This window comes from Agelaius tricolor, unplaced genomic scaffold (genome assembly GCF_023055355.1).
Source record: "Agelaius tricolor isolate 1412-34295 unplaced genomic scaffold, bAgeTri1.0.p SCAF_1, whole genome shotgun sequence".
NCBI classification, from domain to species: Eukaryota; Metazoa; Chordata; class Aves; order Passeriformes; family Icteridae; genus Agelaius; species Agelaius tricolor.
The window spans coordinates 10,238,847-10,355,963 of NW_027269261.1; the positions used below are offsets into that span (position 1 = coordinate 10,238,847).

Sequence of the window (117,117 nt, forward strand, 5' to 3'; positions counted from 1 at the left end):
TGCAAGTGGAGGAGGCAGAGACTTCCCAGCAAAAACACTGACTGCTCCTTGCCTCCTCACACAGACCTGCCCCTTCTGCTGCTGCCTTCCCCTTCTCTAGGTCAAAATAGAGTTTTTGACTCTGTGACAGTGTTATATCCCCCTAACCAGGGCAAACAGCTTCCCAACAGGACAATCAGAAAATGGAACAGTGTCAGACTCCACCTGGTGCATCATTCCCACTCATCTTGGCCAATTGTGGGTGTGAGAACCTGGCCAATTCTCCAATTTAGGGATTGGAGCTTTTTTGCCCTGAGATATGCTGTCACTACTTTCAAAAGCTGACATACAAATAGAGGCAGCTGCATATTTCTCCAAACCCTTTTCTGAAACCATGTTTGTGGCTTTTTAGGCAAAATATGCCTGTACCCAAAAGCCTAGAGAAGTTCTTAGGAAGTCCACCTGATGTCTCTGGCCATGGCCACAATCTCTCAATGGACTGACATCCATTTCACCAGGTTAATTTTAGCCTGGATCATTCCCCTGTTTCACTCCTGGCCTCACAATCGAATGTTGTGAATAAAAAGTGAGGCAAGAAGGAGTTAAGATTGTGTTGCTGCAAAGGGAAACATTTGGCAAATCTTTCCCAAAAAGCTTCTTTTGTTTGAGCAGGGAGAGGGTGGGCATTCCTGAACAGCACCAGGAAAAAGGCTGGAAATTAAACCTTGATCCCAGCAGAGGTGAGCAGTGCATGAACACCCAGGGATGCTTCCCTTTGCTTCCTGATGGGAGCTGCCACCCTGCTTGGGGTGCCTGACAATGCTCCAGGCTGCTGCAAGGGTGGCATTAGCAGTCCCCACACCACAGGCTGCAATGGAGATGTGCCCTGAAGGTGCATGTTACACCTCCTGCAGTGCTGGCAGCAGTGTAGAGATGAAGAAATTAGGGTAATGATTTTCATTGTGCCTGGCTTGTCCCCTCATCCCTCTCCCTCCTTCCATCCCTGAGTGGGATGAAGACACCGTGACAGTTTGGAAACTATCAGACACTTTTTTGGTGCGATGGAACGAAGCAAGTCTGGGTTTTGTGAGGATGGTGAAGGATCCATCAGGAGGGAAGAGGGTTTTAAACTGGAGCAGATCCCTGATCCAATCCACCATATAGCCACTGATGGGGCAAGGCTGGGCAGAAAATCACATGGGTGAGAACCCTCATGCTGTGGATCCAAAGTAGTGCTGATTTATCCACACACGTGGAAGGCAGGGTGGTATCCAGGCAGGAACTGCCAAGCAAGGTCCCCACAAAGTTAAGGCTGCTGAGCCTCAAATCAGAGCCCCACCATCTTCCTCTGCTCCACATGGCAGCAGAAGGCTGCCTGCAGCACCGGGGGTGTTGCTGATCCCAGAGGGGCCATGGCTCTGCAGGAATGCTGGCAAGGGCTGCCTGCCCACCTCATCCTGCCCCTGGGCAGCTGGGCTACCACAGCCCCACGGTGAGGCTCAGAGAAAGCAGCTGTAAATCTGCAACCAGCGGGGCTGGCTGCCTCGGGAAAGCACCAGGAGATGGGAGATTAGACACGTCATTAGCAGGAGCCCTGCTCTTTGCAGCTGCCTGCAAACCCTGGTACTTGGAGCCTAAAGCAGCTCCTGCTTTGCAGGCAGGTGATAAGCTCAGTGCTCCATAAATCCCCAAAGGAGCATTGCTGAGACTGTGCCCCTTGGCATCATGACACAGCAGAAGGAAGCATTGCTGCTCCCTCTGCTTTGTTATACCTCAGTCCCACCAAGGACCCTTCCTGCACACCTCCTGTGAACGGGCTGCACAGAAAATGAATTCTTCAAATGTCTGTTGCCTTCTCCCTGTGCAAATACCAGGCTGCTGATTGCCCAGGGAAGGATACAAATATTTACAGACAAGGTGAGGGTGGGAGCTCTGCCATGCATTGTGCTTGTGGCTGCAGCTGGGCAGAGCTGCCAGGTACCTGTGGCCTGTGCCTGCTGCACAGCCAGACCTGGCACACCCCAAATTCAGCAACAAATATTCTTTTCTTGGGTTGATTTCAGAGCATTTGGTTTAAAGCTGATCTGAATACAGCTGAAGTGGGAAAACAATCCCACTAAGGTGCCCAACAATGGCAGGTCCCAGTGATACACGAGGTTCTCCAGCACAGGAACCTCACCACAGCACCCCACATCAGGCACTGGGGCCTCAAGGAGCCTGCTGCCCAGCAGGAAAGGCTGGCACCATTGCAAGAAAGATGAGCAGCCACAGGAATGCCACCACCACCTCCCAACAAATGCCCCAAAAGACCCAACTTTAGTTCAGTCTTTTTCTTGTCCAGGTAGTCCTGGAGTTTGAGTATTCCCCTGTCCTCACACAGATCAGCTGGGACAAACTGGATCCAGGTGAGGAGGAGGCAGATTCTGGATTGGCTGGCAGCTGGAACCATGACTGTTAGATGGTACCTGGTGTGATTTCAGCCCATGCCAAGAAGCTTCATTCTGCAGGTATCCAAGATTTGGGAGACAGCATGGATCAGACAACACTTCCAGCAGCAGCAGGAGATAATTTAATGGCACACAGACTTGGCCAGACCTGACCACAAAACACCTTTAACTTCTTCACAGCAGTGCACCCACCTGCACATTCCTTTCCCCATTAGGAGACCTAAGTACAAGCACCCTGGGGTGGGTGGAATCTCTCTCATTGCAGTTTTTGCAGGGACATTTATGGATTCCTCTTTGACCTGACCTTTGCAGCCATCCAAGGCCGTTTTCCTGGGGTTTCTCCTTTTCCTGGGGCTGGAAGCAAGTTGCACTTGCCAGGGAAGCACAGCCTGCCTTTGATGCTTAGCAGGGAGAATTTCCACTCAGCATTGCCTCAGTGGAAGAGCATATTGCTCCCAAATTTTCAGCAGGACCCTGCTGTAGCATGGAAACACACCCATTAAGAAACCTGCTGTGGTGTCCTTGTCACAGCTCATCACCCTCCACTTTCTGCTGCTCATTCCCCAGCCTAGTGCTACACTACAAGAAGCACCTGACTGAAACATGCCAGGTTATTTTTCCAGTCTCTGCCCTTACTGGCTCCAGGAAATCAGCTGTGATATTGCTTTCATGGATCAGATCTCTGGGCTCCATCCTTCACCGCAACAACACCCAAATGGCAGGAACACATCCAGGAGGCACAGGAGGCCCAATGGAGTGGCCAGGCAGGGATACAAGGAAAGGTGGAGCCCAAAGGGAGGTTCAGGGCAGAGCAAAGGTCTTCTTTACCCCCTCCTTCCACAGGCAAACAGCTTGTGCTCCATCTGGGAAGCGGCTGGCTGGCACAGGGACACTCCTCGTCAGCAAACACGGCAGGCACGGATGTGGAGGGATCCACCTCTCTGGGCATGCATGAGAACACTGAGGACACATTATTCCTGCAGCCAGGGCATCCTTGATTTATCCCAGCATTGTGGGTGACACTGTCTCTCCCCTCCATTTTCCCCTTTGGTCTGTATTTGTTCACTGCAGCATTACAACTCTTCCCTGTAAGCATTCCTACAATTCCAGGCCAAGGGGATGGAGCCTTGGGTTTTTCTTGGGTCCAGCTCTGCAGAGCAAAGAGCCCCAAAGGTTCAGAGGACTCGGGGAGCACCTGCTGCTGGGCTGATCACTGGGACTCCTGTACACAAACACTACCAAAGGTCCTGCCTCGAGCAGCTTTGCAGCTCTGCAGCATGCTGAGAAACAGCTTCCTGTAGAGCCAGCGTACCCATGATGTATCCATGCTGTGCAGGGCATCCTGACATTACAGGGACAGAAAATGCCTCTTCCATAGAGCCCAGCAGGATCTGACCTGCTCCCAAACCCACTGTGCAGCCCAGGGTGTTGACTGACTCACTGACCAATCTCCCATGGCATGCCCTGGGCAAAGCAGCTCCAACACATGTCCATCCAGCACAGCATCCTTCTCACCTCCCTGGGAGAGCAAGGGAAACCATCTCTGAGCACTGCAAAGTCTCAGGACTGTGATTCTGAGGGTGCTGGACCTCCCTTTGCACCCCCCTGGGGGACAGACACCTCCCCACCTCTGCCCTGCCTGCTTTGTCAGGCCTTTGCAGAGCTGCAGGACAGCCACCCAAACAAGGATTGTGTAACTTCAGCCCAGAGCTCAGCCACTCGCCCAGAAAACAAGTCTCCTTCTAGGGCTGCCTTATCTTGTGGCTTTGGTAGGCATAGGATATGCACACATTGGCAGAGAGGGGCAGGCAGAGGACAGGAGGTGCACTCAGAGCTCCCATTTCCTTCTCTCTGTTGTGCTTTAAAAAGAAATGCTCCCTTTTTACACCTCCAGCAGCGTCCCCAGAAGTGCTCTACCTGTCCAGCCCACAGAAGACCCCAGATCCATTGTTCCAGGAGCAAGGAATGGATCTGGGGCTGTCTGCTGAGCCTGCACCCCAGGCCACTCTTGCAGGCCCCTTCTTATCTGCTCCACCCACTCTGGAGCGGGTTACAGAGCAGCAAGCAGGGATATTCAACAGCACAGTGCCAGCAGGCGATAACACCATTCCTACATCCTTCCTGCTGGGGCTGGGGCTGGGGCAGGAAAGAGGGCAGGAAGCTGTCACCACCTCCATCTTCCCCCAGAGCAACCCATCTCTCACCATCCATCGGGCAGCAGTGTCCTCCTGGTGTCCTTGCTCCTTTTTTAGCTGCTCAGAAAGCAAACAGAGCCAGGTGGTTTATTTATTTACAGAGGTTTCTCCACTAGGACACAGGGATGCCTGTCTCCCACAAGAACTCCCTGTTTCCCTGCTTGTTGTGTGCACCAAGGAGGCTCTGGCACTTTAAGCCCTGTGTCCTCACACACCACACAGCTTTTATGATTAACCAGTTTCTATAGAGCAAATTATGCTGCCTGAGAAAAGCTTTTCAGCCAAGCATCATGTTTCTCCCTCCAGAGCACATCCTCCAGCTTGCCATTGCACTGAAGCACACAAATACCATGTGCACAGTCCCAAGGAGAGCAAATAAATCTTTCATTTTCCCCTCTTCTACTCGAGTGAAGGCTGAGCCATGCACAGCACCCAGGTGCCACATTACATTTTGCACTTGGCTTTTTGCAGCCCAAAGGATTTTCTAGGTCATCCTCTCCAGAGCCCCTTGAAATGTCTGACATAAAGAGATGGTGTGTGTGTGTGTGTAAAGGATGGACAGACACACAACCACCCAGCACTGGTTCCATTAGCATTGCCTCCTGCCTTTCTGCTGCAGAACACCAAGCTCTTCATGTCCTTTTTGCCACAAAGGAGGAAGATGCTGTCACAAGGTCTATTGCAAGAGATTTGTTTACCCCTGAGAAAGTTCTTTAGCCCCTTCCTTTAACAAAAGGATGTCCTGGTCCTCTAGAAAATTCATGCAACACACAATTTCCAGAATGGTTGTCATTGACAACCAAATTGAAGATGAGCAAGACCATCTCTGTTTTCATTTATTGCCTTTTATTTCTCCTTTGGCACACACCTAAGGGACAGGCAGGGGGTTTCTTTTTCACATGGTGTTGTTGACATCAGAGAGTAATTTCTGTGTCACCTGGCACATTTTACAGGCCAAAGGACTAGAAAGACTCTGAGAATCAGGTGGCCCTAAAGAAACCCAGCCAGGCCCTACACCAATGGGCCAAACAATGCCAGTTCAGCCCCAGAATTAAGAGTTAAACAGGCATTCAGCAACAGATGGATGTGAGGCTTAAAAAGCCCAGCCTCCCATCAGGGAAGGGGAACCCCATCCCAGCAAGGTGAAGACACCTAAAACACAGAGGATTCCCAGCTATTGGTGGGAAAATAAAGTAGCACAGAAGGTGGGACTTGACTTGTGCAAATATACCTAGGGAGGGCTGGTGGTGGAAAGGAGGAGGTGGCACTTTGTGGTCACTCATAAAAGGAAGCCATGGATCAGGTGGCCTTGTGGTGAGTCCAGACAGACGTCACAACCTGCCTTATTCAGGGCTGGGCAAACACAGCCAGGGAGCCCTGCTGGTGTCAGTCAGTCTTGCCTTGACTCGAGTCAACACAGCCATGCCAGCTGACGTCAAAAGACTCCCTGCCATCAGGAGAAGAAGCAGAGCAAGAGGGTCCTTTGAACATTCTGCACTGCATCAAAGCTGGGCTGTGGAAAGGCTGGGAACAGCTGCAAGGGAAATCCTGGAGCAGCTTCAGGAAGGATACAGGAGTTCTGGGGTTTTGACACCATTCCCATCACACTGGGTGCCAAAGGTACCTTAAATTCACCCACAGTGTCCCTGTGAGCAATTCCAAGAGGGGTCCCCAGAGACCTTGCTGCTGATTTAACACATCATGTTGAAAACTGGTGTACAAAGAGAAGCTGATGAGCACAGCTCCCTTTCCAGCCAGAACACCTCCCAGAACACCACAGTCTACTTGCAGGAATATTCTCTGGAGCCTTGAAACAAGTCCAGTTTCATGAGCATCAGCTCAAAAACTTGCCCCAGAAAACACTGTTGAGCAAAGGCTAAAGCTCACCAAGTCAGACATGGCTTTCTCTTTTTCTGTTCCAAACACAGCTTGGGGTTGCAATGGTGTGGACAGCAGTGGGACAGAACCAGACCTGAACTAAACAACTGCCAAACCTGTCTCCGGAAAAAGGGAAATTCCTGATCCAGTGGTGATCAGTATCTACAGGTGATCAATAATCACTGGTGTACATCAGTGGTAACCTGATTATCTGCCTTCTGAAGCAGCCCATAGGCAAGAATGACAACCCTGGTGATAGGTGAGCTATTCATGTGTTGGCAGCATCCAGGCAGCTCAGCCTTTCTACAAATTCATGATGTTAATTAACAGTGATGGCCTGACTAATTTAGTTAACCCACCACAGGCTTGTCTGGCTCAGCTCCTGAGGGAACTGGATCCTCACACAGAGCCTGCAGTGGAAAGGTGGCACCAACATGTCCTGAAAGATCTGCCTTGAGTCTCACCTCTTACCCATCTCATAAGGACAGGGCAGCTCTGAACATCTGGGTATTTGCAGGGACAGATGGCCAGCTGCTTGATCTGCACACGTGGCCCAAACTGGTGTTCCCACTCCCAGCAGCAGCCAGGATATGTGAGAGATTCCAGGGAGAGAACACAGAGCCAGCACAGCACAGAGGCCTGAGCTCCAAGAGGTCTGAGACAAGAAAAGGCAGAGAGGGAAGGCAGAGGGAAACAGGAGTGAGAGGAGCTGCAGAGTTAAATGGAGAGGCATACACTGAAAGTTTGCTAAGTATCTAACTTCCAAGTGAAAATCCCTCCTGCTTCTCACATTAATCAGAGCTCTTAAAACTAGTCCTAACCAGCTGCTCCTACTTCCTTTGTCCAGCTCTTCTTAAATGCACCAGCAGCCCACTAAGAAACAGAGCAAATATGTGCAAAGATTTGCAGACAAAACCAGAGACCTTTGGAAAACACTCCATAGAAGCAAGCACCCCTCTCCCAGCACAGAGGCAGCTGTGCTTTACAGTAGGACAGTTTCCAATGTTTTCTTTCTCTGTGCAGACGAGGGATTTCCTGTCCTCCATGGCAACCACTTTGCATTTACTGAAGGAGGCTGTGCCAATAATCTCCAGAGCAGAATGAAAATTTTTAAAGTGCCACTGCCTGTTAGCTCCTGGATTTAACTTGCTGATGTTTTCCACGCCCATGGTTCCCATCCATTCTTCTACCCTCCTTAAAAGTGTTGCCAGTGGGGGCAAATCTCCAGTGCTTCACTGCCCATGCAGAGGGAGTTTCTCAAGCACCGGTGACACAAGGCTTTCTGAAGAAGTCACCAACCACCAGCACCTTCCATCAAGAGCTGTCTGTGCACCTTCCAAAGGACAAGGTTTTTGCTTTTTCCAGCAAGGTACAGCTCCCAGTTTGAAGACAGTGCCTGCCATGAAGACAGCCCTGGACTTTGATGGCCCAGGTCTTCCTGTTACGGGTTTAGAAGTAATCTTGCCACTCTTTCCTGGAAGGGAAGCACTCGCTGGACCAGTGCTGGTCTAACAGTCCCAAAACAGAGCTGAGCCAAACTAAGCCTCCCCAGCAAGGTGTCCTTCTCCACCACCTCTGTGCTGCCCTTGCTTAGGTCTGTGTGCTTCTCAGCTCCAGGGACACAGATTCAGTGCAGTGACTTGGCAAAAAGCCTTTGTTTTGTTTTGGCCCATCTCACACCATTTTAGCGAGCTACATCAGCTTGGCCTGAGGCCACACGAACATCAGGACCAGCCCAAGGCATGCAATAAGAACAAAATAGGGAGGGAAGTGAGGCCATCCCCTTTCAGTGACTGTGAGCTCATGATGAAACTACATCCATCGCTGTCTCAAGCTTTACTGTACTAGAACATCTCTCATTAACCTCTTACACTTAGAGAGGTTTTGTTTAGCAAGGCCTTCAAGGAGGACCAGTTCAAGAAAGAGCTGGAAGCTCCTGATTAAATTGTACTAAACCTGAGGTACATTTTTGGGCTGAGTCACAGGTGCAATCTAAACTCCCTCTCCTGTTTCATAGTCATCTCTCTTCTTTCTGCTTTTTTCTTTTAAAATCCCTTGGCAAGGGAGCAGAACAAACTTGATCCTAACTAAACCAGACATAATAAAGCAGGACATTGTTTTCAAAGCAGGCAGTAGACTAGCATTAAACAGGAACCTTAAAGTTCTTTTTCACTCCTGTTTTATGTCAGTGAGTCAGACTTTCAGGGGCCTTTTCCTCAAACAAAACAGGAAAGTTTTTGGGTAACAGCAAAGCAACATTAAATACAAGGAACAAAAAGGGAATGAGAACCCCTGAACTGATAGGGAAGACTTCTACAGTCCTACCTAAGAGAGGTTAAGGTGCTGCAAGCAGTGAGTGCACACAGTTCACTGCTCTCTAGCTTTGAGTGCTGACAAGAAGCCAAAGCACCAGCACAGGAGCTCTCACAACACCTCTCTACACCTGCCCTGGACCCCAGCAGCCTCTCTTGCAGAAAGTGACCTTGCAATTCTACTGCCAAGTAAAACAGACCCACAGAAGAGAGCACTAAAAGTCACTCAAACTGACTGAAATGCTTCACTGCATTGGAGTGGAGGCAGAACAGTGACATTGGCAGCTGCCACCTCTGCACAGAAGAGCAGCAAACCACAGCCAAGGGACAGCCAAACTCAAAACCACCAGCACTCATTTGACTGCTTCCAAGAGCAGCTGATCAAGACAGCAGGAGCCCAGGAGTGGAATTTCAGATTCAGGTTAATTTCCTGGATCTGACAAAAACTCCCCATGGAACCACAGGCAAGTCCCCTTGTCCTGTAAAACAGGCACCATTCCTGCTGCTCTGTTTAAGTCATGAAGCACTCCTAGCAGGGATTATTTTTAGCATGCAAGCATGACAACCCAGCTGAGCTGGACTCTGATCTCAGCTGGGCCTTCTCATTGGCTTTGTAATATTAAAAGTAAACAAAAAGCAAAGCTGAGCCCACACCAGAGCTCAGCCACAGGGCAGCATTTTGATAGCAGATGAAACACAGCTTTTGGCAAACAGTGAGCTGCAGATAGCCAACAGTCTGAGGGATTGCGTGGATCACCAGTGGCTGCACTCATTCACTGGTGAGCAGTGATCTGCCCATGGACCAGCTTCAAACCCATTTCAGATATTCCACTCTCAGCAAGCAGTGATGCAGGTGTTTGGGAGGACAAACTGAAATCACTCTTGACTGTGCTCTCAACCATAGCAGCAAGTGCTGGGAGAGAGGGAAGAACTGAAAACCCCATCCAAGAGCAGGAACTCTGCAGAGCTCTCTGCTTCACAGCACAAACAAACAGCTTCTCCCAATCTGTTGAAAGAGATGGCAAATCTCTTTCAAACTTTGCTGAGAAAACCTTCCCAAGTCCATGTTTTGAGAAATTCACATTTGCTATCAGAAGTGTAGCACGAGGGCCTCAGATCAGATCTCCTCTACAGAGTGTGCAATCCAGAAGAAAGAGGATGGAATGGAAAAAATCAGAATAAATTGGGATAAAGAGCACAAAGAGAACATGCCCACGGCTCTTCCAGGCTTTATGTATCCCAAATGCACACAAAATGTTCTCTGTTTTTTTTACCAGCCTCAGCATCAGTGATGTGTCTTCCTAGAATCATGACTACTTGTACACGTCAGGGCAAACCAGTTCCTTCCTGAAGTACATTTGATCCTTAATCATTCCCTTTCTTTGGCTACAAACCCATTTTTTTGCAGCACCTGGAATCACAGCCTGGTGCAAGAGGACATGTTTTTGAGCCTCTCTTATGGGACCAGCTTGGCTCCCATCTGCAGTTTTTCTACAGCTGAATGTTTAACACACCCTAGTAAATTTGACCAAGCAGTAGATTTTCCTCTGCCCTCATTCTAACAGGGGGAGAAGAACTGACATCTGCAGCATGTGGCTTTCCACAGCAGTTACCATCACAGTGATAAGGCCTGTGCCTGTTCTCAAAAGCCAATTTTTAACTCATAAACTAGAGGAACAAGCTTGCAAAGTTAAAGTTAACCTGCTTTACAGATGGGATCAGTAAATATACATTAGTCAATCCTTGTTTGGCACATCTATGAGACTCTGCTCTCCTCCACCCCAACCAGCCTTTTAAATTAAGTCTCAGCAATATTTCTAAAAAACTTATTTTCATATTGATGATAACCTGCCTTATCATACTGATTTGTCCAAGCTGACCTTCATTCTGCTAAGGCTTTATTCAAGGCTCTGCTATAAGAAAAGGCAGGTCCAGTGATATTGCATGCCTCAAAGGAATATTTCTGTGTTTCCTTATGAGCAGGCTGCCTACATACACAGCTAATTTCTCTTATGTATCAACATCTGCCCAGCTACCAGATAAGAAACTGGGGGATGCAGGAGCCTTTGCAGGACTTCATCTCAACTCAGCCTGAGGGGAAACCTGGGAGCAGGTGAGCAGAGGCTGTTGCAGCCTGCCACCCACTGGCCTCCAGAGGTGTGAGCTGTGCTGGGGCTTGTTTTCCAAGTCACGGCGCTGAAGCTGACTGCAATGCACTCTGCTGGCAGCAGCTGACACGCAGCAGCTGCATCCAGAGCAGCAGTGGCATTGGCAGAGACTGCTGTACAGCTTTCTTGCAGTTATTGCAAATTAACTGCAACTACAATAACTGCAACATCACTATAAAGCCATAATTACAGCCATTTGAAGTGTTTAACATATTTTTAATCTGTTCACATTCATATCTTGACTTGGATTAAGGTATGTCAAGAATTTAGAGTGCCAACACAAGAACAAACATCTCATGGAAAAGCTCCAAAAGAGTATTTGATACAGAAAAAGGGTCTCTCACTTACCTTCCAACACTGCATGAAACCCACCATAGCCTGGGCCACTTCTGGGGTTGGGACATAAAGTGTTGCTTACCATAGCAAAAACAACTGCACCCTTTCTCTGGAGAAAATGAGAAGAGCCTTTGAGCCAGGTAGAACTAGTTTAGGATAAACAGTAGGCTTTTTTAGGAAAAACCAAAGCTTTGGCAGCACAAACCATCCAGTTTGGGACCACTGATGGCCCCAGGGCAAGTGCTAGGAGCTTATCTGACATAGGAAGCATCACTGTCACCTGTCAGCTACATAGAGGCCACATATGCACAAACAATGTGCTTATGGCAAACAACCCCAGGTTGAAACTATTCCTGCCAAACAAAGGAAAAAGGAATTCACACATTCTTCAGCTACTCTGCTGCAGGATGGTGTGGCTGGCACAAGCTGCTCAGTTTTCATGGAGTATCAAGAAGAAAAAGCAGTAGGTCCCAGGAAAATAAACCCTTAGAAACTGCCACAGAGCTGCCCATTCTTCTCTGGTTGAAGCTGCTTCAGGCAGTCTGCCCAGAGCACAGCCACAGAGCCCACTTTGAGCATGATTAGGAGTTTAGTCACATGAAATTCAGCAAGGCTGAGACACTCATCTCACCCAAAAGCTGCCTTCAAGGAAGGTCTGACTCACTGACCTATATCCATGGATGCCAACTGATAGCAAACTGTCCAGTGATGGCCCTGGGGCTCATGGGCTGAGCCACCTCAGCTGTGGCACTGTGAGCCCAGCTGTTTCAAGAGCTTTATACCTTACAGAAGCACTGAAGATTTAAACAGCCTCTTGCTGCTAGTAGGAAGTATAAAATTACTTTACAATGCTGTATGTGCAGCACAGGGGAAGTAAAAGTTGCAGCCAGCCACTCAAACAGCAATGTCACTTGAAGTCCACACACATTTCATTTCAACACCCATTCCAAGAACAATCCTCTTGAGTCAAATGTTTCTCTCCAGTGCTCTGAAGAGCTCCAGGTGATGAGTAATTTGTGATAGTTCTGTGTCTGAAGCCTCTTTGTCACTTTGCATCCCACACAAATTCTTGCCATACAACAGCTTGTTGTGTCAGACATCTTTATTTGCTGTGTTGCCCAAGTGTACAAATAGTGAATGCAGTTATAGAAATTCAAAATATATTGTAGTAGAAATCTGTCTGGGAAGTGGAATGCTAAGATATTCACTTTATAAAATTATTACCCTTAAGTCACTCTCACTTGGCAAGTTTTAAATACATCAGGGCCATGAAGAGACAGATTAGGATCCTGCAAAAAAGGAGTTCTCAGTAAACTTTTTCTGCTAGATGAAGTCAGTCAACAGCAAATTAATTTCTTACATTTGACTCATTTTGAGTTATCAGCCAACAGGATGTTAGCTACATCCAGACAATTCATACACAATTCAGCTCCCATTTATACCAATAAAGTCAATGTATCACTATCAACATACCTAAGTATTAGTGAAACAATCTCAGTGACATTATTATTTTAAGCTAATGAAGTCAAGCCAATAAGTTGCCCCTGGCTATTGAGTGCAATTGATGCTTTTGTCACATTTTCAGAGTAAGACTCCTCAGTTCTTGAACAAGTCAATACAGCTCTGCAGGAGAGACACATTGTTCTGCAAAGAAAGAAAATTAGTTTCAGATGGGGGTGACTGATAATTCCAATCCTGCCTTTCACAAGGAAGTAGCTTCCCAAATAGTGTGTCTGTCACAGGATTTTGTAGCCTGTGACAATGCTAAAGATCTCCTACTGCAAAGACAAGCACTCAAGCAGTAAAGAACCAAAGCCAGATCACACATTCTGCAATCTGCCTCTTCCTGTAGGCCTGCAACCATTAATCAGTTTGTGCTAAGGAGAGGGGCAAAAGCCAACAGGAAGCCTTTAAAGTAGGCCAAACTGAGCAGTGTCATCAAGGCTTTGTGTCACATTCCAGTTCAGCACTGAAGTGGCTGCCTGTGCTAAAGTCCAGTACTCTCAGGGAGTGGGGACATTAGGCTTTCCTTCTTCAAAGGAAGCTGAGGATGCACAGTTACTGCTTTGCTCTCTACACTAAGTTAGCAGACCCTTCAAGCCTGCCTAGCAAAGCTTGGCAGAGGCTGCTGTAAAGCCAACATGCCCTCCACTGACAAGGATTGACAGCCTGATCACAAGCTGCAGGATGAGCTCCTGTGCCAGCACTCAGAGCACTGGAAGCAGCAGCTGCCTCTAGACACAGCAGGGGTCAAAACCCTCAGATGAGGCTGCCTGATGGGAAATCAGGTGACCCAGCAAATCCTCCCAGTTACACACCACTCATTTCTCTCAAGCCATGCCTGTTAAATTCCAACGAGAACACACCTTTGCGTGCTTTATTTCCAGTTCTGCCATTTCAATTAAGTTTTTACGGAATGCTGCTATTCTCTTCTGCTTGAAGCTCATCAGTTCTGTAGAGAAGGAAGTAAACAAAGGTAAGAGATAGACAAAGTGTGACAAGCAATGCCCCCCATGTTTCAGGAGTTCTGTTGTGCAGCTCAGATTACAGTATTTGATCAAAAAAAGGTTCAAGAGTTAGTCATGCTGTTTTTAGACAGAGATGCAGTCATCACATGATACACAGACAGCTTAAGACAGAAAAGCTTTGTAGGAAGACAGCTGGAACAAAGCAGAAATAAGTCACACAAGCTCTGTGAGAACCTGGATCATTTAAAAGCCAGATACACGAAAGGAGCAGCATGTATACCATGAAAGCATATTATAAATATATATATATACACACATACACTCTTCTACTGAGAACCACTGTTTGAAACTCTGTATAAGGCACTCAGCTGTATTGGGAGGGAGCAAAAGCCTGTTTGCACAGTTTTGACTGAGATAATTAGTTACCCTCTAGTAGTTAGATTCACATGGAGGCTGAGTTGAGTCCAAAAACAAATACTAGGGGCTTATTTATAAGGTTGGTGTAGTACTGACACTGCTCTGCTACAGAAAATTGCTTTTAAAAATGTTTAGCTGCATTAGTTCTATCTCTATTGTCCTTGGGATGTTCAGACTGTTTGTTCAGGAGCCTTCAGTAGCTGAAGGTCAGATGGAGACCTTGACTGCATTAAGCTCTCCTTTAAGCACAAGTACAGCAAAGCCTGTTTTACCTTGTTTAGCAGATTCTGAAATCTTTTCAAACTTCTGACAGCAATCCTGTTGATGTGCCTCAGCCAGCCTGACGTCCTTGCTCTTTAGTCTGGCTTTGTCTAGAGCTTTGTTCGAGTTCTCATAGTCAACAAGAGCCCGGGTTCGCCTGTACAGAAGATCCTGAAGAGACAGAAAAAGCACACCAGAGCCTTAGCAGGACTACTTCCCAAACTGAGGTTACAGCCACCTTAGCAGCAGGAGGTTTCACTTCTTTCAGCACCAGATTCTGCTTTTTCAAACAAGCTATTAGACCTGCTCTTGGCAGCCTTTCACAGTGCAGCACTACATTTTCAGGACAGCCAGTTATGCCTTCGTGAAGGAAGTCTAAGGGCTACTATGGGCATCATTTCTTCCCTTAAAGTAGTTTCTCATGCTGTAAGGTGGATGTCTCCACTAAGAGCAAAAAGCACTTTCTGAATTCCCTCAGTCTACTTCCAGCAGCCATTTAATTTGTTGGAGATCTGACAGCTTGACTGAAGCACTGCACTAACTTAGACAGAATAATTATAGAGGTCTCTGAGCCAATCCCTTCCTAATGCAGCAGGAGTACAGTTGTGATGTCTAAATAACAGCACACCCCACTGAGGGAGGCTGTAGTGGATGTTCTGGGGTACCTGACATTACAGGTAAGACACAAGATGAAGAGGCCCAGTAGGTTGTACCTAGATACCTTTTTGCAGCATAGTCATCCCCTGTCAAGTTTTTATTAGAAAAAGGGTTGCCAGCAAGGCTTTTGCAGTCACATCAATCTACCAAAGCCCTCTTGGAAGCTCAGACTCCAAGAGCCTTCACAAGTTACCACTTATTTGTGCTAGGGTACTCTAAAAATCCTGAAATCAATCCCAACTACTAATTAGTCATCATTGATTTTATTGGCAGGTCCGTGACTACTCAGGCAGGGAACAGGAAAGAAACTGCTGCAGACTTAAATTCAGTTTGCTCTAACTTACAGAAATTTAAAGAGTTCTTCCACTTTACATGCCAAAGAAAAATTGGTCCAAGTCTTCTGTAAGTGGCTGGGCTCCAGCTAGCTAATATATAGCTTCTATATTCTGCTGTGGTTTAAGAGTCTCAGGTTTCTTAGGCAAAACAAGGGTCCACTTTCCTGTCTTCTTAAAGCACAAAGAATACCATCAGTGAGTTGTGTTGCCCATAACAAAACTAAGCTTCAAAAAGAAAACTCTTCTCACCTTAGCAGCTTCTATATTGAGCATGTAGTATCTCAACAGTTCAGAGAGTTTTAAGTCCTCATCAGATGAAACTCTACTCTCTACCTTCTGCAGAAGGGGGAAAAAAAACCAACAGTTAGTTGGTGTGTAACAGAACAGCCACATGCAGAGTCAGAGATTCTTCTCCCCCACAACTGCCCCCAGCAAAGCTTCTTACCCTGAGTTTCTCAAAGAGCTCTGCAACTTTCAACAAGTACCTAGTGAGGGAAAAAAAAAGCATAAATAAATTTGGATACTTCTTAGTCTGATAAATACCAGGATCAATTGGCAGGAAACCAGAAAGCTGAAGGCTGGAGTTTACTCCTGTATACAGATCCAAACAAGGGCTTGAAAAAAACTCATTTAGGCAAAGACCTGGAGAAAAGGTTCAATGTGTTGGATTCCAGCCTGCCAGAATAGTACAGCTGAGCAGCTCAACACCATTTAATGTAACAATGCTGATCTCAGGAGCATAAAGGTGTTGTGGAGAATTTCCCTGCTGCTATCCAAGAGGGATTAGCTGACTTGTTTATTCAGCTTTACACTCTGTTTTAACAAGGTCTTGGTAAATTGATAGCAAAGTCAAAAGGTGGAAGAAGTGACCTCAAAAAAGGCAACTGAGTTCCCCCAGCTTAAAAATCCCCTACTATTCTGGAAGTGCAAAAGTCCAGAAGATAGTACAGACCTAGTGCAAGCTGACCTAGTGCATTTATACTTAACAGCACATTAGAACACACACACAAACCCTTTCTTCAGGGGTCTCCAGCAGTTTGTGACCTGAAGAGAATCAAGGTGATTTCTGTTTAGAAGGATTTTGATGACCAGCACAAGTAACCTCTAGGTCACAACTGGCAAGTGATCAACTAGTTCAGAGTTAGGAGCAATTGATGACATTAGGTCTGCCACAGCAGGGGTGCCAGAAGAAAGAAAATTTTAATGCCACTTGCATGCAATTCAAGAACCTCAAACCACCTAAGACCCAGTCCTCTGGATTTTACAGAAGAAATTTGGTTTCCCCGGACTCAGGATATGTTTATGAACAAATGGAATTGCTTACTTTTTGATAACTGTAGGCTCTTCTGATGCCAGGCTGTTCAAACAAGCTGAAGTATAAATATAGTCATCTGCAACATCTGCAAGAACAAGACAAGGTTTTCAGGCTGAAATCATCAAAACTGCATGATCCCTTGAAAGGGCTTTGAAAAGATTCACTTTTATGAGATCTTGTCATCTTATCTGCTTTTGCACATGCATCCTTGATTCTGTTGTAGTAGTTCACAAGAAAAGTCTTCTCTTGCTCAAAAAAATCTTCTACTTCCTGAAAAAGAATATGACCTGTTAAGTCAGTAACTGCAGAATACAAGCTCTTCCCTATTTTAGGAAGGGCCAAGGAAGCAACCATAGCCTGGGCCTGAGCTTGAGGCCCATCAATCCCTATGGAAAAACTGTTCAAGACAAGATGTGAGCCAAGGCTTTGACATCCCAAACCACCTGGCAAACTTCTTCCTCACTATGCAGTGAAGATGAAGTTGGCACTCAAATACTGATGCAGGTTGTCTGAAGCAGCCAGTAAGTTATGGGACAGCCCTCAGGACTCCCAACTGCTGGAATTTTATTTTATTTCCTAGGTGTGCTGCAACACTGTAGGACTAAGGACTAAGCAGTTTACAATCTTGTTTCTCATCCACACCAAACATGATACATATTGTAATGTTTCATGACACTGCACATAGGACAAGAAGCTTTTTGGGAAGTGCTGTCATGGCAACACAACATAAAAGCTGGAGCAAGACCAGTTACAGGAGTCTTTGGTATTTGATCTTGTCTAGTATAAGCAGAAACCCATAAATTATATCTGTTCAGAGCTCCAAAGTAGACAAAAGCCACAAGGATATTTCCTGAAGGTATAATTCCTTCCTCTCCAGTATCAGGTATTAAGGCAGGTTTTCTGCATCCAGAAACTTGAATTATACACTGAAATTGAACAGCCTAAAGCTACAATGTCTGACTTCTATAGAAATCAGAATTAATACAGGCTACTCCCCTCAACTAGGAGAGCAGTAACAAGGGAGGTATGTCAGTGGCTGAGCCTCATGCTCAGCAAGCCTGAAGCAGACAGGAGTAACTTCCCTGGAGCAGGAAGCAAGAAACAATCAAGATTAGGGTAAGAGACAAACAAACAACCTTACCTTGACTCCAGAGAAGAGGACCTCATCAGCACTCTTTACTACACTTTTTAAAAAGCCACCAAACATCTCTTTAGTGTTTTTCCTCCGCACACTCAGCTGTAACAGAGAGGCCAAAGCAGCTTTAAAGTTATACCCAGGGAGGGAAAAAAAGTGACTGTTTTGATACTTGCAATGTTAGTAACATCCTTTACAGTAGCATATGTCAGAACAGGCTGATTTCCAAGCCCTCCAGAATACCTATATAAAAATGTAACATGTAACACGTGGCTTGGCTACAAGTAGTTCAATGGATTTTTCCAATTCCCATAAACAGCTCTGTTTCTCCCTGCATATCTTGGCTCAGCATCTATCACTCCTAATTAGGTGTGATGAAACGTATGCAGGAGTGACTTTAATACACCTCCATTCCTCCACAGCACAGGTACACCTGAGCCATACATGTTCCCAAGGTAAAGACATGCAAAGGTGGCTTCCTAACCAACTTGACAAGGATTTAGAAACACAGTGGGATTTATAACAGAGAAAGGTGTAAAGGTCAGGCTTTCACCCTTCAGCCATCTCACAGAAATACTGGCAATATCTACTTGCTGATGCTGCACATAAATCCACAGAACATTCTGACTCTGCCCAGCAAAAACAACAGCACTCCCAACAGTTTGCCTCGCTTGGAAAGGGAAACAAGGAAAAAACGTCTCACGTCCTGGTCATACTCCAGGAAAACATGGAAATTGCGATCCTTGCTGAGCACAGGATGAGAAGCAATCCGCTGCAGGAAGATCTCATGTGATGAGACAGTCTTCTTGAAGACAGCGAGGTATTCACTGCAAGGAAACAACAGACTGAGATCCTCTTTGTACTACCCTCTTCAGTACACAAAGAATTGCTTTAACTTCAGCCCATGAAAATATTCAACTGCAGATTTCTGAAATAGCCAGCTTGTGACAGCGAAGCTACTTTCAATCTCTTTACCTAGGAAGTTTTCCAGCTTGAAAGCTGGAAAAGCTGGGCCACTCCCCAGCTCCAGGATTTTCAAGACTCCCTTCAAAACAGAGACACTCAAGATCAGTTATCATCAAATGAATTACTCTCCCAGGAGGCTTCTCTAAATGCAGCTTTTGGCAGTACACTCATTTTACTTACGCTTCCAGCTCTTGCTTCATTTTAGCAAACTCTTCTTTTGTCATGGACACCTCTCCTTCCCCCAGCTTCTGCATCTTCTCTCTGGGACCATCAAAGTCAGGCTTTGAAGGTGCTGGAGGTATCTAGGCAGGGAATTGGTTAATCATGGATTTTAGCAAATAAAGTTGTCCAAGATTACTTCTAGCCTTCTCTAGAAGGAGGCTCTTTTGCCTGGTCATAGGAAAATGGTAAAGAGTGCATGATCCAGGAATTCTAGGTCCTTGGTTTGTGTTATCCCTCCCCAGGAGGGAAACCAACTCAAAGCAACAGCTTCTGTAATCCACCCCATTGCCAGCCATCTCCTAAAGAATCATGATAGGAAGGAAAGCCCACATTTAATAGATTATTTCAGTGTGCCACCTTCAGGCAGATATTAATACCACCACAAGTCGAGGACTCTCACAGCATCTTTTGCTGCTCCAAGCTATGTGCAAAGTTAACACAAATGCCATACCACTGAAGTTGTTTAGGAATTAAGGCAACAGGAAGCATGGAGAACACCCAAATCACAGAACACCAGTAACACTGGTAAAACATACTTCATGCTCTTATTAGTAGGAACTTTAGATTGCTACAGTTTTTCACTTAGGATCACATTCTTTAAGAAGTACTTACAATGAGTCCTGCATACTCCTCAGTTTCAGTGAGTGTATCATGTAACCACACAAAGTCTTCGTGCTGCCTTGTAACTGAAAACTCAGGGCTTTGAAAAGCTGGCAGTGTAGTCTGGAAGAGAATATATAGAAGCCCTACTGTTTTGTAAATCAGTGCTTTTAGAAACAGTTCTGTCCATTTCCAAAGGAAGCTATTCTGCTTACTAAGAGCCTTGCCCACTCCCTTTTAGCTGAGCTGGCACTTATTCAACAGCACCACTAAGGAGACTGTTAGAAAAAAAAAGTACTGTTGTAGAACAGCATTAATGCAGTTTGCTTTGTGACATTTCACAGTAGCTCCCTTCCTACCCCCCATCCTTCTGGTGTCTAGCTAGGATTCCTTAGCAAAGCCATCAGCTACTTGCCTCTGTTTAGAGAGTTCAGATCCTAGGAAATCTGAAGTTTCTCCATATATATATATACACATCCTCAGGCCACCTTTAAGTGGAAAATCTCCATCTAATTAGATTTTCTTCACTGCCAAGCCCATCGTTGCAAGTATGTGTACTGCAAATACATCTGTTACTTGCACAACCTCTTTTTGCCCGTGACCTTACCTTAGTGTGCACAGTGAACTTCACTCTGTCCTTTTCACTTAGGGCATCAGGGATGTCAATTTGGAGAGAAGGATCGACATTCAGGTCTACAGATACAGACCTCAGCTGCAAGAGAATTCACAGAATAATCCTTGATCAAGCATCAGGCAGGTTTAGTGAAGCTGACTGACCATCAGCCATGAACAAGAACCACACTGCACTACACACCTGCCTTCAGGTACACACTTATGACCAGAATTCCTTTCCCAGTGCTTCAAAGAGCCATAAACTGAGCCAGCATTCCTTTAGGGGCTTATTTCCTCATTCATTCCATCAGCCTAGACCCAGAACATAATTTCAAGACCACTGAAACTTTTAAAGATCAGTGGAATAGCTTTCTCAGTAGAAGATCCTCCAGCTTACATGTGAAGACTGTCTTCTAAGAGGCCCTCCCTTGCTGCAGCCTGACAAATCATTGCTGTTTTCTGCATAAGGGAGAAACCACCAGAGATCAAGGTCACAGCACAGGAAGTTTGCTGAGGAGCAACTATCAGAGCCAGGAGGAATGCTGCAGTTACCCTCTGGAGATAATTCTGAAGGCCTCCTCAGAAAAGCAGGCTGGAGAACTGCACCAGGACTGCTATCTCAGCAGCCTGCAGCACAGACCACACCAGCCAGGAGCCTGCTCCTACCTCTGCACTGTACACGAAGCTTCAGCACCCAAATGGTGCCAGGATCTGAGCAATCCTATCATATCACAGATGGCTAAATCCTGCCTCAAGCCTCTGCAAAGCTGCCTAAGAACCACTGATAGGCTGCCTGTTATAAGGTGAAGCTTTGCTTCCCAAAGGCTCTGGAAGATGCCCCCCCTAGGCTGGCCATCTGCAGCCCAGATCTGGTATGTGACAAGTGTCTCTGGCTGCCTGCAGAGGACACAGCTGCCAGGACAGGGAGCATTTGCCCCTGCCACTGCTCTCCCCTATGATCAGACTGCTGTGAATAAGTGAGGGATACCCCAGCCACTGCACCCTCCAGCCATGCTAAAAACACTTCTGTCTGCTGCACCCTCACTGCTAGCTAGAAATAAAAGGAGACAAGTAATAGATAAAACTTTTTAAGCCTTACAGCTATGGGATGGCCTTGCATGCAAGCACATTAAGCACATTCCCAGAAGATGGACAGACAACTTTTAGCCCATCCTGGGCATTGCCTTGGCAGTGAGCACACTTACAGAGCACAGTTCCCAGCAGTCCCAGGCCCTGTTCACATCCCACAGGACATGGTGGGACTCCAACAGCAATCACTTCCCTGCAGTCACCACTTAGGACAGACTATCATGTTCCCATACAGGCAGGCAATTCTGGTCCTTGCTAGGAAGGCACAGGCCAGACAGAGGTGCATGGTCCAGAGGTCACTGACACAGACTTGGGCAGAAGCTGCTCTCCCCAACAGGCACTGCAGGAAGGGCAGGTAGAAGAGCACCAGTCAGGCACCAGTTTCACTGGGAGCACAGCTCACTGTTGCCCAATGAAAGGCAAGTTGGTTGGTGGTTTCCATTTCCCAGCCAGATAACACCACCAGCCAAAGCAGCAAGATGCAGACCCCAGGGTTTTACATCCTGCTTACTTGTATTTGCTGTCCAAACAGGATCAGCAGTGCTAACAATATGAACTGCTGAGTCTGGAAAGTATGATAAGCCAAAGGAAACCATTTCCTCTCAGCTAAACTAAGGAAAGGATTACACAAATCAGACAGTCCTGAATTTGTGAGCTTGCTTTCTTTCTTTCATGTGGAGAAAGTAACCTGTGATTAGATGCTGTCTAGGCCCCTCCATGCCTAGTAGTCACCTACACAGGAGACAAACAAGCACAAACATTAGGTGGTCCTGCTTGGTCAGATTAAAGCAGTTAACATGTCACAAGCATGTCCTGGCACCCTGCACAAACTGCAGATGGGATCTGGAGCTATATAAAACCAAGGATTGTAAGACCCCAGGCTGCTCTACTCCTGTGAAGGTCACTGTGGGCTCCTAACTCCAGGTCAGAGACCTTTAGGATTACAGAATCATGGCTCAGACTACAAGGGGAACATTCACACTGTCTGACTTCAGGAGCAGAGCTTTGTTTCCTGACAAGAAGTGCTGGAGCAGCATTTGTCCCCTGAATGGGGGAAGCAGGAAGCCCCACTCCTGTCAGCACAGCTCTGTCAAACACTAACTCAGGGAGCACCCACAGCAAACGTCTCACACCAGCCCCTGACCCACACAGGCACCGCTCTGCACGCAGGACCTTTCGTGCCACCATCTCTCCTGCACCCATCCCACAAGCAGGAATGGGGATCAACCTCCTCACAGGCACATGAAGGCTGTGCAGAGCAAAGGAATTAAATACCCACCTCCAGGCCCCAGGCTTGTCCTTTTACCACAGCAAGGCATCCAGCCCAAGGCTTTCCCAGGTCATCCCTCCATCTTCACTCTCTGGCAGCTCCTTCATACCCAGAGGCATTTCTCTGCTAGGACATCACTGCTTCCTCCCCAGACTCCAAGCAGTGGGGCAAGAGAACTGAAGGTTCCCCATTCAGTTCCCAGAAACCAGTCTGTCACTCCACACCCTCAAGGGATACAATCCAAGCTCAGCAGCTGGGAAGGGATTATTCCTCACTGGTAGCAGATGCCCAAATAGGTACAGAGGACACACAGAATGGAAACAGCTGGGTTGGGCTGCAAACTGAAACATTCACCCAGAGCCAGCACAGTACTCTCACTTTCAACTCTCATTTTCTCTTCCCCAGAAGCAGCTTCTGGTTTGCAGTGACTCCAGAAACTGTTACAGCTTCTCTGACACCTCCCACGTCTAAACTCAGCACTCATCAGAGACCTGTTTCAGGATTCCTAGGGTTTCTTGAGGATTCAAGCAAAACTGCTCCCTGTTCAGTACAGTTTACCTGTCCAGCTGGTAAATCAGAACAAAGCAGAGCCCTTGACAATAACATAGACATCATGCTGGTTAGCATTTCTAGGTTTCAGAACCAAAAGACTATAAATAGATATTATGGTACTAATTAGGACACCATGATAAACACCTGATCTAGAAGCCCAGGAAACAGCAGAGATCATTACTATGCCCAATCCAGGCAGAATTTCAGAACATTTGCTTTTTTTTTTCCATTTGTTAGAGATGCTAAGGAAAAAAAAAAAAAAAAAAAAACAGTTGGATCACTTAAATACAAGGCAGTGTTGACCATCAGCTACCAGACTTCTGCCTGACAGACATTACATTTCTGATGTGCAAACACATCTTGATGCTTGCAGACACCCAGAGGGAGGAAATGCCCTCAGCCACCGAGGTCTCTTAGTTCTGGTGAGAGGCCTGAGCTGCTGCTTTTACAGTTCCACCCTTTGCAGTTTTAGCATCAGCCCCGGATGACTCGGTGTCACTTCTGCATTCTAACAAAAGAATCTGCCAGTGCAAGCAACTGTGCACAACTTCTGACTGCCAGTGAAATATGTATTTGTTCTCAAACACAGATAAATGAAGGGCTTTTCCACACAGCCAGGCTCTTGGAAGGAGCAAGGAGCCCTTCCACAAGGGCTCACATGTCAGAGTTTTTTGCTTATTGTCAGCTGCCTTTTAAAAACCTTCTCCCCTTACTGTCATTCAAGCAACAGCCCACAAACAAGGCTTCAGAAGTAGTTACATCTGCCACTACCCAAGACCCATTACTTTTTACAGAGCAGGCTTTCTAATTAAAGCTGTTTAGGTGCTCTCCAGAGAGCACTAAAAGATCATGGTGTTTATACAGAGCCCTCAGTTCCAGAGGGCCTTGTTTTGACACCCAGGAATTAGCCACCAGAGGATCTGGCCAGCAGCTATCAGCAGCATTAGCTGCTGGAACTACTTTTTAGTCATTTTCAGCACAAGCAGCTTAAGTTTGCTTTTAATCAGGATTCTAAAAGGACATCTTAAAGTGCACTGCAAGCATGCAGCACTGCAGAGCACGTGTGAAGCTTGGATTTTGCAGCCTTTGTGGCAGTTTGCTGTCACCACTCTGACACTGAGCTGAGCAGCCCTGAAGTGGTCTGGTTACATACAACCACGAAAACTGAAGCACTGCTTACTTATGCTATGGAAAATGCTTCCCCAAATTTGGGACTTCAAACTGAAGAACTCCAGTGATGCAAAGGTTTAATTATTTTGCTTAAAACACCGATAAAGAGGGAACAGCAGCTCAATGTAGGCACACTGAAATGGCATTCCTCAGCAGGTGCAGTGCTTGCCAAGGAAGCAGAAGGCCCAGAGCACTTGTTGCCTCAGGCTGTGCAATAAAGTGTCCCTCTCCTGCCAGAGGGATCTCTGCATCACTCTCTGCAGGAACTTGCAGGTCACACACCTCCTGACAGAGGGAAGGGCTCCATAAACATCCAAGGATGCCACAATCCAAGCAAAAGCCTTGCTGGCTCACCCTGTTCCACCAGCAGCACACAGGACACCTCCACCCAAGCCACGGCTTCCTCAGCTGGAGGGGTCAAGCACAGCTTTGGCCATGCAGGGCAAGCACTTTGGCCTGGGGCTGAGCACTCCTGGCCCAGCTCAAATGGGAATCGTGCAGCAGCAGCAAACCCCAAGGCACAGTCAGCATTCCCCAGGAATGCTCTGCTGACCTCCTACAGTGAGGCCAGAGCTGGTGGCAGGGATGTCAGGAGCAGGGCAGCCTCACTGAGCTGGCTTCACCTTCTGCTAGCCCAAACTGCTTTGTGGAGGCTGCATGTCCTTGAGAGGGCATCATCCCTGTCCAGGAGCTGGCACCTTGTAGCAGCTCACCTCCCTGCTGATTCCAGGCCCAGCAGCACGCAGAAGCAGGGTTTATTGCTAAGCACAACATCCAGTATGGTCTCATCCCTTCAAGAATGTGCAGCACAATTTGTCCAGCAGAGCCACCACTTGTGAGTGATAACAGCGAGTCCCAGGCCATGACACAACATTTTGTCTTCCACTGATTGCTTTGGGAAAGAGGTGCTACAATACATGCTCTTAGCATTTTGATCCAGAACATTTCAGCTGCAGACTGAAGCCTCTAAACACCATGGAGCCACTGACATTAGGAAATACCAAGGTATTTACTCAAGCTTAGCTTGGAAGGCCCACCACTCACTTCAGATTCTGAAGTGCCTTTTCCTCCCCCATGACAGATCACACCTTATTTTCCACTGCACTTCCAATCACCTTTATCCTACCCTCCCTTCCTTTTCCTACATATCCTGATCCTCTCCTGCTTTGCCACCTCAGGGTCAGTCTTTAGTTTATACTTAACAGTGGCTCCTATTTAAGTTAATTCCTAATGAAGCTTCCTTTACAGGCATGAGTTTTATCTACTGGTCACATGTTGTTGTTTCTCTGCCTAAACAGGAGCAGACAAGATAGGAGCATTTCTACCCTCCCCCGTGCTGCTGGACTCCCGAGGCAGCCCTACAACCTAAAACAAGCTAATCTTTGTCCATTGAGCATCAGAGTTTAAAGCTACTCCAGCCCACACCACGAGAACATTTTCCCCTCCCCCGAATATTCCTGTCTGAGTTAGAAAGGCACCTAAACACTCAAAAGTTACCAAATGTTGCAAGAGAGTTGATATTTGACCTTCCCCTCCAGTATTCTCCAAGGGCAGGCACTTAAATACAAAGAGTTTCACATGCAGCAGAAAAGAAAGCACTGGCCAGCTCACAGCTCAAAGCAAGCTACTAGAAAATGTTTCTTCTACAAATTCTTGCCTGTCTTACTGACTCAGGATTGTTTCAAAACAAGATTCATAGGGGAAAGAAGCAGAGAAAAGGAAATTATGCAGAAGTCAATAAAGGCTGGTGTATTTCTAGCCCCCCAAGTTAGTTAATATACATGCTCCAAAGAGCTGGAGAAAAGACAGACTGGAGAGACTTTCAGCACACCCAACAGCTTAAAGCAAAGTCATCTTCCTGCCAGTGAAGCTTAGTCACAATGCAAAACCACATGCAGATGTGACAATATGAAAGGCAAATAGGCAACTTGCTGACTCTTACAGGGCTGCCTTGTCTTCTTCTCAAGGTGTGCTGAGAGTACTAATTAAACCAGGGAGTTTAGGTAAGTTAACCCAAGCAGCTCGTCCAGTAGAAGAGAGAATTCCAATCACTGTCTACACTACATAAACATTAATTCACAAAGTTCCTGCTTCAACCTTTCACTTGCATTTCCTCTGAGAAGCTGAGAGTCTTAACACTAGGAAATCCCCTGTGCTGCTTTAAAGGGAAGACATGAAGCTCCTTGGCACTTACAGCTTCAACACCTCTCCGGAGAAAGGAAAACCAAGCGAGCTGCTGATGTGACAACCAAGGCAAAGGGGCAGCGCAGGTGAAGTGACAGCTGGCAGCCCAATTAAGGCGGAGCACAGCCAGGAAGGCCGGTCACAGACCCAGTAGGGCAGCTGGCCACCGGGGAACGGCAAGTTTAACCCCCTGCACCACTCGTGCCCGGGGCCAGGTCCTGCTCCTGCATCCATCACCTGCCAGGCCCGGCTCCCGCAGCTCCAGGGCCGCGGGTATCACCTGCTCCGCCTCGGCACAGAGCGCAGCACGCACCGCCTGCACAGCCCTGCCCTTCCCTCCTCTTCCTCCTTCCCGCTCCGGCTTTAATCCTCCCGCCCGCTCACCTTTCCCCGGGCACCGCTCCCCTCCGGGCTGCTCCCCACGCTCACCGCGGTCGCTCCGACCCCCTGCCTCCAGGGGACCTCGGCGCGCCAAAGGCACGAGGGCTAAGAGGAAGTATCTTCTTTTAAAAAGTCCTAAACGGAGCAAAAGCCAAACCCCTGTCACTGTCCCAGCGCTGCCGGGGGCAGAGGGAGCAGGGAGCTCCCTAGCGCCGCGGAGCCAGCTCGGTTGCGCCCTCCCCGCCCGCCCCAGCCGGACTCGGTCCACCATCCTCACCTTGTCCTGCGAGTCCCCACGGAGCAGAGCCATATCTCCGGGCGCAGACAACCACCCCGCACCTTTCCCTCTCCGCTCCTCCCCGCCACCTCCTCCTCATATAACCCGGGCGGAGCCGCCGCCGCCACACCCCCTGAGGGGCACTCGCCATCTTTAGTAAGGGCAGGGCGCTGCTTGCCTTCATCCAAGACGGCACAGCAACGCTTTATTTTTCGGCTTGCATTTAAAGATTTGGGTTGTTTTCTTTTACAGCCTTTCAAAAAATACTAAAAGAGAGCGAGATGGAGCGGCCGCGCACCTTTCGGGGCGCTCCAGAGAGGAGGAAAGGGCTGGGGGCTGGCAGTGCGGGGGAACTACAAGTCCCATGAGGCAGCGGGCGGTGCATGCACGGTGAGCGCGGTAGAGGCGGCGGGCGGGGCGCGCCTGCGTGGTGGTGCCCGCGGCGGTGGCGGGAAGCGCGGCTGAGGTAACGCGGAGCTGCGGGTCGTGAGGGCCGGGCGGGCCTGAGGGCGAGGGAAGGACAAAGGACGGGAAAGAGACGGGAAAGAGGAAAGGAGCTGGTGTTCCTCTGAACCAGACTGCCCTTGGGTCCGGCAGCGAGCGGGCTGCATGGCGGGGCTGCCGTGGCTGGGCATGCCCAAGGGGCTCCTTGGCCAGAGCGGGTTTTCCCCCTCGGCACAAGGGCGGGCTGTCCGGCCCTGGGATTTTCAGGCACATGCAGCAAGTTTATTTGGCCGAGGGCACTTGGTGGTCACTGGTGTTGGCCCAGGTCTTTCACAGATCGCAAAAAGCGTTGATTTCGTGTTGCAGCCCTATTCCCCACTAATTCCCTTCCCACTGCTGATCTGGGAATGGAGCTTGAGCTGGGAACTGGTGCCTGTTACAGCTTCCCTGAACTAAAGCTCACAGCTGTGGGCTTGTGCGGTAAACGGTGTTGTGAGTTGTCTCTCTTTGTGCTCTAAACATCCCAAAAGAGGGAGGTGTATTTTTAACCTGGATAGTTCAATAATATATTTTGAAAACTGCAGGGAACTCAGTTATACCTTCCTCATTGGATTTGTTCTGCTCAAATTAGGGACAAGGGGCAATAGGTCTGTAGGTGTGTTTAGGAGTACTCTTTTTTGTTATCTCTGAAATAAGCCAGTGGTTTTTTTGTTGTTTTTTTTTTTTTTGTTTGTTTTTTTTTTTTTTTTTAAGCTGGATAGGTTTCTGTGGAGAAAAAGCCATGCTAGTTATTATGCAAAACCACAGCTGGAGGTAGGTTTTTATAGATGTGAACTTTTCCTTAAGTACTCCTTTCTATTTCCTTCAGTTAAGCCACTCATTCCTATACTGGAAAAAAATGTCCTAAATTGTGTTAGCTCAGTTATTGTTGGAGCTGCAAAGTCAGCTTGCTTGGGACAGTAAAGTCCTCTTGGGGTATTTTTTTTTAGCTCCAAGTTATTTTAATTTTTTTTCAGTTCTCCATTGTGGCTCATCATGCAACACTTGAAGCAATTCTGCCAGTCTTCAACCACAAATGCTTCCAGAGAGAAGGGAGACACTTCCCCAGGGGGAAATCTCAATTAAATTCTGTTCTTTGTCTACAAGAGTAGATCCCAACCACTCAATTTCCTTCTTGTAAGCTATCTGCACAGAAAATGCCACTTTGGTGATTTGTTGAAAAACACATGATTCTTCATTCAGCAGGGCACAAGGGTTCCTTATTTCTTAGCAATCCTAGAACCTCTTTCCTTTTGTAAAATAGGACAGCAGCTGGCAAACTCTTCCTTTCCTGCTGGTTGTGTTCATACTGCACAAACATTTCCACAAGTACTGGAAATTCCAGAGGTATATTCCCCAGCACAACAAAGGCTGTTAAATCAGAATTCCTGCTAGTCACTGAAGCACTGTGTTGCACTAAATTTAACTCTGGAGCTCGTAATATTCCACATCTCAATAGCCCCATGATTCCAAGCACTGATCTGGTAAAAAGTTATTCCTTGGGAGGTGTTGAGGGAGCAGCTTAGTACAAGTGAATTTATGCTGAATCAGGCATACTCTCGCTTCCTCCAGTGGCACAAAGCCAGAATAAACTTTTCCTTTTGTGCTGTGGCTTTATGTGACAAAGCCACAGCCACTGGCCCAGCATTTGCTCTATTCTGATCAGTGCATGTCCACAGTGACCATTAATGAGCCTGTTCACAATAATCATCAAACAGCAGCCTGGCAATCCACAAGCATGGATATGTCACACAGGAATAAGAATGTATTTTTCCTATTTCATTTTCAATCTCAGCTCTGGCACCTCTAATTACAAGTAAGCTCCAAGAGGGAAGGAATCCATTTTTCTGCACTGATGAAGGAATTGCTACTATGGAAGTGTTACATTTTACCCAAAAATGTGTGCAAAAAAAACTTCCTAGGGCTCCCAGTGCAGCTCTGGAAGGGGTGCTGAGCGTGGTATTGCTTGGATGCTGTTCTTGCTTTTAAATTTCCTAAGTGGCTTTGAGCACAACTATGCTTGAAACTTGGTGTGGGAAAACGTGTTTATATTTTATTCTGAACTTTAAAAAATTTTCTTTGAATCTGAAAATATTTGCAGTGCATCTGGTTTCCCTTTTCTAGCTTCAAGTCTCACAATTGTATGTACTGCTGCTGTCTGTTTTCTCCTAGTGATACAGAAGAGAATCGTGGGTTTATACCCTGTAAGGTACCCCACAACCCCTTAAGTTGGTCATTCTCTATAAACTTAAGAGTTTTAATACCTCACAGCAGTGGATTGGCTTCAATGTGCTTTAATTTCCCCCTCCCTCTTTTGGGGTTGTTCTTGGCAGATCTGGTTTTTGTGCCTACTTCCATGGCAGTTCTGATACTGTTGCTGTAGGGATGTCCTGTGGTACAGCTTTAGCTACTTGCAACAAATCTTCAAGTGATTCAGATTTCAGATTTGGCAGGCTGTTCTTTTCAGGAGCATTTCCTCTCTTCCTTGCTCATTGTTTTTTTATCTTATTGATCTGAAGAATAAAGGTGGTACAAGGTAAATGAAGACACTTTGGTCATAGCAGTTCTTTGTTTGGCAAAGGGCAAGAATGGGATGGTTGGCAGAGTTTTATGACTCTGTAAATCACAAATTTCTTTTTCCACAGGAGGAAAAAAATATGGTAACCCACAGCCTGTTGCTGACAGAAGGAAGAAAACTCTAACTGCTCACAAACACTTCTTGTCAGGATGCAATTCCTACACATCCTGTCCAGGAAACCAGGGAGCCTGGAAGTGCTTTTTCAAATACCATTTTGCCAAAAGCAATTCCCATACACCTGTCTGTCTACCTCTGCATGTGTTTACAGCAAAAAGAAAAAAGGAAACAGTTATGACCAAGTTGACCAAGAAAAATACAAGAACTTGGTCCACTCTGTTATATCTTACAAAACCAGTGCCCAAACTCCAGAGACAATACTTGAGGAAGACAATTTGTTATATGGGCCACCAGCTAAACACACACCTCCAATTAAAGCTGGGACAAGAACTCCCAAGAATTGGGTTCCTTTAATAAACCCCAGCAAGAGAATTCTTCCTGTCAGCAGTGACTCAAACGTGCCCCTGAAAATCAGGCTGCAAAGAATGAAGATGCCCAGCGTTACCCGCATCCTTCAACAAACCCTCTCTCCTCAGCAAGTCTTCTATCTGGAAAGATGGAAGCAGAAAATGATAGAGGAGCTTGGAAAAGAGGGATTTGAAGAGTATACCAAAAGTAAGTCTAGCCACAGTGGGATTGTGGAGTAGAAGCAGTAGTTTGGATTATTGCTGGCAGGTACAATGGGACAAGTGGTTTGGGAATGCATGAAGCTGTTTCCATTTCATGAGAGCATGTTGTGAGTGTACCTGTTACCAGCAAGCCTAAGCTCTGTCTTTGTTCTGGGACCACTAAAATGGGTTTGGAAATTTGTAGAAAGTGAGAGTCAGACTGTAGGCTTACTTTGCTCAATCCTGTCTGACTTTCCTTTAGTTCTTGATTTGCCAGTATCTAATTAGAAATAGGTATTTTCCAGGTGATGTTACTGAGCCTCTTTGCAGTTACAAAGCTACTTTGTAACAAGATGGAAATAGGCATTTTGAACTCATCTAGTCCTGAGCCTTTACAAATCAATGTGTCCTGCTGTTTATGGTGAGGTTTTTCAGTAACTGTTTGGTTTATCCAATGTATCAGTAATCAATGAGACTAAAAAAGTAAAGGAAGCATTAATATAAGGGATACCAATTTCGCTATTGACAATTTATTTCTGGTTCTTTCCCTTCTCCCTACACCCTCAGACTTTCAGTATGAAAATTGGGACTGGTTTAAGAGCTATATTGTGGAATATGTAGGATACAAATCCAAAGTAGTGTCTAAAATATGAGGGGGCGTGGCATTCACATTCCTGAAAAAAACCCTTTGCCCAGGATTTTTCTAGGAAGCTGAGAAGCCTCAGAGAAAAGGAAAACAATTCTTATCTCAATTGCTTCTCCTGTGTTTTGCTCACGTGGAATGTGTTTGGAGATTGTTTACCCACAGGTGATTGTTCCATTGGATTCTGGTGTGAGTTGTTTTCACTCATTGGCCAATTGGGGCCAAGCTGTGTCAGGGCTCTGGAAAGAGTCATGAGTTTTCATTATTATCTTTTTAGCATTGAGTAAGTATCCTTTCTGTATTCTTGAGTATAGTTTAGTATAGTATTTTTTAATATAATATAGTATTATAAAGTAATAAATTATCTTTCTGAGAACATGGAGTCAGATGCATCATTCCTGCCTTCATCGGGGCATTCCCTGCAAATACAATAAGGGGCTTTTCCCATTTTTCTTAGATCTTTTTCTCCAAGGAGAGCTCTTCCATTCAGCTTTGGAATCGATATTCCTGTCTGAAGAGACAGCAGCCAGGGACCAGGGTGAAGCTGATGTCGTGGCTGGCTACTTATCCAGTGTGGAAGGTGTCTTGGAGGACATCAGCGAGGTGAAGGCTCTGGAGAGTGGAGTTCACCACCCGACCCTGCAGTACCTGGGCCTGGTCGACTGCGTGGCCAAGTATCGGTGAGCGCCCTTCCTAAAATCCCTGTCATGTGATGCTGTGGGGGCCAGGGTGTGATGGAGTGGAGACATCTCCAGGACTGGCAGGCAGGAGGAACTCCCCTGGATGATCCTCAGGCCAGAAGTGCTGGTTTTCCTGGTGGGGAGCTCCCTACTGGAGAAGGGACAGGTTTAAGCAATTGTCAGCATTTTCCAGGAGCTGCAGCAGGTTTTGGTAAGTTAGTTCTAGTTTGGTTTTTAGGATCTAAACTGCTAGTGTGAAAGAGACTTGTTTAGTCATAATAATGACAGCAGGGGGAAACAGGCTGAGAGTGAAAAGTCTGTATGTGCTGTCTCTCTTACTTGAGACTAAACTTAAGTTTAAACCATTGTCCTGTCTTGTTCTCCTGTGCAGGGGCCAGCTGTGTGTGATCGACTGGAAAACTTCAGAGAAGCCAAAGCCATCTCTGCAGAATACTTATGACAACCCATTACAGGTTGCAGCATATATTGGAGCCATAAATCATGATGCCAATTATGACTTCCAGGTCAGTAGGCCTGCTGCATGCCAAGACAAGCAGCAATGCCTGTGTGATCCTCATTTCTTCCTGCCTTTAGAACCTTCTGCCCATTGTGGAAGTGTTGGTAGGATTTGTAACAAAGGAGCCCAGTCTGAGATCAACTGAGGTTAAGGTGTCATACTGTGAAATAATTCCACTGCTTCTGCTGATCCTGCTGCCCTTGGCTGCCAGTAGTGAATTTTCAGTGGTTTTAAGGAATTGCTCAGTGGGACCAGGGGATGCTCAGATGAACTCCCAGGTACTTGGCATGTGGGCAACCCCCTGGGCTCTGTCCTGTGTGGTTTTTGCTTGTGTCAAGAGTAGGAAGGGGCAGGAGAGGAAATAAAGCAAAAGAACCTGCAAACAAGAAAATGGTGTGGGAGGGTCTTGCCTGCATCCTGTCTTGCTGTGTCCCAGTAGCAAATGAGGGACTGAGTGATGCACTTGGTGTCTGGGAGCTGTACTGTGTTTCCTCAGGGAAAAGCAGTGTGTTGGGAATCTCTTCATCAGAAAACTGTGGAATAATGCTTTTAAAGGCCCCAAAAGCAATTCTAGCCTGCCTGCTTGGCCTGAAGGATTTTTACCTCAGTACAGATATTAAAGGGTGAAAATACGAAGCAGAAGAGAGCAAGGTAGTTTGTATGTTGTGCAAAGGACTTTCTAGAATACTGTAGAGGTCAGTGAGCACAAGCACTCCACAGACATGATCCTGACAGAGTGAAATATGGGCTGGAATTCTGCTAGTAGCTTCCTGCCCCCCACTGCCAGTGGCTGCTTGGGATTTGGGATTTGCCAGGTATGAAAGATGTCAGAACATACCTAAGTAACCATTTCTACCCAGACTGAAGCTGGAGGGTGGCATCAGCCCGGTTGTATGGCCTCAGGCAAAAACTCCTCAGTCTCTGGCAATTTTCCTGGCATCTGCAGGGTTTAAATATCACTCATCCTCAGAGTTCATCCCCTGGTTTACAAAAACTCCTCAGTCTCTGGCAATTTTCCTGGCATCTGCAGGGTTTAAATATCACTCCTCCTCAGAGTTCATCCCCTGGTTTTCACTGGAGTTACCCAGAGCTTTGGGCTCGGGGTTTTTTGGAGCATTGGAATGTTAAGTCTCTCTGTGAAGGTGAGCTCTGGCCCCTTTTTATTCCCCATTCCTTATGTGAGATGTGCATGTTGGGAAGCTGTTTGGCAGTGAGGTTTAGCTCCTGGGCTTGCACAGAGCCATGGGGTTTGTGACAGCCCCTGTTTGTGCTGCAGGTTCGCTGTGGGCTCGTGGTGGTTGCCTACAAGGACGGCTCCCCGGCACATCCACATTTCATGGATCCTGACCTGTGCTCTCAGTACTGGGACAAGTGGCTCTTGCGCCTGGAGGAGTACATGGACAAAAACTGACCCAGAATGAGCACAAGCAAGAGACAAAGGAAGAACCTTTTCTTTAAATGTACCACTTTTGTGTTCTTTTTTGAGTAACTTTGGCTAATTTCTTACTAGCTAGGTTTCCCTCTCTCCCCTCCCAAAAAGTAACTTTCAAATGGGGAATGTTTATTTCCTTATATTGTAGGTGACCTCAGTGGTCCAGGCAGAAAAAAGCCAACTTATTTGGCCTCTCTTTTTTATCCCACACAGTTTATACAGCCTGGGGTTGATAGAAAAGTTTCTACTATCAAGTAAAACTGCTTGATCAAATAATTTTCTTTTCTTTTCCTCAAAAATCACAAATGAAAGTTGCAGAACTGAGAGTCTTTAAAAATTAAGTTGGTGAACTAAAGCAAAACAATATCTGTGATGTATGAGCTGAGTGAGAGAAATGCAAATGATTAAGAAAGTGATATAGTGGACTGGGTTTCAGTCAGTTCTTGCTCATACCATCATCAGGCTTGTTATTATTTGTGGTTTTTCTTACAGCTACAACTGGAAAACCTGAACTGAGAGTTACAAGGAAAGTCTTCATTAGTTCTTATTTAGAATAGTACAGCAAAGTGGCCACTTAGCAGAAGTGGCTCAGCAAGAAAGGAGCAGAATTGGAGCCAACACTCCCAAAAATTTCCAGCGAGTGTTCTGAGAGGTGGGAATGTTGGCTGCTGCTGGTGGCTCCTCCTGCAGGTGTTTTACAGCCAGCCCACAGAAAAGCACTGTGAGATGGGCTGTGTGCCTTGGCTTGGGAGCTCCGTGCTGCCACTGCCTCGAGCTCTCCTGACTCTGCTGTGGGCCAGAGGAGCCCACCCTGTGGAACCATCCCCAGTGCCACATGAGTGAATTTCTGGATCAAAGCAGGCCTGTGGCTGTGAAGCAGAGCCTTCTGAGGGGTGAGGAGCTGCTGGTTGGGTTTTGGGGGCTGTTTTTTATGGGTTTCTCTTTGTTTTTTGGTTTGGGTTTTTTTTTTTTTTTCCAAGTAAGTTTGTGAATAAATGTTTTGAAACAGAATTTTTACTTTTGAAGCACATAAAATCAAGTCTATAAAGCAGAGAATAAGCCTTGATCATGTCAGGCAGTATTGTTCTGGAAAATTTCTTTCCTCATTCTCTTTGTCTTCTATGAATTGTATGTGTGAGTTTTCACAATAACACTGCAGCTTACAAATAGAATTATGACCAACCCCTGAGCTTCAAGAAAATCAGCCAGAACCCCTTGCCTGAGGAAGGCTGCCAGCAAAGGCAGTTTGCAAACTCAGTCCCAGCTGAGTCTGTACCTCATGGAGCCAGGAGGAGGCAGACAGCCTTCAAAAGACAGCAATGCTGGGAGTCACTGTGTCTGGCCCTTCTGACAGCCTGGCTGCTGCCTTGGGCACCCCTGGCTGAGCTGTGGAGCAGTGCTGGGGCAGCACAAGCTGGCTTGTCCTGTAACAGGACTGGCAGGTGCCTGTCACCAGTGTCACACACAGCCAGAGACACTTTGTGAGCAGTTTCAATGAAGCTGCCAGACTGTTGAAGTGATGCACCCAGGGCACTGCTACAGGCACTGTCTGTCCTCTTGCAGAAAAACTTGCTGGGCAGCCAGGGCAGCTACTCCAGCTCTGACAGCCAGAGCTTCACTCTCCATATAGGATGGCTTTTTCCCTGTGGCAGCCTGCTGCCTGCTCCCTTTCTCTTTTGTTGTGAATCCTTTCTGTGCCTGTGGTTCTGTCAGCAGGGATGTGCTGTGGCACTGACACTGGAGGGAGAGCCAAAGCAACACGTGGTGCAGGAGGGATAAAAAAACAACCCATGCACACAGGTATACACCCAAAACATGGCTCTGGCTGGAGAGGAAGGGTTCAGCCCCAGCTCTGCTGTGCCAGGGAAGGGCTGAGGTTTCAGCAGAGCTGAGCACACAAATCCCATGCAGTCAGGTGAACATGAATCCCACTGCAGAGTGAGCAACCTTCCCTTTACACTGCTCAGTTACAAGACCTAGGGGTCAGTGTAAGAGCTTTAGCTTTCTGCAGTCAGGATCTTCTAATTTACCTCAGATGTTTTTGGGGTTTTTTCCCAGCAACTTCCCATTTATTAAAGTATTCTACAAACTTCCCTACTACATTGGATAAGTGTGTTCTTAAGACAGTAGCATCACTTTATTATCCTCATTTTCAAAGTCTCAAGCACCAACAGTTGTGCTGAACTAACCATTAACATCCTTAGGAATGCTTTAAGACCCCCTAGAATCTTTTCCCCACAAAAACCCAAGGGGGTGCCTGTACAAAACCTGAAGCAAGTTGAAAAGATTTTTTTCACAATTCTTGCAAAGTTGCTCAAAATGTCTTGTTTTAGCAGCAATGACTGTGAAAGGCCTGGCTAAGCCTGACTTAGGTGGGAGGAGCCTTCTACAGTCAGAGTGGTCACAGAGGAGCAGCCAGATTGGTGCCTGCAGTTTTGCACAGATCTCCCAAAGCAGACACAGGCTCAGTCCCCCTTCCCAGTGCATTATTGTATTAATGAACAGGCACTTGAATATAAAAAACAAAACAAAAAAACAAGCACACACACCATAAAATATGCACAAAATTGCATTTCATCATGACAGAAAATACTTAATTTCAAGTCATTACAGTGCTTTCTTTGGGTTTCTGGGTTGCTGTTGGTGTATGTTAAAGAGATGTGGTAATAATCCTCCAAGTGAGCACAGCAAGTCCAGGAACACCAGAGCTAAGATTTCACTTGTATATCAACATGATAAAAGTAAGTTCATGGCTTCAAGTACTTAAGACACAACCAAAAGTCTGCCCTAGAATAATAGTGGAGAAATTTTGAGAAGAAAACATTCTGCATCCTTTGGGAAGAGTTTCAACTCACCTTGGATCACACTTCCATCAATTGTTAGCAGGCTGCACAGGGCACAGAGCTGAGGGTATTTGCACTTTGTAACTCACTGGATGATACAACACACTCCTGTTCTTAAGGCACTTCAATTAATTCAATTGCATAGAACCCCGTACCAGCAGCACTCTTACCCAACACTTTTCACCCAAACCTCTCATAAGTAATTTGCATGGGAGGTAGCAGTTATTCACTTTACAAAATACAAATACACCTGGGGAAAGGTGAACTCATTTGTCAGGGGTGTTCAGACCTGACAAAAAACAGGTTGCCCAAATGTCAGTTCAGTAAATACTCCATCTGAGAGGCGACAGCCTTTGCAAGCATTCCGTTTTTATTGGCCAGATTTAAAAAAAAAAAAAAAAAAGTCTGAATGGGAATATTTCTGTCAAACTGAGGTTTTACCAACATCAAGAGTCCCGTTAACAAAAGCATCCCTTTAATTTCAGGCGTTCCTTTCAAAATAGTTCTTAAAAAAATAAGATCCGTAGTCCTGCATGTAAACTTCAAACTTCATTCCTGCCGAGCATGGGCGAGCGTCACTCGTCCTTGCCCTCCTCTTTGGAGTTCCTCTGCAGCACGGGGCTGAGTTTGGTTTGCAGAACAGCTGCCAGTTTTTTGGAGGTTTTCTTCAGGAAGGCGCTGCCGGGGTGGACGCCGCTGACGTGCAGGTACAGCTCCTCCTGCGTGGGGCCCGTGTAGCCGCAGTCCTCGCACACGTAGAGCTTGTCCCTCCTCTGCTTGTAGGCGTAGTGCTGCTGCACGCCGTGGATCTTCCTCAGGTGAGACTCCAGCGAGCAGCGCTGCGTGAAGGCCTTGTTGCAAACCTCACACTTGTAGGGACGGATGCCTGCAGCAGGGAAAGACAGAGGTTACTGTGGCATTCCCAAAAAACCCCTTCGCTCGGGATTTTCCTCCTAGGAAGCTGAGAAGCCTCAGAGAAAAAGGAGAACAATGATTGTCTCATTTGCTTTTCTTGCGTTGTGCTCACATGGAGATTGTTTACACACAGGTGATTGTTTCATTGGATTCTGGTGTGAGTTGTTTTCACTCATTGGCCAATCAGGGCCAAGATATGTCAGGATTTTGGAAAGAGTCACGAATTTTCATTATTATCTTTAACATTCAGTAAGTATCCTTTCTGTATAATGTAATGTAATGTAATATAGTATAATATAGTATGATATAATATAGTATGATGTGGTATGATATTAATATAATGTCATAAACTATAATATACAATAATATGATGTAATATTATATACTATGATATTATATACGATACTATAATATACTATTATATTATATACTTTTATATTATGTTATATACTATTCTATACTACACTATTCTATACTATTATATTATATACTATTCTATTAATTATATACTATACTATACTATTATATTATATATTTAGCCTTCTGAGAACATGGAGTCAGACGCATCATTCCTCCCTGCCAACAAGGGTCCTTGCAAATGCAATAGGTTGTGTCACCTGTTGTATCACCTGTGTCTTGTTTCCTACAGCCAGCCAAGAGCAAGGCCCTGGCACATCAGCTGTTGAGATATCCAGCAGCCCAAGGAGCTGCCCCTCTAAACAAAACATCATCCTTTCAGGCTATGGGTTTATATATTTAGGCATAGAAAACCTAGGAATGTTATCCCCAGCAGATGCTGAGGATAACAGATGCCCATCAGTGGTTTGGTCCTAAGGCAGCAACCATCAACTCCTGCAAAACTTCTTTTATTTTATATATATATATATATATATATATATATATATATATATATTTAAAACTTTTAAATTTTATCCTGTTTGAAATCCTGTGATTAGGTAAAACTATCTGTTTCAGCTTTTATAATGAATGAAAACTTCTGTCTTGGTAAGATTTTAATTTTTCTCTTTTGGATTAACGAGGCTTCAGTGAACAGCAGCAATCCCAAGTACTTTCATACCATACAGTTTTGATGACTGAGATTACAAATTCTAGAGAAGTGCAGCAAGATGAAAGAAATAATAACTCTGTGTGTTTCCAGAGGAGGGAGAAGAAACTGGCTTGTGATTTGAAAGACAACCAACACCACAAAAATCAATTTTACCACCAACCAACACTGATTTAACAACAACTCCCCCAGTGCTTAAAGAGCTGAGGATTTAGCAACACTTGAAAGAACCTAAACCAGCAGGAATTCTGCTTACTAGACTAGATCAGTAAGTTTGCAAGCAAAGACCACCCTTAAAACTGATAAAAGGAGTCACCTAAACCCCTCTTTTCCCCAGGGAAGGTGGAATGCCAGGGTCTGGAAGATCCTATGGTGAGCCAGGCAGAAATGGGTAAACCAGATTGCTCAGACAGTTGTAACTTTGTGATTGCATTAAGTTACCAGTCAGGACCTGATCTATCCACCAGAAATCCTAGCTAATTAGAAGTTCCAATAAGCAGCATGTCAACTGCATTTTTGTTTAGCTAAAAGAGGTTATCCCAGTGCACCAGATTAAACTATCAAGACAGAAGTTTCCTAATGCCTGCTGATGTGAAATTGCTTCATTTCATTAAACTGCAGTTGGAGAGAAAGCCCAAACCTTCATTAGAATTCACACACAAAAAGCAGTGTTGTGCTCATTTTAAGGCAATTTAAACCTCCACCATCCTTGGTGCCTGCTCCAGCACTCCACAGGCACAGAAAGGGCAGTGCCAGGCTGGCACAGCCCATTAGGGCTGTGAGAACCTCTTCATCACTTAGGAACCATTTAAAATCATTTAGCAATCATTTTAAATTATTCTGACCAGAGACCCTCTTGGGTTTATTTTTTGACTCTCTGATGAGGGAACAGCTTGAAAAATCACTTCTTTTGGAAGCACTGACTCCACACTCCAGCCAGACCCCAGTGGCAGCTTTCCTTCCCACATGAAAGCTTTGCAAACAAACCCAAACAGCCCAAAACATTGGCTCCAGGCAATGCCTTCCCATCCAACACAGGTGCCATTGGTCTTGGGGGCTCTACTACTAAGAAACAGCTCCTGCCTACCAACATCCTTGTGTCACTTCTAGCAGTTCACCTGGTTAATGGGGCTCTGCAGAGCAAGCCCAAATAATCTCCAGCTCCCACTGGGTGACCACACAGCTGGGAAGATGGGATGTGCCTGTGAGATGTGGTGCATGCACCTCCTGGGTGCCCAACAGTGCAAAGTCAACGCCCAGCCTGGCCAACCAGGAAGCATTGCCCTTGGAGAAGATGGGGTTGATGTTTATTTAAGCCATTGCTTCCACCAAGGAAAAAAAGGAAAAAAGCCAATCAAACTGGCAGCCTTCTCCCTGCTCCAGGCTGGGGTAAGAAGTTCTGGGAAAACTGAACTGCATTTGGGGCAACAGAAACACAACCACTGAGATTTGGGATGAACTCAGGAACTGACCCCACAGCAGTGTGGCCACAGACAGCACATCCTGCAGCCTGGGGGAGGCACAGCATGAACCACACTCTGGCTCCTCCAGACATTTCCAAAATCAAGCCAGAATCCCATCCTGATGGGATGAAAGCATTCAAGAATGAAAGCATTCAAGAATGAAAGCATTCAAGATTTTCCTGGTGGGTGAAACCTTCACAATCTCTTTGCGATCAAGTGGAGGACTTCATGTGCACACTTTGGGGCTGAGGCATCTCTGGCCAGCTTGGATTCAGGGGTTAAAACAAATTCTGTGTAGTGGTTTCCTTCCAGGGGTAGCAACCCTTATCTGGCTGCATCTGTGAACACGAGGGCTCAGGCTTTGAGCACCTTTCTTGCTCCTGCACTCAGCTGACACCCTGGATGGAGAAGGGAAGTCCTCTCTGGTGCCAGAGAGCTGTTTTATGTGCTGCCTTCACTAGTCACAGCTCCAGCTGCTCCAGATCCCTCAAAAACCATCCTGCACAGCAATCAGCTGGGAAGGCTCCCAACAGCAAAATCCCCAGGAAAGTGCTGCTCGCTGCCTCTAGAGGGCAAAGCGTTTTCATCGAGCTCCTGCACGGATAACTGCAGTGATTTGCTGTCCCGGGGTGGTTATCCCAGGCAGGTTATTGGGAAGGTTATCCAGGGGGGTTATCCCAGGCACGTTATCCTGGGTGGTTATCCAGGGGAGGTTATCCCAGACAGGTTATTGGAGGGGTTATCCCAGTCAGGTTATCCTGGGGGGGGGGGGTTATCCTGGGGGGGGTTATCCCAGGCAGGTTATCCTGGGGGGGTTATGCCAGGCAGGCTATCCAGGGGGGGTTATCCCAGGCAGGCTATTGGGGGTTATCCCAGGCAGGTTATCCTGGGGGGTTATCCCAGGCAAGTTACTGGGGGGGTTATCCCAGGCAGGTTATCCAAGGAGGTTATCCCAAGCAGGTTATTGGGGGTGTTATTCCAGGCAGGCTATCCTGGGGGGCTTATCCCAGCCTTGCTGCCCCAGGCATGGCAGCACGGGGCTGTGTCTACACCAGGTGTGGACAGAGGGTCCTGCACCCTCACTGCTTCACAGGGATTGCAATAATTCTCCTCAGATTTCATCATTCCCAGGACTTTTCTCTTTCCACACCACACACACTCTGTCTTCCCCTTTTCTCCACTGCAACCCCACTATTTCTGGCAAATGTTGTTAACCAGGTCTTCGTGTTATGATCTCACCAGGTTACCCTCACCCTCTCCCTGCCCTTGTCCCATCCCACCCCTTCTCCCATGGCCTCCCGCCGGTCCCAGGGGTCTCATTCTCACCAGTATGGGTCCGGACATGCCTCTTCAGATCAAAGGTGTCGTTGAAGCCTTTTCCACAGAAGGTGCACAAGTGTCTCTTCACCTGGCTGTGGCACTTGATGTGCCGGTTGAGCATCCTCTGCAGGCGGAAGCCTTTGCCACACAGCTCGCAGCTATGCAGGGCAGCATCGGTGCAGGTGCCCGTGGTGAACTGGGGAGTGGGAGAGGACTGTGTGAGCATTGGGAGGAGCCAGCAGGAGGAATAAGGCAAAACAAGCAGGGCTTATTGTGGCATTAAAAATTTAAAAAAAAAAAGGGGGGGGATATAATAAAAATTAAAAGTGAAAGCATTCAGGATTTTCCCGCTGGGTGAAACCTTCACAATCTCTTTGCGATCAAGTGGAGGACTTCATGTGCACAGTTTGGGACTGAGGCAACTCTGGCCAGCTTGGATTCAGGGGTTAAAACAAATTCTGTGTAGTGATTTCCTTCCAGGGGTAGCAACCCTTATCTGGCTGCATCTGTGAACACAAGGGCTCAGGCTTTGAGCACCTTTCTTGCTCCTGCACTCAGCTGATACCCAGGATGGAGAAGGGAAGTCCTCTCTGGTGCCAGAGAGCTGTTTTATGTGCTGCCTTCACTAGTCACACCTCCAACTGCTCCAGATCCCTCAAAAACCAGCCAGCAGTGATAAAAAGGGTGGTTTTGGAGAGATAAACCCAAGGCACGTTGTGCTGACTCAGCAGAGACTGAAACAATTGCCCTAATCTCGCCCCCGTTGGTGTCTCAGCCTCGTTAATTAACAGCAAAGTGACATTAGGGGGTAATCTCATTCCCACTCCTGGCACCAAAAGCATTGTGCCAACACCATGACATAACTTGACTAAAGAAGACACTGATGATTCAGCTCCTGGGAAGATCTGGAATGCCTGGAAAATGTAGATACTGTGCTGCTGGTTAAATTAATCCTGGTGGAACACACGGACATGCCCCCTGTTAGATGCCAGGAATGAGGGAAAGCCAGCAGAGCAGACAGGACCACATCCATCGGCTGAAAAGTCCAGCTGTGCTGAAAGGTTTTGCTGTGACAGTCACAAACAGCCCAGGTTAAATTATACAAAGTGGGTTAAAGTCAAACAGCAGCAGGGCGGGCATTTCACAGGGACAGGAATACGTCTGGGGTTTATTTTTCCTGAAGAGCCAGTTATTTTTCCCGGTCCTCCTCCTCTGCTTACTACTGAAGCAACGCTACTCGAAATTGTAAAGAAAGTTTAAAACAAACCCGGCAGCTGTGAAACCACGAGGTGTGAAACTGGAGGGGGAGCCATCTGGGAAGAATCTGTTGGGCAACAGGGCTATGACTCCACCTCAAGCAGCTGCGTATAATCGGGGTGAAACCTAATCATGGGACTTCAGCACACGGCGACTGAAAAGCTGTCAGCCCGGCACAGACAATGGCAATCTCTACAGCTCCATCCCGCACAGCAGCAGCCAGGGTTTAACGAGGTGTTAACTAGCAGTGGTAAACACATCTGCTCCTGCCTAGCGCTGGGGTGGCCTGGCTCTGCCTCTGCTGGGGGGACCCTGGATGCTCACGGAAGGATCGGGAGCTCGCTCGCTGTTGAATTCTCAGGTACCACGAGGACCTGGGGCACCACTTGCCTTCTCCCAGCCTTGGGAGGGAGGGAAATCACTGCACTGCTCTGCTGGCTCTGCCCAGGGAGCAGCCAGAGCTCCTGCCCCTCAGCAAAATCAGTGGACAGATGATTGCTCCATTTCACCCAAGCCCGCAAGGTGGCAATGGGCCTTCACAGCCATGGAGGAGAACCTTTAGCTGCTTTCTGGATAGGTGATGGTGGGAGGGGGACAGCGTGAAGGGTCACCCCAGCGCTCCTTGCTGAAGGCTTGAGCACAGCCTAGCAGGCAGCTTTTAAGGAGGCCCCACGCTAAGGAACACGATCCACCCACGCACCGTGGGGCACGACTCCTTGCTGCTCCTTCCTGCCTGGGTTCAGAGCTCCCGTGGGACCCGAGCCAAGCAGGTCAGGGGCAGCACATCCCAGGCAAGGATAAGAGAAGGCAAAGGGCACTGGAAAATTGTGGCACATCGCTTACGAGGCTTTCCCTGCCGCCCTACAGCGGGCTGGCCTCCACCTCGGTGTGCGGGACAGGTGCTGTCACCAGCAGCACAGAGAGCCCGGGGGACTGCTGCTGTCACCTGGTGTCCCCGGGCAGCAGCCAGGCCTTGACCTTGAACAGGGGTCACCCCATTCATTGCCAGAGGAGAGATGGCTGGGGTGTGGGTATTACCTTGATTTTTGACCTGACCACGGGCCGCTTGCCGGCCAGGTCCAGCAGCACGGCCCCGCCCGTGCCCAGCTCGCCGGGGGCAGCCTGGGGCGTCGGGGGGTCGCTGGGCTCGGCGTCCCGGGTCCCGCTGCTGCTGCCGCTGCTCTCCAGGCTGCAGCTGTCCTCATAGCCCAGCAGCACGCAGCCGATGCCGCCTGCAGAGGGGTGGGGATGCGATAAAGCGGGGGGACCGCGGGCAGGGCAGGGCAGGAGCCGGCGGGCCCCGGTGTTTAACCTGCGGGCGGGCCGCTGGCGGCGGGGGAGGATCCCCGGCTCACGCTGCAATCGGAAACTCAAACACGAACGGTCCCAAAGTTCAAACAAGCCAGCTCCGCCGCCTTCCCGTTATACCCCGGGCAAGGGCAGGAGGAGCGGGAGGAGGAGGAGGAGGAGAGGGGGAGGCCAGGAGTACATCACCCCCACCCCGCCGCCCTGGGTCCTTCCTCCTCCTCCCCCAGCCACCTTTCTCATGCAAACGAGGTTTCCCACCTTCCTGGACACACACACACACACACACACACACACACACACACACACATTCCCCCCCAGATCCGCTCCCCGCCCCGCCATCCCCGGGGTGGGACACGCTGCCCGGCGGGGCTGGCACTGCTGCCCGGCGGGGCTGGCACCGCTGCCCGGGCACTTTTCCCCGGAGCGCTGTCCCTGTCCCCTCCGCCGCGTTTCGCACAGCTCTCCCTAAAGCCGCTGCCCGCCCCCTCGGGGCTCCCCCGGCCCGGCAAATCCCCCTCCCCGCGTCGCCCCCTCCGCGGAGCGCCGGGACCCCGCTGGCTCCGTCCCTGCCTGCCGGGGCGGCGGCCGCCGGGCCGTACCTGGGATGTAGGTGTCGGCTCTCTCCTCGTCGGGCAGCCCATCCCAGCTGCGCACGGCCGGCTGCGGGCTCCGGCGCTTCACCAGGAAGGCTCTGGGCATGGCGAGGGCAGGGGGCACGGCTGGGCACGGAGCGGAGCGGCCGCTTCAGCCCCGCCGCCCGCCCGGCCGCCCCGACGGGGCTGCGCTGCCGTCCGGGGGAGCGGGACCGCACGCACCGGGCAGAGCCGCTGAGGCGCGGGGAGGGGAAGGGGAGGGGAGGAGAGGGGAGAGGAGAGGGTGGGGGGGGTGGGGGGGGAGGAAAGTTTCATAAGGTGGAATAGAAAAATGCACCAGGAAACTTGGGAAGGAGCATGCGTGCTGCAAACATAACGGTGTCAACAAGTCTGCTTACCTGTCCGACCGGTTGGAGCAGCTGAGCTTTGTTCCAGCCCTTCCTAAGGCATGAATGTTTGCAAAAGAATTTAACGTCTGAAAATTAAAAAAAAAAAAAAGAAAAAAAATAGAAAAAAAAGAACGACAAAAACCTAAACCAAACCAAAAACCCAAGCTAGGGGAGGGAGGGAGCCCCGCCGCTGCCGCCTGCCCGCCGGAGGAGCCCCCGCCGGGCCGGACCCACTGCCCCTCTCTGCCTCTCTCGGCCGCCGCACCGGGATGCCCTGCCGGGAATGGGGGCCGGGGCTGCTCCCCGTTCGCCCCCCGGGATTCCTGTCGAGGGGAAGATTTGCCGAGGCGCCGGGAAAGAGGCCGAGCTGTCCTGGGGGCAGCAGCAGGAAGAGAAAGTTCTTATTACTTTTCTTAATGACTAGCCTTTCTTCTGTTCAGAAAGAAAAAAAGAAAAGAAAAAATAAATTTATTCTTTTTCAGTCATTGATTTAAAATTCAAAACGTGTCACAGCCTTTTCTCTCCCCCCCCCCCCTTTTTTTTTTTCTTTTTTCTTTTATTTGCCTCTTGTCGTCTTTCCCCTCTTCCCAAAGTGGAAATGAAACAAAGACACAAGAGGTTAGGGTATTGGGGAAGGAAGCAAAAGAAACAGAAGAAAACCCACAAGAAGTCTGCGAGCAGAGCAGAGCCCGGGCCTGGCGTGGCCTTGGGTGTTTAACAGCACTCAGGGATCCCTTCTCCCGTCTCCTGCTCAATCTGCTTTTCTACGGAAAGCCGTGGAACCGCACTCGGTGCCTCGGTGCCCAGGCTCATCCCTGCGGCAGAGGCGGCAGCGGGCTGGGGCAGCGGCGGGAATGAGCACCGGGAGCTGCGTCCCGGTGTCCCCACGCCAAGGAGGAAGAGGCCTTGCAATCACTCCTTCTTTCCTCCCACAGGGCAGAGCACAGACCACGGGAATTGATGGGAGCTTCATTGCCCGTTTCACTGAGACCAAGATTTAACTTCAGGGGCTGGACATGGAGCCTCTGGAAGGAGCAGCTTTCAAAGACCAGGGCCAGATGAAAGAGCTCTGCTGGATGCCCATGTCCCCGTTAGTGTTCTGGAGCCCCAGGGGCGACGGTCCAGCCCCACATCAGGTGATGCACTGTCAGAGAGCTCCTCCAGCAGTCTGTACCTCCACCAGGGCATCCCAGCACCTACTTGCTCCCCCTGCTCCTGTGGGGAGTTTACATTTTCCCCAGGTACCAGGTGGGAAGCCACCTCAGCATGGCTTCGGGCAATACCTCAGCCAGACCGCACATAAAATCTTCCCTTTCTCTTTTTCTCTTTCAGGCTATGTAATTTTTCTGTTATGTCTGAGATTTTGCTCCAGGACAAAATACAGCTATGTGGGGCTTAATTGATTTTTTTTTTTTTTTTTTGCAGTGCTTTCAACTTGAGGTTTCTTTTATTCTAAGGACTCCTTGTTTTTTAAGCCAAAAGAGGTAGCAAATGACATTAATCAGAGCGCTCCCAAGCCAAGAGCTTGCTGAGACGACTTCACTGTCATCTGGGCTTTCTCAAATCCTGCTTTGAGGTTCTTACTTAATGAGGTCCTGGAGCACACACTTCACTTCCACTGGGTGCTCTAAGTCAGACGTGCAGTTACAAGCATGGCTGAATCAGGAATAATAACAGTAACAACAACAACAACAACAATAATAATAATAATATCATCATCAGCTCTGGAGCCTTGACACGAGTGGTCAGGGCTGAGGTGTGCCCAGCACCACAGGAGACACAGAGTGGAGAGAAAGTCCTGCAGCCTCTGGCAAGGCAAGAGGAGCTGGGTGCAGAGGCACCAGCTCCATGAAGGAGAGCATTCCAGAGATAGTGGGCTGCCTATGTGCTGAGCCACCAGCTGGAAATGCAGACTGTGGATGGTTGGTGCTGCTTGGCCAGAGCCCATGGGAAATCCATCCTGCCTTTCCTACAAATGCCATCCCTTGGTATTTGCTAACCTGTAGGAGCCTGAGGGGAGTGCTCACAGCATGACCCCACCAACAGCACTGCAGGGAGGCACATGCAGCACCATGAAATGGGATTTTTGGGGACCTTTGGGGATCCTGGTCGTGAGCAAGGCAGCCCACAGACATATCCCTGTATGGCCACGTCCTTCTCCATGCTCCCACTGGAGCAATGCTGCATCTACAGCTTCAGCACTGTAATTAAACTCGATAAATAATGATGCTAACGAGGTAATGGCACAAACATTTCTGTAGGATCTTGTGTAATTTTCAGCATTACTTGGGTGTGGGAGAAAATCTAGCACGTTAAATTAATATTTCGGGTGTAAATCAAATTAAATGTACAAAATGCCCCGTAGGGTCAAAGCACAGTGGGACCCACCCTTATGGATTTGACTACTAAATGCTCAAATGTGTTTCATTTCACTCAGATCACTTGGGAGTGAGGAGGGAGAGATGGAATCAAAGAAAGAACCAGCCCTGCTGCTGTCTCAGTCACTTCCCAAACGAACCCTGTGTGGGGTTGGATTGGTGGCCACGTGCGAGGGGCAGGGGGACTGGAGGCCCCCATGTCACTGCCAGCATCACCCTGCTGATGTGGCACCCAGGAGGGAGTGGGGACAGCGTGCCTGGGGGCAAGGAGCTGGCTGTAGGGAGCCAGGGAAGGAGCTGGGCATGAGAGGAGGAGCCCAGGAGAGGAAGGCCCTGCTCAGGGGACAACAGCTCAGTTTGGTCTGTGAACAGGGAATGTTTCAGCTGTGATCCCAGGGAGCCCTGCCTGTTTTCTTCTTGCCTGGGCCACTTTTCACCATGATCAGCACATGAGGCTGCAAAGGGACATGGCCTGGGCAGGGATGAGGGTTTGATTGCCCAGCCCATCAGAGCTCAGTGTTGCTGAAAGGCACAGTCCCTCAGCAGTGCCAGGGCAATGCCTTCAGCATGGGATCCAGCAAAGGGACCTTCCTGCTCAGCCCCCAGTGGCATCCTGTCCCCAGCCATCACTCCTCTGGCATGGGAATGGAGGGAGCCCAGCAGGTCCACCTGGGGGTGCTCTGCCCTGCAGGACCCACTTTTCTGGCCATTCCTCATTATTCTGAGCCCAACCAGGCCAGACAGAGGTGAGAACCTGGCTGGTGCAGCAGCTTGGCCAGGCAACCTTTGGTTTCTGGCTCCCAGCAGAGTTCGGGTGAGGAGGTTTATACAAGTTTACTGACCATGCAGGAGAGGCCACAGCTTCATACCCTTGGGAAAACAAACCTTCATCTTCAGGGTCTGTAGTGTTCTTGACACACCTGGACTGCTGCAAGTCACCCAAAAACCCAGCTGACACCCCCTTGGCTGGTGAGCCCTCACGCTGCTCTCAAGATGCATTTTGGGCGAGATGGGGAAGAGTCTGAGTGTCAAAGCACTGCCCAGACCTCTGTGGGACACACCCTGGTGTGACATCAGTTCCCTGAAACGCCCCGAGGGGGGACAGGGAGCAGCACCCAGGGGTGGGCACTGCCGGGCCACCAGGAGCCCTGGGCTCACAGAACATCCAGCCCAGGCAAGACCACAGCAAGGGAGAGTATCTCCTGTGCAGCCTTTTCCAGCCTCCTGCCTCTTGGATTAGCCAGTGGAGGTCAAGCATCCCATGAGGTCTTTGAGGCAGGATTGTGAGGATCTCTGAGGACTGTGTCTTGAAAGCCCCCAGAGAAGCACAAAACCCTCTCCTCGGACACAGGCTGCTTCCAGCTCCGGCTTTCCTTCCACCTGGCTGTCTCTGTGTCTGTTGGAACCTTGGACATTTCTCTGGCTGCCCTGGAGGGCTCAAGACCCTGGCAAAAGGCTCAGAGACCTTGGCACAGAGTCAAAGACATCCGTGCCTTCGATTTTAACCCTTGGAAAAAAATTACCAGCTTTGTGTGAGGATTTACAAACCACAAAAGTTTGAGTAGAATGATAGCGAATTTATCACAAAGTGAAAAAGTAGAATTTTGGGGATTTAGAATGGGGGTTCAAGAGGCAAGATGAAGGAATCTGGGTGTGTCCTGTCTTTCTTCTTCTTCTTCTTCTTCTTCTTCTTCTTCTTCTTCTTCTTCTTCTTTTTCTCCTCGTCTTTCATCTTCTGCTGTGATGGTGACACTTCTAGATTGGTTTAAGGTAGAGACAGACTGTCTAACATAAATGATAGGTATTAGAAAATTATTGTAAATAAAGTACACGTGGTTTCTAGTATAAAACACTAACACTGCTCCAAGGGCAGTCAGTGTGCCTCAATCCCACCTGCTGGACAGATCTCAGTGGGTCAGAGAGAGAATGTATTAGATAAAAGAAAATGAACAACCTTAAAAACCGGGCTGGGTAAAAAAAAAGACTCTTTAATGCCTCGAGAGCCATTTCAGCAGCCCCAAACCCGAGCTCTGTGTCTGTGAAGAGCCGAGGCGCTGCCGGGGATGCTGCGGTGCTGCCCGCGGCAGCGGGGCTGACTCAGCCGGGTTTCGGCAGCGCCCGCCCCACGCACCGCGCCTCGCCTCGCCCAGGGCACCTTCCCAGCCACAGCACGGCCTTTGGGGGAGCACCGGCCCGCGGGGAGCAGGGGGATGCCGGCACTGCTGGGCAGAGCAAGGCTGCTGCCCCGGTCACCCCGTGTGCTGGCAGCGCTGGGGCCTGGCCGCTGGAAAGCGCGGCTTCCGAGCCAGGTTTTGGCAGCTCTCCTGCTTGGATGAGGAAACGCTTCATTCACCGCAGCGGCAGGAGCCAGGGTGGCTCCGTGCCAGCATTATCTTGGAAGGAGGGAGCAGCGGCTCTGCAGGCTGCCCCAGTTTGGAGGGCGATCTGCTTTCCTTGACTGAGCAGGGAGGGATGGAGAAGGTGCCAGCTGGGGGGAGATGCCTCCCCGGGCTGCGGCAGAACCTGCCCTGCCTGTGCTTCGCTGCCGCGTTTCAAAGCACCCCAGCAGGCTGACTCACCGCGCTCCTGTCTCCCTGCCTCCCACGGCCCCTGCCACTCCCGGCGTCTCCCTGTCTTCCTCCACCTATGGCTCCGCTTCCTTCCCACTCTCCCCAGCGGCTCAGCCCCGTCCCTCTGGCCGCCCGTTCGCTGTGGCTCCGCTCCCTCGGGGCACTCAGCATCACCACAGGTTCCCACTGAGCCTACAGGTTCCCCTGCCTGTGGAAACAGCCCCCCTGTGAGGTCTGTGGTGGGTGCTGGACTGCAGCGTCCCCTGAGCATCCTCCCCACTGGTATCCGTGGCCCTGTGCTTGGGGAAGGGGCTGCTGCAGGACCCTGTGTGCCTCACATGCCCTGCACGTGGTCCAGCACCAGTATGGGAGCAACCTGGGAGCATCTCTGCCTCTTGGAGAGATGCCCACTCTCACAAGGTGGCCAGCAGAGCCCTGAGCTCTCAGACTGGCATGGAAAGGTGATTGTGTGAGCATCTGTCTCTGGAGGTCTCTGAAGCCCCTTGCCAGCTTTGCCTGCATTGTCTAGCTTGGGGGCTTTTTGTTGCTCGGTTTCCTGCAATCCTACTGCCCAGTGTTTCCTCCCTGGGAACTTCAGTGTGTTCCTACCAGCCTGATCCAGCAGCAGAGGTTCCAAAGGCAGTGAAATCCCAGGAGTATCCTGCAGGAGTAGCTAAGCAGTGGACAGGAAACTACTGCCTCTGAATGTTTCTGCTGTGCTTCAAAATACATCACCTTTTTTAGAAACCAGCAAATCCAGACGGGCTCTAACTTCCAAAAATTTCCACATAAGTCAGAGCTCCTCCAGCCTCTTCCAGTAACCAGTCAGTGCTGGTGGTGGCCCCCAATGCCCTGTGTTTCCCTGGTGCTTTCACAAGAGACCAAACCAACAGCTGTGTGAACAGGGAAGAGATGAGGCAGCAGCCTCTCACCCTTCTTGCCCAGCTGTCTGGATTTTGGATTCTCTCTGGCAGGTCACAGGGAGCCTCAGCCAGGTGGGTTTGGCCTCTTGAGCAGCTTCCCAATTCAGTCTCTGGAGGGGGCTGCTGGAATGCAGTGGAAAGGATACCACAGGTGGTCTGCTGACACCCCACTCCCTGGCTTTATCCTTGTGAGAGGCATTTTCCCTCCTTGCATTATGATCATCATCACCACATCTCCCTGTTCCCATTTTGCTGCCCAGCCTGAGCCTGCTTCCCATGGGAGATGGGAAGATGGGAGGTATTGCAGATGGGAGGTATTGCCGTGGAAAAGACACATTTTCCCTGGCACTGGGATGCATGGGGATGCACTGCCACCAGGATGCACTGCTGTTGGGATGCACTCATGGAGGCTGAGAGCTCCAGGAAGGAATGTGAAGCCCATTAACTGACTGGGATGACAAGCATTTGTCGGGGTTTGGGGAAGACAAGGGGAAAGCTCTCCGTGAAAAGCTGGTGGAAAAAAGCTGGATGAGCCACAACTGGGGGCTGACTCAGTCAGTCTCCTTCCAGGTTCCTGAAAATAATGAGCGTGCCTTTGAACCCCGTGCTTCCCGCAGCTGGCACGGCGTGATAAGCTGTGCTTCCCCCCTCCCACGAGCCCTGCCATCTCTGCCATCCCCCGCCGAGCTCAAACCTCGGGGGTAGAAAATCCCCTGTCCCCTCCCCAAGGACAAATGGCACCTCTGGGGCCCCCCAAGGCTTCCTCATTCCTGCCGGATGACGGCTGCCATAAATCCCATTGTATGCGTAGGGAGTTCAAGCATTTCTTTACCATTTCAAAAATCTCCAGGAGGGGCTAGGCGCTGGCCCTGCCATCGCTCTCCTTTTGCAGGATTGTTGGAGTGAGAAAGAAGCGATAAGGGCAGAGAGGAAGGAGTAAGTGTCCCCAGCTGGGTGCTCTGGGACAGTCCCATTGCTGCCACCGCTGGCTGAGCACCCTGGCAGAGCAGCTCCCTGGGGTTTTGGCAGCAGGAGAAGGAGAAGATGGTTCTGCTGCACTCCTCCTAGCTCCTCCCCGATGAGGAAGACCACCAGGACAGCCTTGGCCACAGGCTGTGGTGATGCCAGCCCGGGCACAAACCGGCCCCAGGCAGGCCCAGGGGACAGGACAGGATGTCTGTGTCAGGCACTGAGATTCTGTCATCTCCCCCTAATTTATCTTTACTCCCTGTGTCAGGCACTGCCTTGTTAGAGATGCACTTTTCCTGCTCCTTGTCCCGGCGCAGGGGCAGGGCCGCTTCCAATGGGGATCCCGCGCTGCTGCTGGAGAGTCCCTGCCTGTCCCGCCTGTGCTACGGCAGAGCATGTGCTCCAACACGCCCAGGAGGAGCACACACACACAGACATAGACACACAGACACACAGACACACAGACACACTGCTGGGAATGGCCATGGGAGCACGGTGGAGCCGCCCCCAGCTGGGTCCCTTTCCTTACAGCTCTGGTTTGACCACCGAGGGGGCTCAGAGCTGGCTGCAGCACCCGTGGGTGCCTCTGGCCCCTCCACACCACACACACCCAGATGAGCCCTCCTCTCCCTGCTGCCTTCATGGCTGCAGCCCCAGAACCCCTCCTGCCCATGGGAGAGCCCTGGCAGGGTGTGGGCTGGGGGTGCAGCTCACCCTGCTTTGGGGGCCAGGACCCCCCACACCTCATGTCTTGCTGCAGCGTTATCCTGCCACCACTTTGGGGTTCTGTGCACAACGGGTTTGATCTGCCAGAGCCTTTGACAATGATTTCCAGGAGAGAACAAGCCCAGCCCTAAGCCAGCAACACCCCTGCCCGCAGTTCCCAGCAGCGCTGCCGCTGTTCCCACCTCCCGTGGGCAAGGGTCTGTGCAATTAGCACCAATATAATGATTACTGCTGGGGTTACATCCTCTCCCTGCTCCTGAGCAGGCAGACTTTGGCCTCTGCCCGCTTTTCATCCCCCTCTCAGGGGAAGCACAAGCAGGAGGGAGCCAGGCTGCACTCCCTGGGTCGGGTACCCTCTGCAGCACCCCAAAACGAGGGGCAGGGACCCACTGTGCCATGGGGAAACCAGGGAGGGATATGGTGGGGAGGCACATCCAGACCCCCCTCCTCATTCCCTCATGCTGGTGATGCCAGGGAAGGAGTTTGGGGTGTCTGGGGGCTCCTTTTCCCCCTCTGGCCAGGGCAATATGAGGTGTTGGTGTCCGGTGGCAGCCCCACAGCTCAGTTGGTGTAGCTGGAGGTGACCCGGGGCTGGCTGCCCCACCGCAATCACACCAGCCCGGCTGTAAAAGCAGCACGGCTCCGGCTGCCCGGAGCTCCTGCCCTCTCGGCTGGAAGGAGGAAGTGCAGGGGGAATTTAAAATCCCAAGTAACTGTTTCACAGGCTGTCCTGCAAATGGAAGGAAAGTTTCAGCGCTCCTTGCTCGTAAAGGATTCTGTCATCTCCCCCCCTAATTTATCTTTACTCCATCATTCAAATCTCAGGACAATCAGATTTGCTTCCCTCCAGCTCCCTGGGAAGAACTATCAGAGGGCCCTGGGGCTTGTCTGAATGGGAGGAGCAACAAAATTCATCCAAATTGCTGGGGAGAACAGGTTCACATAGCTTCTTTCTGTACAAGTGCTGAGGGCATGAGTTCCAAGGGCTCTCACTTCATTTTTGCCCATCAAAAAATAAAACTCACCCAAGCCAGGCACACCTCCACCTGCCTGGAAAGGAGGCTGACCCGGTCAAAATAAAGCATTTTTAATACATACATTTCATGAATTTAAACTACTTTTGCGGTTTCTGTGCACAGAGAAGCCTCTGAATTACAGAGGAGGGACACAAAAAGTTACACATTACAATTTTTTCCTCTGCATAATGCACTTTTGATTACAAACAACACGACCCTGGCCAGCAAATCCTACAGAAACATTTCCTGCAGGGCCAGGGTGGCTGCACCAGGGCCATCAGTGCCTGCACCACCACAGGCAGGTCCATCCCTGCTGCGGAGGAACGGGAATAATTCTGTTTCTGGGAGGGGAAAAGGTATCACGGTGAGATAAAAGTGCCTACAGCACGGCAATTAGCTCTTTTTGCTGCTATAATTAGCACTGCCATAAGGAGAAAATCGATGTTAACAGCAGCAGGCACAGCCTGCCCCCTTCCCCAGCCCTGCCTCTACCCCAGACCTTGGCAGAGCCGTGCAGGCACCCACACCCACACTCAGCCACGCTCAGCTTCACAGGGCAAACGGAACTCGCTGAATTCAGGTTTTGGCTTTCTTTTGTCTTCTTTGCCACTGAGGCAGGCGAGCCCCTGTGTCCCCGTGGAGAGCTCTGGGTGTGTGCAAAGTCCCCCGTGTGAGCACACACACAGACAGACACACAGACACACACTGGGAGGAGGGAGGGAGAGTTGCCTCTGCAGAGAGGGAAGGACAGCCAGCACCTCACCAGAACGCTGGGGGAAAACCCAGAAAGGTTTGTGAAAATGTTCCTTGAGGATGGTTTCTGAAATTTTTATTATTATTTTTTGTTGGCTTGCAGTTTGATTAGAGAGGTTGGCTCCTCACATTACACAGGGCAAAGGGAGCAGGAAGGGGCTGTGGTTCAGGACCAAACCTGGAAATATGGGCTGTGCTCAAACTTTTCTCCCTCCCCTTCCACATCTCGCAGGGGTTTCCTTAGGCTTCAGTCCTTTTTCTTTTGCCACAAGTGAGCAGCCCGTTTTCTGGATTCTCTTGTGGTGGCTCATACAGGCTTGAGCTGACACTGCCACCCCTTCTCCTCTCAGAGTGACCACCCCTGCCCCAAAGCCTGGCCAGAACTCCTCCTGATCCACCAGAACGGCTGGAACAGGGAAATAAACATGGGAGTCTTGCTGAGACAGGGCCTGCAATGCAGCCCTATCAAAGAGGGTGCCAAATGCCTGTGAAAGAGCGTGGAGGGTGGATGAGGCACACACGGGTTGCACAAGCTGAATTTTCTTTGAAATCTGGGATAGAAATGCCCCCTAAGGATGGACTGCAGATGTTATCCGAGATCATTATCCAGATCTGAGCTGTTTGCCCAGGGGGAAAATGGCCTTGAGCTTTCCAGTCTCCTTCAGGTGTGACCCAACCCTTTTCCGCCTGGCGCTTGGCCCCACCTCCATCAGCGCCGCTATTCCCGGGCCAGATAAGGAGGAACCAGGCACGGGAAAGAGGGCACCAAAGCTCTGGGCATAGCACAGGTTTCACCAGCAGAGAAACCCTCCTGATCCAGCTCTGCCTCAGCCTGAGCCCATCCTCTGCCTCTCCGTTTGGGAGTCTCACGGACACAGCCACCAGGCTTGTGTTTGTCGGGCTGAATTCTTCTCTCGTGTCCTCCTGCCCACCAACAGCTGGGAAGGTTTTCCCCAGCAGGAAAACATCCCCCAGTGGTGCACATCCATCCCCTCTGGGCACTCCTGCCCTCCCAACTCCATCACATCACTTCCCCTGCCCCTGCAGCCGGGCTGAGAAAGGAAAATGGGATTTAAACCAGACCAGCTGCTAATCCGGGCCTGGGAAAGGTCTCCTCTCACCTCAGAGCATGGAAGGGGGCAAAGCAGAAGAGCAGGACCAGGGCAGAGGAGCTGAGCCCTTGGGAGAACAGGAGGAGCAGGAGCACCTGCACCACCAGGGCAGAAACAGATTGTGAAAGCACAGCCTGAATGCTCCCTGGGGATTTTAGCCCCTCCAGGGATTAATGACAGGGTTGGGTAGAGCTGGGGGAGCTACACCCTTCCCCAGTGCCAGGGGTTCTGTGCTGGCTCCTATCCACCAGGCTCCACCCTGTTCTTGGCATTCCAGTGGCCTTGGACCCCTCACATGCACTCATGCACAAACCCTAATGAGAGGAAACACAGCCATGAGACTCGATTGGATATTATCATCCCCACTAATGTCACCTTTCACTTTAATCACGTTCATTCAGCAGAGAGATGGAAAATATTATAATGAGGAGGGATCAGTCTTGTTATAGATGGATAATGAGATGATTGGCTCTCACAATTAAAAGATAACTATTGTGTGAATATTAAGAAAAGCTTTAGTGATGTGTAGTTATGTTATTGTAGTTTAGATGTCCTCTGTTCTCCCATAGTTCCCTTTTCCCCCCTGTATTGTTGGCATCAGACAGCCTGGGCTGTCTAGGACAGGTACAAAGAAGGCTGCACACGTGTCCCTGGCATGGGGCAGGTGGGAATGGAAAAGCTTGGTGCTTAGGGGCTGGGCATGGCAACACCTGAGCTCCACTCCAGTGAGAAGAAAGCAGTCTCCACCGATAAATGGCAAAGAAGAGCTGACTGACAGACTTTGGGAAGGGCCAGGACTGGCTGATGTAACCCCCAGGGGTATAAAAGACTGAGCATCCATCTTGAAGACAAACTGACCACGTGGAATGCACGAGGGGCAGTTCCCAGCGCTGCAGCTTTCTCCTTATGTAGTGCTTTCTTGCATTTTTGTTAAGGTTTAATAAACCTCTTAAAATTTTCAAAGTGAGCAGTTGTCTCTCACAGCCCAACGTGTGTTTGATTTCCCTCTTCCACTGCAGACAGGGCTGAGGATGGAATAATTCTGTGTTCAGAGCACGAAAACCTGGCAAACACGAGGCCTTAAGGCCACACACTGAACAATGAGAAGAAACCAAACAATTGAAGAGCAGCTTTCTCCAGCTGCTTCTCCCATGCAATTCGGCATTTCTGGGAGAGGAGAGCGCAGGACTGGTGGTCTTCACTTGACAAAACCAGAAATGTTTCTTGCACGCACAAGAAAATTCCATTTTTTCGTGTTGGCCGCCAGGAAGCTCCAGGGAGCAGCCCCAGGAGACGCGGGCACAGCTGGGCACCCAATCCCCAGCGGCGCTGAGGGAACAAAGGCCCATTTTTTGGGGTTCCCGGCCAGCAGGGTGCGAGTTTAGCACCCATGGCAGGGTTTCCGGCCGGCAGGGAGCGAGTTTAGCGCCCATAGCAGGGTTTCTGCCCGGTCCCGGGACGGCATCGCCCGGGAACCGCTCCCGCCTCCCGCCTCCCGCCGCGCCGCCCCGCCCCGCATCGGCGCTCGGCTGCTCGGGCCTGGCTCGCTGCGCTCGGCGCTCGGCAGGGGCGGGGCGCGCCGCCTCACGCTCTCCCGCTCCCCCACCCGCCCGGCGCTTTCCCCCGCCGCGGCCCCGCGCCGCCCCGCCGGCCATGTCGCGGGGCTCCCGCCTGGCGCTGGCCGTCTCCGCGCTGCTTTCCGCCGCCATCGTGGCGGCCGTACACATCCAGCAGCGCCAGGAGCTGGAGGTGAGTGCGCGCCGCGGGCCGCGGGGGGGAGGCGGCGAGCGGGGCCCTGCGCCGGCCCTCAATGCGGCCCCGCCCACCGGCCGGGAAGGCCCCGCCCCCTCACCTGGCGGCCCGGCATGCCCCGCCCCCACCTGCGGGCTCAGCGCGGAGCCCCGCCTACTGCCAAAAGCCCCGCCCACCGCCAAGCCACGCCCCGTGCGCCCACCTGAGCCCACGTGTCCCTGCTCCATCCCTCCATCCATTCCTCCTTTCCTTCTCCCATCCCTCCATCCATTCCCGCAGCTCCGGGCCCTGCCCGCGCCTGAGCCGTGCCCAGCCCTGGGGGCTGCGGGCACTGTGCGTGCCCAGCCCGGCTCCCAGAGGCCCTCCCTGCCCAGCGCTGTCCCCGATGGTGCTCTCTCCACAGGCCACCCCTTCCCCGCGTTTTCCTGCCTTGGCCCCTGTGCTTTCCGTGCTCTTTCAGCTGCTCCAGCTCCCCAGTGCTGTCCTGTGCGTTTCCCTGCAGGGGCAAATAGCAGCGGGGAGCTCCAGGTGAGGCTCGCTGGAGGTGCTTCCCGCCCTCTCCAGCAGCCAGCATGGAGAGGGGATGTGATCCTGCAGCCTCTAGCCAAGGTCACCCCCCTGGCAGCGTTCCCAGGGCTCTCCCCTGTCTGGCTGTACTGTCCCACTAGTGTGCCCTGTTTTTCCTCAGCCCCACAAATGCAGCCTGCTGGAGGACAGACAGCCCTGTGCTGAAGGACAGACATCCATTCCTGTGCTGTGCCATGCCCCTGCTCCCCTGTTCTGCCAGGGCAGGCACAGTGCAAGCTGTCAGAACCACCACGTGGTGATTGAACAGGGCAGTTCTCTGTGCTATGTTTACAAGAATCAGGGAATTCCTGGCAGGCCGCCTGTGTGCCAGGGATCCCACAGCCAAAAGGTGTCAGCTATGACCATGGTGAGTCCTAGAGCAGAGCAGTCTGGGACTGGAAGCTGTGTGTTCGTATAGAGCTGTGCTGTGTGGGCAGTGATGTGCTGGTTTGGACCCTGCTGATGAGCCCAGGGTTATATGAGGGCACACAGCTGATCCTTCTCACTTACATACAAAAAAATCTAGAAAATGCACACAGAAACAGCCTGTGTTAAATGACTCTGAGGCAGTTAGGAGTTAAAGAACACCAGAGTTCAGCTTCCCAATCCATAGCTCAGCTCAGCTGGCTGTTGCTTGGACTTTATGATAAATTCTGTAATTAGAGGATTGTACTTTCTTCCCCTCAAGAGATTGTCTCTCAGTGCTTGAGAGAGATGGAATTTGGAGGATGAGAGTGGTCTGGGTACAGGAGAGGCAGGTTTGTGTGAGCAGGAGTGGGAGAGCACTCTGAGGGCAAGGAGAGGATGGTTGGGATCCTGGAGTGGCAGCCAGCAGTGGCTCTGCACTTCCAGAGCTGATGGATGTGCTGGGTAGATCACCTAACATATTTTGGGTAGATCACATCACATTTGTGTGGCTGTCTGCTCTCTGGTTCCATGTGCCTGCCTTGAGGCACTGAGGATCTGGCAGGAATAGCTGCTAAATGCTCCTAAACCGAGCTGCAGCTGCAATTAATGGCAGCTGTACTTTGAACATGTGCTGCAGAATAAACATCACCCTCGGCTGTTTCATGGGACACCTGAACCTCGTGGATCTTTTTGACCCAAATCCCATTGTAGGCTAATACCTATTCAGAAGCTCCAAGGCTCAAAGCTTATGTTTTGTAAATTAAATCTGAGATTTTCTTTTTATAATTCTTCATGGCCAAGTCAAGCAGTAGTGGCTTCATGTTCAACAGATCCAGTTATTTAGATAATGGAAATCAATAATGTGGATATTTTACAGTCCTGGCATAGAGATTATTTCAAGTTTATATTTATGCAGATTAATAAAGGTTTGACTTTAATGAATTGATGTGCCAGGCCTAGAGTGCTTTGAGATTGCACATGCTTTTCATGCCTGCAGAAGACAAGCAGGGCTAACTTCCAGTAATAGAGGAAGATGAGAAGATTAAGTTTTTTATTTCAGGTCTTTGTATCAAATTCTAAAGGTGTCTTTTGCAAAATGTGCATTTTCAAAGTAAAAACATCCGCCATCTGAAAGATTGCAGTGTTTTGTGAAGGAAAAAGGATTACATTCTTGGTGCAGTTGATCAGTTACCTTGTATCTCCTCACATCTTTATTGTTATTAACTAACAGTAACATAATAATAAGTCCATGAACTTTGTGTTCAGTTTCAAATTACTGATTTCTAGTAATCAGTGGTTACAGTAATTTGTAGCCTGAGTTCAGTTGATGGAAGCTGGTGGGAAGGAGCAGGTTTTTTTAGATTAATTTCTGGAGAGTTTTGATTATTGGCAGACACGTGTGGCTGCGCATTTTCTAACAAGATAAAATTATTTCTTAAACAAAACCTTTCTGTTGATCTTGACAGGAGAAATGATTGCATTAGAAGTGTGCAGTCATTGGCATGCTAGGTGAGGCATTAAACCCTGTGATAACTTGTTAAATAATAGTCATAGACATCCTCTCAAGTGATTTCGGGGTCAGCTTTCAAATAAATTATTTGCAGGTGCATTTTGGCATCATTCAAACGGGTCAAAAATTATTGATCTTTCACCTAATTATCAAAGTATTAAAAATGTCCAGGTAAGAGAGAGAGAAGCATGTGGAGGAAGCAGCTGGGATTTTCTTGGGGCTTTTCCCACCCCTTGAGGGGTGGCACCCCAGGCTGAAAGCTGCTGGTGTTGTGTTGCACGTGATGTATTTATTTATTAATGTGTCAGATATTTACATGAGTTATAACGAACATTTTGGCTAAAGGGGATATTTGTGAAGCAAGTGCTTTGCTTTTTCAAGAGTTTGGCATAAGCAGATTGTGGATTTTTTTTTTTTTTAAGATTAAGACATGAGCAGAAAGAAGCAAATGAAGACACATGCCAGTTTTTCTTAAAATAGTTTCCAATTTGTCACAAAATTGCCTCCGAGCAGAGAAGTTTTGAGGAGCTCATTCTGATTTAGTAAAGATTTAGGCCAGAGACGACGACAGGGATTTTTTAGATCACATCCATCCTGCATGGCACGGGAATTACAGGCTCCGAGCATTTATTTGCTCAATAGCTTTGTCACTTAGTAAACCCAACCATCTGAAGTGAGTGCAAAGAAGGCACTTTGCATTATTTTTTTGCACACTACACATTTTTGGTGTAGTGATTCTAGATATCCTGAAGATTGCAGCCAGGTGAGTTGCTGTGGGAAGACCCTTGCGGGAGGGGAGGAGCCCGGGTGGGGTTGGTCCCGATCAGCGCCCCCCGGGCTGTGATAAACCCTGTCCTTTGTGCTTTCAGAGGCTGCGAAGTGGCGTGGTCAGAGATCTCGAGCGTCAGAATCAGAAAAAGGAGAACGTTCGCCTGTTGGAAGAGCAGATTGCTCTGACAAAGCAGCTCATTGAGGAGAGAGACAAGGCGCTAATGGAAAAACGTTCCCAGCAGCCCTAGGCACAGGCCTGGCTCCTTCGAGGTTTGATTAAAGACGTTTGGAGGTCGTTTGCGTCTCACTCCTTGCAGGTGTTGTAACAAACAGAGGTAATCTGTGAAAGACTGCTTATTTTGTATCAATTATAATCCAGCCTCTGCAGCTTTAGGGCAGACACAAACCCATTTGGTCTGTGATTGTACTCGCACTGTGGGGGCCTGGCTGTGCCACGTCCGAGGCTGGGGAGGAGCGGCTCATTGTCGGGCAGGCTCCCTTAGGATGGCCAACAACGTTCACATGGGTGGGCTGCTCAGCCGCCACGACGATGAAGCCACCAGGACCTCCACCTCCGAGGGGCTGGAGGAGGGCGAGGTGGAAGGGGAGACTCTCCTGATCGTGGAGTCCGAGGACCAGGCTTCCGTGGATTTATCACACGACCAGAGTGGGGACTCCCTGAACAGCGACGAGGGGGAAACGTCCTGGATGGAGGAGATGTCCTATTACTGTGAGAAGTGCCAGAAGTGGATCCCAGCAAGTAAGGCTGTGTGGTGCTGGCCGTGCTGGGTGTTTGTGCTGTCCTGTGTTCTTGTTTCACACCTTGTTGGGCTGCTCCCCGTCCTGCCTCGGTGGGTGATGCCTGCGGGCAGGACTGTGTTAGACACTGCAGTCCCAGAGCTGGTGCTCTCCCGAGGAAGTCAAACTGTCTTCTTCAATTATTAGAGAACATCAAAGTTCAGAAATGTGCCCACCCTCACAGTTCTTGCAGCTGTTTGGGGGCTTGGGCCAAGCGACCTGACCTCTCTGCTCACTCAGATAGTGACCCTTGCTGTAAAGCTCTGGGGAGGAAAAGGACTTTGTGTGTTACTTTTTTCCCCTCTCTCTTGATTTGTCACATCTGTGGAGCATATGGCTAACCCTCAACTTTAATGTTTTCCCAATAATGTGAATTTAAATTCGCTTACAAACATGCCCAGCCTTCAGCAGGCAGCCCTGGGGGGTGTTAGGAGCAAGCTGCAGAATTTGTTGCCTCTCCTCTGGCACAGATATATGCTGTTAGGAGTGTAACAGACAGCTCTACATTCTAAATTCTGGATTATCTGGTCTGTTATTACACTTAAGAGCCAGATAGTGATAAACACCTTGGCTTTGGTGTTTTTTGGTTTTTATGTTTTTTTTTTTTTTTTATTTGATTCGGAGGTTTGTGGGGTTTGTTTATTTGTGGTTAGAAATAAGGAACTTTTCAGGTGGCACCTGCCGTGCAGATATGTCAGAGCTGCCCTTTTTGCCTTCTTAGGATTTGCCGAAATTTAGAGTGTAAAAGTCTCTTCTCAAGGCATGTCAGTGAATGTTTAGGTGTTAATGTAATGAAACCAGCACCAGACTATTTAATTACTATGTACTAAAGGGAAATATTAATTTGAAATGTACTAATAGAAAAAAATGAAGCAGAGTTAAAGGTAGCATGAGCTATCTCACGTGGAGCACTTGATTTAACTCTCTCACTTGATTTAGCACTCAACTTGTTTTATTTTACAAACATGCTCCTCTCTGCAGTTGCTGTGGAACAAATCCAAGGAGCAGAAAAGGCCAGTTGCAAAGCAACGGGTAGCCACGTACGAACGTGCAGAGTAAACGAGCTGCCAAAGGGAGATACTGTGCTGTTTCCTAATAATTCAGTTCTAGAGAGTCCACATGTCTCATGTGAAAATGGCCAATGCGCTCAGGCAAATAATCACTTTATTACATTGAATTGCCACCTAGAAATTCTCTTCATTTACCAAGTGTGAGGGGGTTTTCCCCCCACCAGATGCAGTTGCAACTTGAATTCTGTAATTCAGTATGGAAGCAGGATATCCATATGTTAAAAATTATAAAATTATACATTAAAAAAGATGACATCCTTGTCGAGAAACATCTTTTGGGTGGGACTTTCCAGAAACACTCTAGTCTTAACAGTGTTTCTCTGTCCTCCGGTGTCATTTTTCAATTGTTCATGTTTGTGTAAATTAACTCCTGGTGAGTGTAGAAGCCCTGATTTCTTTTTCCTCTGCTGTAGGAACATGGAATTAAAACCTGTAACTTTGGTTGCATGGGGGTTTACAGGTGGTTCTGTAATTTTTGTTCAGACAAACCTGATCTTGGAAGAAATCCAATTTTCTTTTGCAGCACTTCTTCCTATAAAAGGGCCAAAAGATTGATTTTGACCTTTTCATTTTAGGTCAACTGAGAGAACAGCTCAGCTACCTCAAAGGAGATAACTTTTTCAGATTTACTTGCTCTGATTGCTCAGAAGATGGGAAGGAGCAGTTTGAACGCCTGAGATTAACATGGCAACAAGTAAGTGAAATGTTTGTGCCAGCACAACTGCCGTGGGACTTTCTGAAATTGTTGGTTGTTGTGTACATGCTACCTGGAAAAGGAGGATCAGGTATTGGTAACAAAGGACCATTTGCATGAACTTCAGAAATTAATTAGCTTGAGGATTGCCTGCACATGAGAACTTCAGCATTTGGCAGGGAAATTGAAAGAGAATAATACAAACCACATTCCTTTTCTTTTTTTTTTTCCCTTCCCCTTATGTTGCTCATGAATTCATGGCTTCAAGCAGGTTTGGAAAAGCAAAATAAATGCAATTTGGCTTCTAGGCATGAACAGTTTTTTGTGTCTGAGAAAATGTAAAACTGGTGAGGTGGCAACATAGAAACAGAAAGCTTGCCAGCTCCCTGGGTATAAAGCTCCAACCTGGCTGCCTGTGCACTAGCTGGAATTCACTGTTCCAGTCATTTGCACACCTGAGCAATCAAAATAACATCTGTTTGCATTCTTTGAGCCTGTAATGGTGTGTTGTCCCATAAAATATCACAAGATCAGCTAGGATGGAAAAGACCTTTGAGATCATCAAATCCACCCCATGACCTAACACCACCTTGTCAACCAGACCATGGCACTGAGTGCAGCATTCAGGGTTTCCTTAAACACCTCCAGGGATGGTGACTCCACCAGCTCCCTGGGCAGCCCATCCCAATGCCCAGTCACTCTTTTTGTGAGCAGTTGCTTCCTAATGTCCAGCCTGAACAGATGATCTGGGGACGTGTCCCATCTGAATCCATGCTGTAGGTGCCAAGTGATGGCACTCAGGATGATCTCTTCCATAACCTTGCCAGGCACTGAGGTCAGGCTGACAGGTCTGGAGCTCCCTGGATCCTCCTTCCAGCCCTTCTTAGGGATGGCTGTCACCCTGGCCAACCTCCAGCCATCAGGTACCCTCTTGGTGAGCCAGGACTGGTGGTAAATGATGGAGAGCAGCTTGGTGAGCTCTTCTGCCAGCTCCTTCAGCATCTAGGATGGATCCCATCTGCTCCCATAGTCTTGTGAGCATCTGAGAGGCTCAGAAGGTCACCAGCTGCTTCCTCCTGAATGACAGGATTGTTATTCTGCTCCCTGTCCCCATCTTCCAGCTCAGGAGGCCACCTGTCCTGAGGACAAGCTGTCAGACTGTTGAAAATATCAGCCTTATTGGCTTTTCCTTGATTCTTACCCATAGGCACTCAGCCTTATTGTCATGTAAGATAATTTGAGACACTGATTGTAACTCCTGCACTGCTTTCTTGTGGTGGCCAGTGCAGGGAAAAAGGTTAGTTTAGGCAGGGCTCTGTGCTGGCAGACTGGCAGAGTTTCACCAAATTCCAGACTGGGAAAGCAAAGGCTGCTGGCATTGCTCAGGTCTCTTCAGAGTGCCATGGGGAAGGGGCAGACAAAATGAAAATGGGTGAGGAGGAAAGCTGTGACCACCTCCCTGGACTTCCAGCAGCCAGAGCTGCTGCTGCTTCTGGGTAAGTGGAATTGAGAGAAATGGTCCAACTAACTTACCTGAAGCAGGAAGAATGGGCACAGTGATTTCTGGATTTTTTTTTTTCAGAGTATGTGGCCTCAACAAATCCATATCTTTAGCCAGTTGAAAAGAGAATTATTTTTGACATCCTGAGACATTGTCCCACGTGACTTTAAAACGCACAAAATCCCAGTTATCAAACTGAGAGGTAGAGATAGGGCGAAGGGGACGTTAAAACTGTCCACGTTTCCTCATTTTGGCATCTTTGACAATGCATCCCAGAAAGCCAAGGTCCACTGTGAGGAGACCCATCTCCCTGAGGAAAGCAGATTTCAGACTCCTCTGAGGGTGAAATGCAAGTTGTTATTGGAAGTAGTACCAAACCAAGGCTGTGTGATTGTTGAAAGGTGATCCCAGCCTGGCTGACTTTAGTTCTGTTCTAATAAGTTAATTGAAATTATTTAAGTAAACGTAATTAACAGTTGGTCACCTAGGATTTACTTGAAGGAGATGAGATATTTTTCAAAGCTGCCCTTTAGTTTGGGTATGTAAAAGGTCAGAGTGAGTGTGGTTGTGAAGTGTGTGAAAGACCATTGTCACAGTGTTTCTGATGTATTGGATAGCAGGATTACTTGTGACTTTCTTTTTATTTATTTGAAAGACTGTTTCCCTACCTCCACATTACATTCAGACCCCAGCTGTACTGTAATTCATTTATACAAGAGCTGCACAATTCTTGTGTCTCAGCACAAACCTGCATAACTAGGCAGCTTGTTATTCCCCTGGGATGGAGAAATCTCTGGAAGAATGTGCATCTAACAATAGAAAGACAAGAACAGGCAGCACAAAACCAGGAAGAAGATGGATTGCAGAAGTTGCCTATGAGATGTTGCAAAAATAAGATATTTATGAGGGAGCAAAGATCTGTGTGTGTGTGGCATCTGTGGGGGTCTGTTCAGCAGAAAAAGCAGAAGGGATTCACTTGTGTCCAACACTTTCTGTTCCAGGTTGTCATGTTGGCAATGTACAACTTGTCTCTGGAAGGAACAGGCCGGCAGGGGTACTTCAGATGGAAAGAAGACATTTGTGCTTTTATTGAGAAACACTGGACTTTCTTATTAGGGAACAGGTAAAGACATGATGTTTTCCTGAGGGTCTGGTTGGTGAGCCAAAGGAATTAAAGCCTGTTATACAGATGGACAAGAATCCTGGTTAATTTGGTGACATCTCTGTTGAGCCTTACAAGTGATAAAAAGGGAGGATTTAATATCGAAAATGTGAATGCAGTCATGGGGGTACACTTGAGAAAGAAATGCCAATTCTTACTGGGGAAAAACAACCCCAGGAATGTCACACAAAAGGAATACAAATGCATGTATTTTGGATTATTTCTTATCTTCCTTTAGGCAGCATGTGAACCTGCAAAGAATTGAGTTTTTCTAAACAAGTCACAATGGGTGGGCTGATCCTGGTATTGCCAAACTTTAGGGACAGAAATGTGATCCAGCAAATTTCCTTGGCTATAAAACTTGCAAAGGACCAAGTTCTTCAAGAAGAACTGAGCCTCACCTTTTAGATTGTTTCAGATCTTAATGAAATGGCTCTTACATAGTAGGTGTTAAACAACTGAAACGTTTTTCACACTGTCAGAGTAGGAGCCCCTCTGGTAGAGGGCAGCCTTCATTTTCCAGGTGAACAGCACATTTCTTCTGAGCATGTTGAAGCTGTCAAACCCAAGCCTCACTGTTAATGTGTGTGCTGTGAAGGCAGGGAAGGAACTGACCAATCCTTGGAAGTTGTAGATTTGATTGACTTCACAGCTTCTTTTCTTCCCCAGGGATTTCCTCTGTCGTAAGATCTGGCCTTTTTTCCTAACCAGATTTGGTCTTGGCTTTGCTTTCAGTGCTTGTCTGTGCCTGCTTGCTCTGTTCTCAGAAATGATGTTAGCATTTGTCCTCTCTGGAAGCCACAGAGACCCTGACAGGAGGGCAGCTGGTGGCCCATTGTCCCTCATTCAGGGAACCAATGCCTTCCAGGGTTTGCTGCTGCCTTTTGAGACTTGCCCTGGGAACTGGGCACTCCTTGCTCTGATTAAAATTCAGAGAGTGATTCCTGGCCTCAGACACAGCCTTCCCGCTTGCCTGGACAAGCCACTGAAGGAACAGAGACAGCTGAATCGTGTGTGCAGCAGTACAAACTGTGCAAAGATCTTCCCTGGCATATTGAAGTGCAGTTTATCCAGATTTACTGCAACACTCCAGACTTTGAACTGCAGCAGCTGGGTTTGATCCCCCACCTTTGGTGTTCAGTCCCTCAAGGTGTGTAAGGGCAGCACCTGGGCAGCAATGAACACCAACTCAGCCAAGCCTTGGCAAGCACAGAAGTTTCTGCATATGGGGCTGTGCAAAGGCAAGAAGAAATCCTGAGATTCTGGACAACTCTGCTCCATGAGCCTGACTCTGCAAAGTCCAAGGAGACTCAGTTATTGGCTACAAGGGCAATTCTTCAGTATTTCTTCTCACCTCTTCTCTAAGTGACATCTTAGTTAGCCCTGTCCCCACTTCCTAAAGGAACTAAAAATGCTCAGGCACCCAATAAGAGTGCACTGCCCAGCAGAGGGAAAGGCTTAAATGCAGCTCCCTGCCTCCAAGGGGCCAAAAAAGGGCTTCAGGAGTAGTTCAGTGATTGTATGTCAGTGCCTCTGGCAGAAACACTCTGTCCAGGATGGAAGCACACTGGTGAGTGGGGACCTAAGCCTTGTTTTCTTCTCTCCCACCACAGGAAAAAGACCTCAACATGGTGGAGCACAGTTGCTGGCTGTCTCTCTGTGGGGAGCCCCTTGTTTTTCCGCTCGGGGGCACAGGAATTTGGAGAACCAGGATGGTGGAAGCTGGTTCATAACAAGCCCCCAACACTGAAGCCTGAAGGAGAGAAGCTGTCAGCATCTGCACTGAAGGCAAAAGGTAACTCTGTCCCCAGTAGTGTGTAAATTCCTTGCTGGGCCAGAGCTGGGAAATGTGAGAAAAGTTCAGTTTAAACCAGTTTGTGTGCATGGACAGCTCCTTAGTTTTGTTCTGCTGTAATGGTTGACTGAAGAGAACTATGGGGCATATACTGTAGAGTGAGGGGCCTGTTATATTTTATTACTTTTTTCCATTGTGCTGACTTACAGGGTTTTGAGGCTTGTGCAGAGTGGTTTTCTTTGGGTTATTTTAGCTGAAATCCACAATTTCCCCACTTCTCTTCACCCTGGGGAATGTCTTTTATCTTTTGTCACTAGATGCAAATTCTCCTCTGCGCGGAGGAACAAAATTTGGGCTTTAACGAGGCTTTAGTCATACACTGGCTTAATGCTACGTGTCCCAGAGTGAATTTCTTGGTCACTTTGAAAACCCCATCTTTTAAGCTCAGTAGTCAGTGTGATTTTGACTGCACAGTGTGAATCCAGTGACTGCAAGAGCTCAGAATAAGCAAACTCCTTCTGCAGCAGCTTCCAAGCCCCCGCTGGATCCCATCATTACCGTGGAAGGCCTTCGGAAGCGCGTGAGCCGCAATCCAGTGGAGTCGGCCATGGAGCTGAAGGAGAAGAGGTCCCGCACTCAGGAAGCCAAGGACATTCGGAGAGCCCAGAAGGAGGCAGCCGGCTTCCTGGACCGCAGCACCTCCTCCACGCCCGTCAAGTTCAGCAGCCGCTGCCGCCGGCCCGACATCGTGCTGGAGAAGGGAGAGGTCATCGACTTCTCCTCGCTGAGCTCGTCCGACCGCACGCCTCTGACCAGCCCCTCGCCCTCCCCGTCCCTGGACTTCTCGGCTCCCGGCACGCCCGCCTCGCACTCGGCCACCCCCAGCCTGCTCTCGGAGGCGGATCTCATCCCTGACGTCATGCCGCCACAGGCGCTCTTCCATGGTAAGAGCCACCATGGGCTTCCTTCAGTGATGAGCTGTGTGTGCTTTTCTAGGAATATATTGTAAAAAGGAAGCTCCCAGTGCGGTGCAGGATCCTTTCAGGATGAGATGGAAAGTAACTGGCAATACTCTGTCTTAGCTGAGAGTGAGAATTAACTGGTTTTCTGTTGCAGCCTGGATAGCTGCTACCATAGTCCACTTGTGGTGTTACATTTTAGTTAAATGGTTTGCTCTGTCTCACCCCTCGAAAATGTACGGTTTATTCCAAGGCTGTGATCCTCCCCTGCAGTATCATGTATCTGTAATCCCCTTGGCCCAAGCCTTATTCTGTGCCCACTTTGAATCTCCCTGTTAAACTGTGTGAAGGAGATGAGAAGCCTCTTAGCCCTTTGCTCTCTCTTGGCCCCTTTTCCTCCTAGGCTCTCCCTCCCCCTTTCCCCCTTTTCCCTCAGAAACCATGCTGCTCCCAGGGGTGGGACCCCCAATAAACCCTCATCTAATTAGCACCCTCAGAAGCTGTGTGCAGTCTCCTTGCCTGCCTGCTGCTACCAGCAAACATACAGCTTAGGGAGCACCCCCCCCACGAACTACATCAGTTTTCCATAGTTTTATCACCAGTTTCTAAGGCCAGAAGAAACCCCCATTGTTGTTTTCTGAGAGATCCTGAAAAAACAGTGGGTAGACTTCACACAGCAACTGCTGGACCTCTCAGCATAAGCATTTCACTGCAACACAGATAATACTGTTATCTGTAGCAAGTCTAGTTTTGTCTCAATTGTTTTTCATGGGAGAAATTTTATTCCCATGGTAATATCCCAGTATTTTATAAGTTTGATTGAGCTGATTAATGGATGCTAAATTTCAGTGAGATTGCAGAGCAGTGATACAGGCTGAATTCGCTCAGTTCCTTAAGGAGCCAAGTCTTCTGGGTGACAGGAAGAATAGTGAGGGTGTGCTAGCTGAAGATACAGCTCACCAGCTTGACTTTTTCATTTCCCAGCTTTGGGGAGTTTCAGCAGCTTAACGTTCCTCAAAGAACATGTGCTTGCAGCTCAGGAGGGGCACTGTTTCCAGGTGCCAAACTACAAGACACTTTAGGAGCAGGATTGATTCTGTGTCCTGAAATTGGACTCTTTTCAGCATCTCCCATCCAAAATGAGGAGATCTAGTAGTACACAGAAAATGAAATGTGTTTGGTAAACCCACATTATTGTTCCTTATCAGGAAAATGCTGTGATAACCATTTTGAAATGAGACTTTGATGTTTAAATTATTTTTTCTTTCCCTCGAATTATTTTGCTCTGTTCCACAGATGATGAGGAGATGGAAGGAGATGGAGTCATAGACCCTGGAATAGAGTATGTGCCCCCTCCCAGTGGGACAGCTGGTGCTGGCACCATGATAGCAAGCAGGAAAAAAGTGAAGACAGCTGAGCAGATCAAGCAAGAGGTGGAGAGTGAAGAAGAAAAAACAGAACGGATGGAAGGTGACAGTGAAGATCCTGAAGAGTCAAACACACCCTTGCAGGTGAGAGGACGAGACAAGGGGAAGTCACAGCTGGAGAAGGATGCCAAACCCAGAGTTCCCAAGCACACCTCAGTTAGCATCTATGAGGAGAAGCTGCTGCTGAAGAGACTGGAAGCCTGTCCCAATGCTTTGAGCATGACCCCAGAGGCCCGGAGGCTGAGGCGCAAGCTGCTGGTCAGGCAGGCCAAGAGGGAGAGAGGGCTCCCACTCTTTGACCTGGACCAGGTTGTGAATGCTGCACTGCTCCTGGTTGATGGGATTTATGGAGCCAAAGAAGGTGGTGTCTCCAGGTCCCCAGTAGGGCAAGCAACATACAGAACTACTAGCCAGGACTTCAGGATCTTGGACAGATACCAGGTGGGTGTTCCCAAATCTAAGTTAGCTTTTGGCACTGGTTATTGTAAAGCTTTTGCTGCAGCCAGCAGTGTCACGTTGAGGTTATCTGACCCCTAGAGTGAAAAGGATCATGTGAACAAGACTCATTTTGGCTTGGGGCTGTGTCCCCACTAATGCTCTCCTAAGTCCCTTTCTTCTTGGGACATGCTGGTTCAGCACTGCTATCTGTCAGTGTCAGCACCACAAATGTCACCGTGTTTGTACTCCAGCCCTGCCCAAATGCTGGTGCTGGAGGCCTGGAAGTACCCAGACAGGTGGGTGCTCTTCCATGTGTGTAGGAGGGGGATGACCTGCAGCGCTTTTAGTTTGGGTTCCAAATCTGGGAGTGCTCAGTAGAGTCCAGAGGTGGCACCACCGTGCTCCATCCACCCTGTCACACTGAGAGGCCCTTACTGTCCCTCCATGTGTTCAGTCTCTGCCTGACCTGCCTGCAATTGTTGTGCATTTGTTGTGCATGCAGACGATGCTGCCCGCCACGAAGGGATACCGCCAGCAGACAAGCAAGTTCCTGTACCGCCTGGTAGGCTCGGAGGACCTGCTGGCAGACCACAGTATTGTCAGCCCTTACACCTCCCGTGTCCTTAAGCCTTACATCAGGTACAGAGGGTCTGAGCTTGCTCTTGGCTTGTGCACCGCCAGCCCACGGAGAGGACACCTTTCTTGGGCAGTGCTCCTCACTCCTCCTCAAAGTACAACCCAGTGCACCATGGTAACCCTGGAGGGATAGTGTTGGATTTAGCTGAGTAGTGAAACGGATTGCATTGGGAAGGGGAATCTCCAAGAGGGGGCAAGGGCAGAGAGGGTGTTGCTGTAGCCATTTAAAGCAAGTTGCACCTGCTCTTGGGTCAGAGCTGTGATTTCCTTGCTCATGCTGTAAGGAAAGACTGGCTGGACATGCTGTGGGTCTGGAAAGCGTCCTGGCCTCTAGCACAAGGGTGTTTTGGCTGAGCCTGGGGCTGCTTCCCCATGTGAATGGAAGACTGTTCTTTATTTTCCTAAAGTTGAGCATGTCAGAAGATATTTCATGGGCAGTACCCATTTAGCTGCAGTGGCAGTTCTTGTTGCTCACTTGCTTTTTCTGTTTCCTTTTCACTTTCCTGGCAGACGTGATTATGAGACAAAGCCTCCAAAACTCAGGCTGCTGGCAGAAATCCGGGCAAATCCACACAGGAATGATCTCAACTGGAAGGCTGAGCCAGAAGCACCCATTGATTACTGCTATGTTCGCCCTAATCACATCCCCACTATAAACTCCATGTGTCACGAATTCTTCTGGCCTGGTAAGATTCCTCCAGTGCTTGGGTTTCCAAGAAAGAAGTGGTATTGTTCAGAAAAAAAAAATGTTCTTGAGCCAAATTTTATTTCAGTTGGTGTCTGGCTGGTTCTTAGAAACCCATTATCTGATGTTACAGGAATGTATTTGAGGTGGAGGCGTGGATTTGGTGTCTTTGTCTCTTGAGATCGCATAGAACTGGGCAATTAGGCCCTAATTAGCACAGCACTTAGAAAAATAGGTGCTAATAGGAGTAGTAGGTAGGTTAGTAGTTACCTAAACTTAAGCATCCAGTGAAATATTTTGCAAGAATCAGGGGTTGAAATCAACAGTTTTATACCAGAGATTACTGTTCATTACCTTTGTGAGAAGGTTTCTTCCTAGCAGCCATAAGCTGCATATGTCAGAGTGAAAGTTGGGAAGTCGTATGAGGAGTGGCTGAGGTCACTCGGTCTGTTCAGCCTGGGGAGGAGGAGGAGGCTGAGGGGAGACCTCATCGTGGGCTGCAGCTCCCTCAGCAGGGAGAGCAGAGGGGCAGGCACCACTCTCTCCTCTGTGATGACAGGACCCAATAGAATGGCTCTGAAGCTGTGTTAGGGGAGGTTTAGGTTGGGAATGAGGAAAAGGCTCTTCTCCCAGAGGATGGTTGGGCACTGGAACAGGCTTCCCAGGGCAGTGGTTGCAGCTCCAAGCCTGCTCCAGAGGAGTCTGGACAACACTCTCGGGCACATGGTGTGATTCTTGCAGCTGTCCTGTGCAGGGCCAGGAGCTGAGCTCTGATCCTTGAGGGTCCCTTCCAACTCAGCTTATTCTGTGATTCAGTGAATTGCTTTTACAGCTGTAGGCTCTGCTGTGATGTCCTTTATTTCTTCAAGCCTCCGTGGGAAGGTTGGGTTTGTGTTTTTCTGTGTCCTTTCTGGAACTGCAGGTTCTTTGGGGACAATGGCCACCCTTTCTGGGGGTGGTCACGAGGCTGCACTCTTTAGTTGTTCTGAAATAATAACAGGGATGTTCATCTGCTGCATGCATCAGCTTCTGATCAGCAAACAACGCAGCAGACTAATTTAGAAAAGGCCAGTGCAAACAGTACACACCTTTATTCCAGGTAATTGCTGGCTTTGTGTTTTGATTTGCTGGTGGTGATTCAACAGGGCTGTAGTTCAGCAGTGCCCATGTGCCCCAGTCAGGATGGGAGCTCTTTTTGCTTCTCATTATGCAAATTGCACAGTGTGGGGGGAAACAACCTGGCACACCTTTCCTTTCACGAGCTGTTTGAGAGCTTGTGAGACACACTTGCAATCCCAGCAGAGGCTGAACCGCTTTGTCATAGTCTCTCCTCTCCTGATAATGCATTTGAAGTTCTGGCCAAGTTGGGTTGCACCTTCATTAAGTTCTTCAGGACTCACCCTGTTTTATTTAACATAAGGAGCATGGGTGTGTTCCACCCAACTGTGAACTGTTCATCATTAAATCAGAAAGCTGACACTCCTGTCAAGTCTCCAAACAGGAATCCAAATCTTTTCCATGGTGAAAAAATTCTGATGCTGGGATATGATTGTTGCACCTTGGTTCCGTTTAGCAGGAGAGGGAAGTGATGCAGAACATAAAGCCTGGATGCAAAGGGTTTAGCTGGTACAGCTTGGGGGTGGGAGGCAGGGATATGCAACTGGGTAAGCATCATTAAGCCAGCACTTAGTTCTTTTATGCCTCCAAATCCTTCCTTTCAGAGCTGTTCTTGCCTCTCCCAAGGCAGAACTAGGTTTCCAGGTAGAGAGATTGCCAGGTGTTGTTTGTCTCAGTGCCTTGGTGCCCTAACGGGAAACCTCTCCCTGGCAGGGAGTGTCTCCAGTGGTGAACCATCCTGAGCTAAGCATCTCCCTACAGGAGAAACTGCACCCCTGCAGAGGCACCTGGGGCAGTGAGTGTTCTGTCCAGACACGCTGCAAGGCACTCCACAGGCAGGGCAGCCTTGCCTTAATTAACACAGCTCCCTATTGCCAATCGATCCCTCCCAGGTCTCGCTCCACCCAGCCTACTCTGGAGCAAGAAAATAATTCACCCACTTCTCTGTGCCTGGTGCCTTCTCAAGTCTTGTCTCTCACCAAGAGGGATTGCTGGAAAACACACTCTGCTGTTTTGTTACCCTGTGTTCCAAATACATTGCAATTGCCAACTTGAGGCTGAAGCAAACGTTTCTGGCACATGTCCTCTGTGTCTTGCTTCTCATTTTGGGTCTGTCCACACAAATTATCGAGCAGTCAGTCTTCAGTGCCTCGAGCTGCACTGCTTGGTGCTGAAGGCTGTGTGGATACTCTAGGACTGCAGCAGCAGGGTGATAAGGCAAGGTAACAAACTCACAGTCTCTTTCTGTGTCCAGCCTCTGACTCACAGAAGCACCACTGCCTGAGAGGCTACTTCATCCCCAGATAAGAGAATTTGCATGCTAAAAGCAAGTGTTTTGATAGCGTTGGAAGCTGTGGTCAGGCTCACAGTGCAGCCCCACAACCAGCTGAGTGTGCACAAGAGACAGCAGTAAGAGCTGCAGGGTGGAGGAAAAAGACAGAAACCATAGCAGGCAATGCTAGCAAAGCTGAAGCTCAGTTTCATGCGTGCTGCTTCTGAAGAGAGTTAAGTTTCAGTTTCATCCTTGAGTCATTTGAAAGGAAATCAGCTTTGTTAGTATTTCCATGCAAGCTTCCCTGCTAAGCAGATACTGTTTTGTCTGTTTTGTTGTATCATTTTTTCCCCTTGCATGCTTACCAGAGCAGGCAGCTGGTTTTCCTGAGGCAGGGTTCATCCCCTGCACTCGGGGTGTCCTGACCCCTGGGATTTCCCAAAATGTGGGAAATTTGGCTGCATAATTTATAGTAACAGAGGACTGCTCTAGCAGGGACCTTGGACTACTCTGTGTTGCTGTGGTCTCTTGCTATCACAAATTTGAAATAAAGGAAAAAAGAAGAGATTGTGTTTCTAAAAAGCCTTAAACTCCTGGATTTGAACCACACTTTTCTTTTGGTTTGCAGTGCTTCCAACTGCTGTTTCTCTCTTTCTCCCTAGGAATTGATTTGTCAGAGTGCCTGCAGTATCCAGACTTCAGTGTTGTTGTCCTCTACAAGAAAGTTATCATTGCCTTTGGCTTTATGGTGCCAGATGTGAAGTACAATGAAGCTTACATCTCTTTTCTCTTGGTGCACCCTGAGTGGAGAAGAGCTGGGATTGCAACCTTTATGATTTACCATCTTATCCAGGTAATGAAATGAAATCATCCCGTGAATCTGCCAAAGAACCAGCTCTCATTTCTTCCTTGTGTGCACACCTGCAGATATTGGAGAGTAAGAGCCCTTTTTGTGAGTGTTTATGGGAGGGAATAGCTCCTGCTTTGGAAGTCAAAATGCGTTTAGGACAACAGCCATCCTGGTCATGTCCTCAGCATTAGAGGGATGCTGCACACTTCAGCTGTCTTAGGGTTAGCTCTGTGTTCTTCAGTGCTCAGTGCTTTGTGTACAAGGGATACTGTGAATGGGGGTTTAGGGAGGAAATGAGGTGAGAGTGGGCAGGGTCAATTAGAGTTATTGCAGCTTTCTTGACTCCACCTGGAGGTTTATTCCATGCATTAAATCACTTACTGATCTCAATCACTCACTTTCACTCTTATCCTCTGGTTCAAATACAGCTGAGTTAATGATGGAGTGTTTGCAACCTCATTGTTTAAAATGGGCCTTGTTCCACAGGGATACTTGGGAAATTAATCTCAGCTGACTAAACGGGTGATACTAAAGGAGTTAAACTTCATTAAATCTCTGAATGAATACTGTTATCCAACTGGTCCTAATTCCACTGACTTTCTTGAATTAAATTGCAGGAAAGGCAGCTTAACTGTGAGTAAAGATGAGTAAGATATGTTTTTTACAGAGCCCAACTCCACAGTTTTACCACTCCCTGAACTCTCTTGGCAGAGCTGCTGATGGGAAACATTGTAGTCAAGATGAGCTTCACTAACAAAAACTCACCATTGAAACTGTTTTTTCCTCTTTCTTACTTGGCTAAAGCAAAGTAGGGAGTGCTGGCAGAGCCTTGGGGAAAGTGATCCCTGGTTTGGAAAAGCACTTTGTGCTCCTGGGCTGCCCGAGGGTAACTCTGCTACCTGCACAGCTCTCTGCAGTGCTGACACAGGCCTCTCATCAATATTCTTTAAACTCACCCCTTGCATCTCCCAGGCAGCTCTGTGTCAAGTGTTGAAGGAAATTGCCCTCAGCTCAGTGTGTTGATGTGAGATGTCAACACCCAGTGGGAACCAGGAGCCAAGGTTTGTAGGGATCCAGCAGGTGGACTCTCAGAGACTTCCCTCTCCAGCAGAGTGGGATGCTGGAGTTGGCAAGTCAGCCACAGAAAATGCTCACACCTTTCTGTAGGATGTATCACATCAATTAACCTAATCCTGCTTGCATGAAGTTCCCTGTTGAGAAAAGCCAGGCAGATTTGAGAGATCTGAGTCTGATTAGGCATGCTAGCAATGAGAGATCAGCACTGTATGTTTGGCTCACATGAGGTTTGTTTTGCCATTGCTGCCTTTCTGGCAGTGGCAGAAGGGCTTTAGTCCTGTGGAACAGTGGTGGTTGTGACCTTCTGTTCCTTAGTCTCCAGGTTGTAGGTGCTGCTCTGCAGCCTCCTTGGGCTTGGGGTCTCCTCTCTGTAGCTTGAGACACTTTAATGCTCTGCTTGGATTAAGAGTAGGTTGCTGACTTTGGGATCAGTGTGCTGAATTTGGGGCTGAATTCTTGGGAACAGCATAACTTAACAGGAAAATAGTTTGATGCAAATAGTGGTGGCTGGTTTTGGTGTCAAAATTTATCCTCTCATGCATCTGTCCTAGAGGAATAAACTGCATTTTCTTAATGATCTCATTCAAATTTTCTTTTCCCCAAAACAGCTTCCAATTATTTCTTTTTTTCCTTCCCTCCCTAAATTCCTGAGAGTTTTCCCCTTGAATGTATTATCTTGGAGATTTCCTAGAGGGTATTACTGTTCCTACTTTAGAGTTACCATACACTCAATATACATGGAATGCTATTAAATCACTCGATGAAAGCAGAAAATAAATTATTTCAGCATCTTAATCAGAGTGTTGCTGGTTACAATAATTTAGGATCTTCAAGGTAACTTCAGCCATGCTATTATTTGCTGTCTGAACTGAATTTCTTGCCTTCTCAGGAGGCGAGTGCTGTGCCCTGAAGGATGGGAGAGGAGCTGGGTGGGATAGTCAGGAATTCCAGCGTGACAGCACAGAGGTGCTCAGGCAGTCCCAGAGAGCTCAGCTCTGTTTGCTGACAGGGAGGAGTGCAGAGCCTGATCCTCTGGCATGTTTTGCCTTTTCTTCAGGCCATTGTATTTGAGATCAGGGCTGTACACCAAGATTATTTTTAATTAACAATTACTGTAGTAATTTACAATGGGCAGATGACAAATTACAATCCCAAACCTTTCATTGTCAGAGAATCCACGTTTCCCAGAAACAAAGGCTCGGAGGAGCAGCAGCAGCAGCCCTCCCTTTGCTGTTGCTATGTGTGGTAACTCCTGTGACTTTTCTCACATTTCCTCAGTACCTTGGATCCCTGAGCTGATGAGTCTGCTCACCTCCTCATTCCCCCAGAGGCTGTCTCGTTCTCTTGCAGTGATATCTCCTTTTTGTTCCTCTCCCCCTCCCTTGGCAGACCTGCATGGGCAAGGACGTCACCCTTCACGTCTCTGCAAGCAACCCTGCTATGCTGCTCTACCAGAAGTTTGGATTTAAGACCGAGGAGTACATTTTGGATTTTTATGACAAGTATTACCCCTTGGACAGCAAGGAGTGCAAGCACGCCTTCTTCCTCAGGCTGCGGCGCTGAGCTGCGGGAGGGCTCTGGGGAAAAGCCCAATCCATCCAAAAAACTCCCCCAGCTTTTGGTGGAGGATGTTGGCTGCCACAGGAGAGCTGCAACACGCTGGTGTGTTTATCCCTAGGACTTTGGATGTCAGCAGTGAGATGTTGTGTGTGGAGAAATGCAATCCAAAAGGATTGATTCCTGTGCTCCAAGGGGAGAGGCCTGGAAATGCCAACTAGGGTACACTGAAACCACTGGAAAATTGAATTCCTTACAGGGCATTTTCCTGCCACTGTTACTTTGGAGAGCCTCATTAGCAAACAAAAATACCAAACAAAAAAGTGTTTCTCACTTAAGAGGGGCCCCATGGATTTCAAGTTTTGAAACCTGTCCAAAAAATGTTGCAGGTTGTTTGTCTCTGTTTTTGTTTGTTAGCAAAAAATGAACACCTAACCTTAAACCATTCAGTGTTTCTGTGGTTTGATTGCTTTGTTAGGAACTGTCTTGAGTCTGTGAAGGGACATAAGGTATTGGTGCCTGTAGCTGGATGTTAATGTTAGGAAAGTTCTGCATATGCCAGAACCATAGTCCTGGAACCACGTTTCAGGAATACTGAAGGATGTGTGCATTCCTGTTATCCCAAGTGCAAGGCTCAGAGGAGACTCCTTTGTTTTGCCCCTTCCCTGCTGCCTTCCCCTCCCTTGCCCTCCTGGCCCCGTGCTCAGTGTGGTTCTCGTAGCGCGCTGTGTTTTGTGTTCAGGAACGGTGTCAGGTGCGTTTGTGTCTAGGCAAGGCAGGGCACCACAGCTGCCAGATCAGCTCTTTGAATCCTTCCACCTCTCTGTGGTTGTGGGTCTGCAGATCAGCCCTTTGGGCACACCTCTAGCCTCAGAGCAGCCTCACAGGCTCCAGCACCCACCTCCTCCTGCCAGCAGAAACCCAGAGCAAAAGTCAGCGGGGATGTTTGAAATGCTGATTTGTAGAAGCAGTCTGCTCGAAGCTGGGAGCGAGGAGGAGAGGGCAGAGGTGGTCCAGATCTAGTTCTTGGAAGCACCTAGGCTCACCTAGCAAAGAATAAATAGAAATAGCCAAGAATTTAAAAATACAACCTCAAACGCTTTCTCTGGTAGTGGCTCTTGTCCTTTTCCACAATGTAGCAGCTTCTCTCTGCTTGACTTTCAGTGCAGATGAACAGAAAGCTGCACAGACCAAAGGCCGGGCTGGGCATTTTAACTACAGATCACATCCATTGGGATGGTCCTTTTACATCCAGCCCACAGAGCTACACACCAAATGTGACTTCTCTGTCCTTAATCTGCTGTGTGTACCTGCTGGCTACCTGACTATAGCAGTAATTGCCTTAGCGGAGTCTTCATTTTGGTAACGGAAGAGAAAGGGACACAAAGTATGTTTTAATGTAGCCAGTGTCCATCATCACCAACAAAAAAACAGTGGTAGTGGAAAGGAAAACCAGCCCAGCCAAGGGTTGTGTGCCCGAACATTCATGCACATTTCTGCCTGTTTCATGACTGTGAAAATTTTCAATGTTCTTAATGTTATGAGTTAGCTGGACTTTGAAAGAAAAGAAATATATGTCTTTATGAATGGAATTAAAGCCCTTCCCTTGGAAAAGCTTGTCTGTAGTCATACTGTTTATTAAGGTGTCTCTCCATCATCTTATTTCATTGGAATCTAGTAAACTCCAGTATGGCCATAAGAAGATGTGTGTGGGCAGCTGAGCAAGGCAAGAAACTCATTTCCCTACGGGCACCCCCAGAGAAAGCACACACAGGCAGGCCTTAGCAAGCTCCTCCTTTCCACACAGAGTTAGGAAATGCAAAGTAGTCTGAAGAAGGTCATGGTTCTGCATTGTGTTCTCCAAGGTGACCATGAAGATCTTGAGGACCACCTTGCTCTGTGGCTTTGTCCCTCAGGGACTGCCAAGTGACAACGCTGTTATAACAGCCCTGTGTCACCTGCTGAGCTGCAGCCAGCTTCTTTTATCCAGGTCCCTCGTTTAACCGCAGATCCTCAAAGGCAGTGAAGAGATCCTCGGGGTGGGAGCCGTGGCTTTGCAAGAGGTGAGGTTCTTCTAAGGTACGCAGTGAAACAAGCGGACAAACGCTGTTTCCAGCCCTCTGGTGCCTCGGGAGCCCTGCTGCTGGGTCACCCGAGCTGCGCTTGAGGAGCCAACACTGCGCTGCCCGAGGAGCCAAGCACCGCTTAACAAAGCGCGGCTTTCCCAGCAATGAAGGCGGAACCTCATCCTTTCCTACCGGGGGAGCAAATCCCGAGTGTTTCCCGAGCTCTGATTCGCTGCCACAAGGAAAAGGCTTCCTTTGGTCCGGCTGCGCGGGCGCCCTGAGGGCTCCGTGAGGGCGGCGGGCCCGCCCCACTCCCGCCCTGCCCCGCGCGCGCAGCCGTTTGAACGGGGCCATGGCGGGCCGGGAGCTGCTGCCCGAGGGGTGGCGGCTCTACTTCCACTCCGTCCGCGCCGCCACCTTCCACAACTGGCCCTTCACCGAGGGCTGCGCCTGCACGCCCGAGCGGGTGAGCGCGGGGCCGGGGCGGTGGGGCCGGGGCGGCGGGAGCGGAGCGGGGCCGGGAGGGCGCTGATGGCCTCCCGTGTGCCCGCAGATGGCGGCGGCGGGCTTCGTGCACAGCCCCAGCGAGAACAGCCCCGACGTGGCGCAGTGCTTCTACTGCCTCAAGGAGCTGGAGGGCTGGGAGCCCGACGACGACCCGCTGTGAGTACCGGGGGAGCCGCTGGCGGCAACCGAGGGGCTCGGCAGGGAGAGCGTGCGGCTCGCTGGGAGCTGCTGCCTCCTCTTTTATTTTCTCTTTCTTTTCGCCTCTTTTCAGGGAGGAGCACAAAAAACACACTGCGGCCTGTGGTTTTCTTTCTCTTCAGAAAGAACCTCCTAACCTGACGGTGCAGGAGTTCCTGAAGCTGGAAAAAATGCGAACGAGAAAGGCACTTGTACGTACACGGCATCTTTGCTTTGAATTGTTCAGCTGGCCTCGTTCCTTGCCACAAGGCTTTGTGCAAAGTGCTTTGTTGCATCCAGGCTCGGGCTGCATCAGCCGCTGTTCCCTTTCCTGGTTCTCAGCCATGCTTTATGTAGGATGTATCCTACTTTCTCCTCGAAGCTGAATGATACTCCGCTTAGTGGTAGACAGTAACATCGTATTATTTTTACTCTTTGCAGAAAAAAGAGGTTTCTCAGCAGATGACCAAGGTTGAAGATAGAGCCAAGATCCAGCGCTGTAGTATAAAGAATCTGGCCTAGACTGCTGCAGCTTCATAGTTGCCAGTGACACCTGTCTTGTCCACATGCTGTGGCACTGCCCTGTGACTGAATGGCCCGTGTTTCCTGAGGCTGCTTCCAGACTGGCTGTCCCTGAGAAGCAGAGGGAATTCTGCTTCACTCCTCCCACTCTGTCTGGGAGGTACCTGGGGTTTGATGCACTGCATACAAAATCTTTTTCTGCAAGGATTCTCCTAATTTTCCTGCTGGTTTTTAAAGGATTATAAGGATTATTATTTGTGGGTTTACTTGTTTTCTTTTTTTTTTTTTTTTTGGTAAATCTACCTGTTTAGAGGTATTGCTGTCTTATAGAGATACTGGTAGTTCTGGTGCTAAAACTTGTATTTCTCATAGGAGCTGACATGCATTTCCATATTTGTACTGAATATACCGATGCTTTTAGATACTTTAGGACATAGAAAGGAGAAGGAGTTTAAAAAATACTTCAGGGATTTAGGATTGTGGCTAATAACATTGAGTTATACCACACCTTAGTGTGCCTGGTATTCTTGTAAACTTCTGTCTGTAGTTGGCTGCTGCCTCGTGTTGATGCATTTATAAATAAAAGTTGAAGGCAGAACAACAAAGTAGTTTTACTCGTTTTTCTGGAGGACAAGACTCTGACCTTTACTGCAATGGGCTGCAGTTTTAACATCAAAAAGGAAATTAAGCTCATCAGTTACAGTTGCAGTGCTGTTGCTCAAGTGTCAGTGTTCATCAGGCATTACAGACATTTCAGAGGCATTGAAATGTATTTGTGCCTGGGAAGGTTTGGTTTGTGTCTTTGCTTGGAAAGGAAAAGAAAATTTGCAGGATAGAGTGCAGTCAGAGGGGAATTGTGCTCTGAACTGCTGGAAAGGAATGGGGGAATCTTGGAGAAACTATCTGACTGTTACAGGGCCCAAGCTGATCCAGGGTCGTGGATTCTGCAGACAGAACTGGACACACATGGTCAGGTGCTCCCAAAGTCAAAGAACCCTCAACTTTATTTGGGGATTAAGTTTGCTGTAATAACACATTGATGAGAGCAATGTTCCTGTGTCACATAAGTTTGTTCAGTGCTCTCTATCCACACTTACTTGGAACAGGGAAATAACCTTATTATCTCCAGCTGTAACAGCCAAATCCAGCGCTGAGTGCCCTGCTGCATTCTTCTTTTGCACACTTGCATTGCAGCTGTAAATACAGAACACATTGGTTTAAACTGCTTCAATTCAGTGCACTTATGATGAAGTGGCTTGTAGGTGAATGTTGATGTGGAGTAACTTTGGAATTTCTGGATGCTGCTTCCCTCAGGGACACAGGGCAGGCTCTGGGCCCGGCCACAGTACCTACCCTTACAGGGCTCGGATGCCCTCCTCTCCCTCCAGTCCCAGCAGAACTGCCTCATGGAGAGCTGTGTTGTTGTCCCTGCACAGGAGGAATGAGCAATGCACTTACTACCTGAGGAAACTTGGCAAATAAAACTTAGGAAGATGAATAGGAGGGTACAGAACACATAGGAAGTGTGGCAGGCTTTGGTGATGTTTATCATATTAAATTGAAGTGGGTGGAGGAAGGAAGAGAATAGAACAGCAGCTTTTATAACAGAAGTTATGAGAAATCTTCAAAGCTGGCAAGTGGAAGAGGGAGTGTGGATAGTGTCCTTGAAAGGAACATATTTGTGGAGAAGAGATGGGGTTTAGTTCTCTCTGAAACTGGAGCATGTGTGATTTCTTTTGTTAAAAGTTGGCAAGAGCCGAGGCAGAGGATCGGAACTCACTTACGGCCCTGACTGCTGCTCAGTGTCAGCCCCTTTCTGCACCAGAGGGGAGATGGCTCCTGTGTGCTTGTTCAGGACAGCAGCTGTGAGGGCAGGGCGCTCCTCCTGGCTCAGGGACTTGGGGTCAGCTCCCTGGAACAGAGCACAGGCAAAGGGGGCTGCTAAAACCTCACAGATTCTTCAGCTTCCACCTCGCTTTTGTGTTAGGCCAGTTCATGCTGGCAAATGGGCTTTGTGCTCAAGACAGAGGGAGGTTCAAAGTGTGTTGTTTTGCTTTCTTCTGAAAATGTTTGTCCTAGCTCAAAGCCAGAGTTAATGTGTGTAAAAGTAGCCAAATCAGATCCCAAAGCAAAACACAGAGATTATGCTTGCCTTTGCTATACAGAGGACATGATCCTAAATTATAAAACTAATACTTTTTTTTTTTGTTTGGCTTTGACAAACCCAGAGAAGACTGCCTTATCCACTGACCAAATAGAGATTTGGGGAGATCATCTGTAAATGTAAAACAGGCTCCATCTTCTCTAAAATGCTCTTTCAATCTGAAGCCTGGTATTTATTGCAAGGCTGTTGTCACCTAAACATCAAGCTGAAGTTGCATTCCAGGCTAATATTCGTGCAGTAGACAGCCAAAGAGTTGAAAAAGGAAACTCCAGCAAGTGTTACTTACATCACTGAGCAACTGTTCTATGAAGGTGATTCTTCCTTTCCCAGTTTGACCCAGCTCATCCAGCATCTGTCTGGACTCTGGCTATGGAGACACAACAGCCAGGAACATTTCACACAGAGAAAATACAAGTAAGTGGGCCAGATTCTGCATGGAATGAAAGTTCAAAATGCACACTGTGGCAAGAATTTGATGTATCTGAGCCTCAGTTACTAATCCCTGACTTCTTTGGGAATATCTTTCTGAACCTGAGCAAGTGTTGGGTAACCCTGTCTAATATCTCACTACTGAGGTCTTCATTCAGCAATGTGTGTCTGCAAATTATTCACTTTATGGCAATGCAGCTCTCCAGGGCTCTACAAAGATCTGCTCAGCACAGTAAAATTAAACACGGCTACATGTTTAGGAGTAAAGTTTGAAGCTTCCAGAACTTGTGGAAGTATTTTGTTTTAAAAATATGTATGTTTTGCCTCAGTGAATTTACTAAATCTTAACAAACAAACAACAAAACCTAAAACCTTTTCCTTTTATTTCTTCCCAGCTTTCAACCTTTTCTTATTTTGAAAGCTCAGTCACTTGGCCAAGCATTTTTATCTCTGGACTCATCACAGAGCTCTGTATCTTCTCCCACCTGTTGAGTTGGCTGACTGATCCAAGCTTAGATTAATGTACATTTCCCTTTTGAAATTTTCCATGTCATTACTAACAATCCCTTTAGTAGACAGTTCTTTCAGAAAATTTGGTCTCCAGGGGAAGTGAATCCTTGCTTCTTGAATTAAACTAGGCCTCTATGGAGTTAAATGTTGTGAAGTTAAGGGAAGATGACAATACCTCCATTTGATGTTGCTTCTGAAAAAAATCTGTAAGAGAATCACTGCAACAGTCCTTAGGCTAATGCAGTGTCAAAATTGAAAGGGTTCAAAATGAGAGAAAAAAATCTAATTAAACTCTGAGAAAAATAAATTAGTTATTTTCAGTTCTGAACTAAATGTCACTTACCAATGTCTAGGTTTTATATTAAGTTGGACTTTTATCCCCTGCCCCCAGTCAGGGTTAAAACCTTTCTATTTTAATGCCTGGATGCCCTCCTGCATGTTAGTGCTGCTCTGTGAATCTATTTTCCTGTGTTTGCAGAGGATACTTACAGAGAGCTTAGATTCCTGTCCCATGAGTGTTTTTGACTTGGTTCTCTTTATTTTGCCTCTTGAATCGAAGAGATTAGGATCATCTCTGCCTACCAGAAATGAAAACAAGTGTTAATTCAAAGCAAAGTGAGTATCCTAACTAGAACTTGGAGCAGAGATCTGGAAATAATTTATCCAAAATCAAAGCAGTATTTATCAGTTTTCCACATGAGAAAGTGATGAAATACTTGTTGCAGTTCAAACTGGTTTTAACAAAAGGTTTGCACAACTCCCAGTGCAGTGACTGCCTCTTGCCAAACCTCAGACTGGAAGCACAAAGTGGATGAATCTTACATGTGAATTAAATATGTCAAATGATGCTATAGGAATTCCTGAATTGTAATGCTGACTTTACAACTGGTTGATTTAATGAAAACCTAAGTCCAAAATGAGATGCCCAAAATGCTGAGCTGTTACTGACACCAGTGGGAGACTGCAGTTTAACAACATCTCTACATGAATGTATTTCATAATTTCTCATCTCTGCCAAATGTGCCAGAGCTGGCAGTCCCTGGCAGAGCTCAGAAGTAGAGATAATATTGATATTTATGGTTCTTCTTGTAAGAGAGTATGTGAAACATCTAAAGTTTTAGTGCTATAATAAAAGCACTGCTGTGACCTGTGGCTGCAGTTCACTGCTCTCCTCAGCTCTCCAGGGATCAAGTTCCTAGGAATTTTTGAAAGCATCTGTACATTGCTTAAATCTCAACTTGGACATGTTTTGAGACTTAAAAGACCAACTTAAATAGGCACAGAATGTTTGCCTGCCTTTGTGTTTGAGCTTCCAAGCACTACTTCTGTATTCCTCACTGCTCTATTTATGGTCTACTGTAAAGACAGGGAGGAAAAAAAATCTCACCAAAATTAGTCTGACTGCCATCCTGTCCATCTGTGAGTTCTGTTCCAGCACTCAGGTAATTGCTGAACTTCACTGCTCTGTTAGGATGAATATCCTGTAGAATCATCAAATGCAGGCAGTTACTAAGATTATCATGTAATGCTGCTATAATGTTAGTGGCACAACACTTGCCTATGAGAAAATACATAGGCTATGAATATCAGTGTCAAATTACCACAAGACCTTATCATTTGTAATTAAACTCTGTTTTGAGGCAAAATCATGTAGCAATTTTTTCTGAACCTTGTGTTAGGTATTTCTTTTGATTTAGAAAAAAAGTGATACAACCTCAGTTAATGAAATGAAGATTCTCATCTAAATGAAAGTGTTTCTACCATTGGAGAAATTCCACTTCTGAAATGATGTGATACAGTTTTTCAGGCCTCACATGGCAAGGTAAGCTTTCCAAGATCCCACACAAGAGATGCAGTCCGAATTTTGGATTTTTGAAATGGTAGATTTTCATCCTGAAAAGCTGGAAATGTGTATGTTGTGATGTTTGGAACGTGGTAATTCCTGAGATAGAGATTCCAGATTTTGAATAGAGCTAACTGGAGCTCTGACAAAAGTTATCTCCAAACTATTGCAAATTACTAAGCTTAATTTTTAAGAGCACACTTTGCAGGCTGAAGGAAAGCAGGTTCTGAGATCAAAAGCTAAGAGGTGCTAGAATCATCAAACAACATCAGCTGAAAGAAGACAGTTAATACTAATAGCAAACCAACAAAATGTGAGATGATAGCAACATAACCATGAAGTCTGGCTTAATCAGATAAAGATACCTGTTCATCCAGCTCCAACAGAGAAACAAAAAGATTATTTTCTCTGAAGAGGTAAGTTAACACCCTCTGAACAAAAGCATTTCTTGTTTAGACCTGAATTTAAAATATATCAGCATTACACTGCTCTAGTGACAGCTTTAGATCAGCTGCCTCTCAACAGGCCCCATGCCCTGAACTGACCTTTTTAACAGCAGCAAAATTCAATGTAATAGTGACTTCATAGTCATCTTCAGAGATGGTGGCATAATTGATCTAAAAGGAAAGAGCAGCCATTTAGCATCATCTTAGCAAAAAACCCCCACAGAAGTACTTTAAAGAATAATTCTTGCTGATGGTGTTTCTTGTGCAGCCAATGCACAAAATCACAGATGTGGCTTTTGCCTCCCTGTGATATTGTACCAACACTTCCCATGTCAATGAGAAATGGGCAGGTGTGTTTTGAGAAACTGGAAATTTCATAACAACTGAAATCCAAAGCTGTCATAAGGCTGCATTTCATGGAAGTTCAGTCATTCTCCACTGAGATTTTGTAGCTGCATAAAAGGCTGTGTTGTTCTTGGGACTCCCAGATCCAGGAGAACTGGTGGCTGCTTTAGTGACACCAGTCTGTATTAAAACTTTGGTACCTTTGTGTATCAATTCCTTGAGACAGTACTGCTGGCAATAAGTCTATGGAAGTCATACAAAAATGAGTGCACAGGGGATTGTAAAGAGGTGGAATGAAGATTATATTGCAGCTGGTCAAGAATTTTGAGGTAAGGTTGAATATATTTCTAATCCACATGAAAAACTGAAAAAGCAGCATTAAACCCAGATAGTTGGCATCTGCTTTGAGCCATTTGTTACTTCTGGGGGCACTGCTTTTAGTAAATAATAAACTAATAAACTAACAAAAGGCCAGGAAGCAGCAGGAATAGCCTTCCTTAGGCAATTTTATATTCTTTGAATCCTCTAGCAGAGGAAATAAGTTGCAATAGACTGTATCTCAACTCTATTAAGCAGATATTCTCTTGTAGTTGCATTACAGCTTCTGGACATCCTGGTGCACAGTAGGTCTCAGTGAATATAGAAATCAGATAGCAAGTATCTGCTGGAGTATCTATTCCTTAGGAAAGAGTCCTAGAAGGTTTCCACCTTCTTACCATATAAAAGCAGCTGAGCAAAGGATTTCTCACTCCCCTTACAGCTCTTAGGTTAGAGAATAGGAATTGCCATTGGAAAAAAAGCAGAAAAAAGTCTTCAGGAGAAGACTAACCAAAAAATGGAACAACCAAACAACTGACAAACATCTAAAGAAAAGGGAGACATTTACTTTTCCAGTGTTTATGTAGCAGCCACAATAATATTTTCATGACCCTCCATAGGGAGATGTTACTCACAAGCTCCTTCCTACCTTTCCCATTTGAGGTTCTCCAATCAGTGTTCTGAATTCAAGGTTGTTCTGGGCATAACTTCTTAAATGAGCACAAACATGATCCAGCTGTTTTCTCCAGTAACCTGTTCACAGGGAGAAAAATCCCTAACTGTGATTAACATTCCTTCTAGTCAAGTGATGGAAGATTTAAAAGATAGCACAGTTTCATTGAGATTAAAAAAAAATAGAAAATTCATCTAATAATGAGAATGAGAAGGAAGTTATACCCTAAAAAGCCAGGTGAAACACTGTTTTATCTGTAGTTATAATTCATCCTTAGGGCCCTCTATTCAGAACAAAGCCATGTCTTGGAATGATCCTTAGGAGTCAAAACTGGTTCTATGTGAAGGGAAAAATCTCACACTACTCCAGATCATAAGAAAAGAAGTAAAATATTACAATTAAGCAATTATGTGTTATTGAACTGATTTTTAGTTGATTTGGGATAACTGACAGGGAACAATAATCCAAATCTGAAAACTGCAAACACAGAAACTCAGGATACACAACATTTTGGTCTGTGTAAATTATCCTCCAAATGAATTCCTTTCAATTCTGTATGTAAGAGCATATTAAAAGCTTAAGCATTCCTGCTCTTTTGCCTGTCAGGATTGCTGGGAGAGAGTCAGCATTCCTTTATGCTGATAGAAGGCACATAACATGAGGGGCTGAATGTGCCTGGATTAAAAACTCATCTTAAACCATTTAGAGCTTTTTGCATCTCCTGTCCAGGCAATTCCACAGCTCCATTTTGTTTTCATCAGAGAAAAAAACAAATGGACTTGTTCTCATTTTTAACTAACTGATTGTTTTCAGGATCTGGCTGATTTTTTTTTTTTAGCATCCTCATGGTAAATACAGAGCATGATTCATTTTGTTGTAAATAAACTTGTGTAGGCTTGGTAACCTCATTTAACTTACACAATGCAGCTGCTCTGACCTTATCCTTTCCTTCATATTAAGTGGAGCTTAAAACAGTGAAAAGAGACCAAGCCAGAAGGAAAGTGCTGCTCTGGCTTTTACAAGATAAAGAAAAGGCACAAGGAGTTTTGTGCTTGGAAGACTCAAGGCTGACAAATGATGCTATGACAAACTAAACCAACAAATCTTACTTGTTAAGCAGCTTTAAATGAATAGAAAAAGAAGGATCCACAGAACAACATAAATTGTTCCCAAACACTAATACAAGCTGAAAGCAGTGTTTAAAACATCTAAAATAGACTACTTGCTGAGTGATCTCTCCATAGAAGTCAGTATTATTTGCAATAAAGTGCTTCATAACTAGCCCAGATCCCCAGATTTTATTTGAAAAAATCCAGATGGTCAGGAACATATTCTTGCATGGTTGATGTTCTATTAGATCTCGTTATACCTATATCACACTGATTTAACCTTTGTTAGAGTAGAAAAGGGAAGTTCTTTGTAATGTTTACCTGGTAAATGTCTTGGTTCCTGTTCAAAACAGACTGAAAGTACAGCAAATAAAAGAAATACAGCATACACCAGAGGATTAGTGGTTTGGTACTGCTGTTGTTTGCCCCTTTCTTAACTGTTTAATTTTTTTTTTAATCTTCACACATAAAAAGGTTAGTTAATAGTTGATGGGGTCAAGAAATAATAACCTCCACCATTTTATTTAATTGCTTGTATTTAAAAACTTGAATATCAAATGTCTGATCCTATTTTAATTGAAGAAATAATTGTCATATTTGACATAAATAAACAAGATTTTCCTGGGTGATAGTGCATGTTCTTGTTGATATAGATAGTTTCAAGCCATGTATACGACTCAGCATGAACTGACTGTAAGAGACATTTATTGATTTATGGAATGAAATAAGTTCCTCAGTCCTTGGCAGGATCTAAAGGAGAATACATTACACAGTGCAACTTCAACAAAGTTCCCTCTGCTAAGTAGATAAAAGTGAAAAGAATTCAAAAGCAGCTCAGAATTTCTGCCCAACTTTTCCCAGTGACAGCAGTTCTCACTCACAAGTCAAGAGCTGTGTTTCTGACAGAGATATACAAATATTCAGTGTGACTTTGCTGTTTTCTTTGCACTATTAGGAGCCAATCCTGTTTTATTTCTGAATAAATTAATAATAAATTAATAAATTTTAATAAATTAATAAATTAATAAATTAATAAATTAAGCTCCTTGACATGTTGAGTCAAGTATTTCCTACAGTGATGCCTAAGAGAACATGTCACATTTCACAGGAAGGGAGGAAAACAGATTTCCCCAGTGATTATTTTGAGAATCAGAGGCCATCTGAATACAGACACACCGAGTCAAAAGAGGAATTTCTAACATTCATTACCAACTTTTACTACCCAACAGAAAATTGATTCTGGTAACAGCCTGAGGGGTTGATCATCTGATTGCTGAAGAGAGCTAGATGAGAAAGTGGATCCAAAAGAGTAACTGCTCCTCTAAACCAGGGTTTGGTGCTGTAATGATTTAAAATTAATTCATCCTGTGGATTGCCCAGCTGGACTGCCCTGTGGGATTAAAGACAATTTTGCCCACTGAGCCATTTATTAGATCCCTAATTAATACTGATGGACTGTCTTCAAGGGTTTGGGATCCAGAAAGCTGAAGATTTCTCAGGATCGTAAAACTAAAACCTCTAAAAATGGCAAGCATTTAATGACAGCAAGCAGCCAAATGATTCCACAAAGAACAAAGTTGTGGAGGGATAGAATGTAAGAGAATAGCACAGAAGGTAGTCTCACACCTGAGGAGTTGCAGCTGTACTAATTACCAAAGATGAGGAACAGGCCTGCCTTTAAGAGGCCACAGCTGTGTCCAGTAATGATGAGTGCTATAGAAGGGTGGGTTAGCTGGGTGAGGAGAGAGCTGGAGTTTGTTGGTTGTGCTGTGAAGAGATGCCCATGGAAACCACTGAGAAGGTATGGGAGATTTATGATAAGATGACAACACAAAGTGACCACAAAACTCACTGTGAAAGAAAGTTGTCAGCACTACTGATACTGCTCCTACTGTAGTGTGTGAGAGGAAAGACTTTTCAATGAGTGATGTTTTTATAATCCTATTAAGAATCCCTTGCTCTAGTTCAGTTTTCTTTGCTTCTGAAGCTTCTATAAGTTATTCCACAGCAGCACCCCAAACAAGTTGCTCATGTAGATGAGCTTCATCATATTTTTAAGAGCTCTGACCCTCTGTGTCTCAGAGTTTTGTTTATCAGTATCCCTGCAGGTGCCATCACAGCTCTGCCTGAAGTTCACATGGCAGGGGCTGGGGAGGCTGCTGGGAACTGGGAGCTGTTCAGTGGTTTCCAATTCCCATACAGGACACCTGCCTCCAGTCTTGCGGCATCTGAAGAAATCAAAGTGCTATCAATTTAGTAAGGCTGCACAGGGCTCAGTAACCCAAATTTTGATATTGATGATAGCTTTATTTTAGGTATTGGTGGAGATCAGTGATTGAATTCTAAGGCAGTGCATTTACAAGTAGCTGGTGGAAACACAGACTTTTAAAGATGTGAATCAGTGTCCCATTGATGCCACATTCCATACACTATAATACTTTCAAGAAAAAAAAGCAAGGTCATAAATTGTTTAGAAATCATAAACTCAGAACTTCTAACCTTTTCCAGGACTTATGGCTGTCAGGAGAGGCTTATGATCACTCATCTTTTCCACCTTTTCTTTTTGTGAAATCAGCTCAAGCTCCTTCTTTTCCAACAGTTTGCTGGATGGGTAAAAAAGTCCAATGGTTTGGGTTCCTTTATCTTCTCTTTCTGTTAGTTGTGCCCTTGATTTGGGCAAGGAAACAGGACAAGTTTGCCAGGCAACTTGAGCTTGTAATAATTTTGCCTGTGAGGGGTGGTGGAGAAGGGAAAATATAAGTAATATAGATATAATTCAATGGCTTACAAGCATAACTAACCAGAACACCAAACTGTAAGGGAATGAAAAAGCTACCAAGAAGAATAATTAACAATTTTTAAATTTTAATTAGTGCATGGTCTGTAACAACAATGCAACTTATCACAAATATTCAAGCGAAATCCAAATTCTTCATGATTGCCAGGGATGCTTTTGTAGGGCAAAAGCTAGTCTTGTTAGGTATTGGGCTCTGTCTTAAAACAGTTTAAAAACAACTACTACATTTGTGTGGAAGAATACCTTGTATCAGCAGACCACAAATAATTCACAGCCAATAAGATAAAACTACATGAAGAGCTAAGACTTTTGAAAGGCTGGCTGTTTCTCACTTTGCCATTTACCAAGGCTGGATCCAGGTCTTGGGCTGAGGCTGCTTTTCAGCAGAAAGCAAAACAAACATTTTTGCCCTCCTTGTGCTCCTAGCCCACAGCATTGTCCCAAGGAAATGGAATTCTCATTCCCAAGGAATGGAGCTGTGCTGATCCATCCCCCCAGTGGAGCAGCCTCTCACTGAGTTCAAACCTGGCTTTGTGTGTCCTACCTGGGAGGATGCCAGGGGGTCCCCACGGTCCATGGGAGTGCCAGGAGAGCTCTGTCTGGATGGGGGCTCTATGTAGACACCACAGCACACACAGAAGCGAGCATAGGGCTGGTTGCTGGTCCCACACTTGGAACAAGTAAAGTAGGATGGAGGAGGTCCAGGCTGGAAAGATCAATGCAACATTTGTCACTAGAGAAGCATAGGATGAATGACTCAGGAATGATAAGGGCAGAGGAATGAATTAAGAGGAAGTAAAGTATCACCCTGAGTGCCCTAGTACAGTACAGGACCAATGGTTATTTATGCATATAGGGAAGTGTTTCAAATTTTATGTGCATTCAGCTCACAGAGAATAAATTCTCATTGAGTCTGATCTTTGGTAGAAGCACTGTACAAGGGGAAATTGTTTACAGTGACTGTAACTCTACTGAGCAGCAGTTAAGTACTTGTTCTTACTGAAGTTAAGGAGGCCTTCAGTCAAAACAATTGCATGCATCATCTCATATCTGGTAATTGCCTGTGAGATGATTATAGCCCAGAGCTGTTATGGGAAAACTTGCATTGGGTCAGCCTGTACTTTAACCTCTGATGCTGAAGTTACTTTGCCTGAGCACAGGGCTGTTGCATCTCAGCTGATGCAATGACCTGGTGCCTGTTGACCCACGATAATTTGTTTGCAGCCCTAAACCCTGGGGTCACAGACTGATGTGGGGTCAGGACGTCATCTAAGCCGATCATTTTTCCATACCCAATCCTCTCTGCTCTAAGCAAGTATCTCGATGAGAACAGTGTTTAGTGACTGGCAGGAGCTTAGCACAGAGCAGTGTGGCACTGCAGCAGAGAAGCAGCCCCAGGAGTGTCCCCACAGGCAGCAGGAGCACGTGCCTTGGCCCCACACCAGGCACAGAAGCGGGCGTCGCTCTGGTTCACGCCGCCGCACTTGGAGCACGGAGCCGTCTGCCCTGGCTGGCCCTGCAGAGCCGGGCACGAGTCTCCTCCAAACGGGGGCTGATGAAACAAAAAATGCATTAGGCACAAAATGCTCCTCAGGAAGGAAAAGTCCACCAGCCTCATAAGGGGAAAGAGGAAAGCAAGCTGCTCTGGCAACATAAAGTAATATTCAGCCTAAAGGAATTCTTGCAGCTTAGAGTGACTTGGATCTAACCTAGAATTTTCATTACAAAAACACAGTAAAATGTAGCATTAATTAATTTGAAAATATTTTTAGTAGAACTAGCACTAAAAAATAGTGTGCTTTTAAACTGAGTATTTATTAATAGGGCTCTATGTATAAGTCCAGATGAAATTAAGATGGAGGCTTCTGTACTGACAAACTTGCAGTTCCAAATCCAACATACAATTTTCCTTGTACCTTTCTTTTTAGTAGTATGGCAGGGAGAATGTGTTCAGGCAAAGAGTTTCCTCACAGTTTGGAATTTGCTGCATAAATATTTTTTTGCACTCTTTTGCCTTGTGCAAATTATATATTACCCAACTTTTCTACAATTAACTTCTATGAGTAAGCAAAACAGGTTTTTCATCTGAAACTTCCAGAGCTTAAGTACAGATCCCAGTTAGGACTTAAAAATGTTTTGTTAGGTTTTGCCTTAAGGCTTATGCAGTTTATTTTCTCTACAAGTCAGGAATATGGATAGGGGACAGAAGCCAAGGAAAATTATTTTGATTACACCATAACAGCAAGTAAGCAAACACAAAATAGCCCTGTTTTAATCTGTGGCCTGCATTGCAATTTGAACAATGCAATTTGGGGGTTCAGTTGGAAAATTAAATTTAGAAAAACACAAGTCTAAATATGTTCTAAATAGAAATTATTTAATAGCCATTCATAATGATATCAGCATTATTACTATTATTAAAAATACTATTGTTATCACTAATTCATCACTATTATTAGCAAATTTTCTCATTACTATTAATAATTCTTAGTAAACATTTAACTTTCTCAGCTAATACAGGTCTCACATTTGAGTCATATGCCTAACTACATATGCATCTACATATTATCTACACACATTTCTGCATTCATTGAAGCAGCCAAACATACATTTATCTTAGGTAAGTACAGAATCCTACTGAAATTCACTTTGAAATGACACTCATGTGGCTATACAAGAGACTTTTGCCTCTAGCTATGGACAATTTTAGAACTCAGGATATTAATAATTATAATCAGAAGATTTTAACTTGCAAACCATTCTTCTTCTATCATTTTTTTATTTACCACAACATGGAGAAGTGAAATGTACCAGACATTTTTCATACAAGATTTTTTCAGAACTGAAAATAAAATTCTTCTAAGGAACCAAGCTAAACGGGGAGTTGAAACAGAGCAATTTTAGGGGTAATATTTCAGTGCTTTTCTCACCTCTGTGCAGAGTCACAGCCAAATACAAGCATGCTAGCTGTATGCATGTAGGAGAAGCAGCAAGTGGAGATAAGAAAAATAATGTAAAAGTGGAGATATGAAAAATCATGCAAAAGCCTATTCTATTTTCAGAAAATAACTGAAATCAGTGTGAATGTTGTTCCTGATGCATATACTCAATTTTTCCACTGCAATTGGACGTAATGTGGACACAAATAAGACTCCCTTGGAATCAGGACTACCCATTTTCTAAGAGCATTCTGAGCTTTCTCAAGGGCATTCACAATCCTAACTTCCATGTCAGAAACTTGAAGATACATGAGACACTCATGTTTAATTAATTGGACATTTGTGGTGGAGCTTCTGTGGGAGGACTGGGCTTAAATGTCACATTGGGAAGAGAATCTCTGCTTTGGTACTTCAGTTTTCAGAGATGAAGGATGTTGTGCTGTGGTTTGACTCACCCAGTGTGACTGAAGCCTTACCATCTGTACTTCAGGCAGTTTGCTCTCACAAGTTGCACAGTGCTTATGGTGAAGAGGATTCCCTGTGCCACACACCTGACAAATGACTTTGCCCTTTTAAACAGAGAGAAAACACATTTCACAGAGTATTTGAAAACTGTCAACAAAAAGACAGAGAAGAAGCCTTGATATTACAAAATGCTGTGGTTATTCAGCCCTGCAGATAGAGGATGTCCTTCAAGTCTGAGCTGTTTCACACTTTAGTCAGGCCATGTTGCCTCTCATCACATGGAGACTATTTATTAAAAATTATGGTATAGTTTCCTCAGGAGATTCAGTATCAGTATCTCCAGGTCTTTGTATACTCTGGTTTCAGTTTGCTAGTCACTATCCTCACAAAAACCAGACAGCCCAGTATCTGCATAGACCATTATTAATAATAGTATAATACCATAATACTATGTGGTGCCTTAAAAGCCCTCTGGTGGTGAGTTGACCCTGGCAGAAGACCAGGTGCCCACCAAAGCTGTTCTATTACTCCCCTCCTCAGCTGGACAGAGAAGAGAAAATATAATGAAAGGCTCATGAGTTTAAGGGCAGGAAGAGATTACTCACTGATGACTGTAAGGGGAAAAACAGACTCATCTTGGGTAAACTTACTGAATTTATTACCAATGAAATCAGAGTAGGAAAATAAGGAATCAACCAAATCTCAAAAAACACCTTCCCCCAACTCTTCCCTCCTTCCTGGACTTAATTTTCCTCCTGATTCTGTCTCCTGCCCTCCTCAGCAGCACAGGGAAATGGGGGTTAAGGTCAGCTCATCACACATTGCCTCTGCTGCTTCTTCCTTCTCAAGGGCAGTATGTCCATGTCTTTCTTGTACTGGGGAATCCTTAATCCCTTTTTCCATTCAAGCTGTTTTAAATCCCACTAACTCTTAAAGCTGTCCATAATGTAATTATGCAAAGCTGGGTTGTATCAAAATATTTGTAATGAAGTAATCTGTACGAAAAATGCATGCCAGGAGTTAAATCATTATTTTTTTTTTCTTATTCTCAATTACCTTTATGCAGATGCTGTTTTGGGGCTGCAGCTGTGGAGCTATTGGTGCCTCACAGATAATGCAAGTGGGTGTATTCATTGGCACAAGATGTCTGCATTCAAGGCACGGTGCCATCTGAAGGAAAAGCCACCTCACAGTTATGTTAAGGACCACAATGAGATCATTAAGGTCATCATGAGATTTCAGTATTTTCCTATCTGGAGTCTACATCAGCAGCAAGGTCATTGGAAACATAGCAGTTGACTGCAATTGATGCTGATACTGACTTTAAAGATCAAAGGATCATACTGAGAAAATATTAAGACATCTGGAAAGAGAATGACAGAAAAGTACTAAAGTAATTTTCAATAAAATGAAAATGATAGTATAAAATATAGTAGGACTGGAAAGGTGCTGTGGTTCTTGAGGGGACCTGTGAGAAGGCTTTCTTTCTGTTTCCAGGAAATTACAATCATATTATTCCACTGTCACTCACTTCATACAGGTAACTGAAATTCTCCTAATTATGAATCTAATCTAAGGAGGTGGTGAATTTCAGTCATTACTTAAAACTACAGCATTTCACAGACCAGAAAACTTTCTGATGATACAGGAAGGGAAACACACCACTGACTTGTCAGATCAGGTCTTGGGAAGAGGTTAGAGAAGACAGTTACACACACCACTCCAAAAACTTGGTGCATATGCCCACACATGCCACCATTTAAAGTTTCAGGTCTGGTAGTGTTTCCTGACATAGGCAAATAATTTACTTTTTCTTTGTTTTCCTTATTAGAATACATGGCCCTTGAAAAAAATCAATTTCACCCATTGTTGGAGAATTTAATTGGGTCCCGTGCTAAAGGTATTGAGCAGAACAAAGCAATTAGAGCAGAACTTTGAAATGAAAGTGTGAGTAGGTAACAGGTTTGCCAGCACTGACTGTGTAACTTGCAGAGGCTGCTGTTCTTTGCAAGGATGATGTGTGGACTGCTGTGATGTTTTGCTGACCTGTGTTCCTTCGGGGACTGGGAAGCGCTGGAATGGCACAGGGGGGACAGGAGATCCACATTTCTGGCAGAAGTGAGCCAAGGGCTCAGACAGGCGAGGGGCAGAGCAATGTGCACATCTGAAAATAAAGCAAACTGGCTGAGCTGGGTTTGGGATTGCACTGCTGCATAATAATGAATAATCTGCAATTGGCTGGGACAGGACTTAGGCTGCTGATTTCTCAGCAGTGGTGGAACACCACACCATGCCCCAACATCCATGATATGGAGTTTTGAACTCCAAACAGCTTTGCAAGGTAGAAAGCTGTCTGGTCTTGGGGGTCTCTGTGGACATGATGACCCTGAGATGTGCCAGAGTCTCTTTTCCCAGCCCAGCAGCCAAAGGAGGAGTCAGGATTCTTTTGTTCTGGTTCTCAAGGTTGTTTATTTGCTGTTATCTATAACATTCTTTCCCTGGCCTGCTGAGGTCTGTTCAGCAGGTCAGTCAGTGGCACACTGACCACCTTCAGAGGTGATGTTATCTTTTTATACTAAAAACTGTGTGTATGTTATTTACAATAATTTCCCAATACCTATCACCTGTGTTAGACAGTGTGTTCCTACTCTAAACCAATCCAAAGGTGCTACCATCACCCAGAGGATGGAGGCTAGGAAGAAGGAGAAAAAAGGACAAGGCACGCCTGAATTCCTCCATCTTGGGACCCTGAGCCCCCATTCTAAAACCCCAAAATTCTACTTTTCACCCTGTGACAAACTAACTATCATTCTACTTAAACTTTGGTGGCTTGTAAATCCTCATACAAGGTTGGTCATTTTTTCCATGGGTCAAGATCAAAGGCACAGGGGTCTTGGGCTCTGTGCCCTCTGGCAGGGGCTCGAGCCATCCAGGTTAGCCAGAGGGATGTCCTGGGTACTGACAGTCTGGCTACTATGGAGTTTCATACTTTCCTCCTCATGATGGGAGGCAAACAGGTCTCCAGACAGGCAGCCTGTGTCTGTCAGGCCTCACTGCTGCACCACGGGGAGCCACTGATGTAGATCACACAACTTTTTCAATCCTGATAAGCATTAATGTTCTGTGAGACTACTCCAGTGAGCAGTGTTCACCTACAGCACTGAGGGTGTACTATAATTTGAAAAGACAGTTTATCCTCTGATCCTATGGGTGTTAGGAGCTTTTTTTTTAAAGGGATGATAAAACAGTTGATAACTGACAGTTGAAAACTACATTTAAGAAACAGAATTTTCAAAGTCCTATCTAGATTATACTCTGTAGCTATGACCCAGTGTCTGTCTTTGCCTTCCTTATTTTTAGAGAAGCCCACAGTATTATCAGCTTGGTTGCAAAAGGATCAGATATTTTTCCAAAGGACAAGTATGTTAAAAGGAGAAGCCACTTACTTAAGGAAATCTGTTTCACTCTGGATCCTTGACACATGTGTGCTTGCTAAGCTTTTCTGGCTAGTCACTGCAGAGGAGCTTGCAAACTGAAATAGAGGTAATTCTTTATGCTTTAGTAAGGAAATATTTGCAAAATGCATAGAAAGATAGAAAAATCAGCTAGTGATGCAATTTGAAATAAACTGCACTGAAGTGCACTGCTTTGAAGAGTATCTACCATTCTTGATTCCCCCATTAGCTGAATTAAGGACCCATGGCTTCTTCCACTAAAAATAAATCAATGCCTTGCTACATCCACCACAGCATTACTGAATACTGAGTTTTAAATATTAATTTGCCAACAAACAGCAGTAAGTATTTGCTAACTGCAGATTCAGGAATGTATTATAAAATAATTAGTAGGGATGCAGTCAGTGCTGATTTCCTTTGCCTGCTTTTGTCCATGCTGACAACTATGTCCTGCTTTGGGCATTCCTATTCCAGTGCATCATTACCATTACATTTAAATCAGGACTGTAGAATCCAGGCAAAGGCATTAATAGCTGAGAGAGATCACAAATCTTCACCTTCTCCTCTTTTTAGACGTCTGTCCTTATGATAGCCTTGCAAAGTTTTCTTCAGCTTACCCCTTTGCTCACCTGTAATAATTCCATTGGTTGTTCTGAGGTGGATTCCTCTCTGTGCTCTGTGGCTCCCAAACCACTGGCAAGGAGCTGAGGTCCTTTAGGGGATCTGTGAGAAGGCTTTCTGTCTGCTTCCAAGATAAAAATTACAATCCTGTTATTCCACTGTCACTCACTCCATGCTTCAGTTAATGTCTATCTGAACAGGAATGTTACATACTCTACTTAAGCATAATTAAAAACATATTTGGCCTCCACATTTTGGGTTCAAATAAGCTGCATGGAATTACAGGAAATGGAACTAGAAGAAACCCCACACCTCTCTGACAGAGCTGACTTTTGTGTTTTAATTTATTTACAGTTTTCTTCCTTCCTGCATGGTAAAAAAAAAACCCAGCTCCTGAGAGTAAATTAATGAGTAAACATTAATACAATTACCTGCTCTAAAACAGTCCCATTGCTGTTGCCATGGACTAAGAGACTTTATCTACAGAGAAAATCTGGGTGAAGCTTTCACTTCTGCTCAGTGTATTTATTTTGGAATCTTGTTGCAAGCAAACATCAGTAAAGAAACTCTGTAAAGGATTTGCAATCCCATCAAGTTAACAGCATCTTCTGGCACAAAGGGAAATACAGACAGGGCCTTGTTGTGCTGCTGAGAAATGAATGACATTTTAATATGTTTTTAAGAAGTCATGTGAAATGTATGGAAGGTAAATTTTGTTCTCTATTTGCAGAGTTGAGCAATCCAAACTGGAATTTCCAGAGGATGTTCTGTCTTCTGAGAGGGTTTTGAAATTACCCACATTTTACAAGTGGTACAAGAGGAAAACTCTATGCTATTTTCTGCTAGAACAGAAGACTATCTCAGTTTTATGAAGTGGTACTTACCTTGAAGGTCTTGGGTTGTTTCATCCCAGGCAGGCTTGATTTCCACATTCAGTCTATTCTTCTTAGGTTTTGTAGTAAATGTTCCACCTTCCTTATTCTAAAATGTAATTCCATTTGAATTTCAAATAAAACTTTTGCTTTTGCTCTAATCCTCTCTTGCTATAGTTATTTGTTAAAAATTTAAAAGTACATCCTTAAGGTATTTATTTTCAATGCAAGTATGTTAAAAGCTTAATTTTAATATTACAAAAAGGATCAAAGCAGCAAAGATGGGCAAAAAGAGAAAATAAGATATGTGAATAAAATTGGCAGTCAAAGCTTAATATCTAGATAATATCATATATACAGTATTTTATACACAAGGGGTTACAATTTCCAAAACTTACCTGCGTGGCCATATCTTTTAGGAAATTCTTGTCATCATCTTCAACAGGAAAAAGGAAGTTTGGTTGCTGGTACTCCACCACAAACACCTTTGTCACAACTGAACTCTCCCTGTAGTCCCTGAAAATCAGTATTCACATAGCTAAGAACCTGCCACAGACCTGTGTGCTGCAACAGGAAAATCTCTGATGGATGTGGCTTATTAGGTGGAACAGCCCTTCCAAGCTTGCCAGTCATTATTGCAGTAGAATCCTGAGCAATATTTCTTTGATAAAACAACTGTCATTCTCTATTGCCTATTAAATTACAGCAGTGGATTGAAATTGCTGTAAATGTCCAAATCACTCTTGCATGATTTATTGTTATTATTGTGAATCTCTGAAAATGTCTTAGTATAGGCAGACTGTAAACAAGTGTTAATCCAGGCAGTGATGGCAAGAAAATAAACCTAGGCCTAGGTTTTGTGTGTTATATAAAGTTGTTGTATTGCAGAGCAGGCACAAGCACAGGCTGGCTGCAGGTGCTGCTAAAGGGAACAGCAAACACAAATCTCCAAGTGGAGTGGAAGTTCCTGCTCCCTTGGAAATAAAAGATAAAGCAATACAGTACAGACAGAGAACTGATGTGTCCTCTCTCTGTCTCTAAGCATGAAGCTATTTTGGACAAAGTCAGTGGTTGTGCAGTAAAATCCAGTTTTCTTTCAATGTATTGTATTTTTGCTTCACCTAATGTTGTACTTAAGCTGTGAGGTTCTGTGATCCCTTGGGAGAAATGAAGCAAATTCCTGGGAAGACCAGCTTCTATAAATCCCCAGAACCACTGAATGACCCCAGAAACACCAGCCTGGTTTCTCTGGTGTTTCTGATGGTCACACTCCAAGGGAGGAGCTCTCAGGACAGTACATCAGCTTCTCACCCACAGCCTCTGGGATCACTGGACACCCAGAGTCCAGGAGATAACACCCAAGAGGTTACCCAACCACACAAACCATGGACATCCATTTTAATGGATAAAAATTATCCTGAGAAAGCCAAGTCAGTGCTATTCATGAGGCTCATTTAGACTGCAAACTGCCTGGGGAATGGCTCATCTCTCACCTGCAGGGTATGGAGTGCTTTAAACAAAACAGGGATATCTGTCCCTTGCTAAAACAGGACTAAAATAAACCAAAACAGGATACTCACTTTGTAACTGCCAGGGCCTTGACCATTATTCTCCCCTCTGGTAATATGATAGGACCCTTATACTCCAAGGTGTTATATGGCCCATAGCCAGGTTTCCTAATGAGTTCTGGTTTACTTCCATCTAAAGTGTAATAAATAGAGGCCTCAGGTGTATCTGAAAGAAACAAAAAAATTAATTCCTCAGACTGTAGGCAACCTTGGAAAAACAAAGTACTTACTCACTAATGTGCTTGATTTTTGTCACACAAAGAAAATAAAGCAGTTCCATAAGTGACCGAATGTTTGGGATCAAAATTGTTTCTCCCATGAAGTATCATTTACTCAACAAAAGCAATTTCATTGTAAGCAATATTTCTGACAGCAAAGTATCTGTGAAATGATTTTGCATGCAAACATTGCAGCAGCTTGTCCATTCCAATGACAGAAAGGGTATTTTCTGCCACAGCAAAAGTTGACAATTCAAAAATTGTAACGACAATGTTGGGAGTGAGCCTGGCACATGATTCTTTCAAGCACTATTTTTGCAGTCAAAGCCAAATGCAACAGCTTAAAAGTTTGGCCTTGGAAGCAATTAAGACAGCTAACACATATACTTTTTATGTCAGTAATATTGTTTGGATGCATGAAATTACATGCAAGTATATTTGGTGCATCAAACCTGCTGGTCAATTTTGTAAGTTCCTTAAATGCACACTCCAAACATCATGATTAAATGTGAAAAAAAGTATAAAGGCCAAATATTTCAAATGGACACATAAGTACAGGTTTGAGGTGGGGTTAAACTCTTGTTCATACCTGATTTTATTTCTATGAGAGTATTTGTGTCTATTTCCCGTTGAGCTTTCCCTGGAGGTGGGATACGAAGTGGGATGATCTGAGGAGCTGAGACAGAGCCAGCTGTCATTTTTCCCAGAAGTGATCTTTAAAACAGAAAAATAAAAAGGCAGACAATCATTTTCCTAAAAAAAAAAATGCACTGAGAAATAAAGTCTTTTAGCATGACTCCTGGTCTTTGTTCCTCTTGAAGAGAGAACACTGGATTCTTTAAACCATCCTGTGACTGTGATTCCATGTGTTTGATCTAGAACAGCTTCAGCACCTCATGTCAGTGACACATGGAAGGAGTAAGGGACAGGAATCTCCACCCTAACCATGTCAGATGTGGAACCAGCCTCATCCACTATGGCCATCTGAGTAAGTACAGGGTGCCCTGGAAAGGACTAAAGAAAACCAGCTATTTCTTAAGCTTATGCCAGTTACCATGTGAATCCAGAATATATCCATGAAACAGGTGCCAAACCTGATTTATCATGATGTACATAGTCATGATCACGCCATGTAATTCAAGAATGCAAAATTGCATTTGGATATGATGACATTTTACAAAACAAACATATAATACACACTCCAGATCTTGGGAATTGATGCTCAGGGCCAGGAAACACATCTGGGTTACAAGGATTTGGCTCTGTCACCAACCCTCCAGTGCCCCAGGGACACTCCCCAGCCTCTCCGGGCAATCTGTCCCAGTGTTCCTTTACAGGCTGAGGGTGAACCCTTCCCATGGGAGCCTGGAACTTCCCGCGCCCCAGATTCTCACTGTTGCCTCCTGCCCCATTTTTGGGCACCACTGAGCCGAGCCCGGTCCATCCTGTGACCCCACCCACCAACCATGGGCGGATCAGCTCTGTCCCTGACCTGAGGGGGCGTTCAGCCTTTCCCTGCTGCTCCCAGCCGCTCCTGGCATCCCAAAACTATAGCAGGCTCCTGGGGAAACCCAGAGCATTGGGAATATTTCTCTGTTTGCTCCGGGGTGCCCTGACCCCCAGGGGAGCACTGACTTTGACCCTCACTCATGGAGAAAGTTTCTTAAACTTCAAGATAAACTAGAATCCACAAAAGTGTGAAATAGATTATAGAGAGCAGTGTAGGTGTATCACTTTGGGATTTTGAGTATGTTGTGGATGGAAGCAAGATGGAGGGCACAGGGTGTTGTCCTGGGCTTCTTCTTCATGCTTCTTCTTCCTCCTTCTTCATGGGTTTGGGTGGCATTTTGTAATTGGGCAGAAAAATCCACATTGCAGGCTCTTTGGGATCAGTTATGTGATTTATGTTATACAATAATTTGTGCTAAAGGAAATTAAAACCACAGCATCTTGTGTACCAAGCCAGTGTCGGACAAATAAAGAATGGAGATTCAAACACCAGGAGGACACTGTCTCCAGGGATGTATATTTCAAGGGATTTTTTTTCTGGGGTCTGACAAGACCCCAGCAGGAGGCATTTGATAGGCATCATCAGAAGTTTATGCCAGGAAGTTTTCACCTGACAGGATTCCAGGAATTATCCACTGCTTCCAGGAAATGCAGCAGCAAAAAAGAAAAACTATGATAATATGCTAAAATATGCTAAAGAGCCCCCTTCCAGAGCCCCAAAGACTGTATAAAACAGACCCCTTCAAAATGACATTTCAGAGACCCACAGGGACTTTGGTGCAATAGACACCAAATCCTGAGTCTCCCCAAAACTGATTGTCTGGCTCAGAGTCAACTCACTTGTGGCTTTTTCCAAATTTATACTTTGATAATTTAATACATTTCCTTAATTATTAAATTGGAGTATTCATTTATAAGAAGTTATTACATTAAAAAGGACAATAATCTAAGTGTCAGCTCTTAATTGGATAGTTTAGTCTTAAAAGACCTTGTAACAAGAGATACTTTGTCACAGACATGTTTTATGAAAAATCCTTTCCTTAGGATTATTTCTCCTGAGAAGCTGAGAGGCCTCAGGAAGAAAATGTAAACTTTGATTATCTGCTGCTGTGGAATGCAACAGGTGGATCTGTAATTGGTCTCATGTGGTTGTTTTTAATTAATGGCCAATCACAGTCCAGCAGTGTCTCTCTCTGGTCAGTCAGACCAGTCAGTCAGGATTTTGCTATTCATTCTATTCTTTCCCTTTCCTTGCTAGCCTTCTGATGAAATCCTTTAGTATAGTTTTAATATAATATATATCATAAAATAATAAACCAGCCTTCTAAACATGCAGTCAGATCCTCGTCTCTTCTCTCATCCTGGGACCCCTGTGAACACCACTAGGATAGTTGGCCATTTTGTGCCTTCTAATAAAAAGCTGCCAAACTCACCCTAATGAGACTTTTTTACTAATAAGAAATAATAAACACCTGAGTCCGAACACCAATTACAGTCTCAAGTGCCTTCAATCCAAACCCAAAAAACCCAATAACTAACACCCCGCAGGCTCCCTCCGGCCTTTTGGGATCGCATCCCTGGAATGGGGACGGCCCCGCCGGCACCTCGGCCCGCTCCAGGGCGCCGCCCCCACACCCTGCCCTGCTCCATGGCGGCTGTCCAGCCCCTGCTCACCCTCCGGATCCTGCTCGATCCCGCTCGATCCCGGTCAATCCCGCTGGATCCCGCTCCGTTTCCAGGGACGCCGCTCCCGCCCCCCATTGGCCGTTGCTCGGCAACCGGCCCCTCCCGCTCCGGCCGTCGCGCATCTCTGACGTCATCTCTCCGCGCCGGAGCCCGCCGCGCCATGGCGGAGGTTAAGGTGAAGCCGGAGGTGCCCGATCCTATGGACATCGAGAGCAGGTGCTGCGGGCGCACGCAGGCGGGCATGGAGTGGCTGTGTGGAGGCCAAGAAGGGCGGGTTTTGGGGCGGGGGGGCAGCAGGCGTGGCGGGGCTCGTCGTTCAAGGCATGAGGGGGGTGGTTCGACGCCCGAGTGTTCATGAGGAGAATGATGCTGAAGGAGAGGGTGGTTGGGGACACTGAGAGTTTTGTGCTGGGAGGTGCTTAGAGGGCACTGGGGGTTGGGTCAGGTGAATTTCGGCTGTCCCGGAGTTTTTCTGGTCTTGGAAAGGGAAATGGTGCACAGGGAGTTGGTGCCGAGATGCCTGAAGAAGCAATTGATGGACACTTTTCCCCCGAGTTGCTCTTGTCGCTCTCTTCCATCCTGACTCCAGTGCTGTTTGGATTTGGGTTTGGATGCAGCAGAACGTGAGTTTTAAAGCTGCTTCTCTCCTCCTGCAGGATCCTTGAGCTGTGCCACCAGTTCCCCCATGGCATCACGGACCAGGTGATCCAGAATGACATGCCTCACATGGAAGCCCAGCAGAGAGCTGTGGCCATCAACAGGCTGCTCTCCATGGTAGGGACAGCCCACCTTCCTCATCTTCCTCAGCACATTCATAACCACAAGGCCCATTAGGGATGGGGAGTTAATTAGCTGTAGAGAAAAGGAGGGATGTGAGCCCTTCTCTCATAGGTGGGGGTGTTCTCTGAACCCCCCACGAAATCCCAAGCTTATGGATTGCTCTGAAGGCATTCAGGAACCTGCCAAATCTGTAAGAACCAAGGCTGTAACAGGAGAGGATCAGCTGGCAGTGAGAGAGTGAATTTTAATTAATGCTGTTATACACACTTACACCCTTAGGCTTGTCCAGTTGCTTTCTTCTTCAAAATAGGAAATAAGGACTTTGCCTGGCCACAAGCATGCACAGCAGAACAATCTCTTTGCCAGTAATTTGCTTCTAAGAGTCACTGTCCATCAAAGTTGGCAGCTTTCCAGTGATGGCCCCTTAGTAAAAAGCAGAACTTTGCTGCTGGAACTTGGAATTGTTCCAGAGCTCCACTGTGATTTCTGTGCTTTGGTGGAAACTGAGAGCAAAGTGTACAAGAACTGGATGTCCCTTGTGCCGTGTGAAAGTCAGGAGAAATAATAGGAATTGTGTAGATGTTGTGGGAAGGGTCAGGAACTGTTTGTTATTTCTGACAGCTGATCATAAGTGGAAATTTGTCAGGGGAAAAAATGTATCCTTAAGGCTGTTATTGTTTCCAGTGATTAGAAATGTTAGTTTTCATTTTTCTTTATTTAGTTGACATTAAACAAGGTTTTTATTTTAGAATTTTGGAATAGTCTTCAAAACACCTTCTGAAACAAGGTGTTTGAAGGGAAGTAAATGCATTGTGCCCATCTCTCCTAGGGGCAGCTGGACCTACTGAGGAGCAGTGCAGGTCTCCTGTACAGGATCAAAGATTCCCAAAATGCAAGGTAAACCTGTGTCTGCTGGGGAAGTATGTTGAGAACACAATTCTTGTTTAAAACAAATCCAACTTCTTTCAAATTTTGGACCTTTTAAAAAAATCCTGATGTCTGTGTTGTTTGACAGTAAAATGAAAGGTTCTGACAATCAAGAGAAGCTGGTTTACCAAATCATAGAGGATGCAGGCAACAAAGGTACTTTAAATTATCATTGTGAATGGTACTAACTCTGTTTGCTAACTCTGTCCAAAGTCACAAATGCTTGCCCAGACAATACAAATATAAAATCTAATGCCCCATACCTGCTTGTTTTTCCCCAATCCCTTCTGTCCATTCCTTTCATTTTGCTGGGAGTGGCAGGCAAGCAACCCAGGCAGTGTTCTGATGTGACTTTTGGTTGGTATGTATGGAAACAAATAATTTCTACTATTTATTTCTGTTCACTTCTCTGTTTTTTAACAGGTATTTGGAGCAGGGACATTAGGTACAAAAGTAATCTGCCTTTAACAGAGATCAACAAGATACTGAAAAACTTGGAAAGCAAGAAATTAATTAAAGCAGTTAAATCTGTGGCAGTGAGTATTTTGTGACCTTTTTAAACAATTTTAAACATCTGCTGCATGCTTTGTATGCTTTTAACAGGGGCCTGGGGGCAGAGAAAGCTGGAGGCAGAATGAGTTTTCTCTTTGAAAACTGTGCACCAGTGTTTGACTCTCTGCCTTTAGTGTGCAGCTTTGAGGTGCAACAGATCAGCTGAGGTCTACAGGTCAGCTTCTTGCTGTCTGTCTTCAGTTGCCTGGTTCTCACTGGGTCTGGTAAAGCAGGTGGGGGTAGAGAAGTTGGACACAGCAAAGCAGTAGCTTTTTTGTGTTCATGTGAAAGATGCTGGCTTCATCTGGTCTGTTATAAAATGATTAGGAATTGAAATGGGTTGATCTTCTCTTTATCTCTGTGTTACCTGAGGGTCAAGCAGGTTGAGGATAGCTGGAGTCAGGTAGAGGAGTAATAAACCTCTTTGGCAGATTATCTGCTTGTATATATCCCTTCCTTGTGAAGGAGGGCATATGTTGTTGAGAGCTGTACCTTTCCCTCCCCCAGGCATCCAAGAAGAAGGTCTATATGCTGTACAACCTGCAGCCCGACCGCTCCGTCACTGGAGGGGCCTGGTACAGTGACCAGGACTTCGAGTCTGAGTTTGTGGAGGTGTTAAATCAACAGTGCTTTAAGTTTCTGCAGAGCAAGGTGAGTGCCAAAGTCACTTGCCATTTCTTGTGTAAACAGGTGCCAGGTAAGGCTTAAGGTTTTCCATGAGTGTTGGCCATTATTGCAGCTAGATTGGCAAATCCATACTGTACTATTATTTTTGTCACATTAGGTGTGAAGGTGTTGTATTTAATGATGGCTGTTTTTACACCCTGGACAGGGAGGGAAGCCTTTTATCCCCAAGGTCCAATGACAAACTGTCCTAGGTGACCCAAAATTGTGTATTCCTAAGACCCAGCAACCCAGGAAAGGGGAACTTGTGTGTTTTATCCTGGAAGGAGGGGATGCAGGATCCCTTTAGAAACAGAAATGGACATGAGGGGAACACCTTTGTTCTCCCTGGGTGCCCGAGGGGATTGCCTGGGGCAGGTCTTCAAGTCATACCTGATGTGAAAAACGCCAATCACTTGTTTTTAAAATTTTAAAAGTTTAATAGGAATAAAACGGTTATAAAAATAGTGATATAATTAGAGTAATAAAAATTTGGGCAATTAGGATTTAGGACAATATGAGACAATAAAAACAAAGAGTTACGGACAGTCCGGGTGCCTTTTTCTGGGCAAAATAAGCCCAAGAAAGGACACACGTTAACAGAGGATTAACCCTTAAAAGCAACAGCCTGTTACATTTTCATACACCTCATCCATGATGCATAAATTCCATTCAAACACAGGATTCTGTCTGGTCAGTGTCAGCTTCTTCCTCTGAATCCTGACAGCATCTTCAATCCTGAGCGAGGCAGGAAGAAGTTCATTTCTTCTGATAAGGGAGCAATAAATTCTTTATCTCTGAAAGATTTTGGTGTCCTGTGGCTGCTATCTCAGTGCAAGTCCTCTCTTTAAGAAAAGTATCTTACACAGCATAGTTTCTATTTTAACTTTATGTTATAACCTAAAACTATATTTAACATACTACTTAAGAAAATGGTTACAGCATAACTTTCTAACATAACACATATAATATTCATTTCAGTATTTACAAAAAGCCAATCACAAAATACGCATTTTTCACAGCCAAGCAGCTGCATTTTGCAGTCCAGACCTGCTCCAGAGGGAATTACACAATACCTTTTCCAGCTGAAGTGCCGTCAGACGCTCTCTCCACGATTTTCCAGCTGCCTGCCATTTGTTTGTTGAGAAGGGGGTGGGCCTGCAACTTGCTGGGAAATTTTTTACAGCATTTTTGGCAGCATTGGAGATTTTGGCCAAAAATTGTCCAGATTTTGTTTTGTGTCTGTCCTCCTTTGATTGTTGTTTGTGGAAGTTCTGGAACCACGGAGGCTGCTGTGTTTTATTTGATATTGTTTCCCTTCTGTCTTGTCCCATTTTGTCTCTTATTGGTGGAAGGAGATTATTCATTTTGGAGTCTCCACCCAATATAATTGTCTTAAACTAAGACACAAACCAGGTAGTAGAGACCACAGGACCAAAAAATCTAGGAGAAGTCACTGTGGTTTCTGCAGAACATCTCATTTCTGAGACGGTGTAAGGCAGCAGTCAGTCAGGCAGCTCTGCCTAGAACACAATTGCCCCTAGTCTAAATTGTCCCTGGTTCATTAAATATGTCTGCAGATTCTAGCATTTGTCTATTCCATTACAATATATTTTTAATTAGCTCTAGGTAGAGCAGAAACTTGGTTTTTTGTCAACAAAATGCCAGATGCTGGTGTTCCTTCATATTAATCTGAACTACAGTGTAAATTTTATGTCATTTATTATAAAATCATATTTGATTGTGCACTGCATTGTCTCACATACACCAGTTTTAAGAATGTGGCTTTAAATGCTAAACATGTCCCAGAAATGGAAAACTAGTTTTGTTCTTGAGTCTGCCTGAAACTGAACCACAAAGCAGGCTCTTGGCAGTGAGTTCTGACTCTGACTAACCTTTGCTTTTTCTCAGGCAGAGGCAGCTCGAGACAGCAAACAGAACCCCATGATACAGAGGAACAGCTCGTTTGCCTCATCCCACGAGGTGTGGAAATACATCTGTGAGCTGGGCATCAGTAAGGTCAGAACACATTCATCTCACTGCTGTTCAAATTGTCAGTGCATGATGGGCTCTAGGAGCTGGCTACTGCAAACATGCTGAAGGTCTCATAAGTGTTTTAGCACCCCACAGCTTGTGTAGTGGGGGTGAGCTTTGTGGCTTCATTGCTTTTAGGGGAGGGTCATTGACACTGCCTGGCATACCAGGATAGCTTGTGCACGTGGGTTTTCTAAAATGTGTAAAAGAATTAGCATTCACATCCTTGTAAACTGTCTCAGCTGGTTTAGATTTCATCATTTCTCTTAAGTTTACATAAGCACTTCAAGGAATTTTAGGGGAGGGGAAAAAAAGAAGGGGAAAAATACCCCACCATTACTGGTCACCATCAACAAGTATATCTTTAGCAGTCTTGTCTTTTTCTTCTTTCACAATTGTTTTCTGCAAAACTGGGACTGTATTGTGCTAGGCTGATGGAGACATCTCAGGTGCACAGGGAAGTTCTTTTTGGTAAGACCAAGGCTAGTGCAAATCAGAAATGCTCAGGAGGTAGGAGGTATTAGTATTTGCTTTTCTTTCTGCATCTGCACAACTCCATAAAGTTCCCAGTGAGATTGGTGTCTTTTTCTGGGCTAGGTTAGAACTCTATGGATTTGTTACTCATGTTGTTTGCTCCTTTCCTCCTTGCAGGACTCACTGGTACACATCTTTCCTAACATCTATTTCACAAATTGTTTCTTAGGTAGAGTTGTCAATGGAAGACATTGAGACCATTTTGAACACTCTGATCTATGATGGCAAAGTGGAGATGACCATTATTGCTGCCAAGGAGGGGACAGTGGGCAGCGTGGATGGACAGATGAGGCTGTACAGAGCTGTCAGTCCTCTCATCCAGCCCACTGGATTGGTCAGGACACCCTGTGGACTCTGCCCTGTGAGTAACTAATTCTGTGTATCATTAGTGCTGCATGCAGCTCTTGAACACAGGCCTACAGTGGCCAGATGGCACAGGGCAAGCTCTGCCCATGAGTCAGCCTTGGGGCTGAGCCAGCTGTGCCTGAAAGCTGCCTGTGAGGAACAGGTTCTGGTTTTGGTCTGAACACCTGCTCTGCCAGGTGTTCCTCATTTCCAGCCTGTCTCTTTACTGGACTCTATGTGAAAAGATGCTGTCAAGTGTAGCCTGTTCCAAATTATGTTATTATATTTCTGATCCCAGGTTTGCCTGTGTTTTTACCAAGCTAAATTACTTCTGTCTAGCTCTCCTCCCTGGTCTCCTTTACCTCCCTGTAGGTAAAACTTGCCAGCATGTCCCTTTGTGGTGGGATCTGTTTTTATCTTCTCCCTCAGAGCTGCCATAAGACTTCCTAGGATTTGGCCTCTGTTAGACTAATGCTGATCTACTGGGAAAAAGCAGAAAACAGGTTACACACAGCAAGCACCATCCAACTGGAAGCAATTACTCTGCTGACACAGGGCTTTCTTTTGCAGGTTTTTGATGATTGTCATGAAGGTGGTGAGATTTCTCCATCAAACTGCATTTATATGACAGAGTGGTTGGAGTTTTAAAGTGAAAGGAAACTGTAAACTGGATTCATCCTTCACAGCCAAAGTGACAAAGCAGCTTGCTTTTTTTAAAAGTGGACTTCTAAATTTGTAAGCAACTTGAGGACATGGAGTGACAAACCAGCCATGTGGCAGTTGTATGAACTCTCTTGGGAGTGGACTGGAAGTGGAGTCAGTGCTGAAGATCAAGGCTGAAGTGGAAGTGTAGATCCATTCTTCAGTCAAAACTGGAGATGGCAACTAAGGTGGTTAATAAAACAGATTTCTAAGCTACAGTTCAAAATAAAGTTCAAACAAGGTTGAGACATTTTAGTCTTAACACTTATATCAGTCCCTCACAGCTGATCAGAAAAACTTCTAACAAGTGGTACCAAGAATGAGATCCCAAATTTTGCTTTCAGATCAATGCTACTGATGGATCCTCAAGTTCTAAAGCTGACACTTTTCTCCCACGGTGGATTCCATTTAATTGAAGACTATGAATCTGAGGTGGGAAAGATCCTGAATATGTCATATTCAGAATCTGAATATGTCAAACACTTACTGGTTCTTTATTATATATATATGGTTCTTTATTATCTTTCTTACCTGCTTATTTATCATTAAACCCCTGATTTTTCTTATGTACATCTCTGCTTCATTTCCTGTATTGCTGCCTGCTGTATTTGTTCCTTCATAATCCAATTTCTGGTGGTGTTTTCTGCAGCTGTGTCACATATGTCTCCACTGAAATTTTGAGTAGAGGTGTTCTGGGAAGATATGTTTTCCACAAGAGAAAGGGTTCCTCTGGCTTGATGATACAGAGAAAAATTTTATAGATTGCAGCATCCAGAGTGGCAGAGGGCTGCAATGACACACTAGGAGGCAGGGTGGGGTGCACAGGGGCTCTGCACAGACAGGCTCACCCCCAGTGCCACTTGCTGCCTGTGGCTTCAGCTCCCTCTGGCCAGGCTGGATCTCTCCACAATTACTCAGTATCTTCACAACTGTCTCCCAGCATTGGGGAGCAATCAGGGGATCAAGCACAACACAGGGCTTGTTGCATCTGGCTATTTTTAAATGTGCCTGGCTCAAAATAAGCCCTCTGGACAGTGTGTTGGGAGGGTGGTGGGGGAAAGCACCTCTGTGGCTGAGTTAGCAGCATCCTGGGTAAGCTGACAGAGGGTTAACATAGATTTTGGATCAGTTTACCTCATAAAGGTAATAAGAGCCTTTACATCAGTATTTTTCAATATTGTCCAGGAGTTTGCACTTTCTAAAGCAGTCTGGATCACATGAAAATGTTCAAATCTTGCTTGATTTCCATTTCCCTTCTTACAGCATGGATGGAGGACAGAGGCTAATGAGGGTGCTGTACAGAGAATAAGAGAACCTCCCATGGTTCCTGTCCCATGCAGGGAGGGTATGGATGCAGAGAGAAAGGCTCCTTGTGTGGGAGCAGTTAGGTGTGTACTGGAGCAAACAATGAGCACTGATAAGCTGCTGGCAAGTCCATGGAGGGGCTCTGACTGTCCCAGTGAGGGGAGCACTGCCAGCAGGCTCTCCTTTTGCTGCAGTGTTGTCTCAGGTGAAGGGGATGCATATCTTACAGAGGCAGAAGGGCTCTGAGGAAAGAGATGTGGGGGTGAAATGATTGGAGCTTTGTTCTTCCTCTGCCCCCTTTAAACACTCAGCACCGAAAAACCAAGGGGAAAACGCTGCTCTCTTCCCTGGAAGGAGCCTTGGATCAGACACCCTTTATTCCACCCAAGGTAATTTCATTGAGATGTGGGGCTGGGGTTGTCTTTGTCTTCCTGTCTTCAAAGGGGACTGACACAATGGGGTCCTGAGCCTGCTGCTGCAGAGATAACACAGTGTTTGTGCTCCACTGCAGCTAGAAGATAACTTCCAGGGAAACAACAGGGCTTTATCATGCAGGTATGTCACTTTATGCTCTATAATCACATTCATTGGCAATAAGAAAAAGGAGAGAAAGCTTCTCCTCAGTGAACAGCTTTAGGAAGTAGATAGATGGTTTATTAAGCTCTTTATTTTTGTCATTTAGTTTATCTGGCTTAGATGACCTTTGTGGTATCTGAAAGTTCTTAGAGTTGAAGCTGTAACAAGACTTCTCAGGTTTGGGGAAAAGTGCCTATAAGGGAAAAGTAATTTCAATTTAGTTTCTTACAGACAGCAATCTGTCTGATCTATTTCTATATGGATTAGAGGAATGATCTTTCTGTCACTCTGGTTCTTCATGAACCTGGGTGATCTATCAGCCTGACATTCTTATCTGAAAAGACAGTAAATGCTAAAAGGTAGCATTAATAGTGTCCTGAGTTTTGTTAGTCTTCTTCTTGGCAAAGCTGTCCCTATTCCAAACTGGTATGAAATGTAATGTTTTGAGGAAGCTACTACAGTAGCTCCAGTACTCAATATGAAAACACTTATGTGTAGAAAGCTGAATTATCCCTTAAAACATGGATGACAAATAGGAGGCATGATCTGCTCATTTATTTTCACAAGCCTCATGCACGAGGTCAGAGTTCAGCTGCTGCAGGACCATGAGATCCCTCCTGAGCTGGAGGGAGCTCATCCTTGTTTTCATGAGCCCTGATCCTGCTGTCAGCCCTTGAGCCTCTTTTGAGTGGTTGCCTCACTAGTAGTAGCCAGCTGTCCAAAGGCAAGTTGGAGGGTGGGCACACCCAAATGCCACACGGGATCGAATGCAAAATTTTGTTTTAATTCCAAGACAAACACTGACTATGGTAGCTGGCTGCATTGAGAACTGACAGTGGGCAGCTGGCAGCTATTGCCTGGCATGTGTAGCCTTTAACTCCAAAGTTTAAAACATGAGGATGAATGGCAAACTTGAAACTTTGGTCGTGAAAACATTTTCCCCGTGGTTGAGTGGCTGTTCGGTTTTTTCCTGGGTTTGGCTGTTTGGCCGCGGGTTTTGTATTTTTACTTTGATGGTAACTGAGCCGCTGGAGGTGTGATGGGTAATTGCTGCTCCTCTGGTGCTGTTAGAGCACCATCTCCTGTTTCTTCCTGGCATGGCTCCCCCAGGGCTCCAACAGGGAAAAGGCTCGGTCTTAAGCCATACTGATTTCTTTTTTGCCTCCACACGCAGAGCAGATTTTGGGAAGAAACTGTAGTGAGTGGAGACAACTGGGTCTCCTATTGCTGCTAAACACTTGATGCTTTGAAACAGGATACAGACACCTCAAACAGATCTGTCCTCTGCCACACAGACCAGCTTTCCCTCCTCTTGCTCTGCTTGGCTGGGACTTTCTGTCATTTCACCTGTGAGAAATGCATGGCTGGACCCTCCTCAGCCACACTGAGCCCAGCTTAGCTTGCAGCCTGGAGGAGACTAAAAGGTATTATGACAAGCTCCACAGGTGGTGTCCAAGTTCTCGTTGGAAATATTCACTTCCACCATGAGAAAGTTGGTCATTGCACTTTGCTCACTCTTCAGGAGGAATGGGGAGGACAGGAACCAGAGCTCAAAGCTCTCTTTCAGCTGTTAAACACAAACCAAGCTGGGGCTTGTATAGGCAGCCTGTGGTGTTTTCCTTTCTCCCACTTTTTGAGCAAGCTTGTGCTTCTTTCAGGAAACGCTTTTGGGAGAGCTTTTATTTGGGTTATTTGTTCCACAGACACAGAGCTTTAAGATTGTGCTCCTCTTCCAAACTGCTTTGGTTCAACCCAGCAGACAGATAAACACCACACAGGTGTTCCCTTACTTCCTCCCCAGTGGGATGGGAGAGATGATTGTAAAAAAAAAAAAGGAAAGCTTGTAGATTCAGATGAAGACAGTTTAACAGGGCAGAAAAGGAAGGGAAAATAATCATGAGAGATTATAGAAATCATGTGATGAACAATACAGTTGCTCCCCCTCTGCTGACCATTGCCCAAGGAGTGCCAGAGCAGTGGGCTGGAAACCAGCAGCCAACTCTCCCCAGTTTTATCATTCAGCATGACACCATATGATAAGGAATAAGGAATATCCCTTGAGCCACTGGGGATCAGCTGTCCTGCCTTTGCCCCCTTCCAAATTATTGTGCAGCCCCAGCTTCCTGGCTGGCAGGAAGAACCTGAAAAGTCCTTGACTTCGCATAAGAACTGCTCAGCAAGAACTGAATTATCAGTGTGTCATCAACATCTTCCTAATCCTGAATTAAAAAATGCAGCACTAAACCAGCTCCGAGGGAGGAAAATTAACTCTGAAAGTTGAAAGCAGGACACAAACTCAAAATAGTTGCTCAATATTTTAGTTAATCTAATGTTTGCAGGGGGGTGCCCTTTGCACCTCGAATATGTGTGAAAGTCTGTGGGATTCAGGAATGGATTTGCATCCATGTGTTCAGATAGGACAAGTACCACTTGCACGGCATCACACGGCTGTAGGGGAGGATTCCTGTCGGGCTCACTCACCTAAGGAAGGCCTTACCTCCTTCCCTTTGGAAAGAGTCTGGGAAGCAACACAAGATGGAAGCAATGAAAGAAGGACACATATTTGCCTAATTTCAAGGCAGAGACAAATTCCTGGGGTGAGTCAGATGTGCCAAACCTCTACCTCATATCCACAGGCTCCTTGAAAATTGTGTCCAACCCTGGATGTCTCCTCTCAGAGGGTCTGGGCACTGCAGGGGTCTCCCCAGTAGGCTGGGGTACAGATTTCCTGGCAGAATGATGAACCACTGTGGCCTCGAGCAGATGTGGGGGTAAAGCTTGGCCAGGGAACAGAGCTAGAGGAAAATCCGATGGATTGTCCCTGCCTTGCTGCTGGAATGGAATGGACTCATGACTTTGCCCAGTGCGCCCAGGGACAGAGCCCTCGGTCCAAGAGAGGAACTGGGAACTGAGACAAAGGTGTGGGGCTTGCAGTTTATGTCTTTAAAAAGTGTCTGGGTGTTATTGGTGCAGCGCTACCCATAACCCCTTCCCAGTGTGAAAAACGCCAATCACTTGCTATTAAAATTTTAAAAGTTTAATAGGAATAAAATGGTTGTAAAAATAGTAATATAATTAGAGTAATAATAATGAGGACAAATATGAGACAACAGAAACAAAGAATTACGGACGTCTGGGTACCTCTTTCTGGGCAAAATAAGCCCGAGAAAGGACACACGTTAACAAAGGATTAACCCTTAAAAACAACAGCCTGTTACATATTCATACACCTCATCCATGATGCATCAATTCCATTCAAACACAGGATTCTCTCTGGTCAGCTTCTTCCTCTGAATCCTAACGGCGTCTTCAATCCTGAGCAAGGCGGGAAGAAGTTCGTTTCTTCTGATGAGAGTAATAAATTCTCTTTCTCTGAAATATTTAGGTGTCCTGTGGCTGCTACCTCGCTGTGAGTCCTCTCTTTAAAAAAAGTATCTTACACAGCATAGTTTCTATTTTAACATTATGTTATAACCGAAAACTATATTTAGCACACTACTTAAGAAAAATAATACAGCATAACTTTTTAACTTAACAGACAAAATATTCATTTTAATATTTGCCAAAAGCCAATCACAAAGCACGCATT

The 117,117-nt window shown here is 46.6% G+C and overlaps 8 protein-coding genes and 1 long non-coding RNA gene across 17 annotated transcripts; 5 read left to right on the forward strand and 4 right to left on the reverse strand.

Annotated features, from left to right (window-relative positions):
* Positions 1-12,399: 12,399 nt before the first annotated feature.
* Positions 12,400-27,335, reverse strand: SNX5 (sorting nexin 5). 2 transcript variants are annotated; one of them, XM_071422629.1, is made up of 13 exons: positions 27,227-27,332; positions 20,299-20,403; positions 19,704-19,814; positions 19,050-19,171; positions 18,607-18,730; positions 17,910-18,005; positions 16,933-17,038; positions 16,778-16,853; positions 15,899-15,938; positions 15,703-15,789; positions 14,473-14,632; positions 13,682-13,767; positions 12,400-12,959 (listed from the first exon to the last, which is right to left on the reverse strand). In XM_071422629.1, the coding sequence occupies exons 1-13, from the start codon at positions 27,257-27,259 to the stop codon at positions 12,912-12,914; spliced, it is 1,194 nt and encodes a 397-aa protein (XP_071278730.1). In that variant the 5' UTR covers positions 27,260-27,332; the 3' UTR covers positions 12,400-12,911. The 2 variants fall into 2 exon arrangements, 1 of the variants encoding a protein (XP_071278730.1); XR_011678533.1 differs by lacking the exons at positions 12,400-12,959; positions 13,682-13,767 and adding an exon at positions 15,463-15,621 and having other exon boundaries at positions 14,497-14,632; positions 27,227-27,335.
* A 53-nt stretch (positions 27,336-27,388) lies between these two features.
* Positions 27,389-36,763, forward strand: MGME1 (mitochondrial genome maintenance exonuclease 1). 2 transcript variants are annotated; one of them, XM_071422656.1, is made up of 5 exons: positions 27,389-27,616; positions 30,355-30,959; positions 32,053-32,275; positions 32,667-32,799; positions 34,069-36,763. In XM_071422656.1, the coding sequence occupies exons 2-5, from the start codon at positions 30,437-30,439 to the stop codon at positions 34,201-34,203; spliced, it is 1,014 nt and encodes a 337-aa protein (XP_071278757.1). In that variant the 5' UTR covers positions 27,389-27,616; positions 30,355-30,436; the 3' UTR covers positions 34,204-36,763. The 2 variants fall into 2 exon arrangements, with proteins under 2 accessions (XP_071278757.1, XP_071278748.1); XM_071422647.1 differs by having other exon boundaries at positions 27,416-27,692.
* A 476-nt stretch (positions 36,764-37,239) lies between these two features.
* Positions 37,240-45,095, reverse strand: OVOL2 (ovo like zinc finger 2). The gene is made up of 4 exons (XM_071422668.1): positions 44,996-45,095; positions 44,127-44,320; positions 41,838-42,027; positions 37,240-37,953 (listed from the first exon to the last, which is right to left on the reverse strand). The coding sequence occupies exons 1-4, from the start codon at positions 45,093-45,095 to the stop codon at positions 37,643-37,645; spliced, it is 795 nt and encodes a 264-aa protein (XP_071278769.1). The 3' UTR covers positions 37,240-37,642.
* A 4,370-nt stretch (positions 45,096-49,465) lies between these two features.
* Positions 49,466-50,413, reverse strand: LOC139588258 (uncharacterized). Its single transcript, XR_011678610.1, has 2 exons — positions 50,336-50,413; positions 49,466-49,541 (listed from the first exon to the last, which is right to left on the reverse strand). It is a non-coding gene; the product is annotated as an uncharacterized lncRNA (long non-coding RNA).
* A 6,977-nt stretch (positions 50,414-57,390) lies between these two features.
* On the forward strand, positions 57,391-61,082 carry PET117 (PET117 cytochrome c oxidase chaperone). The gene is made up of 2 exons (XM_071422774.1): positions 57,391-57,574; positions 60,932-61,082. Exons 1-2 carry the CDS (start codon positions 57,479-57,481, stop codon positions 61,079-61,081), a joined length of 246 nt encoding a protein of 81 aa, XP_071278875.1. The 5' UTR covers positions 57,391-57,478; the 3' UTR covers position 61,082.
* Positions 61,083-61,336: 254 nt separating this feature from the next.
* KAT14 (lysine acetyltransferase 14) lies at positions 61,337-78,313 on the forward strand. Of its 3 annotated transcripts, none has more exons than XM_071422680.1 (10): positions 61,337-61,593; positions 63,277-63,395; positions 65,898-66,019; positions 67,672-67,853; positions 68,378-68,797; positions 70,109-70,680; positions 71,180-71,316; positions 71,824-71,999; positions 75,050-75,240; positions 77,704-78,313. In XM_071422680.1, the coding sequence occupies exons 1-10, from the start codon at positions 61,338-61,340 to the stop codon at positions 77,875-77,877; spliced, it is 2,349 nt and encodes a 782-aa protein (XP_071278781.1). In that variant the 5' UTR covers position 61,337; the 3' UTR covers positions 77,878-78,313. The 3 variants fall into 3 exon arrangements, with proteins under 3 accessions (XP_071278781.1, XP_071278793.1, XP_071278801.1); XM_071422692.1 differs by having other exon boundaries at positions 68,381-68,797; XM_071422700.1 differs by lacking the exons at positions 75,050-75,240; positions 77,704-78,313 and having other exon boundaries at positions 71,180-71,428; positions 71,824-71,959.
* Positions 78,314-78,459: 146 nt separating this feature from the next.
* Positions 78,460-81,736, forward strand: BIRC5 (baculoviral IAP repeat containing 5). Its single transcript, XM_071422759.1, has 4 exons — positions 78,460-80,403; positions 80,491-80,600; positions 80,716-80,833; positions 81,063-81,736. The coding sequence occupies exons 1-4, from the start codon at positions 80,290-80,292 to the stop codon at positions 81,141-81,143; spliced, it is 423 nt and encodes a 140-aa protein (XP_071278860.1). The 5' UTR covers positions 78,460-80,289; the 3' UTR covers positions 81,144-81,736.
* Positions 81,737-82,113: 377 nt separating this feature from the next.
* Positions 82,114-105,187, reverse strand: DZANK1 (double zinc ribbon and ankyrin repeat domains 1). 5 transcript variants are annotated; one of them, XM_071422732.1, is made up of 21 exons: positions 105,099-105,187; positions 102,505-102,629; positions 101,710-101,863; positions 100,528-100,645; positions 100,142-100,238; positions 99,266-99,381; positions 98,628-98,713; positions 97,228-97,345; positions 96,238-96,351; positions 95,172-95,285; positions 93,207-93,329; positions 92,322-92,483; positions 91,480-91,708; positions 87,848-87,951; positions 86,635-86,706; positions 85,634-85,727; positions 84,736-84,824; positions 83,594-83,674; positions 82,928-83,055; positions 82,497-82,571; positions 82,114-82,337 (listed from the first exon to the last, which is right to left on the reverse strand). In XM_071422732.1, the coding sequence occupies exons 2-20, from the start codon at positions 102,611-102,613 to the stop codon at positions 82,499-82,501; spliced, it is 2,181 nt and encodes a 726-aa protein (XP_071278833.1). In that variant the 5' UTR covers positions 102,614-102,629; positions 105,099-105,187; the 3' UTR covers positions 82,114-82,337; positions 82,497-82,498. The 5 variants fall into 5 exon arrangements, 4 of the variants coding, with proteins under 4 accessions (XP_071278833.1, XP_071278815.1, XP_071278825.1 ...); XR_011678542.1 differs by having other exon boundaries at positions 82,319-82,337; positions 82,924-83,055; XM_071422714.1 differs by lacking the exon at positions 82,497-82,571.
* Positions 105,188-105,231: 44 nt separating this feature from the next.
* On the forward strand, positions 105,232-112,217 carry POLR3F (RNA polymerase III subunit F). The gene is made up of 9 exons (XM_071422785.1): positions 105,232-105,326; positions 105,767-105,884; positions 106,720-106,787; positions 106,906-106,973; positions 107,241-107,353; positions 107,877-108,020; positions 109,944-110,051; positions 110,770-110,961; positions 111,516-112,217. The coding sequence occupies exons 1-9, from the start codon at positions 105,271-105,273 to the stop codon at positions 111,591-111,593; spliced, it is 945 nt and encodes a 314-aa protein (XP_071278886.1). The 5' UTR covers positions 105,232-105,270; the 3' UTR covers positions 111,594-112,217.
* Positions 112,218-117,117: the final 4,900 nt, after the last annotated feature.

Bases quoted from the DNA above. Each gene is read 5' to 3' on its own strand.
- SNX5 (XM_071422629.1), bottom strand. From the start codon at position 27,259: ATGGCTCTGCTCCGTGGGGACTCGCAGGACAAG. The intron at 16,854-16,932 runs GTGAATCTTTTC...TTGTTCTTGCAG, and splicing joins GATGACAAGATCTCATAAAA to ATGTTGCAGATGACTATATT. The intron at 13,768-14,472 runs GTAAAACAGGCT...CCTTCTCTACAG, and splicing joins TTCAGAATCTGCTAAACAAG to AACTGATGAGCTTCAAGCAG.
- MGME1 (XM_071422656.1), top strand. From the start codon at position 30,437: ATGCAATTCCTACACATCCTGTCCAGGAAACCAGGGAGCCTGGAAGTG. The intron at 30,960-32,052 runs GTAAGTCTAGCC...CATTTTTCTTAG, and splicing joins ATTTGAAGAGTATACCAAAA to ATCTTTTTCTCCAAGGAGAG. The intron at 32,276-32,666 runs GTGAGCGCCCTT...TCTCCTGTGCAG, and splicing joins GACTGCGTGGCCAAGTATCG to GGGCCAGCTGTGTGTGATCG.
- OVOL2 (XM_071422668.1), bottom strand. From the start codon at position 45,095: ATGCCCAGAGCCTTCCTGGTGAAGCGCCGGAGCCCGCAGCCGGCCGTG. The intron at 44,321-44,995 runs GTACGGCCCGGC...ACCCCTCTGCAG, and splicing joins AGCCGACACCTACATCCCAG to GCGGCATCGGCTGCGTGCTG. The intron at 42,028-44,126 runs GTAATACCCACA...CCCACTCCCCAG, and splicing joins TGGTCAGGTCAAAAATCAAG to TTCACCACGGGCACCTGCAC.
- PET117 (XM_071422774.1), top strand. From the start codon at position 57,479: ATGTCGCGGGGCTCCCGCCTGGCGCTGGCCGTCTCCGCGCTGCTTTCC. The intron at 57,575-60,931 runs GTGAGTGCGCGC...TTGTGCTTTCAG, and splicing joins AGCAGCGCCAGGAGCTGGAG to AGGCTGCGAAGTGGCGTGGT.
- KAT14 (XM_071422680.1), top strand. From the start codon at position 61,338: ATGGCCAACAACGTTCACATGGGTGGGCTGCTCAGCCGCCACGACGAT. The intron at 71,317-71,823 runs GTACAGAGGGTC...CTTTCCTGGCAG, and splicing joins GTCCTTAAGCCTTACATCAG to ACGTGATTATGAGACAAAGC. The intron at 72,000-75,049 runs GTAAGATTCCTC...CTTTCTCCCTAG, and splicing joins TCACGAATTCTTCTGGCCTG to GAATTGATTTGTCAGAGTGC.
- BIRC5 (XM_071422759.1), top strand. From the start codon at position 80,290: ATGGCGGGCCGGGAGCTGCTGCCCGAGGGGTGGCGGCTCTACTTCCAC. The intron at 80,404-80,490 runs GTGAGCGCGGGG...GTGTGCCCGCAG, and splicing joins GCGCCTGCACGCCCGAGCGG to ATGGCGGCGGCGGGCTTCGT. The intron at 80,601-80,715 runs GTGAGTACCGGG...GCCTCTTTTCAG, and splicing joins GAGCCCGACGACGACCCGCT to GGAGGAGCACAAAAAACACA.
- DZANK1 (XM_071422714.1), bottom strand. From the start codon at position 102,613: ATGACAGCTGGCTCTGTCTCAGCTCCTCAGATCATCCCACTTCGTATC. The intron at 100,239-100,527 runs GTAAGTTTTGGA...ATTACATTTTAG, and splicing joins TAAAAGATATGGCCACGCAG to AATAAGGAAGGTGGAACATT. The intron at 92,484-93,206 runs GCACGTGCTCCT...TGATCTTTCCAG, and splicing joins GTGCCTGGTGTGGGGCCAAG to CCTGGACCTCCTCCATCCTA.
- POLR3F (XM_071422785.1), top strand. From the start codon at position 105,271: ATGGCGGAGGTTAAGGTGAAGCCGGAGGTGCCCGATCCTATGGACATC. The intron at 106,788-106,905 runs GTAAACCTGTGT...GTTGTTTGACAG, and splicing joins AAAGATTCCCAAAATGCAAG to TAAAATGAAAGGTTCTGACA. The intron at 110,052-110,769 runs GTCAGAACACAT...ATTGTTTCTTAG, and splicing joins GTGAGCTGGGCATCAGTAAG to GTAGAGTTGTCAATGGAAGA.